Source organism: Telmatherina bonti (assembly GCF_933228915.1).
Source record: "Telmatherina bonti genome assembly, chromosome: 3".
NCBI classification, from domain to species: domain Eukaryota; kingdom Metazoa; phylum Chordata; class Actinopteri; order Atheriniformes; family Telmatherinidae; genus Telmatherina; species Telmatherina bonti.
The window spans coordinates 24,527,619-24,671,797 of record NC_136621.1 but is presented as its reverse complement, the minus strand read 5'-3'; the positions used below and the strand labels follow the sequence as shown (position 1 = coordinate 24,671,797).

Sequence of the window (144,179 nt, the reverse complement as noted above, 5' to 3'; positions counted from 1 at the left end):
AGTAATATAGAGACTTAAAAACAAATATAAAATATTAACACCACTGCCAGCATTATAAGAGATGATAATATTGAGTGAAACATTTAATAGTTGTTACAACTATTACAACTTCCTAAAGCAAAGAAGCAGTGGCATGCATGGGAGGCAATAAAAGAGGTGTTATGGTGAGGTAGAAATACTACTGGTGGTGATGTATTTGTCAAATTCTCTGAATGTCAGTGTTTCTTTGGTCAGCAACTTTGAGGGAAACTTAAGAATTATTCTCCAAATCAGTGTGTAGTTGCATCATGTGTTTTGTCAAAGCAGTTCTGATGAAATGTGTCTCATTGTTGCAGGAGGCTGGGAACCAGTCCCCGAGCTGCTGGAGGCTTTCCAGACGGAGTTTGCCCTGCGGTTGTTCTGGGGTCATCAGGGGGCGCTCGCTGACAGAAAGGAACGATACAAGAAGTTTGACAAGATTCTTTGTGTCCTCTCAGATAAACTGGAACCTGTGGAGCTCATTCCACCACAAGCAGATACTTTGACCTGAGCCTGTCGCAGTGGAGAAGAAAGACAAACATGGAGGAAAACGTGCCAGCTGAGCCTTGATGTGCTTCAGCTGTGAGATTAAACAGAGGAAAAGTACTTTTACTTCATTTGCTGTGATGTGAGACTGTTGAACTTGTAAAAATTATTTTAAATTAGAATAAATGTGATTATTGCTGTGAAAGGGATTTGGATTCATTTTCCTTCTGCAGAAAATCCACATTTATCCAAAAACTAGCATTTGTTTACAAAATCCAATTTTCTGAACATCAGAAGTTTTGCACATCAAACCATTTATTTTTATACTTGAAATTTTAAAAGAACCAACCCAGGCATCATACAGACTGGGCTTTTAGCCTACAGTAAAATCCCTAGACTACTGTTGCAAACAATTCACTAGAAGGGTTTTATTTCAGTGTTTGTAATGCAATAAAAACAGAAAGATGCTCTTTTTTGCAGGTGTTGCTTGTAAAATGACATAGTAAAGAAACAAGACATGAATCTTTTTTCTAAACATGTAAATATTTTTTTTTTTAAATAAAAAGGCGCATGTCAATGTAAAACACTTACTAATGCAAGTGGTAGCAAAAAAGACAAGGAAAACTTGACTGAAAAAGCTACAAGATTTTCAGATTCAGACTTAAAAATTCCAGTGGGAAGATGAATCTCAAATCCCTCCTTTCTGAATGTTTGACTATTAATGCTTCTGACCTTGGGCTGACAGGCCATCTGGATTTCAAGTTGGAACAAATGTATTTCTCCTTTTTTTTTTGTTAAGTATGAATGCAAAAATTTTGCACAGTGCTGTAAGAGAAATGGAGACGCTTCTAAAGTATAAAAACAAGAAGTCTACTTGTCTGATCCAGTTTTTATTTTTTATTTTTTACTATACATTAAATAATTTGAATAATGAATTTCTCTGAAAAGAATGTAAAGTTTTAAAATGTGAAATATAAAAATTGTTTTTTTAAATGGAGTTTCCCATCCCATTGACAACCAATAGCCTTATCGGCTCTAAAAAAAAAAATGTTTTTTTGCCAAATGAAAACTATTTTGATTATCACAAAAAAAAAAGTGTCTCAAACATGAGCGTATTTTGAGGAAAGGGGCTGACTGCTTGAGTGCAAGTTTTACTGTGAAGTGAGGTTTAATAAAGCCATGGTGTTATGATCACCCAAACTACACAAAGGCTCAAAAACAGGCAATTAGTCCCTAAATAAAAAAAGAAATGTAACATCTGGGATGATGACTATAATCTTTTTTTTTTTTCTTTTTAAAGCAAATTTCCTTTTAAACTTTTTGCATTAGAGAAAGAATATAAATTTGCAGGATATGTTCACATCGCTTCAATTCTGTCTTCACAGTACAAACATTACCAGAACCACACACAAAAACAGGTCTTCTGCAATATTTTTAACAAGAGTGTCCTTCTTAGAAGCGATAGAAGTGTGTTTAATATGTTCATAGAGTTTTAAATGTAAAGTACAGTTGATATAAGGCTTTAGCAGTCTGACCGACCCTCCGTACTGAAACTACTCTTTCTGAGAAACTATTTTTTCCAGTTCTACAAAGCAGAGAAACACCAACATTTTGTGTTTAGGTGTCATCATCCACAGAAGAAGTTTAAATAGCGTCTCCATCACTTTTTTTTTTTTAGCTTTTAATAGTCATGGTCATAAACGATAAGGAAAGCAGTGCATGTTCACTCACCTACATGGGCTGCACTGAGTTTAAGACTGACATTAAAAAAAAAAAAAAAAAAGAACCCAGCTTTTACCATCACCACTGACAGTGATATATTTTGTGCACTGTTTGCAGTGTAGTGGTTTTCATCCAGTTAAAACAGATAAAATCACATTCTTTTTAAAAAAAAAAGTGGTGCAAACAGAAAACATGGAGCAACAAAAAGAGGTTCAGCACGTTATTACAACTGCAGGAAAGTCAGGTGGATGGATATACTGTTCATAAGAACTGGCATAAACAAATATGGCTACTATGATGCTGACAGAGTTACAAGAGTTGTCACGTAAACAGCAACACAAAGTTCAGGTATACATTCAAAAATTGTCTTTGTTTTTCACTTTTTAAAAGAGTCAAAACTGATAAGGATCAGACCAGGCTGACGATTTGCATTTTTAGAACGTGTATGAAGCCACTGAGAGCAGAGATGGGGACTGTATGATACTGCAATTGATCTCAATCACACACACATTCGTTTCACTGCACCGGTCACCTGCTGAGATGTTGAAAAAGAAAGAAAAAAAAAAGCGAGCAGATCCAATCATTTTCACCGACAGAACGAGCTATGAGATGGAAGTTAAGGGGTGAATTGTACATAGGATGAAGGTATATAACCCTCCTCTCCACTGGCCCTGAGGACTCTTGTCCATCCGTCCCCTTTATCCTCTTCCATCACACTCAACAACTCTCCCTCCGTAATGGAAATGGTGCCCTCACTGTTGCCTGCACACAAATACACATAAAGAAAAGATGTGCAAAAGGCCAGCAGCAGTTTTACATTTGAAGAAATTCAGGATCATAAATGTACCTTCAAAAGTGTACAGAGCAGTGCACTGGCCAATAGGAGTTTCTACTGTGTCAAAATCATCATCAAACTCTGTGTAGAGGTTCAAACTCTCGTCAGCTGTTACCACACTGAAAAAACACCAAAATAAAGAGGGGAAAAAATCCACATACATCATTTCAATTTAGAATCAAGTGTTTAAAGAAACTAACTTCATAACAGAGTTATTGCTAATTACAACATTTCAGATGCAGCAGTAACTGGCTGTGTCCAAATATGGTCACATTTCCTTTGACTTACTAAGACCTGAGCTTTTGTTTGGCTTGCATTTTGGATTTCTTCCAGCTATATGAGGTTAAGAGAAACCAAATCAGTTTTTACTTCTTTCACCACCAGATGGCAGTGAAAGTATCCACATTTGTTAACATGCTCTCCTCACACAGAATTAAGAAAACCAAAATTGTAACATCCACATATTTGGATGCAGTTTTAGGAGATGAATGTGGTCAGCTCTGCTTGTGTTCTCTTCCTAAGTCCTTACAAATTTCCTGTCACATTTTCTTCCTTTTATGATGTTTTATTGGTGAAGTCAGAAAAGAGGAAAAGATTGATTTTTTTTTATTTTTTTTTTATTTTCTTTTTGCATTTTACAATATATCTTGAGTTTAGTTTTGACAAATTTAAGTGTTTAACTTATAATCCCACTTCCTTCACAGTTTTACATACAAGCCTTCAATTGCATCAAGTGACTCTCTCCAGGGGCTAAATTTAAAAAAAAAAAGAGAAATTACTGTACAGTTTTAGGATGCAAATAAAAAGAATTTACAGAAGTGTATCCAGCATATTTATAAGTCAATGCTCTTGACTTAATTTTTACTTTTGGATGAGAAACAATGTCTCCAAGAGCAAGAAGAAAAAATGCAGCTGCTTTCTCTATTGACTCTTAGGAAGGCTAACCTAAGCACCAGCTCATCTACATTTATTGGCCAACCAGGTCCCACAGGCCACAACGGCTCATCATGAGTACTCCTGCTTTTATCCTTTATGCTCAGCTAGGATAACAAGCTGCTGTCAGTTTTGTATTGACAGGCCAGATAAAGTGAAAACTATATAAACTTCTCCCCTAACTAATAATGACTGAAGCCTTTAAATACAGGCCTTACCTAGGATGAGTGTTATTGTTGATGGTGTTAGAAGATTCCTCTCCTCCTACGGCTTCTGACAGCCACGACTGTTAAGAAAAAGACATTTAAAACATCTTTACAATCTGCCTGATTAGCAGTATTGACAAGTACGCATACACAATAGGTGTGCAATGACCTCATATTTGGCAAGCTCCCCCCTCAGCCGCCCTATTTTCTGTGCTGTTTCTGAGATCTGGGGCTCCAGGCTGGACGGGTCTCCCAACTGTGAATTCTGCTCATAAACACCCTTCATCTTCTCCAGTGCGTCACTGAGGTCACATAGAGGGAGAAAAATATTTTTGTTTAGGAAACACGTGTGCTGATTAAGGAAGTTTCTTTCTTGTGTGCTGCGACTGATAAGCATAGGAAGGATAAGAAGTGTTTGGAGGTCGAGAGGACACGCTGAATAACTGTATGGCATTCATGGGGTCAGATACTGAGCAGAAAGAAGTGGCAGTCCATGTGTAAACGATGTATCTGACATCAAGCAAGGAATGTTTTTTAGATTCATTTTTTCTAAATTGAAAAACAGCCTTTCTGTAAAAAGCATGACATGCATTATCGTCTAGGATGTAAATACTGTCCATGCACATCTGTAGCCTCCATGCATAAAGTAATTCAGTTTGGCATGGGGATATATTGACAAATCTGTTTCAGTAGTTAGCTGTTTGTAACTATGAGTCATCCCAGCTCGGTTTTTCCAGAAATGGGAGTGATAGTGTTGTTTTCACCTCTGGTCTTGCTCCTTTTGCAGCTCTTTGACAATATCATCGATCTTTGCCTGCAGCCTCTTTTTCCTTTGCTCTGGAGGAAGGTGAGAAAAATCTTCTGCAGCAGGCGGCTACATTAACATGTATGATGCAAAAACAAAAACAGTAAGTGTCCAGCGCATCATGTATAAAACAGGCATCAATGTTCACCACCAGATACCACTCCTCCCCATTTCTCACTCTGCCATTCACATTGCTATCCAAATGTCTTCACACACAGACAGGATTGTGCTGCAAACACAGCTTATTAATCGAAAGATAATAAAAAGGACAGATTGAGAAACTGGTCAGAAATACAATACATCCCATAAAAGCCCTTGTTGAGGAAATACAGTTGATTTCCAGCTGTATGATGGTTTGGTGCTCACAGAACAGCTCAGTCAGAAACAAGATTTGTTCACCTGTGATGCCATACAAATATGTTTTTAACTAAATTTAAGTAAATTTATGTAATATTTTACATTTTAGAACAATGCTACAGAAGCCTTTTAAGAGAGAGAACAGAAGATATTTTCTTTTTTTTTTTTCTTTCTTTGATCTCTTTGTCCTTCAGACATTGCTGTCTGAATGTCATTTTCAGCTACATCCATTAGAATATGACTGAATATGATCTGTATCCAACATATTTATGAAATTTAAGTCTGGATATTTCACTGAACATTGCAGAAGTTCTGTTTTAAGCACACATTAAAAAAATGTCTGACTTTCCTGAAATCTTGCAGTTGAAGAGACGGAGCGTGAGCTTGCCTCCTCAACAAGCTCAGAGGAAAAGAACTGTGACATCAGAGAATCAATGATATGGAAACCATCCTACAGAGGAAAGCGATTCCAACATTTTGCTGACACAGCATATTCTGTGATTATTCAGAGATGAGGGGAGAGTTATTCCGTTTTCTGTAAAGAGACAGATTTCTAAAAAAAAAAAAAAAAAAAAAAAAAAAAAAAAAAAAAAAAAAGAAGTCTTTTGACCTTTAGGCGTTGTCATCAAAGATCAGTTTTTTTTTGTTTTTTTTCTATTTACCGTATATTTTTACAGCAAGATTCACATTAAATACAGCAGGACGTTGGACTCTTAGTACAAGTACATATGATTTTAGTCTAGACCTTCTAAATGTAACATAATTTTGTATATTTGTATGCCATCGCAGAATGAACACGTGAGCTTTTTTAAGTTGAGAAAGTAATCATTCATCCCCATAGGAAAAAAAAAACATCCTGTGCCATGGGAAATTTTTTATTCTTTTAGGTTAATCAGAAAGTAACTCCATAGTCAGCTCTGCTCTCAAAGCCAACCTGTGACTGACAGCTAACAGAACACAGTGAGAGCAGGTGAGTTGGGGTCATGTAAGTTTAGGAGTAATCACAACCACAACAGAAAGAAACAAAAAGCTGCAACCCTAAAAAAATCTTATTTTAAAGAACAAATACTATTTAAATGGATGAGTCACATAAAAATTATTCATAATGTGCAAAGACTTAAATTGGCTTATTTCTACTGCAAAGTTATGCATTTTAATTTTTTTTTTTTTTTTTTTTTTTTTTAAAAAGCCTCTAGTGGCCATTTCAAGAACATGTTTTTATGTTTTAGATGTACAAATAACAGCTTTGTGTCAATGCTTTTCAACCACAAAGATTCTTTTAAGAAACCAGCACCAGATTTTGTTATCCAAGCACCTTTTACTTTTTACTTTTCTATAAGTAAATGATATGTGTTACCATGTGTTTTTCAGGATGTGTTATCTAAACAGAGAGAAATGGAGATTAAGCATGAGACCAGTACACTACAAACACACGAAAACATTCATGCAACTACTATTATGACATGTACAAAAGAACAACTGCATGTATAAACAAATGCATGAATGGGACCAGTGGAATTTTACAAAACAAGAATGGTAAAACAACAGCAAGAGGAAAAGAAGCTGAGATCTGCAGCTGAGTTAGTCAACATGGTAGCGTCACTCACCAAGCACGCTTTGCGTATTAAAGTAGAAGTCCTGGGTAGGACAGTTAGATTAAACTCCCTCAGACAGTGGGGGGAGCACTGCAGTTTGAAAAAGGGGAGGGAATGGGAAAGGCTGCCAGGTGGGAAAGGGGATGGGGGAAAGAAAGATGGAGGGATAAGCTGAAGACAAGAAGAAAAAAAACCAAGAGGGAAGAACCCGGGGCAGAAGAAGAGGAGTAAAAGAAAAAAAGGTGGAGAAAATGACACTGGTGACAGGAGGGAAAAAATAAGAAGAGGCTTTTGTCATTATGTGGACAGAGTTGCAGAGAGCAAGAGGTGTTTTGGGGCAAGTCTGTGCAACAGACTGGAATTAGAGTTGGCCCCCGAGGGAAACAGAGTGGTGGGTAAGATATGAGAGGAATGTGTGTTGAGAATTGTGGGTGCATGTGTATTTGTTATGAAGCATTATTATGAGACAGTGTGACAGACATTTTGCACTTTGAAATAGGCCAACAGGAGAGAGATAAAAAGCAAGCTGGGCCCTGCTCTTCATGGTATCAGCTACTAACAATTTGACACAGGATCTTTTAAAGCTTTGTTGGGACTTGAATTTTTCAAAAGTGGCTGTCAGGACAATGGCATTCTCCAACCAGCAATAATACACCTTCTTCAACAGCTAGCAGTGGCAGTAATATAGTACTAATAATAATCCCTTTAAATGTGTACTGGGAATAGAAGTCTGGTTTTTGATTATGGAAATAAACTTTATGCAATTGTTCATTAAAGCTGAGGTAGGTAATGTTTGGGAGCTAGCAAGATCTGAAAGTGGCACCCTGTCTTGGCTCCTCCCCCTCTGGTTTTGCTCCTTATGTGATCCAAGTATTTTTTTCTCACTTCCACCAAGGTCGTTATGTTTGTAACAGCGTTTATCTGTTTTTGTTCAAGATAACTGAAAAAGTTATGGACGGATTTTAATTAAATTTTCAAGCATGGTTGATAATGTGAAAAGAAAGGACAGGTTTAATTTCAGTGGTGATCCGGGTCACCGTTTGGATCCAGGGATTTTTTAGATCCTGTTTCAGAGGTTTGTGCTTTCAGAGTGCTTTTCTAGTTTGCAGCTTTTTCTACCAACGATTTTCTCTTTCTCGACTGTTTAGCAGGAGGAGGAAAATAAATCCTTACTGCGTTTTCTCAGCCATGAAGCAGCTTATTACGAAATATAAGAAATGAACAACTTCAATTTGGCCCGAATGATTTGATTGGTCAGAGTTTTTACAGATTTACAGTAAACTGAGGGGTCCAACTACATTTCTTATTGTTCATGATTATAAAATGTACAGACTTAAAAAAAAAATGTCTCAAGATTACCTACCCCAGCTTGGATGTGTCTTATTCAATTTCTCATTTGGAAATATTTCTTTGAGTTTAAAAATACTCACAAGAAATGTCCCTATGCTAAAAGAAAGACAGAGAGAGAGAGAAAATGATAGACGGAGTGACAGAGAAAAAAAGAATCATTAACCCCATTTTTTTCCTTTAGTTAGTAAACTTTGGTGTAATGAATAAATGAAAATTTACTCAAATACTACCACAATATTGTAATTTTTGGTTTGGAGGTATTGAATACTAGCGAAAAAAAACGTGTTCAGTCCTTTGCCTCAAGAGTGGATTTTGCATAATCAAAGTGTGCATTGAATGACCTCTAATGCAAAATTTAGAAGTACCAGCGAACTGAGTACATACACACGTACATGTGCGTACGTGTGTGTGTGTGTGTGTGTATTAAAGGCTTATTGTTATTCTGGTTTTAAAATGATGTAAATGTAGCAAATCAAATTTCACATTATCAAACTAAATAACATGGTAATAACTACAGTGCATTTCAGCCAATAGACTTAACTTCAAACAATCAACCCCATGCAAATTTCCATGCAAATATAAAGGGAGGCAAATCGAGTGTGCTAAGCATGCGACCTCACCTTGTGTTTCTTGGTGAACAGCCAGAGCTTGCCGCGCACCTTCGGTGGATTCAGGCTGGTATCTGAGCTTGCTGGTTTGATTCCCTGGGTATAGTCTTCAAACTCCAAATCTCCAGGTCGTTCAAAGCCGGACTTGTGTTGCTCTATAAAAAGTATTGAATCCTGCAGGGAGACGCAAAATGGACACATTCTAGTCAAATCTACAATAATTTATCACAAAGGTGTCTCCGAATGTGGATTCACAGTTACCTACAGATGGACAACTGGGCATCACTGACACCGGGTATTTTGGAATCAGAAATGGATTGTCTGGTCATTTTTAGCAACATAATTACAAATTGTTTTGGCAATGCTCAAAGCAGTGGATTCTACATCTAATGAGGAGCAAACTGATCTGTCAAAGGGTGCAGGAGTTTACTGGGCAGGTTTACTGGAAGCAAACTGTGTTGTTGATTAACTTTCCAACAAGCAAAACAAGATAAACAACAGATGTCCATATATTTAACTGGATTAAAGACTCTACTACATTTACTCACATGTATGCAAATTGTACATTACACGATTCTACCGAGCAGATGTACACAGTAAAAGTTCATGAGTTACTGACGCCCTGAGGCTCAAACAGTTTCGTAATGTGTGGTGTGCAGTTACACTCAAAAGCCAGTGATTTTCTCAATTTGGATCCTAAACAAAATCTGCCAATAACAAGAAATCCTAGATTGGCAAAATGTCAGACACTTGCCTGTTTCTCATCGATTTTTGCCCCCACAGCAGAGATTCCCTCGAGACACTTGGTAATGATGGGTAACACCTTCTTCTCAATGTCTGAAAACGTGATGTAGCCCTCTGCCAGCTTCCGGATCCTCTGCTCATCCATGTCTTGCAGTTTCTGTTTAGCACACACAAACATCAGCCTCCATTAAATTCCATACTGTACGTTCACATTATAAAACACAGAGGGGGAGGTTATAAGAGGTTCTTTGTAGATGATGGTGGTGCAGTATGACAGTGTGTGTTTATGGTGGTCTTCGTCTTACATTGAAAATTTGTGGAATCTCAGAATAGTAGAAGTTGTTTTGTTCCTTGTTGTATTTCTGGAGAACTGCTGCATAGTCGCTCTTGCACTCCTCCGCTGTGTGCCCGCGGGTTTGGGCATGCTGCTTGGCCTTCAGAGCAAAATACAGAAGAAGTCACAAAAAAAAAAAAATAAAAAAATAAAAAAATAAAAAAATAAAAAAAGCAAGAGAGGAAGATAAAAAATTATCCAGAAGGAGGAAGAAGATGCAAACCCCAATAGTAGAGCGGATACAGGATTAAATGATCAGGTAGAAGACAGAATACAAGGAGGTGAGAGGAAGACAGGAAGTCAAAGGTCAAACGTTTTTTGGGTTTGCAAACATCTTAGAAACCAGAGAAAAATAAATAAATAAACAGAGCATCGGTTATTCATTCAAACATGAGTCAGTGTTTACTTTTTCGACATCTAGTTTGGTGGCATTAAGGTCATTTTCCGTTTTCTCTGCTTGCTGTGTGGCTTTTTCTGCCTCAGCCCACTCCTTGGCAAAGCGCTTTTTTGTCTGTAGGCATAAAAACATATTAACTCTTTTAGACTTCAGAACTAGTGACATAAATTAACAACATATCACAAAATTATTTTGCATTAAAAATAACGTAAAAGGAAGGGAACTTAAAGTCAAAATGAACCTTGCTTGTTACTGGATTGGGTTCTGTTACTACAAAACACACACACACACACACACACACACACACACACACACACACACACACACACACACACACACACACACACACACACACACACACACACACACACACACACACACACACACACACACACACACACTTTATATGGTATTCCTCACTTTGATATTTCTGTGTCAGATTGTGTTGACATAAATACAAATAGGTCTAGCTAAAAATAATTACAATATCACAGTTTCAGTTTTGAATATAACATGAACAATATCACCAATAATAAACAGTCTTATAATAGTTTTGTTTTAATTATTTGTTTTATTTGCTATTTATTCACTATTTGTATTATTGATTTAATTTATTTTTCCTTGTGTGATCAATTGTTTTATTGTGCTATTTATCTCTCTTTTAACTATTTTATTCTCTTGTTGCTTTGGCTGATTGTCTACAGCACTTTGTTCCAACTCTGGTTGTTTTCAAGGGCTTTATAAATAAAGCTGAGTTGAGTTATTAAAGGTTACGGCATGTGATCTTGAAAAATCCAGATTAATGACACACATTAACCACGTCCATAATAAAAGCCAACTGGTTGACTAAATTGTTTTCTTAAGAAGTGTCCAGAGAGATTTCTTCTTTCCTCTAATATCTATAATAATCGTTTAAAAGCTGTAGAACCTGTGAAATAACCTTTGACTGGAAAATGCACTGCTTGACGAGATGCCACAGAAGATAACTTGAATCTGACAAAGATTAGATTTCTGCAAACAGGTTACTCACGCTTTCTAGGTGTTTAGAGCTGCTCTCTAGATTCTGCTGGGCCTTCTTCACTTCAGACAGATGCTAGGGAGGGGAAAGGGTACAGCAAATGTGCCGCGGTTTCAGATGATGACACAGTGTACCAAATCAATCTAAAGGCACAATCTGTTCTACATGCCCATTCCTGCCTCCTTGTCTCACCGTTTTGCGTTCCTGTTTAATGTCCTGGAGGTATTTGGTGAGTTCCACACAGATGCTGGTCATCATGTTGTCTGCAATGATCTCCCGTTGCCCAGCATAGTCATTCAACTCGTTTAGGATCTCCTGGAATGATGCATGGTTGCTAAATCTGCAACAGGAACAAAGGGGGAAAAAGCTAATTGACAAAAATCCAGATTGATAAATTATTCGTCAAACCTTTCCCTTAACAGTAAATAACCCTTTTTCTGGTCCTGCTTTCACTGTTTTGTTGCTGCTTATCTTTTCTTTTTTTTTTTAAACCTAGCCTGAATCCAAAGACCTGAAAAATATTAAAATAAAATAAAATAAAATAGCAAAGTATATATTTGAGGAAAATTAATTGCATTTATGTGAGAAGGAAATCCTAGCTGAGGCGGATGTGAGTTCAGCGTAAAATTAAACTATTACAAGCATCAGGAAACTCATATCTTGATAAAGTTAGCATGCTTACCAGTTTACCAGAACACTTTAACTTCTTGCCTGGGAAACTATGGTGCTAATCGGTGTCACACTAGGTTACATCTGAGAAACATTCATTAAGGAGTGATTAACTGCGATGGCTTTTTTTTCTTTTCTCCTTGTGTTAGGGCAATTTTTTATTCTCCATAAAAACATTATCATCATAATTGTATGTCTAAACTCAGCACTTGTTTCTCATCATCAAATCTATTTGTCTTGAAGGCAACCATAGGCTCTGAAATAAAAAAAAAAGCATCAAACTGACTGTTTGATTTATTCATTTGATTTATCTCTCCATTTAAATTGCATTTTAATTGTGATGCAGCCCCACAGCAAGGCAATAAGTCTAGCATCCAATACGGAAAGAAACCAGCTGTCAAGAGTTTGGTGGTAGACACTTACTGTCTCTCACCATTTCGTCCTGCAAAAACAAATCTCACATCAATAAAAAGAAAGATTCCAAGCCACTGCAATAGTTAAATGGGAGCAAAAAGGGTCTTTTCTGTAGGATAAAGAATGAACACTTTCCTTCTTCCTTATAGCATTAGCAACGATACAATGTAAGCCAAAGAAATGTCGGTAAAATGTTAGATTAATGAAAACACAAACAGTTCATGTGATGTGGCTTTTGCGGGTTAAAATAAACATGTGTTGATGTTCTGTTTGTATCTCACAGCTGTTCTTACAGCTGATTAGGGTTACACAGAGCTTCATGAAGCAGCCAGGATAATCTCAGAATTTCCTGAAAATTAGGGCTAAATCACTCTTTACTTTTCATCAAAGTCAGGCAAGCTGTCGTACTAAATCACAGATAATGCATTAATTTCACAGCAGCCACACTCTGGCTTTAGAATTCATTTAAGCTGAAAATGATCTGATTTATTTATGGTAAATAAACAATTTTAAAAAAAAAGACTGACATTACCCATTTTCCTTCAACTGGTAGTTGAAAATTGGAAAACCTAAAATTCCTACGTTATGCTCATGCCTTCTATAGAAATCAAGACATGACTTTAACATCACTTCTTTTTTTTTTATCTTATGTGGACTTCAAGTAAGTTAAAAATCATTTACAGTAGAATCATACAAAGGAGAAAGTCGTGTTCTTTTTAGTGTTCATTTTAGGTTGCTATAGCAAATAGTTGATTGAGTCTGCAAGCGATGATTAGTTGATTATCGCAGGAAAAAAATCCACACTTGTCCCTGAGCTGTTTCAAATTCAGTGAATATATGATTTTAACTGGATTAGTGTGTCGTACAAGACAAAGCTGTTAGAACTGAACATTACAAACTATTCGATTTTAATGTGTTTCTCACTTGCAGTCCTGTTCCTCTTTGCTTCCTCGCTTGGCATATTTCTTCGTCAAATTCCTGGAATTCAATGTGAAAATTGTGTGAAAATCACAAGACCACAAAGCAATCAGCACATGGCAAAAGAAAACAGAGCACACCTGAGCTGCTTGGCGTAGCTCTGCTCGATTTCTGAGCGCTCCTTTACAAACTTTATGTAACGCTCCACCAGGTCAAGGCCAGACTGTGTGTGCTTGTCGATGACATCATACTGGTCCTGAGAGACAAACACCACAGAGCAACACTTAACACGCATCAGAGAAACACCTTGAGGCTGACTAGCATGTAGTATATAGATAGTTAATTGAAATCTGAGGCAGATTTCATTCTCACCCCCCTGTAAAAAAAAAAAAAAAAAAAAAAAAAGCTTTTGATCTTACTACTTCTGAAGTTACAAAAGCTACGAGTAACCGGGCTTGTATGTGTTTAACACTGTTTTATTGTGAATTTAACACATTATCTTGAGAAAATAAAGTTTGTTTTCATGAGATAACAGATCATTCAAACACAGAGTAATGAAGGGACTGGAGCTGTTCCTAGTCAATCACAGAACCAGCACAGAGAGAAAATGATTCAATTAGACTCACACTCACTCTAACCAAGAACAAGAGAGACAAATCAACCAAGTATGTATCTTTCTGGACTGTGGAAGGAAGCCGGAAGAGAACCAACGCATAGCCGGAGAACACACAGGTTCCCCTTCACACTTAAAGTAAAGTGTTGCAGAAGGAGCTGCAGGGCTGTCAGTGTTTGGGAGGAGTGCGGGGTGGCAGAGAGGGGGACTGTCCTTCAACAAAGATGAAAGCTTAGCCATCCTCCTCCTCCCTCCCAAAACCTCAGCTGGTTGGTCCAAGGGGCATTCCAATACAGAGCAGCTCTTTACTGGGAGGCCCCAGTAGAATCAAGCCAGATACGGATGAAAGCAGGGGTGAGCCTGAGGAAGATCCATCACTGACCAGTACAACCAAATTTTACTTTTATCAAGTTTGACAAAGGCTGAAATTGCAGCACGTCTGATAATTAAGCTTTACCATCAATCATGTGCCAAATAACACATATGCATTCTCCCCAGCTCTCATGTGGTCTATTAATTGATTAATAAAATCAGTTGTTACACAGTTAGCACTAACTTTTGAGCCTACCTTAATAATATTATGTCAGAAAAGAATATGAGATAAATGATCCAGTTTTCAGGAGAAAACTGTTCTTGTTATCGCAAGATAAGATAGTTACTGCGTTCTCAAGATACCGATTGAAAAAAAAAAAAAAAGACAAGCGCAGTTGCTCTCAGCTTCCGTGTGCAAAACTACAAGCACATGCACTGATAATCTTAATTTCAAACTGCACAGTGGAATAATGTTTGACCTAAACACTCAAACAGCTCTAGTGTTGTGACAACTAACTGCACTCATGTTCATTTTTCTCACTTAATAGCAATAACAGCGCTCATTCCTAGTGTAAAGATTTCCTGTATTTCTTTGTCATGTCTGAAAGTTAACTCAATTGTTTATTATTTTTGCTTTCCGTAAACAACAGAAAATAAGCCAACATTTTACCTACTTCTTCAATTTAATTTTTATTTTGGTCAAATAACCTTGAAATCTATGACCACATACACTGTTTCTAAGAAGCTTTTCTGAAAATGCTTTTCATTCCCACACCTTTTTCTATGGTTTAATCCCTGACTTTGTGAACACCACAGTAATTCAGCCTCTTCATCCTTAGATTCCAAGAAAAGCTGGAAACGGGAAGGTAAATGTCCACATCAGATATGCCAGACTTTACGCCACTAACTCACTAATGTCCCAAAAAATCTTTAAATGAGTGACGGCATTTTGTAATAATACAAGTGGAATTTGTCTGCATGCTGTTTACAGTCGCCGTTTTATGCTCATCAGGTGGCCTGTATTGCTTTCCACCCATTAGCAGAAAGTACTGCAGAAAGGCCATGAACAATTTAGATCTCAGCTTAAAAAGCTCAGGCAGCAGCCTTGTCAGGCATCCTTTATGTGTTATCTTTCTACACAGCATACTTTTTACATAATATCCTGCTTCCTGGATTCTCCTCCAATAAGATACTCCAGAGTACTTTCATGTGTGAGAACAAACCCTATTGGTATAGAATCAGTCTTCTGCCGCTAAGTATATCTATAACAGGTAACTCTGGTCAAACCTGGGCCTGAGCTCCTGGACTTGTTTTTGCACTGTTATTGTGTGAATGTCACAGTTATGACAACATTAGCAATAAGTTACAATAAAAACAGTAAACTGCTTTTTTTAAATGTCAGATAATGTGTCAATTCTTTAAAAAAAAAAAATGTACCTGTAACCATTTACTGTCTTGGTTTTCTTGTTTGAAATGTTGCATAAATAATTAATTTATCAGACACATTTTTATTAGTGGATACAAATTATATCTGTATCTCTTGGTTCAATCTTGTTCTAATTTTTTTTCCCCCATGGCTGCCACGATCAATATTATCATGTCTTGTGAATCCAATTGTTATTTCTTCTTTGATCAACTCTGATCTTGTTTTGAGAATGTAAGCAGATAAGACAGAAATGTCATGTTTTGCCTTATCAATGATCAAAAGAATTCGTCAATTGTCTTTAAGAAAAACAGAAAATAATGAAGTAATCACAGGTCTGGAAGTCAAATCAAAAACTGTTAACAGCCTGCTGGAAAGAAAAGAGAACCAGATAATAGAAAATGGTTCGTTATTATTCCACATAATTCATTTTCTGTTAAATAATTAATCATCAGACCGCCAATTTACAACACTAAGAAGAGATGTGGACATGTGGACAAACACATACACAAGTACAGAGGTGACATATGAAGCAAACAAAAAAAAAAAAAAAAAAAAAAATGTTTCCAGTACTCTTCATTTTACATTCCTCTCTCTCTCTTCTCACATCCAGAAACCTGTTGGACAGGTAACATTTGTTCTCTCTTTCCCCACAGGCTTTTGTCTACTGTATAATGGCCCAGACTAAAGAGCCCTCTGAAGACAAATGTGACCATAATACTACACAATCTGTACACTCAGAGACAACCTGCACACAGCCTCAGGGTGGTTTCCTTTTGTGCAACACAAAGATCTAAATTAGGTTGTTCATGTGTGTGTAATTAAGTGTGCATGTATGTGCTGAGGCTCCAAGGTGTTGTAGAGCTGAAAGCACAGAGTCCTCCTGAGTCCTCTAAGGAAAAAGAATCTAAAAAGAGATCATGCAGTAACACAGTTAGCAATGTCCTGGATATGGAAGAGACAGCAGGAGACAGCATGGGAGGAAGGCATGGATGAGAAAACACAAGAGGGCAATGGTGTGACATGGATCGTTTGTACCAGGAAGGAGAGCAGTCAGGGAAATGGGCCACCTGAAGAACAAACTGCAAGAGCTGCACTGAGAAATTTAATCTGCACGACACATGCACATCTCCAATCTGTGGCAGCATCCCATTACTGAAGTGTAAAACATGTTTGTGTGAGAGGAGGAATGCTTATTGTTGAACTGTAAGCATTAAGGAATGAGATCATTTTTAGTTGTGTACCTCCGCCCTGTGAGTGACTGTCCCAGGGGCCTCTCCAAACCCTGGAACCAGTCAGACTAGCCCCACCCCATGCTATGACGAAAACAAAAAGAAGGAGAAGCATTTTCTGATCTCAGCTGATGTGGGATCAGACTTCAGCTCATAAACAACAGGATTGATTGCCCCAGCTAGTTGTAAATCAGTTTTTGTTACAATTAGCTCTTATATAAGTATCAATTTACAAAAGTGGATGCAAGCAGTCTAGTTTAAAGAGATCCTGCAGAAAAAGTTTGAGAAATACAAAATAGTTCTCTTAATATATGCTGGATTAGTAGGTTTTTCTTTCACTGAAAAGAAAAAAAGGCAACAAACTTGTTTTTAAAAAGAGAAAATAAAATTAAAAATAAAAACTACTAGAAGCAGTGAGAAGTCTCCACTTCAAGTTTCAGTGTTTTACCTACAGAGCTTTTCTCTGGACCAAGAGAAGTAGGTTGAGGTCACAATCGTAACCTCTTAAGATGAAAAGCAGCGAGGCTTTCATCACCATTTAATGTATATTCAGCATTAATAATAATAAAATAGTTTCATGGCCCACTCTGATTATCAAAAATACATCATTACAGGCTATCAAACATATGCTAAGCTAAATGTCTTGTGCTAAATAGTATACATATGACAGTAACCACTGGTATGTGAGCTATACATTATTCATGGCTGTTGCTGTCTTAGGTTTTTTGAGGCTGAAAAGTGATGTGCAACAGATAGGTGTGACTGAGTTTTGTGGAAAAGCTCCCATTGCGTTCTGCAATAGAAGTCTAGATTAGTAGGCCATACTTAGCTGGGAAATTATCTTCATAATCTCTCAACCTAAAGTGAAACTTGCCATTTGTATAGCTGAACGTGTACTGCATGTGGTGTCTGAAATCAATTGGTGTATGAAAAGTTAGTTGACACTCTGGTGAGAGAGATACTGAAATTCGGAAGAAGAACTAACCATTCTGAGAAATACCTCTGAAAGAGATGGGAAGTGGCCTACCACCTGTAGGTCTTGTCATGTAATTTAATTGGGTTTCTTTAATGTGTTCTTGATTACAATTCTCCTTCTTTGAAATAGTCAGCATTATGAAATGTACCTTTTGCTTTGCTATGTAGCACGTGAAGCTGAACTCATGCCTCAATCAGTATAGACACCACATTGTATTTTCATTTGCTGTATGGCTGTTTTGTATGAACAGACCTTAAGACTTACCTTCAAGATAGTTTCTCTTAACTCAGACTGTAGGATCAGCCTTTAAAATCATTAATAAGGATTTATACTTCTAAACAAATGTGAAACATGCCGCATCGCTCACAAACTGAATCAAACTGGTTGTATGACATCATAAAAAAACGCAACCTAAAAAAGAAAATTATCTGGTTGGATTTGATGCAAAGTGTAATGTCTTTTTTATTTTGTTTTTTTATGTTTATTTTTAAATGTGTGCAGGGCATCACTTTCCATTTAATAAGGCTGATGGCTGCTTGGTGTCATTTCTTTACAAGAAACCGGTAAATACAAATGCACTGACTTTATGACTTCTCACCTTAATCGTGAATTCCTTGAAAAATACAAACAAATGCCTTTTCTATTCAAAAGCTTAGCATTTGATCCTCCATTATACACATGCATAAGAGAAGTATGCATAAATCAAGAGAAGGGTCTATACCGTATGTCTAGTACATGATGTTTCCTATAGAAATAAATTTGTCTTGTGCCCATAATGAAGGGTGATTCAGCATCCATCTTGAATCTTAAGTTTATTCATCTCATCTCTCATTCTGTCATGTTCTACTTCTTTTTCCTGGCTCCCTCCAATAATCGCCTCTTATGTTTCTATGCTGAATTAACCAAGACACCAGTCCAAGCAGCCTGTGTGTGCATATCCAATTGTTGATGTGTGACACAAAGCCATAAAGCAAAATCCCTCATATGATGTCATAAGCTAAAACACAAAGTTTTGAAGCATTGTTTCTCCACCCCGGAGTGATGCATGAAAACAATGTCCCCATGGATGTGCAAAATAAGTGTCATTGTTACATTCAAACAAGTCTGAAGGTAAAAAAATGTATGCAGTGTTGCTTTATACAACAGATCCTACATTTGGTAGAGCCATTCATTTTCTCTGGGTAAGGTCTAGTTTCATCTCTTCTCCACCACAGTTAAATGTTTTACAACAGGAATTAATTTAAAGAAGCTGGTTAATAAATAAACAAACAAATGCAAAACTACATGCTGACACTAAAATTATTTGATAGTTTCTATTGCACAATATCTGAAATGCAGATGTCTCAGTGTCTGATAGAAATTAAACCAAATAAAACAGATTTACAAGCACAAAAAGTCTTGCAGCTGAGATAAACATAATGTTTGCCAACCTAAACTGTAATGTTTGGAAGATTTTCCAGTTTCCAAATATTCGGTTACCTCCCACTTATGTAGTTCATTACTTTCAATATAACAGATGTTCCAAGGAAAGGATATGCAAACACACTTTTGACGTAGCAAACTGTTTCAGCAAACACTCTTTTAAACTGAGCTAATAAATTAGTAAAATCTTAAGGATTATAGAAAGGTAGAAACCGAATGCATATTGAACAGAAAAACTGCCAAATATAAGGATCAAAGTTATTTTTAACTATGAAAGCCAAGATAACATATGTTAACATATGCAGAAACTTTTTTTTTTTTTTGTCCAGTATCTGAAGATGTTCAGTTTGTTAATTAAAATGAACACAATACTGACCTGGAATCAGCTGATGCTGCGATAAAAAATACATTCCATAATGTTGTGGTAAAAGTGGACAAGATTGCATTTAAACTATTGTAAATTACACCGTCTTATTGTTTTGACTGTTTTGATGATGATGCCTTTCATTTTCGGCTAATGAGCCTGTTCCATCCTTATTTGATCTACTTCTGATTGAATTGTATTTTTGTTTTTTCCAACATACAAACTGTCAAAAAGCCTAAGTTTGTGATACCATCGAACACAACTCAATAGCCGCACCTAATCTGTGCTAAAGTGTTAAAAATTCATATCAGGATTTATGGACAATTTCTTCCTTTTTCTACTGTAATATCTGGTAGAAGAAACCATCTCAGTCAAGAAATTTTGTTTGCTGTGAAGTATACTGCACTGTGTGTAACAAAGCTTTTCCTGCGTGAAATCATCTTCTTAGACCTGACTGTGATGGGTGTAGAGCTGAAACAATTGTCTTCATGACTGGATGACTGACAGAATTGAGAAGAAACTTTGTTGGTATGTTTGCATTAATCTGATTGAAACTTCTCGAATAGGAGGACTTCCTGGTTTTCTGTAGGTTCGTCTGAGCACAGCCAATCAGGCAAAACCAGCAGCCAAATGTGAAGAAAGTCGTTTGAGACTGACATCAGTTTGAGGGTATTTTCTCAATAGTAAGAACTGAGAGTCTTTCTCCTCTGGTCGTGGTTTTACAGAGATGTAGGTGTCTGTGAGTAATGTTGAGCCTCTCGTGACTGAAACAGAGAATCACAACTGAAACAGCCACACAACACAAGGTACTTTGACCAGCTATTTAGGCTACTTGTCAAACCTTCATGTTGTCACTGCTCAAACTTTCACGCATGAAGGAGCAGGAATGACAAAGAAAAGTGGAGTGAAGTGAAGTCCACCTTTAGCTAAAAGCGTACAAATAAGAATGCACTTCCTTTCTGCGACTTTGAAAGTGCAATAAACCTCACTTCTTTTCTTCCCTTCTGTCTGTGAGGTATGCAGGAGTTGCGAAATCCTGCCTGCGGACCACAGAGGACTTCCAGCACACATAAGATAAACAACAGCACATAATGCGAGGAGAGAAACAGCCAGACTGCTAACATTTTCTGTTCCTGCGCTCATTTCTTGGCTAAACACTTCAATTCCTGAAGACTCTCCGAGTCAGCTGTCAACTTACCCAAAGATCTGTTCCCCAGTCCATGTCAGATGTCCAAAGTGGGAATAAAAGGACAAATCCTTTCTGGTTTTTACTGAATCAAAGCACGAACGTAAAAGGGGAGAAAATCGACAAAACTCCTGACGGAGAAAGGTTTCTTCTAAAGTTGGAGGCTTGAAAACGGAGATGGCGAAGGAAATGTTAGGAGGAAGTGCACGCCTTCTCCTTGGCACGGACACGGCTGTCCTGTTTCTTCCACCCAGCGAGGGAGAGAGAGAAAAAACGCTCAGGCGCTGTTTTCCTGAAACTACACCGTGTCCTATAAAGACAGAGGAAGGAGGGTGTCCATAAACCAGCCAGTTTGTGTTTGTTTTATCTTAAAGAAGCAGTCTGGGGTTATTTCCATCATAAATGCTCCTGAAAACCAGCATCAGACAGAACCTTTTGTATAAACGAAGAGTGTAGCAGTAAAACACAAATTGCACCAGTTATTACATCTCACCTGCGAGAAAAAACTGAAATAAATCATTAACTCGATTGCGCATAAAAGCGGGAATGAATTAGTCACTTTTTGTATCCACGCAGGAAACACCACACTAATACTGCACTTAATGCAAGGAAGCAAAAGAGGAAGATGCATTAAAATGAGATTATTAGAGTAAAAAAAAAAAAATAGATGTTTCTTGTGGCTTTATCAAAAAAAAAAAAAAAAAAAAGTTTAGTGTGGGGAAAAAAAACTAATTAAAATGAAAAAGTTGGAATAGCGAAACTTTTACAACGTTTTGCTGTGTTCCTTCTCCTAAAACTAAAAAGACATTCTTGTATTATAGATGCTGTGAGATGAAGTATTTCAAATGTTGTTTTGTCTCATTCTTCCTGCAAACATGCATTGGGGGAAAAAACTTTTTTCGTTCAGGACTGTTGACAGGTCAGGCCTGCATGGATCTCTCTTACAGCCATGCCTGTTTAATGTGTGAAAAATGGGGTTTTATATCATTTTACAAAATGTATCTGGCTTACCCAGTAAAACGTCGTTTTTAAGGACGTGCATTTTGCTTTTGAACTTCAGTAAATTTGGCTTTAATGGTACTATTACAGAAGTGTAGATGAACCCCTCCCATTGCAGAGATGGGCTCTTGGACTTGCTCATGCAGGATGGTTACTTTTGTCCAGATAGCATGTTCAATTCATGTGTATGAAACAGATTTTTTTAATGTGTAAAACTGAAGAATACTAATTTCTACTGTGTGATGGTCCATTTCACATGTGTCAAAATCCTTTTGAGGAAGGTTCGTATCAGGCTTCTTTAATGCAAAGTAAAATGTTACGTGATATATGTGAGCTTAAGGCTGTGTTGTTTTTGACCAAAGGTTTCCCAAGCTGTTCATTTCCCCATGTGGTTTGGATTGCTGTTGCTAAATGATGGTTCTTGGTGCAAATCTCTTTCAGTTTGACAAACACGTTTAAAACATTTCAGTGATTTTCTCGCATACTAAGCTATGCGCTGGGGGTCCTGTACTCACCTTTGCTGAGCCAAGACTAAACCTTGACAAACATTTCATATTCTTGTGCATGCAGTATAACAGTACTTAACCATGCTTACATGTGAGGTGTCCACCTCCCCGTTGTGACCACACCTTTCTGCAAATGAAAGATGACGCTTCCTTATTATTACATGAAAGGTGGGGGAGATGGGGTTTCCAAAGCTTTCCAGCCTTTAGAATTAAAGTTATGACAGGTCATAAATCCACCTTTGAACTTAATAAGGTTATTTAGCACAACAGTGACACCATGTGTCTGGTGAACTTACAACTTATTTGTTAAAAGCACACAACTAAGGAAAACCAGGGTTGATTGATGACTTGTAGTACGATTTATTTTTGCAATATTCACATTATCAGAGTTTTTAACCACTCTTATTGAATATCTTTCCACTTCACTGTCTCTAAGTGGTTCCCAGAACCAGTCTAATTCTTCTTATTGGTGGCCTTCTTACCTAAGCATACTGCTTAATTTTTCACTTCGTTCCTTTCTCCAAACACACTCCTACCAGCTGCATCTTTTCTGAGCTGCACGTGATTACTCACCAGAGATTGATTGCTTTCATACTGTATGTAAGCTCTACCCTCCTGTTGTTTAATGACAGATTTGTAATGATGCTTCTATTTCAGTCTAATTTAGCAAACAAGAGTGGGTTATTTGTTGGTAAGCAAATTTTTATTTAATAATTTCTAAAACCAAGTGCTTTTTTTTTTTTTTTTTTGCATTTTTCATTAAAAAATATAGTTATGTACAATATTTTAATTAAACCTTTATTCAAACAACTGAACACAGAACCTCTCCATGCAAATCAAATAGAGGACAAAGTTTGAACATTATGACCTTTCAAATCAGCCTATTTTTCTATTTTTTCCTGGCACACTTGCAATTAAATTGAGCTTCCCAGCTCTGTCTGTGTATCTGGTCTGTACTACAACACTCTCTGTCTTCTAAGAGGCTCTTTGTTCTTTACAGAGTGTTGTGGTCCTAGTCTTTCCTCACATGTAATTGACCGCACGATGTGCCTATCAAAATAAAGTCCCGCACTTTCTGAAGATTTGGCTGTCTTAGAAAGCAAGCAGTTTATTTATTCAGTGCAAATAATTGGCTCTAAGAGCAGACTCGTACACGAAATACACATCACAACCAGATAGTCTTTTCAGCAGTGCAAAGTTTCTAATCATTAAATTGACCTTTAAATTTTTCCAATTGTTTGGATCTGTGAACCAATCATACTCCAATAAAACATCAAACTTGGATCTTTCTCCATGCCTATTATCTTGCATTTGAATTCTTTGTACCTGGAAAGATCCCAGGTAAAAAGTACTGTGTGCAACACATATGAGTATATTTAACAGATAAAAAAGATAATTTAACTCCCGTTTTATTGATTTTTCTTCTATTTTAATCAGTGAGGTGTAATCAGGGAAATTGCTATTAGAATAATACATTAAAGCTGGTTATCTTGCTCAGAGACGTTCTTTTTACTCTGGGTGACGTGGTTTCTTGTCCTGATAGTAGTCTGTACATTTTGTAATCATGAACTATAAAAAATATAGTTAGACCCCTCAGTTTACTGTAAATCCATAAAAACTCTGACCAATCAAAATGCTCGGGCCGAATTGAAGTTATTCATTTCTTATATTTTGTAAGTGGCTGAGAAAAGGCAAGGTGGAATTCCCTGTTGTGACTCGGTTTATGTGCCTCCTCCCGATAAACAGCCGAGAAAGAGAAAATCGTTCGTGGAAAAAACTGCGAACTAGAAAAGTCGGAAAGCAAAAACCTCCACCACGCATTTTAAAAAGTTCCTGACGGTGATCCAGATCACGACCAAAATGAAACCTTTCTTCCTTTTCACATTTCCAACAACCCTGAAAAATTTAATTGAAATCCGTCCATAACTTTTTAAGTTATCTTGAACACAAACAGATAAACAAACATAACCTCCTTGGCGGATGTAAGAAAAAAGCCTTGGATCACGCAAGGAGCAAAACCAGAGGAGGCGCCACTTTCACATCTTGCTAGGTCCCCAACATTACCTACCACAGCTTTAACTGGAGGTAAGTTTTCCCAAATCAAAACTAATCTCTTGTGATGGAGGTTAATGTCTTAATGTTCTTCAGTAATAAGGAAAATGAGTTGTAAAATAATGCACTGAATTAAATGTAAAAGTAATTAATCCAATTAAGACATCAGCAATTGCATTGGATACTATATCAGTTTTTATCATATTCACAGAGATCATGATTACAGGCGTACTCTACAGTGCTAAGTTTTAGAGTTTGGTTGCCTCAGGAAGAAAGGATTTCATCCTGACACTATCATCAGATCATTCCTCAGCTTTAAACACAAAACACAACTGGCTTTATGGATTAATTTGTTGATTTTATTTGTGTTAGCCTTATACCAAATTGATCATTTCTTTATTTTATTCATTTATACATCTTGCAGTGAGAGAAGAAAGAGATGTCGGCTGAAAATCTCAGAGATGCTGAAAGTTACAGAAGATGCTGGGTCCTCAGAAGACAAAGACATCTGAGTAGACTGAAGTCATCTGGCAATCTGACGGAAGTGTGGGCAAAGTGTCCCTTATGCATGCTTTGTACCCACAAACCTGCACTACAGAGCTACCAACATTCATATATATGCAGAACAGTTTTCATTATTCTTGATTTTGTCTTTTATTGTAATGCACATAGTTTTGAAGCACATTCTACCAGGTGGCCATTGCTCTTGCCTGTTTTGTCTGACTGTTAAGATTCACCCGCTTACACACCAGTCCTAATAGTCGCGTAGGTTGTAACAAAGGACAGCTATTTATTTGAAATCTGTGATATTCTTGCAGGATTTTGACTTGGTGCCAATTTTAGTGAACAAATGTGGTTATTTTATTAAAAAGTTTGAGAACTGTAGCAGAACCAGTGATTTACAGGTGCTGAATCAATAAGTGTTACAACCATACCAGTTGCCACTTAAATGATGTGAAATAAGCGAGGGGTAAACATAGGAAAACCCAAAGAATGAAAGAAATATTTGAGTATTTGTTATGTTCCATATGAAAAAGGATGGATTAAAATCTAAAAATGATAACTGATGATGAGGGTAAACATGGCTCGTCACTTGAACTTGTGAAAATTTCACTGTGAAGGTTAAATTCTGGCAGTGTGACCATTAGTTGTTCTCGAAATAAGCAAAAAGGGTTTTTTTTTTATGATTCATGCATGACAAAGGTGCTGTTTGTCTACATAGAGATGAAAAATGTCCTTTTTGCAGCTTTGAATTTTTGGACAGTCCTTTACTGAATAAATGCACTTGTCTTTTATATACTGCATTCTGCACAAAAAGGTCTCCATCAGTAACTCAACTGTTTTTCAAGGAAAAAAATAACTAAACTAAATGTTTTCTCTTATTAAAGTTTTTTTTTTCTGCTAGTGTAAAATATAACATTTTTCTTTGAAACAATGTAACAAGACTTATTTGCAAAAAAAAAAAAATTGGAAATGTTCTGCCAAAGAGGCCAAACAGGTCATAAATAAGGCATTTAAAAAGAAGAGCCTGTGTTGGTTGGAGAAAGCTCTTTCTTTTGTGCTGATAATTCAGCTTCCTAAATTAAGACCCACACGATTACAATCACCTGCTGTTCCACTGGTGAAATTGGTCAGATGAAACCGATAACAAGCCCTCTCACAGTTAATTGAGAAAGAGAACTGAGCAAAGGCCTTTAGCCTCTCAGACCTCCACTTCAACATGAAGCTCTTTTTCATGTAACATGGAAGATGTGATCCAGGCTTCAACAAAACATAAATGTCTACTTTATTTGACATCCTTAACTGAGGTTCGCTGTCATTTTACATCTTTTACAGACCCACATCCACGGATTTGGTCACAGACAATATTTTATAAGCACAAACTATCAAATGAAAATCCATTTCAACTTGCTGTGTTTTTAATTCATGTACATTTTTCATTTTTATCTCACCTTGCCAGAATATCTCTTGATGAAACCCCAAAGTCAGCCTTATACAGCATCCAGAGTAGAAGTTATCAATCCCATTTATCGCCAGCAAAAACACCTGATGGAGGAGCCAGACGGCTAGCAGCAAGGCTCAAAGTTTACATGTAATACTAAGCATTCATCTTGAACTTCAGTTGCAAATGGCACCAAATTACTGGGCAGCTTACCATAATAATGATCATAGGGTTTCATGTAATTAAAAACATAATTCATTACAAAGTATATGAATATTACATCACAATCAATTACCTTCAGAGATACTGCAGCTAATGTGCTTTTAGTGCTGTGGCTTTTCACATGACTGTTCATGCTGCAAAATGGATGAATATGTTACACGCAGCACTGTCATAAACAAATAAATTGGTGGCCAGAACAGCAAAGACCCTCATAATGGTCAAACCCCAGAGCGCTGAAACAGATTTCACCCTCAAACAAACTTTTGTCATTTGTAATGCAAAAACACACCTGTTCAGATATGAATATGATTCTTCAATAATTAAGAATCCCTTAAATATGATAATGAATTTAAGACAATGTACTCACAGTCCATTTCCTTCTGACTGTGTCACATTAGACATACAGGAGAATTGTAGGTGGTAGATTTGTTGTATTGATTGGATATTTAGGTTAAGAGTTAGAGTTGACTGAAGCTGCAAAGATCAACTGAAAGTGACATTCATTCATTTTCCAAACCACTTAATCCAATTCAGGGTCACGGGGAGCTGGAGCCTATCCCAGCTGGCTTTGGATGAAAGGCAGGGTACACCCTGACCAGCTCACCAGTCCATAAACAGGGCCACAGAGACAAACAACCACTCATGCTCACACCAAGGGGCAATTTAGAGTACGGTGGGAGGAAGCCAGAGTACCTGTAGAGAACATGCAAACTCCCCACAGAAAGGTCACTGTCTGATTGAACCAGTGACGTTCTTGCTGTGAGGCCACAGTGCTAACCACTACGCCACCATGCAACCTGTGATGCTTGTACAGAAAGTGACGTTGTCCAAGTAAAAAGTTTTTTAAACTGAAATTAACACAAAAATGACTGAATGTGTTCAGAATTGAACTAAACATGAGATATACTGCATGCCCATTTGCAACTGAAGTTCTTTTTATTTGTGCTGATAACAGTCTTAGGATGAGTCTGCCCTCAACAAGTCTACACGCCTGCCAATAAACCTGAATTTTTCATTTTCGTGGCTCAAATGTCACATTCCTTCTTGACTATGTATATTTGCCCTGCTTTTATAGAAAACCGCCTATAAGTAGGTGTCGACTGTAGAGGACATTATGCATCAGAGGGTTAGTGAGTGTTAACTCTAAACCGTCTTTCTAAATGAAGATTTACTTTCACTTTTACTGTTTGGATTTACTGCTCTGAAATCTGAAAGTAAACATCGAATGCTCACTAAAACTAGCTGTAAATGAGTAACTAACAATAACTTATCACCATTGCTCAACAGCAGATAGATATAAATGAAATAGTTTAATCGTTAACGGGTGTGAACATTTCAGATATTTCATTAACTGACATTCATAAGACACTTTATTATAGGCACATCAATAGCATGTTAACACAAATAGCTAGTCAGCAGGTCACAAGACAGCAACTCAATGCCTGTAGATATCTAGACATCCATCTTCATCATTGGGGGGAACAGCACCACAGAGGACTGGCATAAAACATGACTTGTTGAACATGAAACGTTAAGCTGGATGGGAACATGGGTAATAATAATTCTGTGTCAGTTTGACATGGAGGCAAGGGTCTGTGATGTTGCATTCGCACTGCTGGTTGCATTTTTTTTCAATGTCTGCACAAAATGAATAATTTAGAAGATATTGTCATATGTAACATTATTTGCATTTATCACAGCAACATTGCAAACAGAAAATTCAATCAACAACAGAAATAGAACATGTACATTGTCTTGCACCCTTTGTCAAACATCTGACTAAAACAGAAAATTAAAAAGACTTTGCGAAAGTTTTAAAGCAATTTCTTTGCTAACTTTTGATCATTTATAATAATGAGATATGTTTTATATTTCAGTGTGGATTGTTAGATTAAAATCGGTTTCACTCTGATGATGGAAGGAGCAGTGACCTCATCCCCAATAAACCTGTTATCAGCCAAACCGTTTATGAAACAAAAGACTGAATTGTCCTGTACAGATAAAACACTCGACAAAATACAGACTGCAAATGCGGTCTTCAACCGTATGAAATGGACCACAACAACAGATGCTTTTTCAATTCTCTGACATTAATCTGTGAATAAACTCCAACATATGACTGCAGTGTGTAAACGCGCTGGGATTGGATTCTGGAGATAACACAGTACAAAGTTAAAAAGTTAAAAAGTTCAGCGTTTAGCACTGTTTGATGTATAGATAGATAGAATTTTATATTTGTGGTGTTGATCATGACAATAATAGGCTGCTGTTTCTTGCCTTCTTGGCATTACAATTTGCTTTTTCATTTTAAAAACTTGTTAGCTGCATTGTATAGTCAGAGAGTAACTATTAAACTACTGCAGAGAAAAAATCCATGGTGCCACTCTCAGCAGAAGGTCATGTCAAATTCTGTTCATTCTGTTCAGAAGTGGCTCTGGATTTATTAATACCATAAAAATTACAAAACTTCTGAATGATGGTGCTGTCAAAACAGCCATGATTGAATCAGCCAGCTTTGACCACAAAGAAGTGTTCTTTGGTAAGCATATCTGCCATGTAGATGGCTTTTAGTTTTAAGTGGGAACAATCTGTACGAACTGAGAAAAGAGATGTCATCACCAATAACAGTTCTCTCCCATAGCAGGTTCCTATAATGAAAAGTCTATAGCAAAGAGTTTATTTAGTTTAGAGATTATAAAGTGGCCCACGGGGGCTCAAATCTGTGGCTGTGCATTTTTAGTAACACTATATCAGGATAAAAATACCTTGGTGATGTCAGAGGTCTTAGAAAAATTAGCAGACTGGCTGGAGATGATAGAAAAGCAAGAGTAACTCAAATAATCCCTCATTACAACAAGGGACGAACTGGCCATCTGTCATATCCGGCATTTTCCCATCGACCTTTGTGTTAGCGTGAAACAGGAGCTTTGAATCATGACAACAGACAAATCTGCCGCAACTATTTGATGATAACATGTCAATATGGACTAAAATCCCTGAGGAATGTTTCCATCACCTCATTAAATCTACGCCACAAATCATTAAGGCAGATTTAAGAAGGAAGGCAAAATGAGATCCCTCAAGTGTAGTAACTAAGTTATGACGATATCCCAAAAGGGAGGTTTATTGAAGGAAAACAAGAATAAGAAACAAACAAAGAAAAGTGAAACCCAGCCTTCAAACCATAATTCAACATCTTTTTAGTTAAATAAACAAATTTAAATATATGGAGTTATATCAGCATCATTAAAATACAATTATTGTTAAAATGTTCTTAAGCATCAGTAACATATGACAATGTAAGATCTCAGATCACACTCTTGAATTTTTAAAAAATGTTTTGTACTCGAATAAAAAATGATAAATAACAAAAGCAATTGTATGTAAAATTGCAGTAAGTGTCAGTCACCTTTTTACTATAAAAACAAGCACATTGTCAAAAATGACATTACACAGTGTATATCAAATATTGTTGAGGGAAGATTCTCTGCTCATGTCAATCATCTGCAAAGCATCTTGTTGGGGAAATAGGACTGCTTAAAACAGTCCAAACAGGAAACATAGAAGGAAGAAAGCAATTTAGGCTTTTTTTCCAGCTGAAATTCAGCGTGTTATCATAATTTGACATGGAGTCGCCCATTAAGAGGTATTTTGTTCCTGGGAATAATGTGGTTTGTCTGAACTTATTGTATTAGATGGTACTATTCCAATATTTTAGACCACATTAAAATGTTTTTAGGGAGAAAAAAGATAAAAGAAAAAAGACTGAGAAAAAGAAATACATTAAGCATGTGGAAAAAGTGAAAAAATCTGAACACAATATTTCCACGCTTGAAGAAAACAGGAAATGAGTTAGGGTACTGTGCTGGCTGCTTTCCTCATGTAGTTACTCATAAAAGCATCTGACTCATTTTGAAGAGAGAAAAAAACAATGACAGCAACAACAGTTTGTATTTAACAAATGCAAAATGTAGATTCTTTGTAACTATGTTGCTCGTGAAAAATCTTTGATGTAACAATTTCAGAAGACAAGCAAAGGAAGGCAAAAAAAAAAAACATAAAGCAACTTGGAATTCTTATCACAAACCTGGCATGTTTTATTTGATTAATATCATAAGTTTCAAAGCACATAACTATCCTTAGGATGCATTCAGACTGCAAGCAAAAACATAAAAAAATCGGCAAAATCTGACACATTGTCTGACAAACAACTCAAAGACATTTATTACGAGTGAGACAGCATCAGTGATGCTCAGCCTCTACAGCAGGAGAGTAGATGCTCCATCTTTAGATCCTCAGAAATAATGATGGCTCTGGTTCTTCCACTTATTTCCTTTTTGTAAACTCCCAGTTCTGCACATTGATCATCACATTGTCCTACTGTGTCACTGTGCAAATACAAGCCAAAGGTTTTGCTGACTTTATGTAAATCCACAGCATAAGACCTGAAAGACAGAATGAAATATTGACTTAAAATCTGCTGTGATTCTGTTGATTATGCTGTATTTCTATAACAATAAGACTATTGTGATTACTCACTCTCTCTCATGTGTAGGAGTACAATTATCTCATGTGTTGTTTATGAGAGGAGACTTTTGCTACATCAGGAGTAAAATGAGTCAGACTGTCACAGTGATGAGATGATTGAGCACTTGCTTTGGTGGTTCATTGTTCATTTCAACCCTCATCATGTTTATGTAGCCACGGACAGAATGAGATCACAGACACAGCGTCTGATTTTAGTTTCCTTTGAAGACAAGCGCTCTGCTTTATCCCATATGAACAGCACCTGTAAGGTCAATAAATGTCAAGCATTTTTAAATTTCAGCGGACACTGAAGGCGTCAGTATCACAGACATCTGAATCAGTTCTTGAGACAATAAAGTTCCTGAAACATTTCAGTTGTTGATTAGTAAACAAACTGAAACCAGATTGCTGCAAAGATCGTTCAGTAGTTCTAGAAAAATTGATCACAACTAAACAGGAAGTTTAATAATACCTCAGCAGTTATGTGTGTGTGCTGCAATAACAGAAAGCTCTTCCATGGTGTTTGCATGTATATGCTGTGACTATTTTCTGTAGTGTTTTTAAAATGTCATCGTTTTGAGAAAGGGGAAAGACCTGAGTTGGTGTATGTTTGGTTTAAATCTGTTCAAGTAGGTCTCCCAAATAATTACTCTTTGAAAATAAGTAAAATGGGAAGTTTTTACAAAAAAATTCTGGAGACATTAAAAGAGGCATGTCAGTTAACTTGCTGATATTGTCTGATGCATGCAGTCTACTTTTATAGATAGTCTCAATAAGAACAATAAAGACTGCATAAATACGAACCATCTCCAGAAATAGAGCTGTGTTTATTTATTGTTGGTGAACATATAAGTTTGAACCATTAAATGATTGTGACCATGGAAAACATAACTATCCAAGTCTTTTTATTAAAGTGTACTTTATATGAATTTACGCCCCCTTTGTGTGTGTGTTTGTGAGTAACTGAATGTGTTACTAAATAAGAACTTGTCGCCTCACCTGCATAAAAGTTGTCACCCTCTTTCTTAGGTTTATAATTATTTGTATTTTTCTAATTTTATGTTTTTTGGGTTCATCATCTAATACAGATAAAAATATTCAGTTGTAATTTCTACTTTCTAGACACAGAAGGCTGTAGCAAGGCATATTAAGTTATTTGTGCATGTTTCATGCCATAAAACAACTGATGTTAAACCCTTTGCTCTTTGCTTACTGATTTGAGCTTTGGAAGTAGGTCAGCTGGACAATCCCTACTTTTTCAAACAAAGTGTGTTTACAAATAGTTTTTGACACCTGAAATGTGACCCTCTTACTGGAAAAGTTCTTGTTTTATGTACTGTAGCTTGAAAATAACTTGTTCAAACTATACTGCATTTGACATAATTTATGCTTTCAGATAAATAAAGTCTTGTTTAGTTTTATATTGATGAAGCCAAATCAGACAGAAATGTAATTTTACATATGATTCAGTATCACTTTCTGACTTCATTCCACAGAAGTATCTAGAAATCACTTGTTCAGCCTAGATTGTGACTAAAAAAGGCTGCAAATTTTTATGCCCATCTTTTTTCTGTTTTGGTATATTTCTTTCTTAACGGCTTCTTTGTAAAGTTTTTTTTCTACCAAGCTCAGAAACTGCCATCTTGGAGAATCACAAAGTGAAGAAGCTGTTTTACCACAAAAATATGCCAACACTTCTGTCATCCATCTACACTGCTGCAGCTTCGCTGCCTCTGCCGCTGGCTTCAAAACGAGCACCAATATTGTGTTTTTGGGTTACATTGTTCTAAGAAAATACCTTGGTTTTTCCTTTTCCATTGTAACTAGTTATAGAAATCGATTTTTGTAAGGATTTTTATGTAATGAATCTCTGCAGAAAGAAGAAACAAACGAACAAACTAAGGGGTATAAAGTGCACATGATTGCACTTGGAAGTGCAATCGTGTGATTTGATGAATGTGGTTAGTGTAGAAGAACTGTGAGTAGTCAAATAAGACTGGATGGATGGATGGATGGATGGATGGATAGATAGATAGATAGATAGATAGATAGATAGATAGATAGATAGATAGATAGATAGATAGATAGATAGATAGATAGATAGATAGATAGATAGATAGATAGATAGATAGATAGATAGATAGATAGATAGATAGATAGATAGATAGATAGATAGATAGATATTTGGGTGTCCATTGAGCACCTACATGTTTCTGCCAGTAAATAAATATCGGAGATATAGTGTTGCAGCATATATGCTTTGTTTTAGTATTTCTTCATTCACAGCTCAAGATAGTAAGAAGAAGGTGATTTGGTCTAATGAAACAGATTCTCATGCCTGAGTGCATACTTTGTCTTGCATCTAAGAGAGAGAGTGAGACCTGAGGCGGCGTGATTCTCTGAGCAGTAAATAGGATGTTATGTACAGTTAATACCTAGAGACTAAAAGTGCCAGAAGCCTTGTTGCTAGACAGTTGCTTGTCTTCTCTCTTTCCCTTCCGTTTCTGCTGTCTCTGCCAGCACAGCAAAGTCAGTGGTGGCTTGACATTACCAGCACAGGGGAAATCAAACACAGGGTCCTCAGAATCATAAACCAGAGAAAGGTCAATGAAAAACCTGATTCACTCTCCTTCCTTGTCATACATATCTCTTTCTCTGTCTTTTATTTGAAGTCTTTGGCAGGCTTTTGCTGTGCGTTGGATGATAGGGAGGAGGTGGGGTGGGGTCTGCTGGGGCTGTCTGCATGGACATTCGACCCTGTTAATAAATGCGTCTTCGGATCATCAATATGCAGCTGGAAGGAAAGAAGATGGAAATAGAGAGGCAGGCAGAAAATGAGTTTGTATGTAAGGGTGAGCATGAGAACGGGTCCTAAATAGACTTAATGCTGATCAGCTGCATCACTAAAGCTAGCCTGTGTAAATATATCCCTCTCTATTATACAGCTTCACACTTAGCCAAATGTGGGATCTGGTTTTATGAATGCCTCTGAATAACAATTTAAGATCATGGTGCCTGGTTCTTCTTTCAGTTTCCACTGTAGGTTAGAGATAAGGAAGTGATACTGATCTTTCAAGTCTTCATGCTGTTGACAAGTCAAGGACATTAGATCACCAAGACAACCAATAGTTAAATCACTTTTCAAAATGAGATTTTTATATTTTATTTACACAAAGAAAATAAAAGAACAACAGGTTAGTTTCAATCTTTGATCCAAGAGTTTGGGTTCATATCTGAATCTGAGTCTGATTAAAGATTTTTTTTATATTCACCAAGACTATCCTTTTCTTGAGCAATGATTGTCAAAATAAAGAAAGTATATATAACTTTAACTTTTGCAAACAAATCATGCTGAGTGCTAATCATCATTAGCATCTTCAAAGTAAATATGCATCAATTTAGGGCTGATTTTGTCACGGTAGTAGGATGGTGGTTACAGTTTGTTGAACAATAGTTGTTCCTGCTGTCGTTATTCATTCATTAATTTTCTGGACGGTTTAGTCCAGTTCAGTGTCACAGAGAAGCTGGAGCCTATCTTTTGCATGTTTTTTAATGAGCTTCTCGCAGTATTTACAAACCAGCAAACAGATGAGCACACAGTGGTAGCCTACGTGTCATCAGTCACAAGTCCAAAGGGAAACACAGCCTTGCAGCATTTATCTGCACCACTGGATGGCACTGATCCTCCTCATGCAGAAAAAACCCTCCTCATCTTTGCATTTCCTCCCTCCGTGCAGTCCTCTTTGCCTTTCTCTCACCCTTTGCTTGTGTCTCCTCATCTTGAGTAGGAGGGAGATTACAATCAGCAGTGAGCACAACGAGGATTACCAGATCAATATCAAGGACAATCTTTTTCCTCCCATCTCTTTTACATGGTATATTCCTCCACTTCCCCCTCTCCTCTTTAGCTGTCACTCAGTTGCTCTCTGTGGTTAATGTGTGTTTCCACCCTCTGCCCTTCAAGTCACTCATTGCCTCTGGGTGAGAGAAAAGAGGAGGGGATGAGGAGGAGTGAAGTGGGGTGCACCAATAAGGAAAGAAAAGAGACACATACAGCTGTAAGACAGAGATAGCAATGAGATTTACTTTCCTTTCACTTAACATATGCCATTGATTTGCTGTGACCTGCTAGCATGCACAGTTATAAAATGCAGCTCTGTTCATTTATTACAAACAGGCTAAGCTGAGCCTTGAGGAGACGGTATAACCCATTTCATCCACAACCACGGATTCATAGCTGAGTGGAGAGGATAAAAACACAAAGACTTAGGCCTGGAGAGGAGAGGAGAGGAGAGGAGAGGAGAGGAGAGGAGAGGAGAGGAGAGGAGAGGAGAGGAGAGGAGAGGAGAAGAGAAGAGAGAATAGAGGAGAGGAGAGGAGAGGAGAGGAGAGGAAGTAAAGACAGAAATAAATCCACAGGTCTACAGATCCATACAGTTTAAAATAACAAGTGGTTCAGAGGAACCTTGTTTGTCCAGTTGCTGGGTTCACAGAAAGCTGGTAAATGAAATCCTACAAAAAGACATTTGTCAATAAACTCAAGTAAACTCTGACAGATACAGTGCTGTGTGTGTGTGTGTGTGTGTGTGTGTGTGTGTGTGTGTGTGTGTGTGTGTGTGTGTGTGTGTGTGTGTGTGTGTGTGAGGAAGAGACGGGGGGAGTGAAACTCATCTTTTATGTATGAATGTTTGTTTAGCTGCACTTGCAGCTGTGCCTGGGTTACTTCCCACCTCAGTCACACACAACTTATTAATAAAACCTCTCAAAACATTTAGAAAATATGTGATCAACGTTTACCTCCTATTATCTCAAAACAAGACAATCAGAAACATGAATTAGACACTGAATTTATTTAAACTAAAAGTGCAGAAATCTGTAAAAACTAAATCATAAACATATTTTTGTCGCCACTGTTATTCAGATTTAATTCATTCGCTTGCTTTAGTGCACGAGTGCATGTGAACAATGTGTGGGTGTATAAGTGTGTATACTTGTGTGTTTGGGTGTTTGTGTGTGTGTGTGTGTCTGTGTGCATGCACTTGTGTGACCAGCTTGTATCTCAGTTGGACACAGGAAATGGTTGTTTGTTCAGGAACAGATGATTGCAAGGTACACTGTCTATTGCAGAACTGCAGGTGGGCAGCATACATACTCACACTCAAACACACACATCACACACACACATATCTCTTGCATAATAAACCAAAAGAAGTCTGCCAAACCCATGACTAATTCAGTAACTTCCAATAGCAACATGTCCAATCTAACTCACACAAAGCCTGTTATTTAAGTCTTTTTCTTTTTTTTTTCCTCCTCCATTTAAACTTTGTGGTTTTTTTTAGTGTTTCATAAAATAAGTGTCTTTTAGATTAGATCCTATATCCCAAAACTATAGCAGAACCTGGTTGAGATTTTAAAATGTCCTCTGTATCACTAAATATGTTCAGTGGTTTGAAAAGAAAGCATGCATTTTGTTGAGAGATTGTTCACCCTCTCCCACACCTGGGATGCTGTCCTACACAGGCTACAGTCGCCCCCTGCTGTCTGGCAAACCCAGATAAAACAGCTGGTTAAACAGCTGATAAGACATGTCACAGCTTTATCACATGAGCCTTTTGAAGAGGAATAGAGACATAGTTTAATAATGTCATGGTAACAGAAACTGACAAAAAAAAGAAAATAGACACTTGATAACTTGAGTACAGAGTACTTATTTAAACATGACACTGAGAAATAAATGTGAACAGCAGACGTGACTTACTGTGGGCCTCTAAGCAAAGCACTTGACCGTCAATCTGAAAATGCTGAAACACTGCAGCAAAATGCTTCTTGTGAATCTAGAAATGAGTCCAATTATTTATCTCTTTTCTTGGAGATGTTGCAGGTGGTGTTCTACTTCCTTACAGGTGTAGCAGCTGCTTGTCTGGTTTTCTCATTTAGACTGAACGTCTCATGCTGTTGATTTCTGTCTGTCTATCTGGTGTCCCCTTGTCCTTGGCCCCCTTTCTCTCTCTCTCTCTCTCTCTCCCCTTTTGTTCACTTTCTTTTTTTTTTCCTTTCCCATTTACTTTCTCCCCCCAACCCTCTTGTCAAGAATTAATATGTAAACTCAGCAATAGTGAAATTTAAAAATAAACAATAACACTTAAATTATCAAGAGGAGCCTTATATCATAAATCCAGAAGCTTCATATCCATGAAGATCATCTTGGCAAAGCAAATTTGTGCAGCACAACACAGCGGCCAGACCACCAATCATTGCTATGATGCTGGACTGGATAGGTGAAAAAAAAAAAAAAGGAGGAGACGGGATCAAATGCAGAGGCTACATCCAAATGGAAAATAATAATAAATATATAACAAACAGATTAATTGAAAATGTTGGATTTTTTATATATATATATATATATATATGTATATCATCTCGTCTTCATGCCGCTTATCAGGGGTCGGGTCGCGGGGGCAACAGCCTAAGCAGGGAAGCCCAGACTTCCCTCTCCCCAGCCACATTTGCCAGCTCTGCGGGGGGGATCCCGAGGTGTTCCCGGGCCAGCCGAGAGATATAATCCCTCCAGCGTGTCCTGGGTCTTCCCCGGGGTCTCCTCCCAGAGGGACGTGCCCGGAACACCTCACCAGGGAGGCGTCCAGGAGGCATCCTGACCAGATGCCCGAGCCACCTCAACTGGTTCCTCTCGATGCGGAGGAGCAGCGGCTCTACTCTGAGCCCCTCCTGGATGACTGAGCTCCTCAACCTATCTCTAATGGAGAGCCCAGCCACCCTGCGGAGGAAACTCATTTCAGCCACCTGTATACAAGATCTTGTTCTTTCGGTCACAACCCACAGCTCATGACCATAGGTGAGGGTAGGAATATAGATCGACTGGTAAATCGAGAGCTTCACCTTCTGGCTCAGCTCCTTCTTCACCACGACAGACTGGCGCAGAGTCTGCATTACTGCAGACGCCGCACCGATCCGTCTGTCGATCTCGCGCTCCATCCTTCCCTCACTCATGAACAAGACCCCGAGATATTTAAACTCCTCCACTTGAGGAAGGACCTCACTCCCGACCTGGAGGCCAACCCAATCCTGAGGCCACCGAGCCGGATCCCCTCAACACCTCGGCTGCGATTAGAAATTCTGTCCAGGTCTGTGGGAGTCTCCGGTAGTCCAGTTTTCGGTTTTGGTTCTTTGGTTTGGTTCTCTTTTTGTTTGGGGAGCAGCCGAGATCCTATTGCCCATTGTGTGGCTGGTTTGTGACTGCTCCCTTCTTTTGCCTCTTTTGGTTGCCCTTGCTTCTGTAATAAACTTTTGTTAAATGTTGATTGTTGGCGGGGGTCTCTCCTTTATGTCATGGTTCCTATTACTGAGCCGTATTATTGTTTTGTTTAGAGACCGTATTACATACACATATATACATATATATACATACTGTATATATGTGTGTATGTATATATATATATATATATATATATATATATATATATATATATATATATATATATATATATATATATATATATATATATATATATATATGTATTTATAATTTCCCCTTAAATCCAATGGGAATGTGTGCCCAAAAGAATTAAGCTTATGGTTATGGTTCCTATTAAATAAATAAGCTTAATTTTAAAAAGAAGGGTTTATTGTTATAAAATTATTGTTTTGTTTAGAGACCGTATTACATACACATATATACATATATATATATACATACTGTATATATGTGTGTATATATATATATATATATATATATATATATATATATATATATATATATATATATATATATATAAAATATATATATATATATGGTTCCCATTAAATAAATAAACTTTATTTTAAAAATAAGTGTAAGCAAGAAATTTCCTTGATTTTTAATTTTGGTTTCCTTATATAGGCTATTATGAATTGGTTTTGATTATGTTTTCATTATGCTTTTTTCTCTGTCTGTAAAGCGTCTTGAGATGGCATTGCCATGATTTGATGCTATAAAAATAAAGTTGAATTGAATTGAATTGAATTGAATTGAATTTTAGTGAAGCATCAGACTGTGAATACATTTAAAAAGCTACAAAATACACTGAGGGAAAGAAAGGCCATAATGTGATACTAAGTTCTGGACAAGAAGCTACTAGATGTGCTGCTTATTTATCACTTCAGGACGGCTATCAGGCTCAGAAGGACAGCAAGCATCACAGCACGACCTGAGAGCTACAAAATGAAACCGATCATCAAAAAGTGGTCCCATGACACAGCTGTACTTAAACCCCCTTATCCAGCACAAATTCCACCTCAGAGGCAAGCTTCAAATCTTCCTGACTCTGCAAATCTGCAAATTAATTTATTGTGTGAGCAATTAAAAAAGCAATGATTTCTTCTTTGACTGTAATTTATATCCATTCTGTTATACCTGAGACTACAGAGCTTTTGAACATATTTTAGGGCAACAGCTGAGTAATCTTATTAGTTTTCTCTCTACATTAATAATGACAAAATGGTGTATAACAGCACCACCATACCAATAAGCATGCACTCTTGGCACTCATTGGTGTGCATGATAATCAATAACTAAAGGGGTCCTTTCAGAAGGTCCAGTCACACACACACACAAACACACACACACACACACACACACACACACACACACACACACACACACACACACACACACACACACACACACACACACACAACAAATAAACAATAGAAAGAAAAAGTCAAAGAAAGAAATAATTTTCTTTATTTCAAGTTTTGCTAAAAGAAAAAAATAGTTCACTTTTATCCAGTTACATTTCTCTCAGCAAACTCAAATTATTGTACAGTGAATTGAGACACTCCTAAAACTTATCATTTGATATCCAAACAGAATAAACTAAATCTCTGAAACAGAGACAATGTCTTCTAATCAGTGAAACAAAGACCCCAAACTTTCAGAAGGGAAGAAAAGTCTGTAACTTTGGACTTCTACTTTGTCCTGCACCCTCAGCAGGTCTCAAAATGCATTTGTTTTTGATTCATATTTAGTGGTGGAAGCTGTTTGTCAACAGTACAATATTCTGATGTCCTGTTTACGAAACAGAGCATGAACGTCCAAAGCAGACATACTTCATAACTCATGGCAGAATCTGTATGCAACGTCCAAACCAGCCACTAGAAAATGGACTCACATCAGCAGATAACATTGTTAGACTGAACTGCACATCAGCTTTGCAACAAACGTCTTCAAGAAAAAGAACATAAAACAGGCACAAAGCTTTTGATAAACTGAGAAAATACTTTTGAAATGTCTGTCAGTAATGTTTACATTATTTAAATGAATGACTCTGCTCCGATCACACAGTGGTTAAATCTGTCATGTATTATGTACAACTGGAGTTTAGATGCTGGTTGTGCATTCAGGCACTTTCCTTCTCTTGTTCATTTCTACCAATTTACAGCAGCTGGTTTCATTTAACTTTTTAAAAAATTACTTGAATGAGACTTAAAGTTTTATTTGATTCATGACAAACATCAACACAAACAAATTGATGTATTTTCAACAGTTTGTCAGAGTTCTGTGTTGTTAAAGGCTTGCTTTGGGCTCCTGCATGCCATCTGACAAGCATTCACATTTAAACACACAAATCAAACATAGCTCTGCAGATGTGCAGAGGTGTATGAAACTCATTGATATGCATGGGTAAAGGCGTGTTATTGGTCCCTACAAGCTCATTTGAGTCTAATTAAGTAGAGTAATGAGATAAGAGAAGCAGGAGAGGGAGGAGGTGCTCTGATGAATGAGGGGTAGAGGGCAGCATCTCAATGAAGAGAATCTCATTGAGAGGGTGGGAGAGCGATTAAATTAGGGAATGAAAGGGGAATAAGAGAGAAGGTAGTGAGTATGGAGTAATGCAGAGAATCAATAATGCAAGCTCGAGGGGAACCTTGGTGTCCAGTTGTAAAAATCCATGACGAAACAAATCATCCAGACTGTAGATGAGTTTATGCTCACATAAACTTCAGCCGAGGGCGTAATCAGATCACATTTTTATCTGCATGTCTGTTCCCACTGAAGTCTTCTTACATGTGTCTGTAGTGTTTCCCTCCTAAAGATCAACAATGTTGTATGAGGAAAACACAACAGGACCTGTGACATTGTGTTGCATTAAAAAAGAAAGAAAGAAAAAGACATAGCAAGTATAAACATTAAATGTCACCGAAAAGCTGTTAGATGTTTAGCAATCAGTCATTTGTGGCCTGGCATGAAAAAGCCATGCTATCTAATATAGTTAATGCTTACAGAAAATCCCCAACAATAATAAAATAAACAGCAATCAAACAGTATGATATAACTATTAGTAATTTCAGCAATTCTTGGTATAAAAAAGAGAGGCTTGATGCTGAGTGCATAAAAATGTATTCAGTAAGGAGTAGTCAGACTGTGAGACCAGACACGAAAATATTTTCCTTAGCTTGAAACGTTATATTAATAACTTCTAATTTGACAGCTATGGGACTTTCCAGCTTTCTGATCCATAAAAATATGTTTAAATAACACTTTTAATGGGTTTAGAGTAGATTTGACTCATTTGAGAAATTGATTCTTTAATTTCTATTTGTGAGAAATGAAGCTTTAGCAAACAGCTGATTAGCTTAATGTAGCACAAAGACTGGAGGCAGCCAAGAAACAGTCTCACATATAATCTATTTGCTTCATAGACTAAAAGGGGGGGGGGGGGGGGGGGGGGGGGGGGGGGGGCAGTGTCTCAACAGTGTCTCTCCAGCTAGCAAACTTACAGGCGTTAACATCTGTACAAGGTGAATATATCACATAAATATCTGAAACAGTTAAACTAAAGAATGTGCATAATATATGGATGTGTGTCATCAACTCTTCTTAATATGCCAAAGCTGAAGCCAGAATATGTGACTGATTTGTATTAAAGAGGAATGGATATGAGATTAAAAAATGGTGCCTCATTCATGAGAGCAGCGGTGGCAAATTCTGGTCCTCGAGAGCCGCAGTCCTGCACATATTATTTCCTTGCTGCAACACACCTGACTAAGTTCGACAGGTAATTAGCAGGCTTGTTCAGAGTTTGACATCAAATTCTGCATAAGTCTGCTAATTAAGTCTGATTTGCATCAGGTGTGTTGTAGCAGGGAAACTCCCAAGAGGACTGCGGCTTTCGAGGACCGGAGTCAGCCACCCCTAAATGACCAATAGCCTTTACGGCCATGGACCATGTCTGGAATCTATTCAGGTTTTTCTTTTGTTTCTTCCCATAATGACTTAAAATATTTTATATAATTTATTCACCAACGTATTATGTTGAGTAGCTTAGCAAGACCCAACAGTCATTGGTAGTATTTTTCAGTTTTGACCAAACTTGTCTTTTTTAAGCAGCCTTGCATGGGAGGCTCTCACTGGCAAGAAACAATTTGACAGAGGAAAGCGATTTCAAGTCATTTGACAGATGAAACCTAATCTGACAAGTGGAGAATCAAAAGCAGTGAGGGAAGATGAGGCTGTAGTTGAACCACCAATAGCAACAATCGTAACTGGCTTAAACCTCAGCTGTTCACTTATGGCTTTCCATCAGGTGCCGCTGAGACAGCTTTATTCAGGTCAGTTGTCAATTGTGGCTATCAATTATTGAGGACAATCTGAGAACACAAGACTGTAGCACTCTGAAAATTTTAACTTAAAATTGGTGGGAGATGGATTTTCTTCTTTGTTCGATCAGGCAAGGACAGGCAGCTACAAAGATGAACTATGATGAACTCTACACTCCTACCTTTACAAGAAGTTTGATCTATAGCTTGGATCTGTTATATTAACATGAAGCATCTATCTACATTCAGGGGTATAAAATGAAAACTTCATCATCACTTACATGAAAAAAAAACGTAATTATCTGCATTTATTAATTGCACACACAGTAAAGGTTATTGGCTTATTCAGGGTCGGGTCGCAGGGGTAGCAGTCCAGGCGGGGAAGCCCAGGCTTCCCTCTCCCCAGCCACCATTGCTATATTATTAATAACTTTTTTCTCAGTACAAAAATAGAACTTGCAGAAGATTTGAGCAAGTTCTATCTTGTCTTTGGAAAATGAAACTTTCAACCAGATTACCTTTTAGAAGTTTCTCAACAATGGCAACACGTCACCTCAACATCTTAGCTTGCTTTTCAGGCTCTATCGGCAGTAGAAAATCCAATAATAAGGTATCAATTGGAACATCTGAAGGCACAGCACAAATATAATATTTTTTTCTACAAGAAAAGTCAGTTTTAGCAGCTGGGTAGATACCAGTATACCAGCTTTGTGCATCTTTTTGCCACCCATAAACATCACTGACGTCCCAGCCACATGATCTGTGACAAAAGCTGAGATTGGTCTGTAGCAGGGGTGAGCAAATCCAGTCCTCGAAGGCCACAGTCCTGCAAGCAATGGGTTTGAGTTTCACTGCTGCAACACTCCTGACACATCCATGGGTAATAATCAGACAAATGTTTGATGTCAAGATCTGTGCTAGTCTGCTAAATGAGTCTGACATAAGGCAGCATGGAAGTTCTGTAAATGTTGAGGGGACACTGGTGCTGCTGTCGCTGTTACTGCCTGAGCAAGTGATTGGGGAAAACAACCACTGATAGTCCTACTGCATAGTAGTATGTTTAGTTTGATTCTGCAGTTCTATGCATGGTTATTCTTCATGTAATATATATTTATTGTAACCATGAAAACTGAAAAATGGCACATCTAATTGTTTGGAGCATGCCCAAAAACATACTACAATATTACTTGCAGATTTATTGGCCTGACAGAGTCAAGGTGAAATTTTAAAAATGATGTTACCATTCTGATGCATCCATTTGTAGACCAAAACATCCACAAACTCCTCAATCTTCGTCTTATGAGCTGCATCTGGCTCAAAGCTGTATGTCTGGATAAATCCTATATTAACCGTCATTTTTGTTGCACCGGTAATGTGATTTGGACTAAAAACTTCATAATCACAATTTACACACCACTAAGTATATTTTAAAAAGAGAGAATTTAAGTGGGTCAAAAATAACTGAAATGTTTCTGTTTGACAAGAATAATCTCCATAAAATGGATTTTGCTGCTATAGTTTTAGGTTGCAATGACATACAGAACTTTGTGTTTAAACACTAAATTATTACACTAAATTTTTACATTTTTACAATAAAACTGTCATGTCATACTATGATATGGTACTATCTTTTTCATTTGTTTAAAAGCTCTTTGCTTCCATAGAAATGTGACAAATTAAATAGGACAATCAATTTGTGCTCCTGGGACGTTTTTCTAGTACCACAAAACAGGAGGTCTTTTTATTTTATCTAAATTGGAAATATTCTTTAAAGATACTAAAAAGGAACAGAAATTTTTCCTTCACACTAGTTAATGTTGTTCCTGAAAGAAACTTTGAGCTTGAAGTACTTTGTGAAGTCATACAGAAATATGGGGATTTGCTCTGCAACAGCTGTGACACAAAAAACATTTGAAGCAGCCATACATCTTTTGCAAGAATTTATTACTTAACAGCAGAAACATTTATTTAAACACTAATTGAGTCACAACCCCTTTGGTTGAGCCCATCCAGCCATGCTTCCTACTTTGACATGGCCAAACCTTGCAATGAGCTGCATTAGTGAATGAGAGACCTCATACAGAAGTCTTTGAAAAGATCATCAAGATGACAAGAAGTGATATGGGCAACTCATCTAACAGCTTTATGGGGATGTGTTTGTGTGTGTGAGTAAGGAGTTTCTCTGTTTATATAAGAGCTTGATTCTAATTGGCTGGTTCCCCTCCCCAGTGTGCTCCTACTTCTATTAATAGAACAGCAGATGAGCCCAAGTGGAACCTGATGCCTCTCTTCTCCCTCAGACCCCCAAATCCTTTGTTGTTCATTTGCACCATAGGGAAAGAAACTTTCTGACATCTCCTGACCTCTTCATTCTACAAACCCACATTTCCCTCCCAGTTTAGTCTTTCAATGTAGGCTGATCTCTCCTTTAATTAAACGTTATCACAGGTCATGTCTTTCATTGTTCTGCATCAACAAGCAACTACCTCTCACATCAGTGTTCTGTTTCTCACACAAAGTTCCCTCCTTTTTCTTTTGTTCTCTTTTTCCTCACTTTACCTCTGGCTCATTCTCCCTCACCCTCTCCCTCCTCCATCCCCCTTAGGTGGTCTCTTTTAACAGAACTAAATTATTCATCAGGAGAATTTCTGCGCAAGAGAAAAAATCCAGTGGATAGTTGGAAAGACAGAGATGAATAAATAAAAAGGTAAAAATGATATGCCCTTGTGTCTATTTCTCACAGAGTAGCGTTTTGCCCAAGACTGTCCGTGTGTGTGTGTGTGTGTGTGTGTGTGTGTGTGTGTGTGTGTGTGTGTGTGTGTGTGTGTGTTGTGTCTGTGCCAGCCTCTTCGTCCCTGTGTGGAATTCCAGCAGGTCTTCCGGAAAAACGCTTTTACCAAGCCAGGTATGGTGGAAGATGGAGGAAAGGGAACCTTAGAGAGGAAATGATGCCAAACATACTGGGACCCTGCCAGAGACAACACTGAGATAGACAAATAAAGAAGCAAAGCAGAGAAATAAAAGGTGGATAGGCACAGATGGATGGGGGTGGGGGGGTAAAATCAATTTTTCAGGAAGTCTATCTAGAGTCTAAAACTGCAATTTGAGTCGAGCAATATATTTTGTTGTGTCACAAAGCAGTGTGAAAATGTGTGCCAACTGGTTATGTGACATGCCCAAGGATGACATCACAACCTGCAAATTTGGGCAAGAAGTGTGGTTTAGTGTGTGCAATAGGCTACAACAAGACTGTATCGACTAAAAAGTCATCCTTACATATACAACATCTCTTAAAAGAGAAAGCTAATGAGAGCAGCAGTAGAGTAAAAATAATTGTGTTCTTGGATGTAAACTTTAATTTAAACAAAACAGCAAATAAGATTCAGGCTAATTTGAAGTAAACTGTGGGGAAAATTAAAATCATGTATAATGAGTACAATCAGTCTCTTGTGTTTATTTTCTAGGTGAAAGGTCTGTATTTTCCTTGTAAAAGAACCAAAAATGACTTCCTATGAGGAATCCAGCAAGAGCTCAGCAGTTTTTTTCTCCGGCTTTTTTTTATGACATTTAATTAATTGTTTTGATTTTTCTGCATACAAATTATTGCTATCTTTGTTTGCTGTCAGTGCTTTCCCTGTAAAGAGACATTCATAAAAGCAAAATGCAAAACTATCAGACTAAAAATCAGAGAAACAAGCAGTGAAGCAGTGTAAAAATGTGACAGTTGTAGAATATTTGGAGAAAATTAGATAAATTTCATAAATCTAGCAGTGAATATCTCAGATGTTACATTTCCATTAACATAATTAGCCTGCTTCACCAAGATGTGATGACAGTGTCGATGTTTGTAGCCTTTTCATTTAGAATTACTGAAATCATCTATGAAAATATGGAAACGCTTACACTTGTCTGCACTGGTTACTTTTAGTTATTAAAAGGTACTTTCACAAATCTAGAAAAAAAACCTTAATCTTTACATATAATAGCCAATATTTGAAAATAAAACTCAGTTTCCTTGGAGGATAGGTAAAGTACATCTATTTCTCGTAAATTGCCATGTAAAACCAGTGCATGAGAAGGCTATGCTAAGTTAACCCAGTCATATCTTTTAATTGATGAATCTTTTTTCTTAAAGTCTTGACTCACAAAAAAGATCTTGAGAGGATTTACAGAGTATGATTGTCATGATTATCAGATTAAGACTTGCTGTGTTCAAAATTACTTAATTATTGTCTCTGGTAATGCAAGACGCCGGTGCAGCAGGTTCACCTGTTCATGTCAGAGGCAGAAATCCCAGTAAAAACAGACAAAAGAAGAAGGAGACTCAAAAAAAAAGGTTATAACGTGAAATAAAGTGTTCTCCACACAAAAACAGCTATTCATTTCTCAGGGTTACATATTGTACAGCAGTGTCTGTCATGTTAAGCTTTGAGTTGTATTAATGTTGCAATTTTTGTGCCAAACTGAAGTCAAAATGTTGGTATTTCTCTCTTAAATATGAACAGAGCTTGTAGTGAATCAAAAGAGAATGTTGTTCAACCCATTTTACAAATACTGAGGTAGTTAGACACAAAATAATTACAGTCACCATAGCAACTAAATTGCCATTTGTGATGTTTCCACAATGGGATCCACATGCAACTGTGGTCCTTTATCATCCTCCATCTCTTCTTATTGATCCAGCACTTAGCTGTACTCCTCATCTGAAATAGTGTGCATGTTTAGGTAAGAGGCTGCGTTTGTAGCTACCACACAATCATGTATAAGGGATGTTAAATGCCCACTTTGAGTCTTTTGTCTTGGTAAAGATGACCCAAATACCGGATGAATTCCAGGGTTCACTTAGGGACAAAATACTTTTCATAAAATGAAGAACTGAACAAAAAACAAGCACTGCAATACAGGAATACAAAGAAAACAAAACAACTGAAAACAAAAATATAAACATAATAGAAAGAAAAAAAAGAAACTGGGCGAAACAGAATAACACATGGTGAAGAAACAGTTTAAAGTGGTCTGTCTGGCCTTGTAGGAAACCAGGAAGAAAAATCATTGAAGGAATCAACCATAACTAGTGTTTTAAAGCCATTCCTCTCACTCTTGCAAAATTTAGAAAAGACACTACCAAAAGGGATATTTGATCTGAAATTTCTCCCCCCTTTGGCAAGACGGAGGCTGTGTTTTTGGCAACACTGGGTTGTTTGTCTGTCTTTCTGTTAGCAACATAAATAAAAAATATATAGATAGATTTTAATGGAATCAGGAGCAAATGATTACATTTTGGAGGTGATCCAGATGACCATCTGCATCCAGGAGTTTAGGGATATGGGACTAATTTAGCCATTACAGCTTCTAAGTCAACAATTAAAACCCAGAATCACTGGCAAAAAAAACAAAACAAAAACAAACCTGACATCATAGTAGATGTTAAAAACACCAACAGCTAACCCAGATTGCCGCCAATTGAGAAAATGTGATTTTCTCTAATAACTCAGTTTATCACAACCATTTGCCCCCATCTTGATGTTTAAGAGTATGTTTCGTGGGTCAAGGATACTAAAGATGTCCTAATGATGGACAGAGATAGTGATATTTGCTTGAAGTATACATGTGTGTTGAAATGGGATGGCAACTTGGTCGGCTGTTGGGTCTTGTGGGTTTTTTCTCAGATGAGTGCTTATAAATGATAACGCATCAGTTCTCTGAACGTTTGAGGAGAAATTTCGTCAGACTGCTTCTGTTGACAGTGAAGAGGCACTGACCGACATGTAAAATGTAAGAGAACAAGACTTTACTATTTCTGGACCTCTACAGAAAACATGACAATGAGAAAGTAGCAATATTAACATTACAGGCAACAAATGACAGAAGAGGCATTGATCAGACATTTTAATCTGCATTTCAGGTCTAATATTTCATAACTTTGGAATCTTTTCACACATTTATATGTCATGTATTGATCTTTTGCTTTAAATGATAAAGATAAGCATCATTGTTAAATATAATTTTCTATTCTGACAAGCAGGAGCAGTATAAATACTATTCCAACTATGCCTGTTATTACTCTTGTTCATCAGCTTAAAAAGCACAGTATGAAAAAAATGAACATGAGGCTTTTGAGCCCACAGTGGGCGACAGTGACAATGCCATTTTTTTCTGAATATTCAAGCATCCTTATCGTCTTGCTCCTTCTCCTCTACATCTTACAGCCCATAACTCACCCAAACTGATTCATGTTGCGCATTTGAAGTAATGAGTAAGACATTGCTCTCAGCACTTAAATATTTTGCATGATTTCATGCTCACACATAAGATTTTCCAAAAAAGCAAACTTGTACCTGCCTGTTTCATGTTTTAGTAAAGAGAAGACAAAAGTCTCAGCAAAGTTTGACAATAAAGTTTATTGAATAAACAATCATGCTGACGGAACATGTCCACAATCACATCACAAACCCAAAATATCTTCTTCAGGCTGTCGTCACAGCACGACTTCTGAAGTCAGGTGAGACTTAGTTCACAAACTGTTTTTCTTGTTTTTGACTATTCCACTCCAGCTTCCAAAGTCACTCTTGACATATAATTGGAATAAAACAAAAAAAAAAAAAAATAAGGATGAGCTAAAAATATTTCAGTTCAAACTTTCTATTTGCATCTCTGCTGTGATAAATATTCTTTGAAGTCATTCAAATAGACACTAGTCATTTCCTTCTGACATGAATAGCCATTGTTTGTGTGTGTGATAGTGTGTGAATGTAACAAATGGCAGTATCCCTTAGAAATGTAAATCTTACCACTTTATTTGTGAAGTTCTAGCCGTCACTTCGTATGACATGAAACAGTGTGATGTTGTAGAGCACCTGGTGACCATTGTTCCAGGTATACAGTGCTCTCTCTCTGGGGTTATAGTCCATCATGCTGATGTGGGAGTACTGGTTATGGAAGGGAATGTCAGTGTACTCGTACGTGGAGGTGTTGGTGTTATAGGCAAAATGGACCTTGGCTCCAGCCAGGTGTGAGTTAGTGACATACAGGGTGCCACAGATCATGAATGCTTCCCCTGCACTGCGCTTAGGAAACCCTGTATCCCAGCTCTGGAGGACTTCCAGTGAACGAGGGTCCAAACGACTCACCTGGAGACAGATGGGCAGGAGGGGGGTGGGGGTTAGTTACTTCAGTTTACTCAATGTCAAATAAACCATTAAAAACCAGAGCAGTGCTGAGTTGCTATGGTGATATTTCTTGTTTGTCTCCCCATGTTTTTGTGGTTGAATTGAAAGAGAGCAAACCTCTGACCTTCACTAAAACTATTTGTTGCCTGTGGTGATGAACAGGAACTAGAAACATAATGACAAAAAATACTGCACTTTTTTCTCCAATTTCCCAAGATAATAGGTTAGGCAACTTTATATGCAGGTTCATCACTGTACCTCAGCAGCCATAATAGTAGCCCTGATAAATGCAGTGAATCGTTTTGATCAGCAGCATTGTCCTGTCGGAAAACCTTGAGTCTTGGCATTCTTATGGGTGTTACTTCATCGTGTACCATCCAAACGCAGACAAAGACCCCACAGAGAGACAGGGCATCACACCACTCCACAACAGGCTTTGAAATGGGTAAAAGATGGCCTCCTGGCTCTCTGGATTTCCATCCAATGAAGAAACCTGATCCAAAAAACCTTCCATCTCAGCTTCTCACACACAACACTCCCAAAGGGCAACGCATCTATACTGTGATAATTCAGAGTTCTTTGGCAACCTGAGGGGGATGTAGATTTGATTAGGCAGGTGATTGTAATACTGCAGCTGACTGGAGTATATATGTAGAGCGGAAAGTGGTTGGGAGCTTTATTGAGTGTATAGTAATAGAGGAGACTAGCTGGATGTTACATATTTAAACCAGAAAAATATTCAAATGAGAAAAAAATACAAGTATCCAAGTTGATAACAGATTTTTAAAGGAGAGTGGGTGAAAAAAGCTGCTTACACCAGAATATCCTGGGAAAGAGATTTTCATTTTTAAGTCAAATGTACAATGCTGAAGTAAAGTCAGAAATAATCCTGATATGGAGGAACACAAAGAAGCAGGTTTTACCATTATGTTGCCTGCGTTTGGGATGGAGGTGTAGACAGCCCAGAGTCCTGTCTCATCAGCCATGAGGTCGATGTCAGAGGACCCTCCCCAGCTGTAAGGAAAGGTGTTGTTGTATCCAGCTCCACTAAGGCTGCGCTGCAGCAGCACACTGCGAGAACGGAAGTGGTACTGAATCTAAAAGACACATATGTAAATGTGTATAATATCTGTCAGCACAATCATTAGAGCATCAAAAATTGAAGCCCCATCATGACATGAACTGTTTTCAGTGACTGACCATGTCAGTATCTTCCAAACAAGAACCCTGTCGCTTCCAGAAGTTGCATTAAAGGGCAGACACCAACAGTATCAGTAAGTTAATTTGGCATAGGATCGGCTTTCAGATTAATCTGACTCATTGTGTTATTGAATAAAAAAATTATCATCACTTTCCCCCTTTTTCCCCTTTCACCACAGTAGTCAATATACATTAAGATGAGGGTGGGTGTTCAGAGGGCTGCTCACTTCAGGATGTATGGTTGTGCTACAAATTATCATCTTGCTCAGAGTGGACAGAAATGATGGTCAGGATTATGCATATATGCACAGAAAAGTATAAGTAAAAATCCCATTGAGATAGCAACTTCTTAGATACTGCCATGTTAATTACCACAGTTTTATTTATTTCGTTTTTTTATTAGAAGTTTTAATGGCAAAATTATCCCCCTGTCCCCTTAATAAAAAAATTTCTTTAAAGTTCCTGGATCCAGGTGGTGATCTGGACCGTCCCCAGAATCTAATCATGTGTTCCTTATTTCATGCAGCCAAACACCCAACCTTTGTCTTGGCCTAAATATTCTGTTCTTAGTCACATAGACATGTATAGATCTCCCTATTAAACATCCCTAAACATCATTATCTAGATATAATCTTACAATTCTAGTTCAAAAGAACCAGGATGCTGTCTTAAATGGATACTGAGACAAAATGCAACAATTTGCAAGTTTTATAACCTAATATTTTATTCAAATAGAACATTGAGAAAGATCTCAAATGTCAAAAGTGTCATATTTTACTGTTTTAAGACAAAGGTTACTTTAATCTTGAGTTTGAAGTAGTTGCATGTTTTAAAAAAAGTTGGGGTGGAGTTTAAAGTCTATAAAAGAGAGTAGTACTTAAAAAAAACAAGTGAAAGAACATAGTGCAGATAATCGCCATCAAATAATATGACTGAGTACAAAAGCTCTGAATAAAAATTAATGCAAACACGTTTTGGTCAAAATGGACCATTTTATAAAATTGACAAAGCCATAAAAGAAGAATCCTTCGTGTCTGAAACAGCTTTCAGTTGTCTAATGTCAGCCTCCTACCAGGATGTTGCTCTGGTGCTTGTTGTAATAAAGTGACCCATTGTAGACCACATGGCCAGTTCCTGCCCATGGGTGGGGCAACAGGTGCTGCACGAAGTTCTGGCCCTTTGTGAAGTCCCCCATGGTCCTGTACTCCAACACACGCCTGCCCTTGTAGTAGCCGTCCATGGACCACACCTGATGTTGGGAGGACAGGAAATGAAACTGCTCATCTCTCATTTCACCTCTTCATCCAGTCTGTAAAATTAACTCCCAGCGAGCAACTAAATGAGTTTAATTTGCAGAGTGATCCATCATTGTCACCCCTGGCCCACTGGCAACTTGATTAGGTGATCACATGATGTACTCAGACGATCTCTGTTGGCCACCACAAACTAACAAGAAATACATCAAATCAAGGACAAACTGTAGCTGCATTACAACCATTACATCCCCTTTACCTGAACAAACCTTGACCAGCTTGCCAAGTATACACCGCTTCAAAACACTTTTTAAAGAACACTTTAAAAAAAACAACACAAAATTTTCTTGCTTTGTGGTTACACTCAAGTAAGCCTAAAATAATCCAAGACACATTGGTAAATTGTCATCATCAAAGAGTCTTCTCCCAAAATAGAAGGTTCATTAAAAGCCAGAGCAAATTCTAAAGACACAAATAACAAATGTCTTTAGACTGTTTTTGCTTATCTCTGTCTGGTGTTTAATTGCCGTAGATTTTTCCCCAATGTTCTGCATCAGTTAATGGGGATCCTATCATAATCCTTAGCTCCTGCTCCTATGCTGCTTAACGGTATCGGAGGATTAGACGAAATAAGAGCTTATCTCAACTTCAGAATAATTATTATCGCTTTCGTGATGATGATGCCAGTGATGGCAATTTATAGTACAGGAGTTTTGGCTCGGTAAATTTCTGCAATTTCCCAAGATTCATTGAGATAACAGGTAATGGAGAATTGATGTCCACCTTCTCTAACCTCCTCAATTAGGCTGACCCAAATTTATGAAACCGCCTGATGAAAAATAAAACCAGATAATCTGAAAGTAATGAGAGGAGTTGTAAATACATGACAGAAGAGGAAGGAGAGCGAAGGTGAGAAATCAGTAGAGAAACAAGCGAACAGAGAAGGAGAGAAGATGAGGATAAAGAAGAAACAAGATGGGAAGAAAATTGAGTGTCGACAGCGTGGAGGATTAATTACCCAGAGAGGGACGAGAGGTGAAATAGATAAAAGAAACGAGCAGAGAGCACTGGGAAAAGAAATCATTGTTTGTGCAGAAAGATGCTCGTTATTCCCCCATGCAAAGAGAGAAAAAGTACTGCAGGCAGAAAAGAGGAAGTAGATTAATTTCACAGGAAAATAATCTCCTCCAGACCCAGCACCATTTTTAAAAAATGAAGCTACTGTGAAAAAGCAATATTCAAAATTAAAGCTGAATTAGAGACCCTCAGACAAAGGTAGCTGATTGCAGTTATTTGAGGACCTTCAATAGCTCAGAGTTTAATTGAGACTCAGCTTGCTTTAGGAAGACAATGACTTGACTGATTGCTTTCTTTCCAGCATTCTACTTCTAGCTCTGTCTTCACTCCTTCTTCTCTTTCCTGACACAGATTGAGCTTTTTTCCATTTTAATCCCCTTCAAACAGTGTTTCTAAGAAAGAGGATTCTCTTTGTTTTCTGCTAGCTGTAATCTTCTCACATTTGAATGCATCATTTGCTTCATACGAACAGCCGTCAGATGCTGATAAATAGGTAACGTTACAGAAATGGCTGAATGTAAAGTTTATTGCCGTTTCATCAACTCGCAGGTAAGTTTTCACATTCTGCTTTTCCAAACTGACCTACTCCCATCCACATACAAGGGCCTCGTACATAGATGGATAAACTTAGCACAAAAAGTAAGAAAGATTAGTCACCTTAACAATTATGTATAACTCATGAGAATTGTACTTCTGTGAAATTAGCACAGTTAAACAAGAGGAATGTGCCCTACAAAAAATGTGCTAAAATCCCCTGCAGCATCCTCCTGTTAGTGTTTAATAGTGAGGATCAGTGGTTTAATGACATTAACTCAATGCACTGCACATGTAGGTTAACTAAAAATGAGCACAAGTCTTGAAAACCAGGCAGAGTAAAACAGCAAAGATGACACTGAGGAAACAAAGAAAGTCTGGCAGAGAACAGTAACTAAATAAAGGAAGGGTTAACTTTCCAAAAAAAAAAAAAAAAAAAAAAAACTGAAAACAAAATAAGGAAGAGTAGGAAGAGACAATCAAACATAAACTAAGTCATTAGTAACAGACTACAACAGGAATGAAAATCTGAAGCCAAATCTATAAACCATGACGGCTGACTGCTCACATATGAATTCTTTTCTATTCAAAATGTTTAATCCTGATTAATTACTAAGTGTCCTTCATTAATTAGCTATTTATTGCCTAGTAATTACAGTTTTTTTTTTAATCTGTTTCTATGTGTTGCATAACAGGGCATTTGTCATTTCTATATTTCCCTTTGAAGCAGTTTTGTACTTGCAGGTGAAGGATAAGGCACTTTGGTTACTTTCTACATGTACCTCCTTGGGTTTGATTCACTCTGATCATACACATACACACCTGCATACACACACACTCTCTATCATCCCACTTCTGACAGCCTCACCTGCATTTAGAAACAAACAGGATTAATCTGCATGCAGGGTTCCAACATAATTTCCAACTTCTTTAGTTTATCCAGATAAGCTACTGAAAGGTTTCTGTTTGTAGAATCATCAGAAACGCTCCACTGGAAGCTACCCAACACAGACTGTCTTTACAGAAGGAGGGGTTGGGGGGGGCTCTCTGAATCAGCTGTGTGCTGCTCAGCAGGTGGTATTTGAGACACAAAGTGCTACAGCAGTAACTTAGTTCGCATCGACAGTAGCTAAAAATGACCTTAGTGTTTTCTTAGAGAACTTATTAAAGAAGTCTTACAGAGCTTTAAAACCAAACCGCCTGTGTAAAAGATTCATTTTGTGTCTATATATGCTTCAGAAATTCAACGTAATATCTGCATAATTTCCTGAAACTATGCAGAGGGTGCAGGTGTTAATTATGTGTCAAAAATAGTGCTGTTCTTTTTTATTAACATCTGTTGTATTTGCATACAAACTGGAACAAGCAGGATATTTATTATTAAATTTCAGTCTTTCTTTGTTACGGGTTTTGTCAGGTATGCAGATAAATGCAAGTTTGCATAATGTAAAGCACATGTGTACTGTCATTGTACCACATCGGGCCTTTTTTTGTATAACTGTCTTGAGCGGGTGAGATGATTATTCCTTTTTGTCGCTGTTGGTCCCAAAAGAAGATACAGGGAAATTGCCTCTCCAGGGGAGCAGACTGGGTCATAGCAACATCATATCTATTCTAAATCTTTACAGAGCCCATACAATAGTCCATGCATGTTTTCCATGGTATTGCAGCCACTTCTTCCAGTGCAATGGTGTTTGTCTCTCTTGGAGGCTGAATATCTTCTCTAAGCTGAATTTCTTAGAGCGATGTGCATATGATCATTACCCACAGATGAACATGTAGAATAAACTGGACCCTTCAAACATCTGTTTATTACAGCAAGAGAGAAGGGGAGAGTCAATTGGGTTTGTAGTGTTTGCAACCATCTTTAAGTAGATCAAAAACTCAATTCAGATGCCAGGAGAGGATGTCACCATATAAAGCACAATATATACATTCTTTGTATCGGTATTTCAGTCTGCCTTATATGTATTCATTTTATGTGTTATGTCAACATTATTAAAGAACAAACAAGTGCATGTTTAGGGCTCAAGAGGTCCAATATTCATTTATTCACTTTTTAGCTTAGAAACTAGAGTTCCATACCTGCAGAGGACTATTGTCCCCTTTTTCTTGCTGATTTTTAAACTTTTATTTTGTCGCATATATCCAAGGTTACTCAAGTGGATTTAGAAATTGAATTATGTGTTTTTTGTTAGAGAAGAAAAACAAGATTTGGCATTAAGTACCTCGCTCATACTCCCTTACAAACCAGAGGAATCAGGCTTAAGACTATGATAAGACTGTTGTGGTTTCAAGAAATGCAACATGGCTTTTATATTTTCAGGAGACTGGACTCATAAAAGTACAACATATTGATCCGTTGTGCTTTTACAGCATTTAAAGTGGATCAATTACAGTTGCTGCTGTCGGTAGTTACACAAATTTATATTCATGGGCATGAAAATATGAGGCTAAAGTGTAGGTGCATGGTTACATGCAAAAGATACAACACAGATTTAATGCAAAAGCATAAATCAAGTTAAACACATAAAATAATGTCAGTATAAAGAACATGAAAAGGCTTTGTGACATCAAAATGGATCTGGTTAAACCTTTTCAGCATTTCAGTGTTATACTATCAAAGAAAAGAAGAATAAAAACAAACAGATATTCAGTGATGACATGTTTAAGTCTAGATGCAGATATACTGTATACATATTGTAGCACTTCATTTTTTATAATGAAGCTGTAACAGTTTGTGCTTGAGACAATCTTGTAATAAACATGGTTTATAGTTCTTTGTTGAGAACATTTATTAATGTGTGACAAAAGGCTGCAACATAGACTCTGCACCAATCTGATGTTGTGCATAAATGATCTTTACTGTAATTGAGTTGCAATAAGCATTAGCATAAGCAAGTCCCTCCGGTGTTTCTTCCTGTGAGTAATGCATGCAGCAATGCAACCTGGTCAAAACAGTACTTAGCATTTACCATGGTGTGGCTTTCGGGCCTAGCATTGGATGAGTGAGATAATTTTACTGGTACAACCATTCACAAATTAAATTAAGATGTCACTCTGACATCCGTGAGCAATGTTGCAGGAACACCAAAAGCTTTGGAAGAAGAGTGACTTTGAGACACGATGTCTTCATCGCGGACACACCCTTTTCTGTGAGTTTTATTTTATAATGCTGGAATTTTAAGAATAACTCTTCAATCTGTCCAACTTCTTCTCATGTCTTCTATGTAGTTTTAGCTTTTTCACCTTCATCTTTGATACTCATTTCATCCCATCCTACTTGTCTATCTCAAATGTTGTTCTTTTGAACAGTGCTCTTCCTCTTCACTTTCCTTTTTCATGCTTGACACGTCTTCACCAACAGTCCTCATTCTCTCCCTTTGGTTTGCTGTCTCTCCCTCATCCCCTGTGTCCTTCTAACACTATCAGCAGAGACATGTTGACAGATCAGGGGATATCTGCACCTCAACAGATGTTCTCCAGTGCAGTGACAGGTGTGTGCCTGTGTCTGTGTCTGTGCTTGTGTGTTAAGTATAATTTGTGCACATAGACTCGCACTCTAACAGCTAATGAAGAATTCATAAATGTCAAACTGGGACCCTGTGCAAACACTGTAGTCATGGATACCAAAGGAACTCTGAGAATTACTTTGCTCACTTTGACTTAGGCCGACAGTGTGATGGGTGAATGTGTGTGTGTCTGTCTGTGTATACATGCATGTGCTCGTGTGTTACATTAGCACCATTTATCTTTACCTGATGAGATGTAAGTGGCTGAGCCTGAAAACTCCTTGATGATTTACTGATGATTTATTTAATAAAAGAGTTTAATTCTGCTTTAAGATTTTGCTGGCCTCCAATTTTCTTTCATGAAGACATGTTTCCAATAAACTACATATGCTAACACAAAAAGCAAGTTCATAATGAATTATTTCAAAATGAATAACATCTAAGATTGCACATGATGACAAGACAAATTAAAGTGCTCCAGTTTAACACTAGGAGCTTCACACATACGCCTCATATATGCTAACAATGTGTTAGCCATTGTGTGATGTTATTGTTTGTGTCACTGCGATCATAACATGAACCACTGCACTGCTCATGTGTGTAAATTTTCCTGTCATGCCCAATTAGGATGACCAGTGAATGTCTAATTGTTTGCTTTACATTTTCATCTTAAAAAGATATATATAATTTATTTACATTAAGTATATATTCTTTTTTAACTGAAAGTGTTTCTGAGTGTGCACGACTGACATCACGTAGCTCTATGAATGCAGACAACAGTTTTCCTACTAGATGTGAGAACCCAGTCATAAATGTACAGAGAGGGACAAGAATCCACTGACAATATATGTAATTAATTGGGAGATTTTAAAATCAATATGAGAAGACAGATGCTATAAGAATGAGGTTAGATCAAAGTCCTAATTTTCACCTGGATATCTGGTGCCATTGAGGTTATAAATCAGTATGCCTCTCTTTGTTTGAGGCGTTTTAACTGTGTCTTCGCCCCTGGCATAAGAGCTAATCGCTTCAATGCCTATTACTCTTAGAGTAGGTTCAGTCACAAAGCCTTTCATGAGTTTCATAAATTGTAATACCACTCATGTTGTTTACAGACTGGAATGGACCTTGTGGTTGTTTCTATGTGGGCTTGACCAAAAATAATCTTTTCTTTTCTAGAAGTTTGAACTATCCTATAGCCAAACAGTATATGAAAGCTCAGTGTGCTAGTGATAAAACCTTGAGAGTAATAGGCACTGAAGCGATCAGGTTTGATGCCAGGGGTCTGTTTTCATTCTAATATATGCATGTCTATGTGCCCCTAGAGTCTAGGGAAATTGTTGCTTGTATAGGATTCTGATTGTTGTGATTCCTTCTTGTATTTATTGTATGGTGCCCCTGTAGGCCGAGAATATTGTGCTACATAGTGTCAATTGTGCACACTTGTGATAATTATAACTACTCTGGCTGTTTGTGTCACTATACACCCAGAAGGCATAAGCCGATATGCATCAAAGTATTTTTAATGATTCTTGTCCATTTTTATTAAAGGCCTTTCTATTCTGACCACTTTGAGTGCCTGAACCAGGATTTTGTGTCCAATTTAGATTTGAATCCTCTCTTCATCAAACTGTTTTTTGTTGTTTTTGTCTTTGTACATTTAAATCATTTTGCTTCTCATCCATTTGTGCCATACTTTCATTGGGTTTAATTTATTACCCTGCAGCTACGTTCAGCCATCACTCTCTGTGTATTTATATTCTCTATGTATTTTCTCTATGCTATCTAGTAATGACATTGTTTTTATACTGCACCACAAATGCTTCACGGTGGATTTGTGATGTTGATTCTATCTTTCCCATAGCTAATAACAAAAAGAAAAAAATAAAAAGAAATCTGAGCCTCAAAGGAAAAAGGACAACCCAAAGCAGTTCTTTTTATGCATGTCCCTCCCACCAAGTTTGAGCAACTAATGTGCACTGAACAAAACCTGATAATCACTTCTATTTTATCTCTTCTATAGATAAAAGTCCTATAATTGCATATTAGTGCTCTGCATGCTTCTATTTGATCTAAATCTAAACTTTCCCTGTCATATATTTGGCTTAACTTGGCCTACTTGGTTCAAACTAGTCTATCAGCAAAAATCCAAGATTCAATTTGAAAATGACAAGGCAATTAATCTTGTATAGAGAGCTTTTAGACATCAATATTGATAAAAAAAAAATAAAAAAAATTATCATGGGAAAAGCATGTGGATAAGATTACATCTAAAATGTAGGATGTGATTTCTGCCGTTAAAAACGCTACCAGCCTTCTGGCACTACAAGCAATGAGACATATAACCAGTCACTGATTTAGACAAACTTAGACTATTGTCAGTAATCTCTCGTGCCACAACAGAATTATTAAAGAAACTACAAAAGTTACTAAATTGAGCAGCATACAGGAGCACTAATTGTCATGGGTCTGAGGGCCCTGGTGTGTGTGTGTGTGTGTGTGTGTGTGTGTGTGTGTGTGTGTGTGTGTGTGTGTGTGTGTGTGTGTGTGTGTGTGTGTGTGTGTGTGTGGGTGTGTCTTGTTTTAGGTGGAGCCTTTGTTGGCAGTTCCTCGCAGCTGAAGGCAATCATCTCATTTCATGGCCACAGTATATCTACCCTGGTTTGAGCACTACTCTCCGCCGGATTGTTGCATACACTTCCTTGGTAATGTCTGGTCTCTGCGATCGTGTGTTTCTTTTGTCCTTGCTGTTAGACCTTTGCCTTGTTTCAGAAACCCTTCTGTTAACCAGCCATTCCAGGCCCTCAGCTGCCATTCCTGCCTGCTTGTCTGCCAACTTGCTCCACCGACTCATTTGCCACCTTTTTTGCAAATAAACTGTCTTTGTTACCGCAAGCTAACGCTTCTGTGATTGGGTCCCCCTTTTTCCCCCCTGACACTAATATGCAATTATAAGACTAATTCATAGACAAGGGGTACTTAATTCAGTTTTACGAGGGCCATAATCCAGCAGGTTTCATGTTTCCTTGCTCCAACGTAGCTGACTCAAATTTTTGAGTTTTTGTGCAAAACCTGATGGTTTTCCAGTGTGTTGAAGCACGAATACATGGAAACCTGCTGGACTGCGGCACCTGCAAGACCAAATTAAATACCATTGGTATAGACAAATTAACTGGTTACATGTTAAACGTCTGTAATTATATTTGTCAGAAATACCATTGTAACAAAAGACACCATTCATAAGAATTACTCTGCTAGACATGCTGCTGGCAACAATTTTACTTAACCAGTAGTAAAAAAATAAAGCCATCAAGTAAGCTGTTTTCTAAAGAGAAAAGTATCAATGGAACATTTTCCTAAAATATGTCTCAAACAAATAAAGTCAGACTTTTAAAGCAGTATCTTTTGCAACCAGCATAAAATGATTATATCAATGCTTTGTATGTATAGGAGAATATTAGCATTGTTAAAATGAGTAAAGGTTATCAATGAGTTAAAGATATCACACAATTTTTAAAAAAAAATAAAAATAAAAAAAAAAGTCTGTAGCACTTTATAGATGGACCTGTGTCCAACTGGACAGTCCACTAGCACCTTCCTACAACGTCCTCTACTGTTTGATTTCATACTTGTGGTGTTCTCACTCATATGTAAGTCGCTTTGGATAAAAGCGTCTGCTAAATGACTCTAGAATATTATAGTACATAATAGAAATAGTGATACTTTTAATGCTGTTTAATTGAGTGGTGATGAAATGTATTAAGTTTTGATAACATTGTTGGTTTTGGAGGAATAATGTAGACTAATGTAAATTATCGTAGTAACTTTTGTTTGTGTTTGTTTGCATTGATTTCTGTAAATATTTTCCATTTTTATTGTAGTTTTTATGAATGGATATTTTGTTCAACCCCAGGAAGAATAGCAGCGACTGTAGTTGACAAGTATCCACAATAATTTCACAGTGGCTGTGAAATGCTTAATGCAATTTTTAGTAGCAGCCTGGAAATGACCTTAGAAATAAGCTCTGCTCATGTTTACTGAAGAAGGAGATGTACCTATTTGGCCTCAAGGAAACACAGTAAAGCACTAAAGGAAAGCACAGCTATGTTTAGAGGAGAGCTCCAAGGAGTTCCTTCAAGCTAAGTGAGAACTGAGATAAAAGTGATTTCAGAAGTTTACAGTTTTTTGGGGGGTTTTTTTGTTTTTTGTTTTTTTTTTGTTTAAATGCATTATATAAGAAAGAGCATATGTTGCTTTTTTTTCAACTAAACATGCTTTACTTCCTGAGTGTCTAAGTCAGATTTGAGAACATCCAGAATACAGCGTTGGCAGAGAGTGAAATAAAGAAATTCACAGTTCTATCTACTTGTAAGGGCCTATCCGTAACCTACAACATGTGCAACAACAACTGGGAAAGAGCATCCAATAACTGGTATACCATTGCTGTACATAGCTCCTTCTCATAGCTGAGGAGAAGCTCTAATAGGAAACAGGCAAGGGTCACCATGGCGATATAAATCACATCTGGCAACTGGAAGATAGTCGCCTTGACAACTAGCCTAATGTGCACTCCCTGAATAGTGTTAGCTTGTGTCTGTGTGCTGGAAATGGGTGACACTTATACAGAGTAAAGACAGGTGCACACAGGAGTCATGTTAGAAATAAGACTGAATGAGACTAAACAGATAAATCAGGAAAAATATGATTGCACATGGCAACCTTGTCACCATGTACACTATACTTATCATGTGCATACAATCCCTTGCAAACCTGTTTCCATCTGTTCTGAGGTTGCTGGATAACACATTTATTTACTCCAAATTTAACATAAACCTGGGATAGTTATTTATCTACAAAGTAGTGTTTTAGAAATAGATATTTTCACAGTGAAATAAAATGTGCTAAGGCCAAGCTGAATTAATTGGACTAAATTAGATAGATGGGATCTAAGGTACCTTGAGATCATTGCTGTGGATTGATGCAGCATTAATAAAGTTACCAACTGGGCTCACAGTGGTAACAAAAGAGGGAGTCAAATACAGGATGAAGTATTCCCATTCTCTTTATTTACCGAACTTATTCAAAACAAACTCATAATGGGGTCTGAGTGTGTAAAATATCAGTAGTGAAATGCTGTGAATGGTTGTGTGAACATGTGTGCAATGCTGTTCAAAAATGCAACCCAAAGCTTAACAAATTATAATTACTGTGATGGTAAGAGAAAATGCTGCCCAGCCAGAGGAGAAAAACCCAGGGAGTGAGTCTGGCAAAAGCAGGCTTTATAAGTTAAGCCACTCCCACCTCTGCAGGTGCATTACATTCTCTCCTAATCACACCTAATACAAACAAACTGAGATGGCAGGCCATCACACCAATCAAATTTATTCAAATTTCTGACTTAATTCAAATTATTCCCTTCATGGGAACTGTCTCTTGAAATAAAATGTGATGTGACTTGTGTCTCACCAAGATAAGTAACACCAGAACAGTAGTAGTAGATAGGAATATATTTACACGTATTCTGTGAAGAAGCTCATCTAAAACCTCCAGCCTTTCTGTTCTCACTACAACACTAAACACAAATGTAAGATTGTAGACTTTAACTATCTTCACCCTAACTTTGAAGCTGCTTTTTTTCATTTTTTTTTTTACAAAGTAACTAAATAAAACACAATACACTGCAAAAACTGAAATGACAACCATCTCCCTTGAGAGAGAAGAAACAAGCAGCTACTCTATTAGTAAGAATGACCAGCAGAGGGATAGGCCCAAGATCAAGTATGAGTGGGTTCAAATTTCCTTGACAAGATCCAAACTAAAGTGATCCTTGTGAAAAACAAGTATACATTGTTCACTTACCCTGCTGTCTGAGCTGGGAATCATGGCATCGGTCATCCAAGATCCAAAACGAGACCCTGATGCTCTTACGGTGATCGGGTTGCTAACTGCAGTCAGACGGCCACAACCTAGAAACAGACCCCACAAAAGTGAAGTTTACATGTACAGTAAGAATAAGGACAAGATAACAAAAATGAAGCTCCAGTGTTGGAGAAAATAATGTTTGCTCTCAGGGACACTTGGCAACACTAATTTGGAAGTAGCCATCGCCTCCCACCAGATGTTACAAAAGAAAAGCATGAAAGTCTGAGGAAAGTTTGCAGAAAGAGCTCCAGTAAAATCTTCATTTTAAAGCTCTTTTAAATTCTTTGCAACCTTGGCAGAGTTTTTATAGCTTCATAATGTTAAAGCGCTGTTCAATCAACTTAACTGTGACCTTAAAGTAATACCAAACACCTCTCTGTAAAAAATACACACTGTTGGTTTGAAAAGAATTTGAAAAGGCTTTCCATCATCTTGGCTCCACAACAGTTACAATATATTAATTTAAAAGACTGATTTTCACTGCAGTAGCAAGGTTAAAATGTTTTTTTATGTTAAAATGTTAAAATGTTATTTAAAAGGTCTCCCGCAACATAATGCATGTTTTCTTTTCAAAGACTGAGTTTATTCTGACTTTTCACTTTTCTTGAAAAAGTGCTTAAATGACACTAAGTTAGTTTGTTGACCTTTTAGAGTTAGAGCACTGTCGTTTACAAAAAAGGAGTTGTTTGACATCTTGGTTTTTGCTATCTGTTGATGACTCAGATAAAAATAAGGAAGAAAATCCAATACCACTTTCATTCCAGTAAATATATACAGGAAATATAAAGCGACTGCCAGCAACCTTCCTTGGCAAAAGCAGGTTTTTTTAGAACGTTTTGACAGAGCTGTTTTTCAGGTTTGTGTATGTGTTGCGCAAGCATAAGGAAAAGAGCTTCTCCAAAGTTCAAACTATTCTTTTAATCCAGCATTTAGCCATATCATTAATTAAATCTCTACAAAATTACACGCCATTTTCATAATCCCTCTGCCATGTGATGAGATTAAAGTGCACTGTCGAAACCAACATCCATGGTGGTGACGTAAGAAATGTTGACGCTTTAGTTCCAAGGTTAAAGTGAAAATTTATTAGGTTGTTTATTGTTGTTGTTTTGTTTTGGGATTTTTTTAAGTGGGCTTCTATGCAGTATTTGTCAGTAGTCCATTTATCATCTGCAGTAGACAGTGGTCCGAGAGCCCCTTAATTTGTATTATCGAGAAGGAATATCGATGAAACACTTTTTAAAAGTCTGGCACTTTGACCATAAGCTAAAAATAACTAATTTTCTACTATAACACTTTTACATAAGACATTCCTTATTTCCTCAGCCTAAGGACCACCTTTGCCCGCACAGTGGAGGAACAATATCTCCTGTCGCTGACCAGCTGTATCGTAATATTCTGCCGTTCTTATCCCAACATACAAACTACCAGTAACCAGTAAGAAGAAAAAACTTGAAAAGTCCAAACTTGTACGTTATTTTAAACCGAAAAAAAACAATGCTCAGCAACATCTAATCCAAAAGGCCTGACACAAATCCTGATTCGTACATTGAACAAACACTATTCATGCAATAACACACATCAACAAAGATATTGTCCAGTTGACAACATAATGCCAAAGCAAATATAGCCAATGTAAAAGTGGTGCCATTGTTAGTAGCTCTAAACTAGCTCTCCTCCCATCAAAATTTATTCAAACTGAGAGCGCTCTGACTGCTGTCTGATGCAGATAACATACTGACTGCCCATAAGAAGTTAACACAACTGCACTTGGTTGAGCTTTTCTTTGTGCAATTTTAATGTTCTCAGTCCCGTCAAAAAAGAAGAAATAAGAACGAGCCACTTAAATTGTTACAGCCCAGACCTAGACATCCAAACTGTTTATGCCAAACATGTTTCCCTTGCACCTCCAAGGTCTGCTGTTCTAGCCTAGGTCTTTGTTTGCTCCACTCTTTTAAAAATATAGCTGTTAAAAATGCCCGGTTTTTTGGGGTTATTTTGGACTTATATGAACATTTTACAGAATACTTAATTAATTATCAAAACTGTAAATATTCAATGTTTAGTTATATATAATATTACTGTCCCTTTAACACATACCCAGTTTGTTCATGCAGCTGTGTAGCCTGGTCTCCAGCAGTAACACTCTCTGCTGAAGCTCCTCGTAGTCATATGCACCAATCTCCTCCTGAATGGCTGTCAGGATGATGGATAGGTTGAGCAGCTCCATTCTCAAGGTGGCCAGTGTCTGCAGGTCCAATCTGTACTGCTGCATCACTGACAAGAGTGGCCGTAGCTGAGACATCTGGCCCTTTAACTCCTGTGGGTGCATGAGAGATTGGAGGTAAGACAAGCTAGAGAAAAGGTCAGCAGCGGCGTCGTTAAATCTGAGAAACTGTCTGCAGTACCTTTCCTTTGCATTTCATTTGTAGCAATTTATGCTTCTAGCCAAGATGCCTTCTGAGAGTGACAATCATCCCAGCTTGTTTGACTGGGAGTAGAGCCCAGATTCAAAGCTTTTTCTCATGCAGCTAATTATGCTTCCTGCCACCCTTACTTTCCCATTCTGGACCCAGCAAACTCAAAATTAGTCAAGCAAGAATAGAAGAGGGTAGAGCTCTGGGATCACGCAGTTCAGTACAGAATTTTAGCTCTCTGGGCTGTAACATGGTTTCACTCTAAGGTTGTTTGGATGCATTGAAAATATATGTAGTGGTGGCCGGTAATGTGCAGTGTCCTGTTATATACCAGCTCCCAAGATTGTTTTTTTTTCCTATTAAAAGTTTTAGAATCCATAAAACAGAGAAATAATGGATGCATTTTGAAATATTAAAAAATTTCTTTTGATTTGAGGAGAAATCTATTTAATCCCCACATCTCACCTCAATTACAGAACATTAGATAAAGAAAATGTCACTTTAGCTATAACTACATTGCATTATCTGTCAATTTGATTCTATTTATGTGCTAATGTAGTGTCTGACACTTAGTGAAGAGAAATGTTAAACAAACCCAGATTCACACACTGAAAAATTCATAGCAAACACTATTTTGAAGCTAAAAATGGAAAGGCTCAATCTAACACAGTTTGGTTTGCAACATCTTTATTTTGCTCACATTGCCCAGTACTCTTTTCTTCTTTTTGGCTGAAGATGTATTTGTTTTCCACACATTTGGCAGCTGAGATGCTGTGAGTCACGATTAATTGCTGCCTCCATCCTCACACCTCTAAGCTTCTCCTTTGGGATGAGCAGAGACAAGAGGAGGAAATGCAAGCGACAGTGGAAGTAAAAAAAAGAAAAAATAACTTCATTTACCAAATGGAAAGCCCCCCCAAAACATGCTAGAGGGAGCATTCCATCTGGCCTGGGATCACTCCACAGTCCCCACAGGAGCTGATGGAAGATGCATTGTAGGAGAGTAAGTCTGAGCTGGTTTGCAGTTTGTTGGTGCTCTGACCCAGATAACAAATACAAAACATGAACGTATGATTTTTTTTTTTTAAAAATTGGTATAATTTACCCTTAATAATCCATGGAATGATTTTTTTTCTTCCAATCCGACCAATGAGGATAAATATGCACATAAAGATAAATAAGTAAAAGTATGTTGCAGTAAAATCTGTATCTGTCTGGACGATTTCCACCATCAAGTGTTTTCAAGACATTTAGTTTTGTAAAGGAAACACTTGGATTTAATTCAGAGGAAGAAAGGATTTCATAAGAATTGTCAAACCAAAGACAAAAAAGACATCATCTTCTCAGAACATCAAACATCCCTGCAGACACACACATACACAACATATCCAGGAAAGAGGCTTGGCAATCAGTCAGACACTTGAAGTGTTTAATTCCTATCCTGCTGTGATAAAATCAGGACTGAGTACTTGTCCAAATGGCATTACAACTTTTCAAAACCACTTCAGCATCAATTTTCTGTCTTAGCAGTCCAGAAAAAGAATTCCTGGTAATTATACATAAATTTAATCTGATTAACCTTTATTACATTATTCTCATTTCATTAATCACAGATTCATAAAATATTTGTTTGAACAAACCTAGACTAAAAAAAAAAGTGCTGCAAAGTTAGATGGTAAACAGATTGCTTGGTTAATCCCCCCTTCAGCGTTGTTTCCTCTGTCATTTTAATTCCTCTCATCTTTCTTTCCCATACCACTCTATCACTTCCCTCCTCTTTCTGTCTAACCTCAACCCTTGACTTGAGGCAACATCCATCCTTCCCACACGTCACTTTCACATACAATAAGCCACCTTTTACTTTCTATTTCTCCCTCTTTTCTCTCATATCCATTTATCTTTCTATTTAACCTCCAGCTCACCACCCCCCTCATTGCCTTCCACTGTGGGATATAAATGCTGTTTAGTTATTGATAAACTTACTGTAGTTGTACATAAATATTCAAGAGCTCTGCCTCTCAGTGCAAAAGCTTATGACTGTGAAACCCCCCAAGGAGCAACAAGCACATACACACAAACACACACAGTGCATAAAGTAACTATATAAAAACAGACCCCCAAGTTGTTAAGAAGATGCTTGGGAAGAGATGAAAGGCAGAATTGATTTATGGGAAGGCAGGAATATGCTCTATTTCGGGAAGTGAGGGTTACTCTTTTTTCTTTGTGTATTATTCTGTTCATGGGGACATTTTTATGGGGCTCGCATTATACATTTACAAAGTTTGGCTTTCTATGTGGTGGAAAGGCCCCCATTTACAGATAGGATGTAATGTATGTACTTAAAATGTGTGTAACATATCCACACAATGTATGTATGATACACACACACACACACACACACACATATATAAAGTCACTAGTTAGAGCATCAGCTGGGACTAAGTTCGTACAGTGGCCTTTCTGTGCAGAGTTTGCATGCATGGGAGACATAAGAGTAAATAAGAGCGTGAGCTGTTGTTTTTCACTCCGTGTTGGCCTTGTGATGGACTGGGACCTGTCCAGTGTGTACTCTGCTTCTTGCCTGCTAATTGCTAAGTTGTATAGAAAATGAATGAATGAATGAATGAATGAATGAATGAATGAATGAACGACATATGCACATATATTTATTGTAAACTACAAAGATTTGTTGTTTTTGCACTAAAATGATTGTAGCTAATGTAGTTTCCTTCTTTTTTCCTTGTAGTGTCACAAGGAGCGCTAAGCTGACAACTGCAGACATTAAAGCAGCAGTTTCACAGCAGTTTTAACCATTTAAATCATTTAACTTTGATTAGTCAGATCCAGGGCTTCTCATTCTCTTATGACATTGCAATTTTAAATCTTCAAGTACCATTTTCTTGTTGGCACAGATATGGCTGATGGCAGAAAGCATCATGACTGATGAGATTAGTACTCCTAATTTAAGAAGCAGTGTGCATTTAGATTTCTGCCATGAAAACGTAGTACTCATGCAGAGAAATAATTCAATTTCTGTTCATTGTCACTCCAACTTCCAAACATCAGCAAGGGAATTAACTGCATGGCATCAATGTTCTGTGCTTCTGTGTCAATTTCATTTAAATGTAAATATTAATATTAATGTTTTCTAATGTCTTGGGAGAGATTTTTTTTAAAGCAGCTTGAAGCAGTCTGCAGCAATGCAACAGTTTTGCAGTCACCCCCATTACAATGCTCTGTGACACCTTTACACAGTGGACATGAGGCGAGGGAAATTGACAGCTTCAAGACAAATTTTGTCTCCTTGATTAAAGATGCACGCATGTCTGACAGCAGGCAGGAAACTTCAACTTGGCATGCGTGAAATCAATGTTTTCACACCAAAGGTTACGTGTTCCCTGAAGCGACTGGATTTCTTTGTGAGCGCCAGAGTGCCTTACTCTGTGTGAGTGTGTGCTTAAATTGTGAGTGTGCGTTTGTACCTGGAGGCCTTTAGCTGTCAGAGTGCGGGGACTGGCCACATAAGTGTGTAAACGTCCATCCACCCCTCTCAGCAGTGGCTCAGAATCTCGAACGTACTGCAGGTCTCTGGATGTCCGCAGGTCTACCACCTCCATGGACTGACTCACATTCTGAACCTGACACACACATAACATACCACACACACACACACACACACACACACACACACACACACACACACACACACACACACACACACACACACACACACACACACCCTGATGGTTATTAGTAATTATTGCTGGTTTAGATGTTGCCAGAAATGTTTAGAACAGGTTTAAACTGTTTGGTTTGCACCTGTTGTTTCTTAACACTTCTTATTTCCTACACAAATCAAACATGGCTAATGAGGAACTGGTTCTTGATCATTTGTGGTGTTTGGTTTTTGAATCTCTGAATTCCTGTGACAAATCTTTTCACAACTGCAACTTAAAATATTCAACCACTGTTTAGCTACAGATTACCGTCTGGGTTTCAGTCTCTTACACCCTAGTCCAGTAAGAAATGAGAGATTTGTCAAAGTCTGAGTGAGAATGACAAAACAATGACACAATGTTTTAAGAGCCAAGCTTAAAAAGCAACAACTATAAGAGTACTGGTATTGGTATACTATAGTGCCTCATTCACTTAGCAGAAGTTTAAATATATGAACATTAGTTAGTGGATCTGGACTGAGTCATGGCCTCATGGTTATTCTTCAGTTCCTGGCTACCACAATTAATAACTTGATGGGGCAAAGATCTTTTTTAATCTTTTAATTCATTATTATAAGGGGAATATTTCAGCCAAGAAAAAAGGAAATATGTCTGTGAACATGGAAATTAAGCTTCATATTTCAAATCCTTAGTCCCCTGTGTTGGACACACTTATATTACATTGATTAGAACTTCACAACAGAGCACAGGTGTGTCATAAACTATGCTCTCTCATAGGTTGCATGCACTGGGTAAAGCACATGGAATAAATGTATAAATACAGAGCCTATCCAATCTTAAATGCTGTCATGTACCTGCAATAGTGACAGCTGCATGATGGCATAAAAGAACCAATAAAGGATGATGAAAATAAATTAATAAATACGTACAGCAAAAATATAATACAAAGCCATTTAGTTATATTCCAACTAAATAAACTTTTCAGGGTATGTGGCGGTTGTGAACCTAATTTTAAGCTCTAGAGGCAGCGAGAAGGCAGGAATACTGTTTAATAAGAAGTGCACACAAACTCAGAAAACATGACAAGACAAGACATGACGTGATTTAACAATTAGCAAAGAGGAACTGAAATGGGGAGACATAAATAAACTGAAGAACACTCACGAGAAACAGGTTTAGTGTAAAAATACATAAAAAATGAGGAAACCAGAACTAAACATGACACAAATACAAAACACAAAACCAACTATTATCACATTGATTGATCATAAATCTATAAAATCATGTCCATGTGCTTTGTTTTCAGTGATTAGCTCCCGTGCAAGCCTGTAACTATGATGTAGATAAGGATGGAATTACACTGTATCTTGAAAATAGTGCAGAACCAGGGTTTTTGATGAGCACGACTTTCAGAGATTGGTCATGCACTTTATTCATTTTGGCTGAACCATAAGTGTCAGTCCAACAAATCAGGATAGAGAGTATGGTGCTGCAGTCCGATAAACTTGGCTGACTGATTCTATTAAATGTCAAGTTATTGCTGTCAGTTTCAGTGCCTCAATGCAGAATACAGTGGTCAACACGTGATTTTGTAAAGAACAATAGAAATCTGCCTAACTTTGCAGAGTTTGCTCATGCAGATGGAAGTCAGAAGCGATAAATTTCTACAATCAATTTAGAGTCTATCGAGGACTGCGTGTGTTTGATTCCCATTGGAATCAAAAGCTAAATGTTACCAGCTGTCACCTAATCTGCTGATGAGTTTAAATGGTGCTATTGTGAGAATTTCATTAAAAAAAATACAGGAGGTTGAGATTTATTTAAGGCTGTGTCCTTATATGGAAAAAAACCACCAACTTTACATTTTCAAAGAAAAATTAAGCTGTATTCGACAAATCTTTCCCTTTCCAGCAGACTGATCCTTTTTCATTTATCATACCTACTGTTTCTATGGCATTATCATTTTTTATTTCTTGATGTCCTCAATCAAACAGTATGATGTGAGAACTGTAGATGATCCAAAATAAGTGAGACACTGATTCAAGCAAAGACACTGCTGCTGAATTTTTTAAATGGACTTTTTTTTTTTTTTAAAGCTATGAGCACCACCAACAAAATCCCTTTCTCCTTTTGGAAAAGAAGCAGCAGAGACACACACAACTGATTGCTGAAAATAAGGAGCTGAAAATATGTTTGTACATTAGAAACATTTTAACTTCCAGATTAAATATTCTTTGCACGTTTAAACAAAAAGATGCAAAGATGTCCTTATTATATTTTTCTTTGAAGCAGTGTCTTATCTGATCCAGTTAAACATGATACGTTGCTCTTAAAATAAACAAACACACCCACACTGCTAATCATTAACCATTCTGGGTTGCAAATGGGTAGCCTACATCAAATCTCTTTTGATACAAAAAGAAAAAGAAAAGTGTGAAAAACCAGCCATTATGAATAATGACCCAGATATCCAGGAGTGATACGAAAACAAACAAACAAATCCTCCCACTCATCTCATGGTGTACGTTATGCTGTGCAGGCCAGAGATGAGTAGAAAAATCATAACACAATACACATAAAAAAAATCCACAAACACATACAAACATGCAGACGTATGCATCCCTGCACGCCATAGGATCTCCGTGTCACTTCGAGGGAGACATGCTGAGCTAATTGAGATTCATGAATACAAACGCTTCCTGACAGCAACAGAGTGAGGAGAGAGAAAGTTATTTCTGATATGTTATCATCCTTCTTTAATTTCTCACTGCGAGAACAGAGAACAGGGTGTATCATAAGCAGGGAACAACTAAAAGAGTTACAACCATTGTGATGTTCCTCTTGGTGTGCCGTGGCTCACTCTTGCTTTGGGGGAAATACAGCATGCTTATATCCTGGTGTGTGATCCTCACAGCAGTGCTGCTTTGAGAAATGTTTGCTGGCCTGATGGTGTTCAATAATTCATCAGTCTCAGTCACAAATCATTTTTATTCCTCTCTTGGGTTATACATTGAGAGAAATGTGCTTATGCAGTCAGATTCATACCCTCCTATAAACACGTATGTGCACACACTTTCATATAGAAACAGGTACACATGATCCTTTACTGAGCTTCACCCTGCAGTATAAGACAAACTGTTTCTTTTCCATCCATCTGTCAGGGTTTGCTTTGAGTTTAAACTCCTCTGGCACGTTGAATGACTGGCAGTCTGTAGAGAATTCAGCCACTGATGTATCAGGGATACATCTGCCAGTGAAACTTGAACGTTTGTGTGTGTTTGTGTGTGTGTGTGTGTGTGTTTGTGTATGTGGGGGAGGAAGGTTCTGCAAGTGTCAAAGAAAAGAGACAGGCTGGAATATTTCATTCCAGTATGCTGCCTCTCCCCTGTGCTGAATTGCAATGCTGACCAATGAAACAAGCAGGGATGAAGTCAAGAAGCAGACTCCCACATAAAGCAGACACCCACCTGTTCAGTCAGCAGGCGAAGTTGTCGGTTCCGAGGGTCTCGTTTGCATAGGTTTTGGGCAGGAGCGACGACGGTGCACACACACCTGCCGTCGGGATCTGAGGCCATGCTGTACACCTGCCAGCCTTCCTCCGAGCCGGGGTACAAACCCTGCACACAAACAGGCACGGTGTTAATGAAGTCACTGCAGGTAGAACATGTCAGCTGCGTTTTCAACAGTACAGAGGATAAGCAAAAGCAAAGGAAGCCCAAAATAAAATCACATGTTGTGCTTCCCCCCCCCCCAACAGCTTATTCACCTACTTATTGTCACCCATTCAAGATATTTTAGATACATTTCAGCATTTTAGACTTTCCTTCCTTTAAGTTTCGGAGAAATAAAGATACATATATATAATTCATCTACTAGCTTTATCTGTCTGTATACTTATCTGCTGGACTATTTAACCAGGATATTGATGGTCATTGTTTATACTTTTTTTTCTAAATTTAGTTCACCTTAGTTCTAAAAAAAAATAAATAAATAAAAGAAAATCTATAGAATTTCTTTGCTGTCATTCATTATGGCCCAGATTTGAGAAATATTGCTCTCTGTGGCTGCACATTCATCGTATGTATCTCCATGATGCAGACAGCACAGGTTCCTTCAACACAGATGGGGGCATTATGAATTATTTTGCCCTGAATCACTTCCTTCAGAAGTTGCTTCCCCTCCAGCTACACAGAAATCTTGTCTCCTATATACTGCATGGCATGTGACCCTAAAAAAGAAGACATGCTGAACATTAGTAACCAGAAATAAACCCATGAAATTGTCATATTTGATATACTGGTAAGAATAAAGAAATATGGGCATTTAACATCACAGTTGCAGTAAAGGATGCTTTGAAGAATGCAGGCTCTGGTAAACCCCAGTTTTATGGTCTTTGAAGTTTCTGCAGTTTTATTTTTTTGTTTGTTTGTTTTTTTCTTCTCTTTTTTTTCATTTTTCCGAATCTCAGCATCAACAGTCGGCTCAGGCTGAAGTCTTTCCTGTGAACAAATATTTTCCTTTTAAAAGCTTTTTGTCTAATACCACCCAGCAGGAACTATAAACCACACAGAATGCAGATTTAAGTGTCCATTTATGTTTGTAGAAAGGAGAGAGCATGTTCTCTGCACTTTATTTTACTTGACTGCATCAGAGGCATCCCTGTCAGAACTGTACATGACTCACTTGCAGATAAAAGTTGTGGCATCTTCTACATGTCTGTGTCCAGGAAAGTGAGCAGAGCAACTGGAGAGCTTCCACTGCCTCCATAGATGCAGCTGCGATTCTCACTGGCAAAGAATCCTCTGTTTCTAATGAGCTACACAGTCCAAGCTAGCAGATAAATAAGACTCAGCACTGATTGTTAGCATTTCAATCATATTTCTTGTCCATGTTTCAACATGATATTAACTTCTTTGAACCATAACATTAGACATTTTTTTATTTCACTTTCTTTTTGCCCAATGAGCCAAATGATTACCTACATGACAATAAGCTCGCTCACAGCAAACCACAGAAAATAATTCCTCACAGGTTTACAACTTCTTGTTCTGATTTTCCCGTCCTATATTTATTGCACTCATAGTAAAAATGCTTTGCCGGAAACAAAATGTCAGACTGAAAGCTGCCAACAACCCAGATTTATCTATAAAATGTTCGAGAGACATTTTTGAAAGATTTTGCTGAGACATTATCCTGGCACAAGGAGACCAGAAACACAACTCCAGGTTAATGTAAATGTGATTGCATTTCTGCCAGATGTTGACTTATTCATTAATTTTTCATATAGAAATGTTTCATCGCCTTTGCTCAAAGAGGAACAGCAGTTGGTTAACAGTATTATCTTTGCTGCACTGATTAAGAAGGATCCATATATGAAAAAGGCTGCAGCATGATTGTCTGAGATATAAAATATAAAATAAAGAAATTTGTTTTTTTTTAAGTATAAAGTACACATGCAAAGGCCACTTTGCCTGCAGAGTACTAGCATTAGATAAAAAAAAAAATAATGGTGTGGTTGCTTTATTGGTAATTGTCTTGTTGCTGATTTTCTTTTTTCAGTTTAAGTGGCAGAATGAGCACTGCATGTGGTGTGGCGGTCATCATCATCAGCTCACAGGAAGACAGTTCATGGATCGAACTGTGGCACCCCCAATATGGTGTTTGTTTGTTCTCCGTGTGCATATGTGGGTTTCTTCTAGTACCCTGCCTTCTTCCCACAGCTCAAAAGTATGTCTGTATTAGGTTAATTCATTATTCTAAACTGACCTTAGGAGAGGGTGAGTGTCCTATTTGTCTCTGTATTGACTCTGTGATGGATTGGCAGCCTTTCTTGAGTGTACTCTACGTCTCACTTGATAGTGGAAGGAATAGGCTACAACTCCCTGCAAACTGGATTTGAATTATATATAGAAAATAGAAAGATGGCAAAACAGATGTAAAATAATATTTTCCCCTCTCAAAATAAAATTTAGCCATTATTTAATTTTGGTTCATGAGAAAGACTGGAAAAAAACACCATGTCTGTTGACACTCTGCTGCTTATGATGAGAAAGTTTTATTACCAACATAACTAAGTCCACCTTTAACTCCTAACACTAACCATTCACTGTTTAGAGTTCAGTAGAAAAAGGTAGGAAGTATGAAAAGGTAGGAAGTATGAGTGGAAGACAAGCAGCCACAGTTGTAAAAGTCGTACAGGACAAGTTGTGACCAAGTAAATGCTAGTGAGACATGTCAAGGTGTTGGAACAGATACAGATGTAGCACGTGAGTATGTTGACAAAAATGTATTGCAGTGGAATGCACTACGTGTTTTGTTTTGGGTTTTTTCACCACTTTGCTGTTGCAAGCACCATTTTCTTTGCTGTGGTGTGCTGGGGGCGTGGGCATCGAGCAAAGCATGGCTGGAGACTGAACAAACTCGTCAAAAAGGTCAAGTCTGTCATTGGCATGAAGCTCACCACAGAATGCTGGGTACAGAATGCTTGCAAAATTGCTGACAGTCATGGACAATAACTCCCACACCCTCCATGACACACTGGACAATCTGAATAGCAGCTTCAGCTACAGACTCCTCCAACCACTCTGTCTGATACAGAAGGCCAGTCCTACTGGCTGCTGTCAGGCTTACACCTCCTCCACCTTCCACTCTGGTCAGACTCAGACGCAGAACTGGGCTAAGCTGTATCTGTGTAGAAAACAGTATGCAGGAAATGTTGTAATTTTACCATTTTCTGCAGTGTTTTGTTCTATTATCTATATTCCCTTTCAATCAGGTTAAATGACTTTGTTTCATGAGCAGAAATGCATCACATTTCATGGTTTTTCTTTATAAAGCTCGATCTTAGGACAAAAAACAGGCTTTTATTAAAAGGCCATTCAGGCTGTCATACAAAATCCCACTTTTTCTGTTTTTAATTAATATTTTTGGAATTCAATATTTTTGGAAGATATTTAGGATCTCATCAGATAGTGCTAAGATGACAGCAATTGTTCCTTGCGGTCTTAATGTTGAATTCACGTCTCAGCACATCATATTAAAGAAGACATGAGACTATAAGCTCATTATGGTGAGGTTTCACTAGATCCTCACTCTGACCTATTTAAAGTTAACATTTTAGAACAATATAAGGAATCCTGAGCTCCAGCTGACACTCACAAGCCTGTCAGAGTACTGTGACCAAGAGGCTGCTTTACAAACCCTAAAAAGGAATAATGACAAAAGAGAAGGCTGGAAGGAAGGCAACCTTAGAAGTAACATGCAAAGTGGAGAGACTTGGAGGGTAAAATTGGATGTATTAATCAGCTAGGTCTCTGTATTAACCTTGAAGTTCCATCCATAGGGGAGGGAAAATTAAGAACTGAAAGATGTGGACAGGAGGAGAGTAAAAGCATGCCTTGTGCATACTGCTAGATGTAATTAAAAAGGGGAGGACATTAAGTACCTGAGGGTTAATTTCACACAAAAAAGACATGATAAAAATCTACACAGGCAGCTAATATGATTGTTATTAGTGCAAATAAGAGAATGAAAAACAGAACAAACAAGATATGTTCCTGCAGTGATCAAGCTGTTGGTAAGAAAAATCTTAAACATTTTACACAGAAATAATTTTGTCTAAATGGTGTTTGCCCGATGATTCTTAGCCTGTGATGCACATACAGCTGTCTTAAGGTAAGTTGAAGGACATGGCTAAATTAGATGGACCTAATACCAACAGATCAACAATAAAGCAAACAAACTACATGTGTTCAGTCATTTGTTCAACCATTGCAAGCAAAGGACACTCAAAGTAAGGACTGATATTTTAAAAGATCATTTTTAAAAAAGAAATGCACTTCATGCTGACAGAATGAATAAAAACAGACAAAAAAAAATTTATGGCTAGAATTAACAAATGCAATGTTAATATATGCTGCTGAAAGTAATGAAAAACTGACTCCTACTACTGCATTATGGAGCAGATCAATAGCCAGATCAAATAATTCAGCAGGACATTCCTTAAATGGGTGATACTGCTGCTGGAGTTACTCTCAGAAGGTTGTTTAGATGCAACAGACCAACAGCTCTGTGTTCTGGCTCACAGTTGAATCCACACAGCCATCGAGCTGGATTACACAAGGACAACAGCTTACAATTTCAAAGATCTTTCTCTCAATAAATATGAATAAACGTTGTTCTCAAGGAGCTTTCTAACATCTCCATCTGTCCTCATCCACTTTCTGTGTGTGTGTGTGTGTGTGTGTGTGTGTGTGTGTGTGTGTGTGTGTGTGTGTGTGTGTGTGTGTGTGTCCATTTGTGTGTAGGCGTCTACTTCCATGAGACTGCTTGTACTTTGCTGAACTTGCAAAGTGCCACTACATAGCCGTGTGAGGGGGCGCCTTTTGAGCCAGAAAGCTAAATCATGCAAAGCCCTATGCACATACACGCAGTCACGTATCCACTACTTCAGAAAACATCACATTGACCTAAATTAATTTTGTAGGGGCTATAACCATTACCCAAGACTGAAACTGTTCAATGAGCCGAGAATCAAATAACTTACAGAGCAGACTTGCTTTTTTTCCCTACAAGCGAAACATGTCCTCATAATGTGATCACGCATAGAGGTGAGTAAGACATTAAACACAAACATACTGTATATACAAAAAACAAAGATGACATATAGGGTTCAGACACGTTTGTGTAGTGGTCAATCTACATGTCTGGGGTTGCCAGGATGTTGCTAGGGCATCAAATCGCTGGCTGTCCCAGGGGTGAGTCAGTCCTCCTCAGGAGAAATATCACTCCAGTAAGTAAGAGATAGACCAATCCTATTATGGGTGTGTCTAACATTGTTGTGTTTTTTTTAACGAGTATTCTAGTTCATGCATAGAATGTATACATTGTCAATGCATAATTTTAACAGAAATGGTTGTGTATTCACTGACACTTATTTTTCTCATTTCCAACCTGCAGCATTCTTTCTCAGACTGTCTTCTAATTGAGTTCATCTGCATTTTATGTCTTTTTGCAACTTTGATGCATTTTCTGCACCACAGTGCAAATTATGATGTGTGCAATTCCTGGAATATCAATTTTGTGTAAATTTGACAAGTTTAGCTCTAAGTCTGTTGAAAAGGCAGACTTCCTGCTAAATACAAAAAAATGACTGGTGATGCATATGTAACCAAACATTTTATGAATATTTGTGTGCAGATGTTTTTGCTGCTTAGATAACACTCCCAAGGTGTGTTATCTATGCAAGAACAAAAATAAAATTTGTTAAAAAAGAAAAGGCAGACTTCATCATGAACAAAACATATCACATTTAGAGAGCCAATGTAACCAGTTGTTTTGAGTGGGTGTTTATGTAAACAAAACTGCAGAAAGAAGCATTTTATCCTTCATTAAAGAAAATAAAATAATCCCACGAGCAGGTTGACAGAAGGTACTCTGCATTTTAAATGACACATGCAAAACTGACTGAATATGGGGGATTAATTAATAGTATACCAAATATTCAATACAAGACTTTGCTTAAGAAACTATCTTCAAACACAGTGCTTGTATATTGTGTATGTGTACAGGATACATACACTGACAATCCGCTCATGTGTGCCTTCAGAGGAGATGACAGTTCCATTGAGTCCAACCAGTGATGGCAGAGTCTGGGACATCCAGTTAGTTACCATAGCCATGGTGCTGAGCACCGCACCAATCTTTAACATGGGAACACTCATCCTGACTCACACACATTCATACACCACATACACACAATCAGGAACTCAACTGCGCTCTCACACACAGACTAAAATGTTGGAAGAAGTCATGATGAAAAATAAAAACGGCAGGTACACAACACGATGCTACAGGTAGCACATTCCCCGCGAGAGAAACTGGATTTCTTCTTGAAAAAATAAACACTGCTGAAGTCTCTCCTCCGTCACAAGTTACAGAATAAATCTTGATACAAAATCTTCTCAAGATGCCTCCATGTGAGGATAAAAGTCCAAACATCCACCGCTCAGGCTCAGGCTGCAGGAGATGCTTCAATAAAAACAGCTGGTTTAAAATCAGTATGTGTGTATGTGTGTTTCCCGGACTCCTTCCTTCGTCTGGCAGTGAGGCGTTGTGACTGAGCCAGCGCAGCTCTCTCATTTATCCCCTAACTCTCTGCCTCTCCCTCTCTTCATCCTCTCTCAGACACACCCCTACATCTCGCCCTCAGACTCTCACTTATTCTCTATAGATGTCTTCATCCCAGCAGCAAAAACCAAAAACTCCTGTTGAGCTGGATTAGATTAAAATGTATTTGACAGAATGCATGCAGCAAGAACCAAACACACACACGCACACACACACACACATCTATTCAACATTCATCCTCTTCTCTTATCTTTGTGTTCATTTGCTTTCCTGACCAACAACTCACTCATCCCACTGTATTCAGCACAAGCTTTTCACCTCCTCTCCATCCGTTGCCCCTCTTGCTTTTCCTTCTATTGATTAAATGCCCATTGCTCTGGATTGATCTTTTATCTGTGTGCATGTGTGTGGTAAATTGGCATAATGACCACATGCTAATGCAACACTGCCACCATGTGGCCAGCAAGACCTGTAAACTATGCAGCTCAGCTGCGTGTAAGCAGGTCACATGAGATTTGACCAAACCTTCTGAAGACGTAAAGATGGACAGAGAAATCATCATTTAGTTTTGTGTCTTGATGATTTCTTTAGAGATAATGAATTGCTGAAATAAAAGCCTGGTGATGGCTCCTTTCTGTGTTTGGGTCTACTTGGGAGGCAAATGCAAATGAAATGGTTTGAAGTTTTAAATCATGTATAAACATGATTCACTTGAGAATGATACTCGCAACATGAAAAAACTGGTTGTTTTACAGGAATTTGTTTCTTCTTTTAGATCACAATGACATGATGTATGAACATTGAAAAACTCCACAGTTTTTAGATGTAGTTTCTCACTTTGCACAAAGATTAACTGCTGTGAGTTGTGTTGGTTGGCCCTTGCTCTCTGTAGGACATGGCAGACGCTATTCATTTATTTATAAAGCCCTTCTTTTTTTATTTTTTCTCTTTTTTTTTTTACTCACTTTCATTACGCAATTTCTTTAATGCAGGCCCTTAAAAGACACACTCAAATGACTGAACTGCAGCACCAGCTTTGTTGACTGAAATTGGTAAAAACCAGTTTTTATGGCTCGCTCGTCCATCACAGGGGAAAAAAATGTGTTTAAAATGTTAAATCAAATGAATTAGTTAACAAAAAACATGTCGTCCAAGTAAACAAAGTTGAATCGCTTCATTTCACTTATATTATTTCACTTCGTTATTTGATGACAATAACAACACACAACAATCATAACACACTTAAAGTGAAGCTAATTTAATTTAATCACCTGCACAGTGTCAGTGTACTTCTTATATATATACAGTTAGGACCCCAAACCATGTGACAGATGTGAGGTTGTTTGTTTATTCTTCCTTTTTGTTGGCAGATTGTTTTTTATCAGCTGATCAAATCTAGTAAATGTGATGTTTTCAGCTGTTTTGCAACAAGATGAAGATTTCTTTGTTTCTACAGCAGAACATGGCTGTTCCAGTTTTTGTGTTCCAGGTTTCAACATATAATTGTTGACAATTCAACAAATCAACATGAATATTTCATCATGCCTTTGTTCACTTCAGCAGAAACACGCTCAACCCCTCTGGTTCCTGCAAAGAGCCTGCAGGATACACATAGATTATACATAAATTTCCCCCTCGGCAAACATTCAGAATGAACATGAATATTTCAATCCGCAGCACTCAGGAGTAACACAGTCATCAGGAGGTGGAGTGGGGGTGCAACAGAGCCAACATGACAACCAAGCGGTAGCTATCTAACACTTCCAGGGTATTTATGGTCACTGACTCTGGCAGCTTTGTTTCTCACTTTTTTCTGGGTTTTTGTTTTTTTAGATGGGAAAATAGTGGTCACAAAATATGGTACATCCCAGAGCAATAGATAAGAAAATTTAAAACAAAAGAAAAGTCATGATAATCATCTTAAAGTATAAGCTATTTCACAAAAGTTAGGGATGTTCAACTTTTGAGTGAAATTAATAGAAAATGTAGAAATGTCATGCTATGCTGATATTATGCCACACATGTTGGACATTCAAAAAGCATGCAATGCGAATTCCTTCATCTCAATTACTAATTGAAATAACAACTAATAACTGAGGTGGATATACCACAACAGAAAAACATTACCTCAATAACTCATCATGTGTTCGGTGTCACCTTGATCTAATGATTTAAAAAGTGCAAACAGTGTGATGAAGAAAACTGTTTCAACACGAGCTGTCATTGAAGCAGAACGTTTAGTGGTGGATTCATAGTTCAGAAACATTTTATGCATCCCATTAGAGAAGAGAATAATGTGCAGTAAATACAACACGAAACAGTTTTATACATGCATACAAATGGTTAGAGATGGTCTAATTAGGTTCACATGTACATCATGCAAAAACATTTTTCTAAGTAATATAAAACTGATTTGTGTTGGACAAATAAAGATCCTGAAAATAAAAAGCTATTTGCCAACTGAGATCAACTGAGCCTGCAGATAAATTTTAATTTATGAGTAGTTGTCAAAAATGGATTTACCAGAGAATTTACAAGAGAATAAAAAAACTATTTTAGACTGTGAACCACTGGAGAAAATTTTTATCTTATTTCACATGCTTAACATGTAAGCAATGCCACTATTATATTTGAAAGCTTTTCTCTGGAATAGTTGGAAAAGGCTCCAGCTTCCGCACGACACTGGATTGGATTAAGCAGTATAGAAAATGCTTGAATGAATGAAGATTTACTCTGGGATGTTTTAAGGTGTTAAGGGTTTTGCTGTATAGACATAGGACAGAAAAAAAAGAAAGAATAAATAGAAGAATAAAAGCAAAAGAGTTCATACAGCTTCAGTGACTGGGCCACTAAAAAGAGGATAATTGTACCAAACTGACTATAACAAATCTATGTGGTTTGAAGATTACCTGAAAGAAAGACAGAGGTTTGAACTCCTCTGGCAGTGAATTTCATTAGACAGTACTTATGCTGCAGATTCCTGAAACAGTTAATCTCTTTGGACACATTTATTAGAGAAAATGCCAAGAGAGAATACGGGTTGACTGCCAATGAAATGTGTCCTGGTGAGATATGAAAATGGAAACAGATTAAGTTTATGATACTGAAAGAGTCTGCAACCGGGTTTTTGTGGTAAGTGGAAAACCTTTCTTAGTGTGTGTTTTGTTTTTAATTTGTTTAGTTTTTTTGTTTGTTTGTGTGCTTTAAAGTACAGAAATGAAAACAGATATGTTTATGTTTTGTGATGCAGTGACTTACCTTACATGAGATGATAGCAACCAGCAGCTGCAACAACCAAAGGGCTTCAGGTGGACCCATTAGTGTCCTGCTTTCTCCCTTGGGTCCGCCTGGTTCTGACTCTCAAATCAGACAAAAACATGAGGAAAGAAAGAAAACACTGAGGTTCCTCTGGTGCCAGCAATACCTCTCTTCATTACCCCAAAGGTTGTGAACTGTTGTGACTGTGAATCCACTCTAGCTATGGGAGACGAACAGAGCCCTGGTGTTGGCTGCAAGCTGTGGAAAGCCACTCAGGCATTAACTGGAGAACTGGCAAATGTCTTGGTGAGTATTTGATGAGAGGTGTAGAGAAGGAGGAGTTGGAGAATGATGATTGTTGTATGAGGGCCTCAAATATATGTCTTTGTTTTATGCTCTCGTCTGGGCAGATTATTCTCAATAATATGAATTTTCCATGACATAGTATTTATATAGCAAATATTTCATTATTTAATCTAGAATACATAACCGTATCACTACAGGATGTTCTTACATGAAAGCCCCAAAGATATTAATATGAAATCATGTGACCTGTGCACCTGACCTAAAAACTTTCAGCATTTCAGATATTAAGCTTTTAAATATACTATTAAGATACTATCAGATTAAAAGCCAAAATCCTATTTTCTCCTGTTCCTTGGTATTTCACACAACAAGATAGTGGCCATAAGATAGCCATTGTCAAATAATGTTGAAAAAAATGTATGTTTTTAATGTTAAGGTTGACATAAATTGATTCAGTTCTGAAAAAAGATGGATCACATTCACTCACCTCCAGGGTGTCTACTGCTTCGCCAGTAGCTGCTCCACCTGCTCTTTTTAAGCTGTAAATTATTAAGGAGGCAATCGTCTCAGATTAAATTCAGTGAGGAGATAAGTGGAATTTAGTGGAAAGAAATAGATGTTATATGATAACTGCAGGCATTGCTGAGGTCAGAGGACACCAATTCTTTCTTTCCTTCAGTGTACTGTCAGTCGTGATGAGCAATAGACTACACTGACAATGGCAAAGTACACTACTGCTTGAATACACTTCAGAGTCTGAGTGAAACTGATAATGAATATTAAATATATAAATGGATAAATTTCTTCAAATGTCAAAAAATTCAGCTGCAAACATTTAAGATCCTAACTTCTTTGAATCTTTCTGAAATTTCAGCTGTCTGCCTTCCACTAAGCAAGGCGAAGCACCTTTCATGTACCAGACAATTCAAAGGGCTTCACATAAAACATTAAAAGCATTACAGTTGGTGTAAAAAACATAAAAGACAACATCAAACAGTAAAAATCATAATAAAATCATAAACTGAATTACAGGTCAAAGTAACCATGCGATTTCATGCGTAGGCTCATGAGAAAAGAAATGTTTTTAACCTGAATTTAAAAGTGTCTACATTTGGTGAGAGTTGAATCTCCACGAGCAGTTTGTTCCACTTGCTTGCAGCATAAGAGCTAAATGATGTTTCTTCATGTTCAGTCTGGACTCTGGTCTGGACTAGCTGACCAAAATCTTTAGATCTATGAGCTGCTTGGTTTATATTCTCTCAGCATATCACAGATGTATTCTTGTCCTGAACCATTCTGGGGATTGTAAACAGTCAGCAGGGTTTTAAAATCTATCCTGTGATTGACTGGAAGTCAGTGTAAAGATTTTAAAACTAGTGAGATGTGTTCAGATCTTTTCATCTTAGTTAAAGCTCCAGCAGCAACATCTGGATAAGCTGCAGATGTTTAATGCTCTTTTTCGGAGGTCCTGTTAAAAGACCACAACAGTAATCCAGTCTACTGGAGATGACTGCATGGAAAAGTTTCTCCTGGTCTTTCTGTGAGAGAAAACTTTCTATCCTGTTGATGTTTCTGAGTTGTTAAAAAGCTCCCAATGGCAGTTTTGATATGGCTGCTGAAAGTCAGGGCTCGAGTCTCCAGGTGTTTACCAATGCTGATCCTCTTCTCTTTGCCACCAAACAGAATAATCTCAGTTTTGTGTTCATTTAATTGTAGCAAATTCTCTCTCATCCAGGTTTTTATTTGCTGCAAACACTGACACAATAAGTCTGTTGGACGACAGTATAAGACACATAAAGTTGTTTATCATCTTCATAACTGTGATAATTGATGTTAAAGTTTTGCAGACTTTGACCCAACGGGAGCAGATACAAGTTAAACAGAAGAGGAGTGGCCCCTGAAGGACTCCACAAGTCAGCTGCCAAATGCAACAAAATATCTCCGGCCTTCTAAATAGAACTTGAACCAATTAAGAACCACTCCAGAAAGTCCAACCCAATCTTCCAGTCTGTGCAACCGGTTTCTGTGATCTACAGTATCAAAAGCAGTGATAATATCCAGCAGAATCAGAACTGATATTTGACCAGAACTCATGTCATTTAAGACTTTAACCAGATCTGCTTCAGGGCTGTGATGATGTCGAAAGCCGTCCTGGAATTTATCAAGATTTACACTATCATTTAAAAAGTCATAAAGCTGATTGAATACAACTTTCTTGGATAGAAATGAGGTGAGAGACAGGTGTGTAGTTGTTTGTTATAGAGGCGTCTAGAGTCCTTTTCTTTAGGGCCTAATGGCAGCTATCTTTAGAGGCTTGGGGGAAAGGCCTGATGCTAGTGAGCTGTTTATCATAAGCAGAAGTTCGCTTTCTGCTGTAGTAAACAACAGCAAGACAGGATATGTACATTTCTTTCGTGATATTATCTCAAATCCTGTCAAATTTCTTTTGTTAGATTATGTATGTGCAAATTTATGGGCATCCAGACCATGGTATTCTTAAATTAAGAGTCTTGCTTTCATCTATCACGATCATTGCCTTCAAGTATTGATTTTCCATATCAATGCACCTGGGACCTGAACTGAGATTACCTTTCAATATAATATAATATAATATAATATAATATAATATAATATAATATAATATAATATAATATAATATAATATAATATAAAATTGATCCTAGATCTCCAGTTAATTTTCCTCTCAACCATTACAGCCACAGATCACCTGTTCTTTGTTGGCAATAACTCGTCTGCATCAGCTTGTGGAATCAGACTTTACAAAATATAAATCATGTATTTTTCTTCCGCTGTTGTCGAGTCATAGTTAGCTGCACGAGTTTCATGTTATATCTGTTAATGAATTTGCTGTTCATTAATATTGTTGAATGAACACAATTATTCTCTGATGTAAAACATCTTAGCAACCATTCTGCTCCCTGGGACAGTGAAAAAGTATAAACTCAAGAACAGCAGGAACAGTCTCAGTTAGATAACAGCCTTGTGTATTCTGTATCTGAAAATTGTGAGCGCTCTGACTGGTTGTTGTCTCATGACTATTAATGTTATGGTCTGTAGCATGCCAGCTGGCAAAAGAATAAAGTATTAAGCATCGCTCTTGCCTGTCCTCATTAGTCTAGCTACATTCTGCTACTCTGACTTTAACACTATATGATGACCTTCATGTCTCTCCATTCATAATTTATTGCTGAAAATTAGCAGCTAAACTCTACTGGATGAGTTAACTGTTCATTTGATCCTCTTTAAAGTTTCAGCATCTTTGGAAATGTTATTTGTGCAGCTGTCTGGTTAAATCCAAAAGCAGAGCAGGCAGCGAGAGGACAAAGAGAAGCAAGAATTTAAACTAAGCTGCAATAAAGTAAGACTCAAATACATAAAGACAAATATGAAAAGTGTATGTGCAACTGAATACAAAATATATTAATATGACATAATCTTAGAATAACATCACAATAGACAAAAGGAATCAATGGAAAAACTTATTTCATCATGACCCCCACTGAACAAAATAAGCTTTTTCTAAAGACTTTCATTCTATCTGTTTTTTAGGTTTCCGTTTAGTTTTCTCTGTATATTAGTTTGCTTTCAGATAGCTGTGCTTTTTTTGTTGGTGTCAAGTCATACATCTGTTTGCCTTTCATTAGTACTTTAATATTTACTGTAACTCTCTGTCAACATCTCTCTTTCTTCCCATGTTTGTCTGTTCTTTTCAACTTTTTTTTTTGTTTCAATTTTTTAACCTGAAAACATTTGTCAGAGTTTGGATTCTTTCTTGAATATACTTGAAGCATCCATCCATTTAAATTTTAATACACATTGTGATCCCACATAGGATTCCAGGAGGGGCTGGGGCCTGTCCCAGCCGCTGTCAGATAAAAGGGTTGGGCAAACTCTGGATGGGTCGCCCGTCCATCACAGGGTGAAACAATTGGGCTTGAATCAGATTACAACACAAACATTTTTGGGGTTTTTTTTATTTCTCAGGTTTCAATCCCTTCAATAAAATAATTAATGAATGTGAAATGACTTACCTATACTTTAATCATAGTGGGGTTTTCTTTCCTGCATCTCACTGGCTTTTAGCATACTCATGTTAAACTTGACACTGACAGCAGCATAACACCTACATCTTAATAGAAAACAGAAAATTGAATTTTTAAGGGTTTAAGGAAGGGGTCGGAAACTCCTCTCCTCAAGGACTAGTCTTGCAAGTGTTGGAAGTTTCCCTGCTGCAACAAATCTCAAATCAGTGGGTAATTTGGAAGACTTGTGCAGAGTTTCAAGTCTGCTATTAAAGTCTGAGTCAGTGGTGTGTTGCGCAGGTAAAATCCTAACACTTGCAGGACTGCTGCCCTTAAGAACTGCAGTTGACCACCCCTGGCTTAAGGATTTTTAGTTACGCCAGTCTCAGTTTCTGCTCTTGTCGTTTTGAGATCTGTCAAAGAGATGAGGTGGCAGGACTCAGTTGCACGACCGATAAATATCCGAGGCAGATTAAGGCAAAACAAAGGTTTTAATTATAACAAAAGACTCAACTGTAGACTACACAATTAACATAAACAAAGGTTTGAGAACAAACTAAGTGACAGAGAGACAACAAACTAACTAGCAAGCACACAGTGAACTGGCACAGGGCAAAGGAAAACAGTTGTAAACCAACTCCACCCTAAACCCCGACTGCAAGACTAAACATTCGTTTACACAGGTGTAACTTTGCGTGGGCAACTCCGGTCCTCAAGCGCTGCAGACCTGCAAGTGTTCAGTTTCTCTGCTGCAACACACCTGCCGCACATCAGACTTAATTGCCAGACTAGTGCTGACCTTGACGTCAGTCTCTGCCAGTTGATTTGATTTGGATGTGTTGCAACAGGGAAACTCTGAACACTTGCAGGACTTTTATATATAATGAAATGCAAAAAATATTTAGGTGAAGAGAAAATTATGAAAATTTACTCATGTTCAGTTTTCATTTACTCTAAAATAGTTGAATCTGTGGTGATGATTTCACTTCTGATGAAATCCCACAAGAATTAGCTTTAATTTCATACTAAGAGGGTTTCTATAGAATTTATAATCACAGAGAAATATGTAATTCTGTGTATTGTGTATGCAATTTTCAAGCCAAAACCATAAAAAGACCCTTGGGGTGCTATGGGTTAAAAAGTGAGGAAACTAATGAAAAACAAGAAGCAGGTGTGACAGACTGAGTGGGAATCCAGGGGAACAGGAAGTAAAGCAGACAGGATACAAGAGCGGAAAATCAATAAAATATAATAGAAAAGGCAGAAGTTAAAATGACAAGACAAGGACCAAAGACTACCAGAACTAAAAACCCTTAAACGTGACACAACACAGCTGAAGTAACATCATTCTACATCCACACAAATACAGCATGCAAGTGCACAAATGCAACATCATTCAAACTAGATCCTAAAAGACTGAAAAGAAGGCCATCTTCTCACCTGGCTGTCAGTAACTTGTTGAGATAAGCAAAGCATGCTCACATTTCTACCAAACGTTGCTGAATGGATTTTGTAGTATTGTACAGATTTGATGAAAAACACATCAGCAGGTTGGCAATGCGAGAGAGAAAATCTGATCTGAGAGCATGATTTCTGATTAAACTAGCTTAATCATTTAGGATTAAGGTTTGGGTTTCATGTTTAAAACTTAAGGTGTATTGACTTTATGAACTGTTGGGCTGCACAAACTTGACATGATGCAAAATGGTCTCGAAGCAATTCCTGTCAGTTTGAAATCTTGCCCAGCTCCACTGTAGCTGGCACTGTAGAGCTACAAGGAGTCTGCAGGGTTTGGCAGGTAATATCTTAATTCTTTGGATTTCTTTTGTTCTGCCATCCTGGCAGTGTGACGGTATCCTCAAAACAGAAATTAATACAAAAAGCTTTTCTCTGTGGGTGCCTCTTTGGCCTTGGATTTCATTTGTGTTAGTGAGTTATTTTCACCGAACTATAAATAAGCCACACACAGCTGGAAGCACACGCCAACGCATCTATTATCAGCGAGAACACAAACCTGCTGGTGACACTAGAAGATAAATCAGAAAATTGCAAACATCTTAGGATTTGGATTATGTGTGCCAAACTTAATGGCAACTAAACTACCACTTGTTGCCAAAAATAATAATAAAGAAATTGGAAATAGAAAGCATTATACCTCAAGAAAAGTTAGGATGGCCATGGATATCAGTGCATCATTTAGTTAATTCTGCTGTCAGTGGAACTTAAAATCATTTTTTATGGAACTGACTCTCTGACACTGCTATCCATGAAAATTGATCAAACTGGCACATCCTTTTCTGTGATGGGAAAGCACAAAAAACAGTTGCATTCAATCAAATAAACTATCATCTTAACTTAAATGTACATAATGTACTTTTATTAAAATGTGTTTATCACCTCCCAAACAAATATGCAAAGAAAGATCTCGAGGCAATCACGTACCACAGTTTGGTTTGTTATATTGTAAAAAATATAAAACATAGTTTCACAATAATATTCTGCCCCAAATCCCTTTTACAAAGAATTGTACTCACTAGGACCTACATAATAGCACCATGATGAAATACACTCCAATATACATCAATCAGCGCAAACATTAAAACCACTACACCACAGTGTTGTTTAAGTCCTCCTAATTCAGCAAAAAGAAACGGACACAGAACCTCTGGGGGTGTCCTGTGGCGTTCTGACACTGGGATGCTGGCAGGAGATCCTTCAGTTCCTCTGAGTTGCTGATTGTGGTCTCTGTGGATTGGACCGCATCGATTCTCCATCAAATTTTGATCTGGAGTTCTTGGCCTCATCTTTGTGCTCATTGAGTTATTCCTGAGCAGATTCTGAAGGATGGTGGGATACACCGTCATGATTGAGTCAGTTTTTATGGACAGGAGGTGCATCGTTAGGGACAAGGGGGCCTGTTATCCAACAGAAAACACTACTTTAAGACAAACTGGATGATCAATGCTAATTCCAGTTAATGGTTTTAATGTTGTGACTCATTGATGTAAACCACATAAAATAATTATAACCACAAAAATACAACATTAAACAAAACACGACAAATTGAGGTTTGACAACAAAGAACACAGTGGATGTGCAGCTGAAGAATAATGGTGCTGTTTTGTTTTCAGAAGGCAACTCATTGATCACAATATTTGGGTTGAATAGCATATAAAAGGAAACTGGGAGTATGAATCAATAATCACTTAAATTGACATAGTTTAAACTGTTCAAAGAGGAAAATGGAAAAACATGTAACTGAAAATAAGCCAACAATCAATACAGGTGCGGTTCTCGTGATAACACAGCATGAGTCCACTGTAAGAGTGTCTAAATTGAATGTGCCAACTATGGACGTAGAGTGCATGAATGTTTTAATGAGACAACACTGTTTTAGGTACATCAACTTATAAATATGTGGTCTTGAATGTAGTTTTCTCCCTGCATGTAAAAAGTGTCCATGGCTCTTTATTCTATTAAATTACTCCGGCTGTTCGATCCCCCAGCTTTGTTAACCGTTGTAGCAGACTGGGCCAACTTGTAAACCAAATTTCTGGTTCCCTTTTCCAAAATCAGACACAGCTACATCGATGATAGGGAGCATGTGGGACTGTGGAGCATCAAATTCCAACACTGTCCTCTCCTGCCCTGAGCGTGTCTGCACAGGAAAAAACAACAAAATAATTATAGAACACTGTGTGTGTCATCACTTGTATTGCAGGTCTGTGTTACTTACCTGGCAGCCGTCATACAGAGCACTTATATAATGTGTGTTTTCATATGTCAGTTCCTCCCCATTGCTGCCTCTGAAGCGCAGTGCATGTTCATGACTGTAGGTTGCGGTGTGCAGCCAGGCAGCAGAGTTGAGACAGTGGTAGGTGAAAGTCTGCTTGGCTGTGGCACTCAGCAGCTTCAGAAAGGTTAACTGCACAACGTCGACAGAAACGCCGTCCGACCCAGAGTAGGAAAACTGGGGAAGAGTGCCATAATCACACACATGAGCATGGACAAACAGCAAAAAGAAAACCACTTGTGATGACAAAGATATTAGCTGTCATGTCATGACCTGGTGCTAGCATACATCCCACATTAGAAGTAAACAGTGTCAAGTGCAGGTGTGAACATATTCATGATGTATTGGCATCTGCATTAGGAACCCATCACTCAGGTTATTAGAAGTTATCTATTACACTTCCATTCACATTCCTATAATAGTCTGAATCCATCCAGAGGACACATTCTGAGACCATCTACTGATCTGATGTGATTTTATGCAAGTATCTGAGCTACCACCAGGATGCTTGTGCATTCTTGCTGTTTCTGAAGAAATTCAATTATGCAATAAGCAGCTCCCAAACATAACTGAATTATTCACAAAAAAACTTATTTTAATCTACAATTATCATTTCTGGAAAGACAATAAGAAAAGCTGCGATGTGACAAACTCCAAAATTTTGGATTCTTTAAATCCTGAAAATTGGATTTTAGTAGTGGTTAATAAAAGCTTCGGTCTGTTTGTCTTTATCTCTGGAAAACAATAAAAGGAGAGCACACATTATAGGATTTTTTCTTTTGTTTTAAATAATAGGCTTAGTTTCACAACAACAGACCAATATCACCGCTTAGTGTGGATGTTTTCTCTTTGCAACATTAACTGCTTTTCTTAGTTCTCATTGCAAATCAACATTTTAGCCTAGCATCTTTCAAGAATGGACCAGTAGGTGTTTGCTTTAAGGCCTTTAGTCTATCCCAAAGGAAGATATTTTTAGTCTTCTTATTGCCTGGAGACACCCTCAAACAAAAATTCCTTGGAAAGAAAAGCCTAGGTTTTTTTTAACAATGCCAAACAACTATCTCGTTTCAAATTCAGACTTCTAACAGTGCCTGTCTGGTAACGCCAACCTTTTCACACAACTAATTTTCTCCAGGCCCCCACAATAAGTCAGCCCTGAACATTATCTCTGTTGTAACAGAGAGATGCATCCCATCACTGCAACCTTTGTTATGCATCGTTACAGCAAGCACTTCAAAACTATCTAAAGCTAACTAGAAAATCACAAATGTTAAGTCAGTGGAGCAGTTCTAAATATACATACCGTTAAATTTTCTATTCATTATAAAAAGCTGAGTAGTACTATTTTAAAATCCTGATACTTATTAATAATGTTTTTACATCATTTTTATCTAACGTGTCTCACATTTGCAAAAAAAAAAAAAAAGTTCACATTTTTATTCTTCCAGTGAATGTTGTGGATATATAATTATCACACTATACCTTTTTTCCTTTCCTGAATTCACTGTACCAGGTGCCAGGCTTTTCTCCTTTCCAGGCTGCTAATTTTACCTGATTAAAAACCAAAAAATACACTAAATGTAGATTATGAAATCACAGAAAAGACAATGCTTAACTCAACTTATGGTTATATCTGTATGAACTGACCGACTGGAACTTCTTATCAGGGTACAGACATGTTTCTCCCTGTGCAGTGAAGTTACAAAACACCTTAAAAGAGTCTCTATGACAGCCCTGGTTGGGGTCAATCCAGTATTCACCTGGACAAAGGAGAAAGGGAGATAAGCTCAGAGTAGGCTAAAAAAAAAAAAAACTGGAAAATTATCGCCTACAGATGTCAAATTAAATACTGTAGCAACAAAGAGACAAACATGAAATGGTCATTTAACCATGTAGACTGACAGCTTTGATCCACAGATAGCAAGGCACAATTTTATAAAGTACCATTGGGTAGTCCTGGGTGGAGGAGCCAGAGCTCTTTGCAGGTGCGGGCAGGACTGTGGTATGTTCCCAGTGGGTTACGCAGACCTTCTACCTCCACTTTCATAGAAGAAAGAGATGCAAACACTTCTTCCATGCCTTTGCCCTCTTTATTCTTCACCCAGTCTTCATTCTCTGCCTGGTCCCCTTGTATCCATCCTTCCTCTCCATCCATATCCTCCTCATCATTTTCAAGTGCAGCGCCATCCACCACATTGTGAGTTCTCCTTCTCCTGCCTCGCTCTGGCAGTGGTGCCATCCCAATTGCTGACCGTCCCTGGGGAGATAAGAAACAGGTAGATGGGAGGACAGTTTATTATGGTTAAATATGAGTCAATAAATTAAAATTATATAAATTTTTTAATCAGAACTCACTGGGGGTCCAGGAGGGCCTATAGGCCCAGTGTCTCCTCTGGGGCCAATTGGACCCTAAATAACAACAGCAAAACAATCAGATTTTGAAGTACAATTAGATGTTATAGTCTATTGCTGAATAGTTTACCATGTAAACCAATACAGAAAAAGATACCTGGTTTCCTTTAGAGCCTTTTAGACCAATAGCACCCTGTGAGAGAGGTGAGGGAATGACAGAGAGATGGATACATAGATTGAGTACATATTCTTTAAGTGATCCTCATGCTTTATATACTGTTTAGATTATCCTTTTTACTCACAGACAGACCCGTTGGGCCAGGGGGACCAGGAGGACCTGATGGGCCAGTTGGACCCTGATGTTACAAAAAGAAACAAAGTTGTCAAATTAATCAAACAGGCAAAACTAGAAGAGGTCAATATTGGGAGTTATTACTGGTGAACTGGTATCAGTGATAAGTCTTGTAAACACCAGAAACTAAAATTAATCTGCTTCTGGCACATTCATCGCATCAAATTATATGGGAGGTTGTTTGCTGAATACAAAACAAGGGAAAGTTTTGTATACAAACAAACAGATTTGATCTTTTCATGGTATGTGATGACTACCACATGTAGAATATCATGAATGAGGGAGCATAATTCCCACAACCAGAAAGAACCTATTTTGTTCACAACACTTTTTATGGCTCAGTTCAATATCCATTTACCTGAATTATAATGTCAAGAGGATAATGGCGGGTGTCACGTCAAAGACTTCTCCCAGACTCTCAATTGAACCTACCTATCAATTGAACAATAACTCCCTTTTCTAATTTTCAGCACAATTCAACATGATCACGCTGGCATTCATATATTGTGTGCAAAATGTTTAGCATGTAATAATAATAATAATAATAATAATAATAATAATAATAATAATAATAATAATAATAATAATAACTAGAAAAGCACTCAGAGATCAGAGACCTTTACCAAGCAGCTCATTTCCTAGAAAAACTGTGATTAGGGTTAGGGTCCACCAAATAGCTTTTGTGTAAAGTAGCTGACAGATAGGCAAAAACATAACCTCCTTCGGTAATAATAATAATAATAATAATAATAATAATAATAATAATAATAATAATAATAATAATAATAATATATTTTAAATACATTTTTTATTAAAAAAGGCTCAATTGTTGGTTTTATTCTGTGATCAGGATTAAAAGTCGATTTAAACCTGTTTTGTACACGCTTGACCAGTTAATGAGATAAACTGGTGAATAGTTTCCTTTGTTTGTTTGGAAGTTCCAGTCTGCACGTGTGTGTGCATGCATGAGTGGGTGTATGTTTTTCAAACCTCATCTCCTTTTGGACCTTGTAGTCCCTGGTTTCCCGGTAGTCCTCTGTCACCCTTCTCTCCAATATCTCCTGGTGGCCCGATCAGACCTATAAGACCACCATGACCCTGCCGAGATACGAGGAATGAGTTCAAATTCAAGTAAAGTCATAGGTTACGAATCAGTGTGATTCTTTTTGTGCACTTTGCACACACCTTGTCTCCCTTCTTGCCAGGGTCCCCCTTTAGTCCCGGTAAACCTGGAGGACCCTGAGGACAGTCAAACGCAAATGAAAGCAATATGAATGTAATCCATGACTGAAAGGAATTGTTCTGCCATGTTGTCTTATCTTTTCTCTGAGAGGAGTCGTTCAGTATTCAATTAAACAAGTTGCTTTTCTTTCCTGAGCAATCTTACCATGGGGCCTGGTGGTCCTGTCTGGCCAGGCGGTCCATTTAAACCCTGCTCACCCTGGTGAAGCACACAGTTATATTTGAGCTGGCATCTTTGTGTTTTTAAGTCATTTATTCTGTTTTGGTTTCTAAATAGACTTACTGCAGGGCCAGGGATTCCTCTTAGGCCCTGGGGGCCAGGCCTTCCAGGATGACCCTGAGCACCTATGGGCCCTGTCTTACCAATGGGTCCCTCCAATCCAAGAGCACCCTGGAGCACAGAGAGCAGAGACACCATCAGAAACTATAAATATTATATTGCTGTTAACAAGGGTGTTTTTACCTCTCACCTTTGTTCCTTTCAAGCCTGCTTTTCCTTCTTTTCCCAGTTTTCCCAAGTGGCCCTGAAGAACAAAATAATCTGAATTTGATTCCACGTAAATATATATAAAATGTTTACTATGAGAATGCATCATGCTAAATACTTTAATCCACCCTAATGAAAAAAGAAAGTGTCTTATTTAAGTAAACTGAAGAATTTTTAAAAAGGAAGTGAAAAAACATCTACTGATAATGGACCAAACTACGTTCTCTTTTTAATAAAGCTTTTGCATTTTTTGATCGTTTCAATAAGCTTATCAACATCTCAAATTTTTCTATCTGGAGTTGCTTTTTTCTTGTTGCTGTTGCCAAAAAGCTTTACTGGTGATGGTTCGCTGGTCACTGAGTAAAGTTTTCCATCTCTTAATGAGGTTAAGATCTGGACTCTTATGGGGGTCAGTCCAAGAGTAAAAACAGTCTCAGGGCACATAGCTTGATGGAAAAACCTGGTTATTTCTGGTCACTGAAAGCAAAACCCACAGCTGACCCCAACAGAAATATACAGCAGACATGACAGATGCATTGACCTCTCTTCTTATGCTGATTAACCCATCTCAGTGGAGCAGGGCGAATCTGGACACATCAGACCACATGGCTATTTTCTGCTGTTGTAGACATCAGCCTTTGTGCATCTTAGCTAAATTAGTATTTTTTTCATTAACCACAGAAAATGTGTTGTTGAAGCTTTACAGTTATCTTCAGATGGCCTATTTTGTTCATTTATTTATTCTTTTTTTTCCTTTCCTGTATGCAGATCAATAATAGGACCCTCCTGAGGCAGAATAACATTTCCCACAACAACACATGTCTTCTCACATGGCTGCTTAGTAGCTACTGAGAAGCCACTCACTTCCTTAGTTTGGGTTAAATAACTAGTTGGCAGATGAAACATAATCATTTCAGTTATTCTCCAAAGGAAGGCTGTGGCACATTATTAAAAAAAGACACAAACCCTTCGCCCTGGCGGGCCAGGTGGTCCAGGTTCCCCTGGTGCGCCTGGTGGTCCCTGAGAAATTGAAAGAATCAGATCTTGAGTTTCCACAAGCTGTCAATAACATCTTTCATGATATTTAATTAGAAGCTGTGATGTCTCATGTTGTAGAAAGCGAAGCTTACAGATTTCCCAGGTTCTCCTATGTCTCCTTTAGTTCCAGGTAGGCCATCTATACCCTGCAGAGAAAAGGAACATTGTGGGCAGAGGAAAATTTAGCAAGACAAGATGTGCATCTATCTGAGAAAAAAAGCAGAGGACTGATTGAGAAAACACCAATAACTGAGGTTTCCAGGCATGCCATGCTATGCCAGTACCAAATGATCACACAAGAGATTCTGTTTACCTCAAATTGATTATTTAGGTAGGATGTCCTTGTAAAGTTTGACTAATTCTTCATTTCCTTTCACAACTCTTCCAAACAAGCCACCTTAAAAATCCCTATATTAGCTCAAATCAAACATATGGATGTGCAAGACAATAACTTCACTCTGTTTTATGAAATCAGCAGAGGACTTTGTGTATAATGTTGCTGACAAGTAGATATAAAATGGATTAAAAAAGCAACTCTTAGCTGAAGAAAGAAGAAACTCACATTGGGTCCAGCCTCTCCCTGTTGTCCGAGGTCACCGGTCAGACCTATAGGACCCTGTGGACAGGGGAAGGTTGATGTAGTCAAGAATTATACAGCAAACTTTGTTATATGACATGCTGTAGGCTACTTAAAAGACCGAGAGTAGAAACTACAGAATCAGCAAAGCTATAAATAAATCTATATGAAATGGAAAGCAAATGTCCAAGTCAGGCAAGTCAACTTTATTTATTAAGCACTTAACAAAATCAGCTACTGAACAAAGTACTCAACATGAAATAACAAAAAAAAAAACATAAAAAACATCAAATTAGACAGAAACTAAATGGAATTAAAACTGAAATAAAAAGATAAATTTAAAAAAGAAAATACAATGAAAGAAATAACAGCAATTCTCACACTAGGTAAAACACCAATGAAAAGATGTGATTTTTGATAAGGTATTTAAAGAGGCCTGTCTAACCTGCAGTGGCAGCAAGTTTCACAGTTATGGTCAAACTACAGAAAAACTCCCACCAGGAGCAGCTGAGCAGAAGGACCGGGAGAGGGAGCAGATCAGCTCAGAGAGGCATGGTGGGGCCAGGTCTTTTAAAGACTTAAAAGCAAATAAAGGGATTTTAAAATGAACCCGAAAATAACAAACAGCCAGTGCAATGACGCTAAAACAGGAAAAATGTGCTTTCTTTTCCAGGTACCAGTCAACAGATGTGCCACAGCATTTTGCAGCAGCTGCAGATGGGACACAGATTTCTACGAGACACCAAAATACAATGCATGACAATGATCCAGCCATGCTGTAATAAAATTATGTGTCACTGTATCGGAGTCCTGTATTAATAAATATGTTTAACTTTTTGCTAGTTGTCTAAGCAAGAAAAAGTTAGCTAGCTTTGTTCATCTGATGTTCATTGCAACAATTATATTGATGTTTTAGTTAAAGAAACAGAAACTAAAAACCAGAGTTTATGCTTGTGTAAAGGGGAGGGGTTGTATATGTGTTCTGTATTGGTGTGAGTGTGATAATGGATGTGTAAAAAAGACACTATCATCAGGTGTGTGTTATTGATTTTGAATGAGTGCGTAAAGGTTTCATACTGATATACGTTTGGACACACTTTCCCGTTGGATTTATTGGAAAACTGTGTCCAAAAGTGACTGGTAGTGTATATATAATCAAAAATGTTTAATTATGTAAAGGACTTTGCACTCCTTTTGTATGAAAAGTGCTTTATGAATAAAGTTTGATTTGATTTGATTTGATTTGATTTGATCTGATTTGACCACTGCACTGATCTGCCTTTTTAAAGTTACCCAATTAGAAGGCGTCTGTAAATTTAAGACCGAACTGTCATCAGCACAGGAAAGCACATTAGAGCTTCTTAAGAACTGACTCCAGGGGGAAAATAGAACGATGAAAAGAGCAATGACCCAAGAATGTGGGGGACCCTACATGGCAGAGGAGCAGAAAAAGACTGGAAAGACTGGAGGTTTAACATAGAATCATCTCAGACAGGCAGGACCTGAACCATCCAAGGCAGTATCTTGAATGCCAACCCAAAGCTCCAGATGTTCATTAAAATGTTGTGATTCGCCTCGTCAAAAGCAGCTGTTAAACCTAATAAAACTAGGATCACATAAACTCCAGAATCTGAGGCTAAAAGATCAGTAAAATCCCACAGAGGAGTTTACTCAGCTATGAAAAGACCTACATGTAAAACCAAACTGAAAAAAATTAAAAATATTATTTGGATATTTACTTCCACAAACTATTTTTAGTATGTAGAAACAATTCTCTCTTAAATGTTTTAACTAAAAAGTTTGGAAATTGGTCCAAAATTAGACTGCATGTTTAAAACCAGGTCGAGCTTTTTGAACTACGGTTGAACTACTGTATGTTTACAGTCTTAGGAGCCACAGCTTATACACTGGCTGTTGTAAAAAACAACAAGAACAGATAGTCCTAAAGAGGAAATAAGCTCCTTAAAAATTACAGAGGAACAGTATCCTCAGTAACCTGAAGGTGTCAACCACATTCTCACACAAAAAAGATAAAGTCACAAGCTTAAACTGGTAAAGAGCCGGAGAACAGGGAACTGAAACAAATGGGTCAAAAGCAAAAGGCTGTATCTGAGCCCTAACAGTAGTCACCTCATCTACTAAGAAGTTAAAAAGCTTTCATGTGCCTCAGTTGAGGGTTTGTTGGTAATGGGCTGACAAACATTAAGAGCATGATTTATTGTTTTAAAAAAAAACTACGCTTTTGGCACTTTGGCAGTGATATTAGATAAATATCAGACACATATGTCGTTTTTCTGTCAAAAATGTCTTTTAGAAATGCTCCTTGAAGCAACGTACTGCATGTATTATGCTTAAAATAAGCAGAAAGTATTTAGCTTTGGATTATTTCCATGAAATGGAGAGAACAGAACTTGGGCTTTCATTGTTCTTGTCTGATTATTGCCTCTAGCTAAAAGGGATAAATCACATCTTGTTTTTGCTGAGTATTTATCCTTTCATTACTACTGGTATCTGTACCAAAATCCAGCGTAAACAACTTAATATACCTATGCTATGACTGCTTTGGTGCTATGGGCACTGCTTAATTAACTTATGCAAATTAGACTGTGCACTTGGCACATCATCCAGTTACTCGTCCAGGATTGGATCGCAGAAGCCAGCTCAACTATCAGGATCCAAGACAATACCAGAAGAGCCACTCATCTACAATACCTCCATTTCAAACCAACCATACAGCTTGTTATTACTGTATATGTTTTACATACGTGTGTTTTCTGATCTGGAGTTTTTCTCCTGTTTTGTTGAACAAGGACAGTAAGTACCTGTAGTTCCCTTTATTTTGTTTGCTACATCTTATTTTTTTACTTTTTATCTTTTTACTTATTTATAGTTTGATACCGCTATTTGTCCCTTTTCTGAAAAATTCCCCAAAAAAATCATTTGGGGTGAAAAAAATTAACCTCTTCTATTGGAATTTACCAGCAAAGTGAAATACTATAGTGGTATCAAATAGAGAGTTTAGTTTTGATTGCTATTATGGCTCTGGCCCATCCTGGAGCTCCACCTCCACTGGAACGTTGTAAACATTCATCCCTACATAATAAAATTTCCCAGTTTGAAATCTTAATGTCTCCGTAGCCCACTGAGATGGAGGAAGGTGGGTAATTTCATGTTTTCTGGGTGCAACAATCTACTTGTGTGGATTGTAATATAATGCATACTGTTTCATAAAGTTTTTGTGATATTATGACGTTATTATGATAATATGTGTCTCACAGCATTGCCCTTGGCTCCGTCTTCTCCTGGAGGACCCCTGGCTCCTGGAGGTCCAGCTGCTCCTGAAAGGCCAGTATCCCCTTTTTCTCCTTGATCTCCTTTTTCTCCCTAAATTATTGCACAAGCAAAGGTAGCAGTTTTGAGGGATGAGAATATGAGATATGAGTGAAAAAGGATTGAATATATCCCTCAAAAAAGGTAACAAACTCACTGGCCTTCCTGAAATACCAACTGGTCCAGGGTCACCTGCCTCACCATCCTCACCCTAACAGGAAAAAGAAGTGAACAACAGATGTTATAGAAGAATATCATTGATGTGTTATTTTGTAAAATGTCATTTAACATTTTTACCTTCTCCCCAACAACACCTGCTGTTCCTATCATCCCGGGTCTACCAGTCTGTCCCTGTAAACAGAGATCACGGATATTTAGTCTCATCTTGAAAAAATAATTCACTGTAAGAGAGATCCATGAATATTTTATATCTACAAACCTGTCCCCCAACAGGTCCTTGAGAACCAGTAGGGCCTTGCTGCCCAGGTGGACCCTAAGATCATATAAAGTTGGATTAGTTTTAAATGTAAAAACAAGGAAATAAAGAATTTAAAAAGATATTCAATGACAATGTGAGCTCACCATTAGACCCACATGTCCACTTTCACCCTTTTCACCTGGTAGGCCGGGCATTCCCTGGAAGAACACAAACAAGATCAGATCAATGTTCACTACAAATCCTCTAAAATGACATCTAAAAAGATTCACATGATGATGACAAATTGCACCTGTAATCCTCTAGGACCTCGAGAGCCCTTGAAGCCACGCAGTCCCTCATCACCTTTAGGACCGAACATTCCCTGCTGGCCCCGGGGACCTGGCAGCCCATCTCCACCCTGGTACACAGAGAGAGACACATTTATTTTTAAATTAACAAAGGTCTTACAAAACAATCGCTTTAACATTTAAGTAGTTTCACCAACAAGAAAACATTTATTCACTTTACATCTGTGATACAATAGAACTGCTGTGGCAACCATGTTGTGTAAAATCATTAATTATGCCTGATGAAAATATAATTATCTGCTCTGTTGCCAAGCATTAAATGACAAGATAAACCTACCGGTTCATGTAGAAATAAAGTAAAATTGTCCAAAGTTTCATAAAATTAACTGATCTGATTAATAATCTGCACTTTGCTTTCAAATGCTGCACAATGTACAGTTGCTTCATATTAAACAGAACTTAGGAAAAGAAGACTTACTGGAAGTCCTGACTGACCAATTGGCCCCTGAGTGCCAGTGGGGCCTGGGGGGCCCTGTAGAGGGACAGTGAAAGAGAAACAGGCACAAATTCAGAATGATCAGAGCTGCTTGTGTTATGGAACTGAGAACATGAAGATGCTTTTCTCCAACTCCAAACTCACTGCTTCCCCTTTGTCTCCTTTGCTTCCTTTTTGCCCTGGTCCCCCCTGCTCCCCCTGTGGATACACATACATAAAGTATTATTATAGAGCAAATGCACTCCAAGCCCTTCACACTAGCTTGCGGAGCACAGATAATTACCTTATCCCCGTCATCTCCTGGAGGTCCTGCAGGGCCTGTAGCTCCAGGCATCCCTACTGGTCCCTGATCCCCATCCTGGCCTGCTGGTCCAATGGGGCCTTTCTCTCCCTGAAACAAATAATGCCCATATGTAATAAGAATTATTAGCAAACACACACATATATAATGACTATTCTGGAAATGAAAAAAAAAATCTAATGAGGTTTCCTTCTGTATATTCTACTTGTCAATGTTTAATTATATACACAATAAATTAAGTGTTGATAACATACAATAAAAGTAAAAAATAAATCAAGAGGGAAGACAATATAAAAATAAAAGCAACAGGAACAGAGTTAGTGTGTTGGGTATAATTACAGGCTCCCCCTTTTCTCCCATTGGTCCAGGTCCTCCCACTGCTCCAGCCCGACCGGGCTGTCCAATGGCACCGGCAGTTCCCGGAGGACCCCTCTCACCTGTCGGCCCCTAAAAACAGCATGATTGTCCTTAAATACCTTGATAAAAATCTAAGCTAGTGAAGGCTACAAATTAATGTTTAAACTTATGCTATAATCCAAAACCACCATGAGACATAATACAATTTGTTTAGGAGGTATATTGTGTTTTTAAATAGCAGCAGAATTAAAGCTTACAATGGCTCCCGGGAGTCCACCAGGTCCTGATCCTCCTTTAAGACCAGGGGGTCCCTATAAGTATTAAACACAAGTTTTACGAAACAGCCTATTTTTTTTTATCATGGTTAAAAAAAAATCTCATCTTTGTATGTTACCATAAGTCCCGGAGCTCCTCTGCTCCCTCTGAACCCTTTCAGTCCTGGAGGACCACTCTTCCCTGATGTCCCAGGTAAACCAGGATCACCCTAAAAGGCAAACCAAGAACAAGAAAAAAAAACAATAAAGTAAAATAAAAATACAAAATCAATAGCAAAGAATAATGAAATGAGAAAGAATGACTATGAGATGAAGTTAATTGACATGTTTTGATTGTGGACGAACCTTTCCACCCTCCTTCCCAGCAGCTCCAGGTAGACCATGCTCTCCAGGTACTCCTGGTGCTCCTGGGTGACCTCGATCTCCTGTTGGGCCAGACTCTCCTGATTTGCCCTAAAACACACATTTAAAATCATTGAGTGACTTTTACCAAAAACACTTTAATCCAGGGAGGACCAATCCCCACATTACAACTAGACTCAAACAGTGAAGCGTACCTGCGGTCCTACAACACCGGAGGGTCCTGGAGGTCCCGTCTTTCCTTGGAAGCCCTGTTATTGGAGTAAAATAGTCTGATGTGAGTGTGTCCAATTTCAGTTTTCTCTTCAAGACATTTCCCAGTAAAGAAATAATAAGAACTAATAATTCCAGTGAAGACTGAAATCCAGTCGTAATGGGGTCAAAAATACTTTCAGATACTTTTTAAATATGTGTATGCGTGTGCATGTGTGTGTGTGTGTGTGTGTGTGTGTGTGTGTGTGTGTATGCATGTAGTAATAAGCATTTGTCAAAAAACAAAAAAGGCTCATTAACTGATAAGCTTTTATAATATCACTCACTGGCTCTCCTCTCTGACCTGGATGACCTGGAAGCCCGTCTTTCCCAGCTGGGCCCTACAAACACAAATACAGAGACAAATATAGCACTAATAAACTTAGCTGGCCTTGCAAAATCATGTCAACAGGGAAAACTGTGGGCAGACCAAAGTAAATGCTTGATGTAACGAGACATCTCCATTGCTGTGTGATTACACCATTTAGGAATATTGTACATAAAATTATTGGACATTTGCTGTCAGACATATTTGTTGAACAGAAAATGTTAAGAACATATAAGGAAGATAATAACATATAAACTGAAGATCTTTTCAAAGGTTTGCTTAAAAAAGGAACATTCAAGAATACCTTATAGCACAGTGCAAACTTAAAGGCAAAGGAGGCTCTGAGAACGATAACATGCAGATAATAAAGAAGCATGAGTCTGATAGAGCTATTACAAATGTGTGGCCGTACCACAAGCTTATAGCATTTTTCAACAAAGAGTCTAACATATTATTGAAACAGAAGCACCTGAGATACTCATTTAAAGATCAAATGTACAGTACCAGTCAAAAGTCCCACTGGATTTAATGGGAAAGTGTGTCCAAACTTTTGACTAGTAGTGTACATGTTTGCGTAAGTTTAATAGGAGTATAATGAACAGGTTTGGACACAAGGCAATATTAGCCTGTTTTGATTCAGAGGATAATGATGTGACATTTGTCATTATAAATTAAATTGAAGTTATTTCAATTTAATTTAGTTTAGGAACCAACAAACAATGGAAGATGATTTGATATGCAGACTTAACATATGTATGTCTTACAAATTATTACAGTATCAATATTTTATCAGTATTTTCAAGCTATATCAATGCCACTGGATCATTTATCATTGAATCAATGCATTCATTTATTATTGTATATTTTTGTATTTACTGTATTATTTATTTATTTTTTGCAGTCGCTGATTAAAAACAAGATTTGTTTTTCTTGTGCTCACACAATGAAAATGACAATGAAGAATCCTTGCATCCATGATATAATTAGGGCATATTTAGAAGCAAAAACTTTGCCATCACAAATACCGTGCAATTTATTTAAACACTAAATTAAGATATTTAAACTTATTTTCCTTTTTAAAGTTTTTTCCCAAATGGAGATGAGTAATCTGAGTTTTGGAGAAAATCTTTATCCTGCAATTTTTTCAAATAAAAATGGGTCAGTCAAATCCATTTAATGTTCATGAATCAGTCTTAAGTGTGTGCACGCACAGGACATGTAAATGTGAATGAACTTCTAGCTTTTTTCACTCACACTGGATCCTTTGGGTCCCGGCTCTCCGTTCCTTCCTTGCGGCCCTTGAGGTCCCTAAAAGCACAAGTCAATTAGGTGGTGATCACATGCAATGTACCAATCAATCTAGAATTGGTCTTACCCTCTCTCCAGGAGATCCTGGGGGGCCATCATGTCCTGACATGCCCTGTGAAGATGTGAGCAAGAAGAAGAACATGGGAGCAGTGATGGATAGCGACTGAACCACAGTAAATACCGACCGCATGCTGCTCTTGGCTGAAATGAAAGTCAGCTGACCTTTTCTCCTGATTTCCCAGTTGGCCCTTTTGCTCCCCTGGCACCTCGTGCGCCCTGTCAAGAAATAAGCATGCATGAGACGAAACTCCAGACATCGTCTTGAATTTGTGCTACTGTTAGTAAAGAAGATGCAGCTCAAGAAGTGCAGAGATGTTGTTCTTAGGATGCGCTGTTCTGTATTTTTGGCATTTTAAGTTCAAACAATTTTGGGAAAGCACTCACATTTAAACCCCTCTGGCCTGCACCTCCCGGTTGTCCTGCAGGACCCTGAGCATCGGCACAAAATCAGATTATACAGTTGTATATTTCCTGACATGTAATTAACTGCCACACTCGACTCACTTTCTTTCCTTTCTCTCCTGCCGTTCCTATCGCACCAGGGAATCCTTCAGAACCCTGGAGGGGAAAAAAAAGCACACATCTGCTTAAAAATTACATCTACTAGCTTGCAACCCTGCAATGTATTTTTATATTTAAAATGAATTAATAGCCTATTATCTCATTCAGTTAACCTTTGGCCCTTGTCGCCCTGGATACCCTGGCACTCCAGGAACTCCCAGTTTACCCTGAAAACACAGACCACACAAGTTTCACAAGCAACATAGCTCAATGTTTTGCTGATGTTTTGTCTGATAAGTTATTCACCTTCTCTCCAGGAATACCAGCAGATCCAGGCTCTCCCTGAGAACCCATTTGACCTTTTGGCCCTTCAGGTCCATCTTCACCTCGGCCCCCTGGAGCTCCATTATCCCCAAAATCACCCTTTGCCCCCATCTCCCCCTTGGCCCCAGGAAAACCATCTTCACCCTGTAGAGAGCAAATCAGGATGAAATAAAAAGATAGATAATCAAAAGAATTTAGCAGAAATTACAGTAAAACATACATGCATATTTCTAAACAGCAATTATCCTGAAAGTAGACAGACTGCGACACGTCTGTCTCTCTTACCTTCTCGCCTTTGCTCCCCTTTAATCCCCTGATTCCATCTGCACCCTTTCAAACATGAACATACAGAATTAAACTGGAAATCAACATAGTAAAACCTAAAGATGCATCTGTGTCTATTTCTCAATTTAGCAAATAGCAAAGCTTCTACTTTGTACCTTTACTCCTCGCTGTCCAGGGTATCCAACAGGCCCCTGCACTCCTGGAGGACCCTAATAGTGAAAACATGACAATGGAAAACTTTCTGTAAGTTTTTAAAATATCAGGAGCAGCTAAAATGTCCCATACACACTAGACTTACCGGCAGTCCTTTTTCACCTGGAGTGCCTTCTCTCCCGGGGTGACCCTGTTGATAGGAGAAAACGTAATGTCTACAGTTAGACATGTTGCTATAAGTGTGATATCTCAGGAATGCTTTATGTCAGTAAGAGTCTTTAGAAATGTGGAAGTACAGATAAAGTTTACTTACTGGGGGTCCGTCATTTCCAGGCAAACCCTGCATCCCTTTCTTTCCTTGAGGTCCCTGTAAGACAAAAACTCTGTCAATCAGTTGAGTCCTTTTCACCTGAAGGAGAAAACATCAACTAAAACTCACTTACTTTTTCTCCTGGTAGCCCCACTAATCCTTGAGGACCAGGAAACCCCTACAGAAGATGTGCTGAATTAATATTTAAGATCACCTATTTTTGTTAATCCTACATGAGATTCATGCTCATACCAAGATCCCCGGATTGCCTTGCTGTCCAGGTGCTCCAGTGTCTCCTGGTGGTCCCTGTAGCAGGAAAGAAATTCTGTCATGGGAACAGATCTGACATAGAAAGTAAGTGTGAAATATGTTTATTATACTCACTATGTTTCCTTTTGAGCCCTGAACCCCGTCAATTCCTCGAATACCCTGTGATTAAAAATACAATGACATTCAAAGAAAGGTATGCATTTTATCTTTATCCTTGAATGAACTGATGCGGCCTTAATTATAAAGTCTTAAATAAGGCACTGAGGTATTTTTTCTTTTAAAATTATAGAGACCCGGAGAGGGGTGGATGTTTCTCATGGGGGGGGGGGGGGGGGGGGGCATAAACTGCCAGCTCCATAATTAATATAAAAAAATTCACCCTTGCATGAGGTGGACTTGTGTGTCACATGAACCTTCAGCTGCTACGTTTTTCTCTCTATACACACAAGGGAATTACATTGCTGAGTGCCTTTCATAGAAATTCTCAAAACCCCTTGAAATGACAAATAAATGACACTCAAATGATCAGCAAACACAGGTTTAGAAATTCTGGTTCCTAGCTAGAGGGTTTTATTGCTTAATGAACCAAAACCAAACATAACATTTTATTTAAACAATGTAAACTGTGTTAACAAACACCGAAAACTGCTAATTTGTGTCCGTAGCAGAAAACTGAAAGAGGTTGCTTCAGGCTGTAAACAGTCTGATGAGATAAGAATTGCACAATGCCATGTTAACAAATGAAGCATCAAACCAAACATCATGATGAAGTATTATTATTTGAATTGTCTGAAAGTAGAGCACAGCAGAATTGAAATTGTTGGGCTGAAAAGTTTATTTTTACGTCATGTCTATGCTGCGATTGTGGAGTTGAGGATTAGAGTGAACAATCAAATAAGTTTCTGATGCAGAAGTGAGGGTGTAAAACACAAAATGATATGTCATTTTTTTAGGTTTGAGTTGTTACAGATGGAAAAACATATCTGATGGCCCCTTTCCAAAGAGCTTTTAGGTTTAGTTTGCCCATTAGGAAACTTTCTGATTCTCCAAACTGAGAGTGCTCTGACCACCGTCTACAACATGTGAGACAATAAATACTCATATTGTTTTTTTAAAGGCACATATAAACAAAATGTAGCAGAACTAGTTTAACATTTGAGTGTTTCGGTGTAAATAATGGTGGTACGCATAAGTTCACACTTACTGGCTGGCCTGGGGGACCAGGACGACCTCTGGGGCCATTTAGACCTCTCGGACCCTTTGAAGGCAGACGACAGTTGCAAAGAAATTAGATAGTATAACAAAAAACTGAGTTTATGGCCTTGCAAAAAAGGACATTTTTGGGAACCAAGACATCTTGGCAAGGCCTCACTTCTAGGGAGCCGTCTACAAATCCATAGTTGGCTTTAAAATTCAGGTTCTAAGAAACATTACAAGTTTGGAGTCTAATAACCCAATAAAGACAGACAGTGTAAGTATAACTTTATAATGTGGTGCCACAATATGTCTGTGCTATTGTACAAAAGCAGAGCTAAATGAAAATGTTGGTCTGTTTATCACCCAAGTCACGAATGCTCTATTTTCTCAGAGATTTAGTGAGAATGGAGAAAATCTGTGCGGTAGCAGCAGCAACATCCTTACTCTCAATGTCTAGTTTTGGTTGCACAAAATCTGGCATCAATACAAAAAAAGTCTTCTATTAGTTTCATGTTCTAAAAATGTATGTCTCTCAAACCATTCAGCTCTATAACAAGATTTCTATTACAGTAGAAGTGTGATGCTAAATTTTAGAACGAAAAGAACAACCAAATTCATAAGCTTGGTGGTACTAATCATGACAGGTCAAAAGCAGAGTGTTCTTTTGAACAAGTTTTTCAATTAAGAGTGTGCAAGTTAACACTCACAGCATCCCCAGGTTGTCCTCTTGGGCCAGGTGGCCCTTCAGAGCCCTGTTGGAAATAGAGAAGGAAAAGAAAGACAATCATAAACCCCAACATATAAAAAAAAAAAAATGTAATCACTTGCAACTGTCATGGCCTCTCACCTTTTCCCCCAGCTCTCCAGAAGGACCCACAGGACCTGGCTTTCCCCTGTATCCCTTAGAAATTACATACAAAGGTTGATTATCAAATTAGCAGCTAATCAATCACTCCACCACTGATTGCTTACCTTGTGTCCCTTGTTTCCAGGGAGACCAGGTAAGCCATCAAAGCCCCTATCACCCTGAGGGGAAATGCAAAGAACAGGAGTAAGGACATGTTGTATAAAGACAGAGCATTAGTGAATGAAATGTGGGATACTGGTTCACCTTTGCTCCAGTTTCCCCAATTGCACCACGGCCTCCATCTGCACCTGCTCGACCCTTATAAATACAAACACACACACACACACACACACACACACACACACACACATACACACACACATACACACACACATACACACACACACACACACACACACACACACACACACACACACACACGTTACAGGAGCAGATTCCAAACTGAAATACTGAAAATTTCTGATTTATCAGAGGCAATTTCCATAATCATTCCGGGGGAATCAGACAGCAACAACAAAATTATAACCCAGTTAACAATTTTACCCGTTTCCCAGGTCGTCCATTCTGACCCGGGATACCTGTCAATCCTGGAGGGCCCTGGGGAGGGAGAGGTGAGACTGGAATGTGAAACGATCCTGATGGTAGGCAAAAACGTTTACCTTGTTCTGTAATTAGTGTAAAAGGAGGAAGTAAAAGCAGCTATGGAAATAAACTAACTTACTGATGGTCCCATCTCACCATTGTTCCCCTTCAGCCCTGAGGGACCTGGGGCACCCTAGGAAAAATAATGGAAAGAAATTTCTTTGTTAAAGTCATGTTTTGTCACATTCAAGTTGTCCTACAACAGCCACAATTGCTTAAAGATGCCAACCAGACGAACATATTTAATGCATATTCATTTTAAAAGAAAACAATGAACATTTAAAGTAAACAAAAATGAAAAAGAAAAGGGTATGAAATATTTGTATTATTTACAGTAATGAAAACCTTTGTACTTCAGTTGTTATACAACCACAAGCCCTTTAAATATTTCACACATACATATATATGTCTATTCACAAAAATACATCAAATACGTCTACACATTTGAATTCATATATGCAATATCCTGCTGCAAAGATATCCAGAAGAAACTGAGCAACATTTAGCCATGCTATATGATTTGACACACCAAAAATTGTATACAACTAGGCCTGTCACAATAAGCAATAAGTCAATTAATTGCACAAGAAGAGAAAATGCTCGCTATAATTTTGATTTTTGTCTTCCTTTTCTTTCTCACTCACTCTCTCACCTAAAGTGAGAGATGGCATTTGTTTTAAAACAATATTAACTTAATGGAGCAATACAACAATCTTCCATCTGCACTTAAAACACAATCATCAACTGCAGTTTTCCCAGCTGGGGAAAAAAAACTTTAACAAACAGGCCAGCTCCATCTTCCCGACAGTCCACGATCACTGCAGTGTTTAACCAACAGATTGAATACAAACAGGATAGTGTAAAATGGTGTCCACTCAGACAGCGTGGTTGGTAAAGTGATGCTGGCCTTTACTATTGCTAAATAGGCAACATTTTGAAAAATGTTGCAAACCTTTCACAGCCAGTATGAACCGCCTGGATGAAAATATGTGTTAAAAACAGCATTTTCGCAACTTTACAATGACATGAAAGATTACATTTTACCATTCCACCTCTGTTCAAGTCCAAACATGTCCCCTTATATGAGCTTGACCATAGACTATGTAACTGTGTTACAAAGTGTTTAAAGACCATATGTTTCAGATAACCTAAACTTTTTTAGCAGTGGGGACTGGATGAGCATAAACTCGTATAAACATCAAGCTAAATGTTCTTTAGAGACTAAAGTATGTTGATCTTTGAAAGGGTGTACTTGCATTTTTATGACATTATTGTTATTTTAGTTGAAAATGGTCTCAAAATTACAACAATAATCACTTAGCACAATATTATCGTCTATCGCAATAATTTCTGAGACAAATAATCGCATGGCAAAATTTGTTACCGTGACAGGCCTATATACAACACTATACAAAAGCTCACCAGGGGCCCGGGTCTTCCTCTGAGGCCAAGAGGCCCTGGAGGTCCCTTCATTGCAAGCTAGAGAGAAAATGAAGGAGTGGGAAGGGAGAGTCAGCAAAGATTTATACTCATTAAAAAAAAAAAAAATCTTTAATTTAGTATTGAGCGTGTACTAAAGATGTGACTGAAGCTGTCATTTTTTCTACCTTGGTCTGCTGCAGGATGGCTTGAGCCTGAGCCTCCTGTGCAGAAACCACAGCTCCTGTCCTTGGATCACCACCTGACTGGAACTGCACTCAAAACAACATAGAGGCTCTCAATGCAAGCTCAACACTCCACCTAGTGGCCAGTTTATTGCACTGTCACTCAGGTCTTACACAAGAGATACACATGGGAACCAAAGTTACTGAAAAAAAAAAAACAATTATAAAAGAAATAAGAATTTTTTTATTGCTTCCACACAGGAGTCAGAGCATTAAAACAATGTGAATAGCATAGCATTTCCAGTCACCTGGTCTCAGCCCAATTAATTTAAATTTAAGGAGATCAGTAAAAGAAAGTACACATGCGTCCCATTAAAATGTTTAGCTTCATTCTGAAAAATGGGTCCTGGAAGGCCTCAAAAACAAACAGATGGTTTATTTGTGCTACAATTTCCAGCCAGCCCAGATTTCTAAGTAACAACATTCAGACATTCACACTTTCCCTGAGGCTTAGTTCACGTTAACAGGTCCAAATAACTACTACAGCAGTGTAACAGAGGCTTGTATGGCCTCGGGGAACACAGCAGTATCTTTCTGTTACCGGTATGAGCATGATGTTTCCAGGAGGACCTGGTATCCCATCAGCTCCGCTAAGCCCCGGTCGTCCTGGAGGACCCTGACAGGAAGGATATAAGGACAGTTTAGGAGAGATACAGGAGTACTCAACCAGTAACTCAGTGAACAGAGGGCAGTTCTCACCAGCTCTCCAGGGTCTCCTCGAGGTCCCACTGGCCCTGTGATTCCAGGGGTGCCTGGTTCTCCCTGCAAAAACATAAAAGCCAGCTGAGATTAATGGTTTTTGTTTTCAAGACTTTTCATCAACCATTTTAACTATTAATAAAGTTTTTAGTTTTCTGGCATTTCCACAAATATTTTTTCATTATTGTACTTTTAAACCTGACTGCTTAAAAAATGTGTTTTAAGTTACAAGAGTCATGCAGTAAACTTCACCAACCTCAGGTCCTGGAGGCCCATATGGTCCCGTAATTTGTGTTCCCTGTATAAAGAAATCTTTTTACATGTGGTTTTCCAGTGAAAATATGAACACCAATACCAGTCATATCCTTGCTTTATTGTAGAGAATGTGTTTTTGACAAGTTTTAAACAAACATTTTTTAGGACATTACAGTTTTTGGTGGCACCAGTCATTATTTAAACTTTGTGTTTTTTGTTCCATTTTTACCATTCCAAGGTAACCTGGCTCTCCTTTCTGTCCTTTTTCAGGTAGATCCTAATGAAATGGTAAAACAGAGAAATATCACAAAATAATACATACGTTAAACAAAGCTTCCATGGTAAATAAATTCTTGCTGTTTCACAATTGGACCGTACCTGAGTGTTAAGCCCGTACTCCCGTTCTCTCTGAGCAGGTCCGTAGCGCTCATTGTAGTCTTCCTCATATTCATACTCATTCACATGGTAGTCGTTGGTTGTGTTGTCATAGTCTTCATACTCTATGATCTGACACATGCACAAATACAAATGGTGACACAGAAAAATGGGTTAAGGACACCAAAGCTGACCTGTCGTTGTTCTTTCTGCCAAAATTTCACCTCATAGTCTGTCACATTAGGACCTGCAGTCACCGTGGAAACAGAGATGTCATCATCAAGGCTGCTGTAGTCAAACTCTTCAAACTCTTCCACCACATATTTCTTTGGAGTTTTTTCCACCTGATGAACATAAAAGATACAAAAATATCTTAATAAAAAGTAAAGAAAAAACTATTTTTTACACTGTTGAAATTGATTCATTTGATCAATAAAATAAACAGAAAATGTAAAACTTAAAACTTTTTTGACTGTGACAGTTTTCAAAGATGCTTCCTGCTCAAAAACATTTAATATATCGCAAAAGTAAGGCAATTTGTAGTCTGTACACGTGACTGAACTTTTCAGGATTCTCATTTTGGCTTTGATTTGTCCATTTTCAGAATGAATATGTAGCTGTCACCACAGTACATCATTCACACCAAGCTAAGTCACCATGCAAGAATTCTGTTTTTCCCACCTTGCCCGATGATTATGAGAGCTAATTACCTAAATGATGTCTCACTGTTTTATATTTAAAGCCTAAGCAGAAAACTGGCCATTTTCAGGCCAAGGACTATGTCTAACAAAGGAGTGATATGCTGCCGCAGACGATGAATTATGCTTATTGTCTTGAGGTTGAGTTTTGTAGCTTAGTTGCTACATCAGCTAGCCTTTTGGGCTAGCTAGTGTGCCTTAATTTCTTAAGTCTATCACATTTCATTGAGACAGTTTAATTAGAACCTCAGTTCCCTGTTTTCAATTAAGTTCACCTCTGCTGATGCAAGGGAGAAGAAAGGGCTCCAAAGCCTTTCCCAGGAGTGTGGAGCATTACTACACAGAACCTGGCAAAGCATACTGAACCACAAAGCTACATAATGTGTTCTGAAACAAAAGAAAGAAAGAGACACAGTCCAAATGTGGTAGATGAAAGAAGGGAAATGCGCAATGTGTGTTGCCCGAAAGACTTCATCTATTAACATTATGTGTACGCATGTTTTCCTGAGGATTAAATATTTACAGTGTAGTGGTAAATAAACTATGTTGAACACATTAACTTACTTTCAACACACTGGGTGTGTTTGTACAGCCCATTGTGAACATTTCAGTGATTGATACTTTAAGGTTTTCATAGTGTATATAAATGGCTATCACAACAGAAAAGTTTATCTATTTATCTTATCTGGTTATTGAGGTGATCTTAAATATGTGTATAAAGGTCCCGCTTGCTTAAAACATTGGTTGCACTTTCAGTTTGTAGCATTCAACTCATGAGATTCAGTGTATGATGTGAGCAGAGTAGGCCAGGAAGACTGAAAGACTATTTTAACTACATTACTCATCCAGTTAATCACTTTCTGTTGTGTTTTTTTTGTTGTTGTTGTTGTTTTTTTTTTTTTTAGAAAACGCCTTACCTCTTCAGTCTCTGTCAGTATGCTGTCATAAGGTAAAGGTGCACCACAGTCTGGGATGTAGTCCTCACAGTATGTCTCAGCTGCTCTGGGGTCATCGATGACCAGCAGCTGTTGGATTTCTCCCTATTCAAGAAAAAACACAAGAATCTCAGAGAGGAAGTGATGTATATATTTAATAGTTGTTAGGAATGCAGGGGAATAGTTCAATCACATCACAGACGTCATCATCAACAGCACTGTACAACATGGGATTCATTTAAAAAAGGACATGGCACATTCATGTCTCTTGTGTCTTTATCTTTAAATGTGTTCATTTAGTCAGATCAAAGTGATTCAACATGCTGGTTTTATCGTCGCTCTGCAGTTAATTGTCTCCAGAGCTTTAGTCTCTAGTGGCGCCAGCACATTACATCCACAGACAGACACCACTGCTTCTCTGTCTCTGTCTGTTTTACACATGCACATACATAGAAAGAAGTCCAAGCCAAATATGTGCAGGATCTCTGTAGCTAAACAGATGGCCCATCTGCCATAACATTGGTCACAGTCAGCACTCACTGCCTTTCAAAATGGTCTTCGAAACAAAACTCCTAAAAAAAAAAAAAAAAAAAAAAACTATTCTGACTTAGAACAGCAACAGATTTCGAGGGAGTTTTTAATTTCTTATTGTATCATTCCAGCAATAGTAGCTGGTGAGCTTAATGGATAAATATCCTAACAAACATATCACTGCACATCTCAGTCATGAATGGTTGAGGGGTATGCGTAGGAAACTGCACTTCATATTCACAACCACTGGAGGGTGGTGTGGCGAGATGGGCTTTAATTCATTTTTCATCATATGATTAATAAATCAAACAAGCAGCAACTACCAGAGATGTTAGACAGACTCCAGGAACTTAATGCAAAGTGTAAGTCATATGCTGCTGTATGTTTCCAATATTTTTGTTTTTTAATTTATCAGCTCATTTAATGTTTTTTTTCTATATTACAGCTACCAAGGGAAGGGAGGACGAATAGATAGCACTGGTCGAGCAGCAGGAATTACCTACATCTGGATATGGCGAAGACCAATGAAATGGTGATGAACTGAGGACCCTAGAGGAGCAGGTGGAGGTAATGAAAGTGACCATGAATGACAGATTGGAATAGAAACCAATAATGTCCAAAAAGAGGCTGGAGATCTTGTACTATCCTGTCATCTCTAGCATCCCTTTCTTAGCTGCTTGTGTTAATAGGGAAGCAGCATCAAAGACTCAATAAACTGGGAAAGAAGGTTGGTTCCATCATTACGGATAGTTTTAAAACTGTGGTGAAACTCAACAAATTGTTAGCCAATATGAATAACCCCAACCACTACTTCCACCACACACTGGTTAAACAGCTGTGTCATACAGACAGATATAGGAAACCTTTTCTGTCATATGGCATCACACTATTACATAATTCACTGCTGGAGGAGAGTCAACAGACTGGAAAGGCAAGGGGCTTTAACACCTACCTACCTACCTACCTACCTATGTATCTTACCCGGTTAGATGAACACCTTTTCTCTTTGCCAACCTGTGTTTGTAAATGAAGCAGCGCCACTCTGTTACAGCAGTAACAATAATAACTCCTTTTTCTCCAGCCTCAACTACTTCTCCTCACCTCAGAGAAAAAGTATCCAAATTTTCAACACATAACTGAGTGATCAGTCACTTCAAACAACTAACCTTTAAGCATTACTGTATTGTGTAGTTTCCTACTTTGTATTTTTGTATAAAATGTGTGATTTTGTCAAAGCCAAATCAGCTTCCTCATTACTGATTTCACCAAACATGCAACAATTTCACATTAACAGGCAGAAAATCCTGCGACTCAGAAACAGACCTACCTCAAAAACATCCTCATCCAGCAGGCGTGTTCCAAACACACAAACGCCCTCAGTGCTGACATGGGGATCATGAGCTCTGGGCAGGTCCAGTGTGTCCACCTTCTCACAGTCCAGGTAGAGAGTCACTGACTGGCCCTCCACGCTGTACGCTACTCTGTGCCACCTGAAAACAAGCAAGAAGAAAATCTCTTTCACATTTCATCTGGCATGTTTGTGCTGCATTTCTTTATGCATCTGACTAAGTATATTTTTCTTCCACAAGGAATTGCCTCTCATTTATTTAATTTTTGTTCTCTTTTGTTACAAATGATGTCAGTAACTTTCCTCTGGTCAGGACTGCAGATGAAAAACACCCTTTACAGGCATTTTTAAGGCAATTTTGTTCAGTTCTATTAGTTTGCTTTGTCCCTGTTAAATGTATACAACATGAAAAAAATATGTTGTAGGTCCAGATGTTTGTGCAGTTACTTACTTGCCATCAGCCAGGTTGATCTTTCTAAAAGTGGGATAAAGTTCTGGGCTTGGATTACCCTCGTGGTCCTCGTATAGAAATACAGGGGAGCGGGCAATCTCCAAACCCAACTGCTGTGTGCCCTGAAAGAAGCAAAAACACAAAGGCCAGGGGGAAGCAGCTAATGTTATGAAAATAAATAAAAAATCTGACAAAAAAATCAAAAAACATTTTTTTGGCCAGTGTGTACAGACAATATATTTTAGCCAATGCCCAACAGTGTGTTTTCAACACCTTGAAGCAGCAGAATTAATGCATACCTGCGTGTCATACAGTGAGAGGAGGAAGACCTGCGATCCTTTTACAGCCTTAACTGTTGTCATTAGTGAAAAATTAACAGGAAATGGTTGATCTGGAGGAAATACAAATGCAGATTAAGACAAATGTAGTCAATAAAGTACTAATGTTCAATATTTGCTCTTCTGAACAAACCCCAGTGAGTTCTATGAAAACATACCAGGGAAAAGTTGCTTTGTGGGAATGCTCAGTTGAATCTTTTTGTTGATTTTAAATGAGAGATCTGTCTCCTCTCGTCCTTTTCTGCTGGTACATAGGCCTGCCTCCAGAGACACACCCTCCATGTCCTCTGATAGCTCAAGGACCTTCAGGACATCAATAGGATTAGCTGCAAAAGACAAAAGAACACCGTGGATGGGCATGCTTCTTAATTGCGTGATTTTAATCTAGTTATGTTTTTGGTAAATTTCTACAACAGTTAAAACATCAATACAGCTTTCACTACATTGTATATTCCCACTCATGATACCTAAACATCTCTAATTTATTGAAGCTTTTGTAGGTTTCCTGTAGTTTCTGGACATTTGTGGACCACTTTGGTCCTTTGGTTCCAGGATGGATCTTCAGTAAAATAAGCTTGTTCCGGTGCATACCACAGATGCTTGTTCAGATAGGGATCAGGGTGCTTGGTGGCTGGGTCACGCTTCCTGTGCATGTTTTTTTCCAGTATTAGGGATTGTTCAAGTGGGAGAGGCTGCTGCAGGGAGTGTCATTTCCATGGAGGTTAACTATATTGTTTAAGAAGAGTAGCTCCTGTCACAATGGCATCCACAAAAAGGTCAAGACCCAAAGCTTGTCCGAACATTTATATTGATTTATAAGATGATCAATGTTCAATGTTCAATCACTTCAAATGACAGCAGTTTGATAGTGACGGCTTCCCAGCGCAAGGTTAGTGTTTTGTTTTTACAATAAGGGCAATTTTGTAACTGTCAAACTTTAGCTGCAGCAGCAAAAAATAGTATTATCTGACAGATTGAGCTAAAATAATCCAGTTCCTAAATGTGGAAAATAATATCAAGTTGATTAACTGGTTGATTTGACAACTAAATTAGCTGCTTTGGTGGCCATGGACACTTCCTCAAAGCTAATATACATTTCTCCCCCCCCCCCCCCCCCCCCCCCCCCCAACATCTCATCAATATCTCGTCTGCCATTTTTAACAAGCAAGTTAAGATTTTCTTTCACAATAATACAAATATGCTGCACAACCTGACAAATATTTGTAAATGTTTTTGCTTTTTACCTCCACCAAAAGGGTACATTTTTGCCAGCGTTTATCTGTCTGTTATTCAGCAACTTCACACAAAAACTACTGGGCAGATTTTTTTCTGAGAATGGCTCCTGGTCTGACTTAGATTCCTTTCAACGTCAGTAATAATCTGAAAGGAATTGTGGACACAGGTTTGTTTCTCCCAGTGCTTTTTTTTTTCTGCAAAGTCAAAGACTTTTGGAGCAAAGGTTTGGTTTGACGTTGGGACATTTTACACATGCATAAATCTGCATCACACAGTTACATACACTAAAGAAAGCTCTAAAAGTAAGAATCATGTAGACATCCAAAGATTTTAGGGTTGCAGTTTAAGCATAAATATATACATTTCCACATAGTTCTCTTCAATGGCACTGGACACAAAGGTGTCAAAAGATGGATCAAGCAGAAACAATGTGAAAAGGGAGTCTGGGGGTAGAAACTGAAAAAATGAGCAACATCTTGAAAGTGGGGAGATAAAGGGATGAAGAGGGAAGTAGAAAGAATAATGGATGGCAGGGTAGAAGAGGGCATGCCTCTACTGGTGTGGCTCCTTTTACCACGTTTTTCTGAGGCTTACGTAAACCCTCCATCTGCCTTACACCTTTGCACACACACTCACACACACACACACACACACACACACACACACACACACACACACACACACACACACACACATCTACAGGAACACCCACTCAAGGCTGGCAAAATATTGGTGTCTGAACGCCAGATGTATTTGTTGCACTTCATTTTTAGTCTATCCATCTGTTTGTTCATCTGTCTGTGAGTCTGTCTACCAGATGGCATTCTGTCAGCTTGTAATTCTGTCTGTCATGTGTTTGGCATCATTTTATGTACCGACACAACACAACTAATGCTTTTAAAACTTGCTGGTGACTTGTGCTCCTTTACGGGCTGACAAATGTCTGTAAAAAACTGACATTTTGATTATTTTCTCTGTGTTTTGTGTTCTGATTGCTGACTGTAGCTCCACACTTGGTGTAACAAAAAATTAAACAAGGAAAAAGTTACCCCAGAGAGCAAGACAAATTATCTTTTTTTGTTTATTTGTTTTTTTTTTTTATTTGCCAAGTCAGGCTAGCTGTCCCCCTGCTTTCAGCTAAGTTACTTAGCTCCAATAGTACAGATATGAGCGCGGTCTCAATGTTGTTTTTACAATTTTTACTATCAACTATAAATTACAGGTTAGAGTTTGGTTTAAGCATATACCAGATTGACTGCTGCTTTAACGCACAAGATTAAGTAAAGAAAAAGGATTTTGATCATCCCAAAAAATGAGCAGCCCTACGAACTGAATGAACAAGACAAGAAAAGACATGGAAACTGTTCTTTTATAAATGTACATCAGAAACTGTTTCCTATGTGATGTGTGAGTAGTAAAAGGTTTTTAACAACATTCACATAACATAGACACACATACACTACACCGTACATATACACAGGGGGTGTTCTGGTCTTTGACACTTGTTGCAGATATCCTGAGGCTCAGAGCTGCAGTGTGAGGGGCACCCAGATCAACATGCACACACATGCAGGGTATGTTGTGAGCCTCAAGACAAAGTAGAACAACTGTCTTTTGAACAGAAAAGACCTAAACTGGGGAATTATCCTGACTGTCCAACTCACTCACATGACCCAAACCCAAATAATAATGTGTCTCACCTGCAGTGGCACCTCTGTCCTGGGGCCAAAATTGTTTATTATGTACATTAATGACACATGCACAGTTCTCAGGAACATACAGTGCATTTTGTTTGCTGATGACACTAGCCTCTATTGTTCTGGACAAAATATGGAACAATTATTAAACGTAATTGGAAAAAGAACTAGAAATACTTTTTTTAAAAATGGTTTGACCATAAATTATTAATGAATGTGAATAAAACAAAATATATTATATTTGGTAATTGGAAAATTGATAATCCAACAAAATTAAAGATAAACCAAATGGAAACTGAGAAGGTGTGCCGTATTAAATTCTTGGGAGTGCACATTGACAAAAGGCTAAATTGGAGAATTCATATAAAACATGTGAAAACTAAAGTATCAAAAATAATTCGTATACTGTGTAAAATTAAGGTAAATGTCAATTAAAAAAATCACTCCAATACAATACCATTATTCTTCCACACTTAAATTAATGTGTGGAACTATGGGGGGATAATTATAAAACAGTTAACCAACCCATTTTTATTTTACAAAAAAAAGCAGTTAGAATAATAAATTATGCAGATTATTATGCTCCTACCAACTTCATTGACCTAAAAATATTAAAATTTTGTGATTTAGTCAATCTCAGCACAGCTGTAGTTATGTACAAGGTTCAAAACAACAAGCTCCCGGACTGTATTCAACAAAGGTTTAAATCCAGAGAGACCTGCTATAATTGAAGAGGAATTCATGTTTATCAAAAATGTACAGTTAGAACAGACACTAAAGGCAGATCTATCTCAGTCGGAGGTGTAGATGTATGGAATACCCTGGACGATACATTGAAAAGCTCTACATTAGTTAAAGCATTTCAAATAATGTTTAAATATTAAACATCTATAAGCTACAGTCTTAGAACATAGCAATATATATATATACATTATATATATATATATATATATATATATATATATATATATATATATATATATATATATATATATATATATATATATATATATATAAAACTTTTTTATTTGTTTTGTCTTATTTCTTAAAATTAGAATTAAGTCAATTGGGTAAAAAATAACAGACGTTCTGTGTGTATGACTACCGAGAATTTACTTTTTAAAGAAGTACTAAGATACTATTTTTGTTCTTCTCGAAATGGCTGTAAATTTGCTTCTTTAGGTTTGACCTAAAATGTAATAAGGTTTTGGTTTTAATAAGTGTTTCACTTCAGCCAAAACCTCTTTCAGTCATTGTTTTATGTTTGTATTTATGTCTGAGTTATGATATTGCATGATTGACTGAATAAAACTCAACTCAACTCAAATATGTACAGTCACTAAAGATATTGATTGACTTCAGTTATTGATAAATTATTCATTTATCCTGCAGATGAATGATCTGCACATTATCAGTACATTAAAAGTCACAATGCAAACACAAAAACAAGAAGCATAAAGACAAAATCAAAGGAAATGACACGAGTGTTTTAACTGTAAAATAGACAGGTTTTGACCAATCTAACTTGTCTTCTAAATCTGATCCCAAAAGACTTTTATAACACATTGTGTGAACTTTATTGGGCCAATGAAATGAAAGGAAAGCAACACATAGTCTAAACAAAATATTCTTCACACATTGATATAGAAACTATGAAAACTGGCTTAAAGGATGAATGGATGGATGGATGGTTTTGTCATAAATTGACTGTTAACAAAACAGTGAGTGGTTAATCAATGTTCCACGTTTATAACAACAGTATACCCACAATGATTAAGTGCAGTGAGTTCAGGTCCTACTGAAGTCAATACTTTAGTCCATAACTTGAACAAAAAGGATCCTGATCAACAACAAAATATTATTTCCTTTTCTCATTCTCCAACTTTGAGTAAACTTCTAAGCTCACAAACACAGAAACAGCAACAATCACGTACCTCCACCTCTGCTCCAAGTGAGGAGGAGCATGTGGAGCAGGTATGTAGAAGCACATGCAGACAACTTAAATTGTAACAAGTTGAAAAAAACAGCATTTTTTGGAAACCAGATGAATGTCTTTGTTTGTTTGTGTGTGTGTATGACTAAGGAGTGGGGTGGTACTTTAATCGTGAAAGTGTGTGGCTGTAATGTGTGTTTGTGATTAGTCTATCATTATCTCAGTAATGGCAGAGAATGCAGTAACATACTTTTGCAGAAACAAGAGTTCGGCTTGGTAAAGAGGCCCACAGATTGCAGCAAAACACAAAAATACACAAAACAAAAACCTCACCGGAGCTCAAATCCCCCACTGAGAATTTGCTTCAGGAGCTTTTCCCTACAGCCCGTTAACACTTATAGTCTTTCTAATGCTCTCTCTTCCTGCTGCTTGTTTAAAGCATCCCTCTGAAGAACCTGACATGATTCTCCTTAAAGACAAAACCACATAAATAATAAAAAGGAGGAAGATGAAATCCAGACAGAACAAAGGATGAGAAGGAAAGAAATGAGGAAAAACTGAAGAATATATTAAAGGGACCAGATGCTTCCTTTTCTCTCAGTTCAGCTGGTTTTGATCAAAGATACACACTGGATAGTTTCTCCTGCTGTGGGACACACACACATATGGATTTACCTAAATGAATCCTTAATTTCAGTTTCAGGGTGAAGAAAGCCTGCAGACAGGCAGACAGACATGTGCTCCTCATCTCGTTCTAGGAATGTGTTGAAATCACAGCTCACCTCTAGTCCAAACACCTCAGTTACAATTTTCCGTCCTTTTCTATGCAAATGAACAAGAGGTTTTCTTCCACATGCTGCACTCCTTCCAGCTAAACTTTTCTCAAAGACTACATCAATATTTGTCCTTCACGGGGTTCAAAGTCTTCGCAAACAGCCCCATGTCACTTTAGGTGGCTCTGCACTGTGTTATCATTGGATGCTGCATCACATGATGGCTTTGATTTTGGAGAATAAAGAAACTTATTGCCAGACATTAAAAATTTGTTGTTATGACATGTTATAAACAATAGCTGCATCAAGGATTTTCCAAAGCAACAGCAAAGACAAAGACCTAGAAGTTCTGGATCTAGACTAGATTAGAAAAACTAATAAAGAAAAGCTAATATGGTGTGTTCAATAAAATGTGTCAAATGCAGTATGGATCTGTCTGAGCAAAATACAAACTACAGTCTATAAGACTGAAAAAAAATTTTTAAATCCCTTCTTACATTACAGCTGACTGAACAGTCGATCTTTTCCTTATGCTGTTCTTTAACTGCTTGGTCAAATTTATTGAAAATGAATCCTTTTAAATTGGTCACCTTGGAAATGATCATAGACTCCCTTCTCACATTATCAAATAGTCCAAGTAGTTTTTCATTTTACCACTTCTATTCAGTCTTTAAGCTGCTGTTAGCTGGTCAGTAGCTCTCACTGCTTTACAAGTCTAGAACACACAGAGGACCATTTAATAAAAACAACTTCATAATCATCATGCTTACCGCAACCCTTAGTCAGATGAAGCAGTGTGGATAGTGAATGAATGAATGAATGAATCTATGATTATACACATGCAATTTTTGGTCAACTAAAACATATTTTTTGTTGGGAAAACTCAGAAGATAAAGATGTTAAAGAACTCCATAAACATTTTTGCTTTGTGGACAGTGCAAGTTGTTTGCTTTTTTTTTTCTTTTTTTTTAAAACTGATTTCATATCAAAATATCCACTTTTCACATTCAGAATGGGTTACATTCATATTTAGAAAAGAAGCTGCTAGAGAGCATTACGGATGTGACTGCAGTGTAATCCAAAGAACCAGCCACTAACATGGCACATTGTCAATAAGACTTTGAGCTGATCAAATATCAAGTTTTGTTGTATTTTGCTCTTAATTTTGTTTCCATAAATAAATTGATTTAAAAAATCAATAAAGAATAACTAGTGATGTGCATCAGATCAAAGGGGCCATAAATTCACATTCGTCTTTGTTTTAAATTAGTTTCTTCAACAGACAGTAAATGTTAGTAAAGATTTATATATTCTTTTACATAAAAATTTGACTTAATAATACACTAGCATTTCCAAATCAGCCAAGTCATAAAACACATTTTAAATATATAAGTTCAATTATGTGTTTTTAGCAAAGCTTGTTTATTCACTTACGTTGTGAAATGGTGCCATAGATTGAGGTAAAGGAAAAGATACAGCCTCTGTGTATTAAAGCAAAGTCAGAGCAGAAATACCTTTAACGTGATATTAAATGGCAAAAACAGAGGAAGTTCAAGGGTTAAAAAACCTGAAGGTATTTTTTAACCAAGGGCACCTAGCACAACCAGTCTTTTTTCAGGGTAAAATATATTCCAAACCACGCTATTTAAGATTTTCTCAAAAGTCTAAGATACACAGTAGCAGACAAATTAGGTCAAACAATGTCTCTTTGCTCCCCAAAGCGCCACCACATTAGTTGCACAGTGAAGTTAAGTCAGGTATACGTATTTTGGACTTAAAACCCAAGTGCTGGAACGGTGAATTCAATGACAATTCCTCATATCATTCATTATCTCAAGCTGCTGCATGACAGTAACTAGCAGTCCATGCTGCTGATTATAGGCTATGAATATGATACTAAGACTAAATAACGTAAAACTGTCGTTGCCCTGCAGTGTCCGAAGACTGAGAAACTGCACTGCACTCCTCCTTCCACAGCATCACATGACAACTGCATTTTGCATTTTGCATCTTGCGCTGCATGACATGCTATTAACTGGATCAACACACTGGCTGTTTTGGACAAGCCCCATGGCTGATTCACCAAAGAAATACAAGAACACTATCGAAGGAAGCAAGGAAAGTTGAAGAGGGAAGTGACAGAGGAAGAGATGACATCAGAGTCAACATTGAACTAAAGAGAGCTCAGCAAAGAGGCAGGATGCAAGACGGGAGGAACCACAATATAAAATATATATCATAGGGAAATAGCAGGATCTTAAACCCGGATTAACTGCAACAGAAGTTTGGAAATAAATTCCCAGGAGCACTTTAACCAGTCTGAAATGTTCAGACTTGCAAGCCCAAGGGTTCTGGATCATCACAAATGTACAACCTCCACACGAAGGCTGAAATTTCACCCCAGAGCTCTGTCTTGCCTCTGGTGTGATAGTCTAAAGGAAATTACCACCAGAAAGACCTGGGTACCTGGAAAAGAAATCCTGTTGTCAAACAGGAGCTATTGTCATGCATAGAAATCTAGTAAAGAATTACCCTATTTCTCTCTCCATGTCATGCCTCTGTAAATGTTTTCCTAATGAGTCTACTGTCTTGGTTATTTCAATTCTTCTCCAATTCAACATGAGTCTGGTTTTGTTGATTATTGTCCCATTTAAAGTAAAAATAGACTCCATAAATAATCAAATCAATAAAACAAATACGTTAGGGTTGAAGGTGGAGGGTAAAAAACAAGTACCACCAGACGGTTAAATCATGGTATATGTTTGGGTTTTATAAGGTTTAGAATTATAACTTGATTCCATAAGAAGTAGCAAAGTTTTTACAGTTCTCATTCAGATCTATTGGTCACCTGCTTGCAAAAAAGCAAGAAGGTGAGTGCTAAAATGCAAAACATGACACTTTAAAATGGGAGTGTTCAAACTATTAGGTTACTAAGAAGTGTACAGCTTTTACACTAATATAAAAGAATTGGGACCTTATCACATTATAACATATGTTTTGTGTTGAAAACTTGGAATATAAACCGTATTTGTGATTGAATGAGAAAACTGTGCATTCAGCAGATCAGAGAAATGTCTAATTTACCAGGTGGGATTAAGTTGTACTTCATAGTCAAGCTGTATTTTTCTGTATTGCATTTCTCATATAAAAGACAATTCAAAGTGATTAACACAAAGCATTTAAACCATTACAGTTGGTGTAAAGAGGCATAAAACACAACAACCGACAGCAAAATTTTCAATAAAATCCTAAATTAAATTCAAATAATTAAAAGCAAGATCAGTTCAAAGTTACCATACAGATTTCCACTTGTTTGCAGCATAACAGCAAAATGCTGCTTCTCCATGTTTAGTCTGGACTTTGGTCTGGACTAACCGACCCGAGTCTTTGGATCTAAGAGCTCTGCTTGGTTTATATTCTCTCAGCATATCACAGATGTATTCTTGTCTTCCTAAACCATTTTGGGGTTTGTACACAGTCAGTAGTGTTTTAAAATCTATCCTGTGACTGACTGGAAGTCAGTGTAAAGGTTTCAGAACGGGTGTGACGTATTCAGATCTCTTCATCCTAGTTAAAGCGCCAGCAGCAGCATCTGGATGAGCCACAGATGTTTAATACTTTTTTAGGAAGTCCTGTTAAAGGACCATTCTAGTAATCCAGTGTACTGGAGATGACTGTATGGATGAGCTTTTCCTGGTCTTTCTGTGAGAGAAAACTTATCCTGTTGATGTTTCTGAGTTGGTAAAAAGCTCTTAGTAGCAGCTTTGATGAGGCTGCTGAAAGTCAGATCGGTCAGAGCTTACAAACTTCGTTGGTAGTTTTAAGCGCTCAAGTCTCCAGGTGTTTACCAATGCTGACCGTCTTCTCTTTGCCACCAAACCGAATAATCTCAGTTTTGTGTTCATTTAATTGTCGAAAATTCTCTCTCATCCAGGTGTTTATTTGCTGCAAACACTGGCACAGTAAATCTGTTAGATGACAGTCATAAGACACATACGGTTGTTTATCATCTTCATAACTGTGATAATTGATGTTAAAGGTCTGTAGAATTTGACCCAACAGGAGCAGATACAAGTTAAACAGAAGAGGTCCAAAGACTGGCCCCTGAACTGGTCCACAAATCCTGACCACTGGCTCAGATTCATAGTTGCCAATTGTAACAAAATATCTCCTGACTTTTAAATTGAACCAATTAAGAACCACTCCAGAAAGTCCAACCCAATCTTCCAGTCTGTGATCTACAGTATCAAAAGCAGCAATAATATCCAGCAGAACCATGAAGTGATACTCGACCAGAATCGGTATTCAAACTAATGTCATTTAAGACTCTGACCAGAGTCAGTGCTGTGTTAATGTCGAAAGCCGGACTGAAATTTATCAAAGTTTTCACTTTCATTTGAAAATTAAGGAGAGACTGTGGTGGTGAAGCTTGGAGGACAAATAAACCAGACAGACGACAGCTTTGTCTCGGCAACTTTTAGCTTTCTGCTTAACTTTGAAGCTGCGTTTCTGTCATTTAATTATAATGAAAAATAATCTCTTTTGAACATTAATTGTTATTGAATCGGCACGTTACATAAAGACGAATCGATTAAATAGCGAATCACCCCAACCCTGACACATGTGCACACCGTATGCAGGCAGGTCACATACCTTGTTGCTCATAAATGTCCCACATTTGTGAATGTGCAACAATAAATCAGAGTAAAACAATTAATCTATGACAAAAAGAAGTTAAAGTGGAACTATTACGTGCATTTCAGGCTAATTTATTTTTATTTCTGAGACCAGAAGGGCTGGGATTGATCCAGTTATTGTCACAAATGGCTTTATTTACTTCAGACCGACCCTCTCCATAGGCTGTCAGATCAGCCTGCGGGCAAAACGAGTGGATTGAGACTCTTCTGCATTAAGCCCCGCCTCCCGCCACTGCACTACATCGGGAGCGTGCACCGCAACTGCTTTCGCCGTCATTGTAACATCTCATAAACAGACGGATTAGGCTCATATGAACTCATTAAAAAAAAAAAACACAATACAATGTCAACACATAGCATACAGCCCTACATGTTGGAACCTGAATCAGATCCTGAAAACAAAGTGGAAAACAGCAACCCACAGCAACGAATGCAGCAGGATGTCTCTCTTTGGTAAACTCACCAGCCATCGTTGGAAATAACGTTATCCAACGTTTTCCACCCACCTGATGTATTTGTACATGCCCTTGTTAACCAGTAGAAGGTAACCAATCACCGAACCTTATCCCCCGGGACGTCACAGGGATTTTGAAGTAGAAAAAACTCTCTAAAACGACGCGTTTTTTGTCGCCATGGTAACCGAACGGACAGCGTGCTGGAACTCAAACTCAAACTCAAACATGCGTTTAGGTGATAAAAAAATGTGTCGTTCACATGTCTGATGAGGATTCAACACTGTAACACTGCAGAAAGCTCAGAAAACTCCAAATAACATTATAGCACCCCTTTAAATGTTTCTGCTTGAAGTGGATAATTTCCATAAAATGCATTTTACTCCAATATTTCTAAGTTGCAACATCTTCAGTACGACAGTACTTCCTTCATCTTCTTACAGTAAAAACATACTATGTAAAAAAAAAAAAAAACAATCATGTTATCACATAATAAGGTCATTTTCTTTTTAACTCTACGCTTCGGTAATTAACATCATCGTAACTGGATCATTTTTTTTGTACAGTCTAAGAGTAGGAAAAAAAAAAACAAATCACATATCAGGTCAGTGTAAATGTCATTAGATCAGCAGGATATAAGCCAAAGTATTGGACAGATAAAAAGATTTACATGCTTGAATGGCAATATAGTTTGCTTTAAAAGATCACTTGTATTTGATGTAAATGTTCCCAGCAGAAGAAAGAAGTTATTACCTGATTAAAGCGGTTCTTTAAAGCATTAAAGATGTACTCTACATGAGTCAATAGCCATGTGAAAATGCCAGAGCATTGTTAAAAAAAGGAGCTTAATCTGTTAAGCCCAAGGCTGTCTAAAAACCTCCACTTGGAAAGGATCTTTAAATTCACTCAGAAACAGCTCCATAACTAATAACCATCTTGGAATGTACCAAATCACTTATAACAAATTGATGCACAACAAATGTTACATCAGTTTTAGTCCCATTAGCACAAATAGACTTTCTCAACCTGTATTGAGAAACCTGAACTGTGTAACGTCAATAAAAATGAATAACACAGGCTGCAGCCAGACCCAAGGAAAGATGCTCCAGAGAGGAAGAGGTTAATCAGCAACTTGGTTGTCGCTTCTGTGGTGAATGTCAGCTGCGAGGAACGCCTCCAGACATTACATTCTGTGCTACCTGACCTAAAAACCTCACTTCAACAACTCTGCTCACACTGTCAGTTAAACGACCACTCTCATCAATCACTGCACTTTTTGTTCCTCCAGTAGGCAGGTGAACACCTAGCCCAGCAGCTCAGGACCGTCGGCCTGTGCGCACCTTGTTCATCAAAGACAAAATCAAAGTCCATTTAAGACTTAGTTTACTGCTTACATGCATGCTGAAACGGGCTACTAATCAGCAAAGTACAGTTCATGCAGGTAAGGTAAAAATCTACCACACATACTGACACTGCCAGCCATATTCTGCTTTCTGCACATTCTAAAGGATTTCTAAAGCAGTGTACCAACATGCATCATAAAGTGTATTCTGTGTAGTTGTCTATGCAAACAGCTTGTCAATGGAGAGCTCATGGTTTCATATTCCTGCTGTTGCCTCACTTTGGAAGCAAAAGAGAATGGAGCGATGTTAACCCCTTAATGCCTGGAAATTTGCATCAAACCACTTCTGGCGTTTGTTTATTTCTTTACATTTAGCTTTTCTGTTATGTTCAGTTATTTCCTTTTATTCACTCTTTTTTATCTACTTATCTTTTTTCATATGATAGACTTTGACCTTGCATAAATTTGTTTTATTTTTTAAATTGTAAATAAATTCAGGTGTTAAGGGGTTAAACTAAATTTGAATTTGCTGTCATACATCAGGAGTAATAATCCACAGGGGTCGGGTTAATAGCTACATGTTGTACACAGTGAGGGAAGAAGGTGCCTGAAACACTTCAGGCCAAATATTGACATCCTTGACCGTAACCTGACCACATAACTCTGAGGTCCATAATCATAATTTAGATCCCAACAATCTTGCTGACAGCCAGGTGTGTAGCAGCATTTGAAAGTAAGTGGAATATCAAAGCTGACTTGAAGACAGTTGAAATACAAGTGTTATGCTTAACTTTGCTCAGGGACTGACAATGAACAAGGAAAACAACAGAACAACTACTTCTGTGTGCTAATATCTTAACATGAAAGCTTTTTCTTCAATAAATTATAATTCGTAAGGACATCTTGAGACACATTGGATTCACACCCAGACTTTCACCAAACAACCTCTGAAGGTCCAAAGGTCACATTTAGTCACGTCAGTAATGACCTCCACAGACAGAGTGGAGTTGGAGCATGTGCTTGTTGCTGCTTCAGATACGTAAAAATAACACTATTAACCTTTCATTCATCTTGCAATACTTTTTAAAACAACATGTTTAAGGCATTATCATCCTCAGTACACAAGCAGTTGATTATGTCATTGGGACAAAGCCTAAATACTTTTTAGCTTTCTCAACATGTTCTCAGACAGAGCAGGTGGAAACAGCGTGGTGATGTGTTTGCCAAGTCACCTGCTCACGGAATTGCTGATGCAGTGATAAATAAAGCAGGTGGATCTTGATGTGCACATTAACTAGCCTTTAGATGAAGAAAGCAGATGTAAAAAAGTTGTAATGAGGGGTGCATTGTTCAGTCTGATTTTCAAACATTGAGCTCATTTTTACCTTAATTTTTCAAACCACATAGAAGAAGAACTGTGTTTTGGGAGAGAAATCATTTTCACCAGTAAAAAGTTCACATTTTTGTAGAATACAACTCAGGCCACTTTGAATCTTTATGCTTGATCGTGTACAGTTTTGTGTATTCCAAGTCATTTAATGTTGTATGTATATGACACAGAGGACAGTTCTCATTATGTCCCTTTCCCTTGAAGCTAACACAGATAATAAGGCCATCACAAAGAGAAATCAGACATTTTAAATGTATATAGCTCCTATGACAACTTATTTATATGAGAGGATCTGCAGTAAAAATTAACTCCAAAAACAGCTTCTATATACCGTGAAGTGAGACTGTTGCCTCTCAAATTTTCCATGCTTTCCATCAGAGCCATGGATACCTCAGTGAGAAGAAGGGAGGAAGAAGTACACTTACATGCTGCAGACACTGAATTCCAGGTCTACAGTGGTGACATCACAACCCAACAGAAGTCCTGTTGGCTGGTGCTAATTCCCAGTTTCTGAACAGATACAAATTACTCTTTAGATTCAGCACTATCATATTTTGCTGGATTTATATGAGACTCCAAAAGCTACTTTGTGCATCATCATGGTCAGGCACATTAAAACAAGTGATTCAGCTTCAGTTTTAATTATGATAAAGATGTAACAATCTCCTTTGAAGACAGCCTTGGAAGACTGAAGTCCTCATCTTCTGCTTCCAGTGCAGCTCCAGTAGCTGCTGTATTACCATGCATCCCCTGCACAGTCCAGCACAGCTCACTTTAATTTGCCCGAGTCTGTTCCACATTACCCAGCTATGGAGGTTAAATATCCTGCAAGCTGCAGTATGAGAAAATACAGTGATGCGGCAGGTATGGCAGAACAAGTCTCGACAAATAAAGGCCTATGCCTTGAGACTGTCTAGCAAATGTGCAGCGGGCTCCAGAAGCTCAGCAAAAGGCTTGCTCAGTTCAGTCAGCCTTCTGGTGCCTGACCTGGTGCAGGACTAAATTATCCCGACTATGGATGCGTCTGTTTTTGTTTTACTTTTGTACAATGTAGACAAGTTTTTATGGGGTGAAGAGTTCGGTTTTTCTGATCTAAACTTCATCTGACATATTAACAAACTTAAATTTATCCTCATGTAAAAGCAACATTTATATTTATTAGGTTTGGAACAGTAGGAAGAGCGAAAGATGATAATCTAATAGCTCATGCGAGCAGGTGTGACAAGTTGGCTGAGACGAGAAGCAGAAATTCAAGGAACCAATTAACCAGTTAAACTTTTTAAAGATTGCACTCATGAAAACAGTCGTGATATCTGAGCCTACCTGCCACTGAGCTGTGGAAGAATGTGACAAACAGAAGGAACGGCAGCCATTTCTCACGTATTACACTCCATCGATCCATCATTATTGTATTTGAAGCCAAAGATGCGACCTTCTTGCCTCTGCCGCGCTCCGGACACGTGCAGGCAGAGGAATTTCAGCTCTGCACGAGCTTCAACAGTTAAAAGATGGGGGGGGAAATGAGCGTCTGAACGCGCACTCAGCTGGTAATTAAGAGTGCGCGTGCATACAGGTTCGTTCAAATTGTGTTTTTTCCATTTACTCCTCTTCTTAATGCTGACTTCTGAGCAGACGGATGGAGATGGAAGGCCAGCGGAGGAAAACAAAACAAAAGAAAGAATTAACTTGTCTGTAAGGTGTTTTCTCCTTCAGCTGCAGAGAATTTCCCTCACTTTTCCCTACCTCCCTGCCATCTCCTCCTCTCAGGAGCAACCCCTCCCTTCCACGAGACTCCTTACTCGTGGGGCTGGCTGAACCATAATTACCGCGCGTGTCATTATTAGCATAATTATTGGATGAGTGATTTAAAGGACTACATAATGTCTCCATCTGTCTTTGTCTCGCGCTCCCCCATAATAATAAGACGGGCGCGCGACAACGAGCACATGTGAAATATGAGCAAAAGTCACGCAGTTGAGATGGAATAGGATATTTTCTTTCAATACTGATGAAACTACCAAAAGTTTCCCTTTCTGTTGGTCTTCAAACAAAACACCCAACGTGAACGGTATGTGCACTCTGTAAAGTAATGCCTTAAACCTCACTCTGAAGAAGCGCGCGCGCGCACACGCGTGACAGCGCGCAGCATGCTTGGACAGGACAACGTTGCTGCCCAACTAATAAAAATATGCTGTTGCAGATTCCAAATTCCACTGCCTGTCTGTCTTTGCCCACCCAACTCTGCAGACACACAACATATATGCTGCGTATAGGTTTGCTTTTTATAACAGGTTTATACTTTAAAAAGCCGACTGGGAAATTTGGTTCTGCGTTTCAGTCTGGAGATAAGTGGGCTGTCATGTTCGGGCGTGTGTGTGCTAAGGGCCTACAGTGGTTCAGTTGGCACACCGAGGACTCGAACCTGGATTTTCCAGAACACAAGTCCACCTCTGTAATCACTAGTTCACTACTCTCACTTCATCTCGAAGGTGGAAAGGTCAAAAGTGACCAGGAGCTCACTGGGGGTTAAGAAACTCTTTATGAGCTCATATATGGTTTATGGAAGAAAGAGGCTGACACAGTATATGCGCCTATATGCATAGATGTGTCTTAAATTAGCTTGTTACATGTGATCCATAATTTACATAAACAATAGATTAGATTAAATACAGTTTTTGTTCATTTAACAGTCTAATCCCATGTGAGTTAAAATGGGATGGCTACACGAAGAGATTGAGAATTTTTTTAGTTTTTGGCCTTCTGGAGACTAAAAGATAAATTTTCATCGGATCTATCGCGAGTTAAAATGTAGCCTATGTTGGGGGGTGAAACATAAACATTTAATTTGTTTTCTTTTTATCTACTCTGCAACATGACTGCAGTTCCGTCTGAATTTAAAAAAAATACCATTGTGTTCTTCACATTTATGTTTGATAGGATTCCAAAACATAACATGACATCCCTTTAGGGGTCGGCCACTTAAGGCCTGCAATAACAACCTGGACCGCTTGATGTCGCCAAATCACCGCAAACGTTCTCCGGCGACTCGATCCAGTTTTATATTTTTATATTTTTTTTTATATTTATTTATTTTATATTTTTTGTTTTATACTTTCTTTTTCATATCTTTTTTTTTTTTTCAATTTTAACCAACTAATGGTTGCTGCATTTATTTTATTTTCCGTTACGTAAATTCTCGGTAAAACAAAACAAACAAACAAAAAAAAAGAATAAAGAAAAAAATGAATACAAAAAAAAGAAAGAAAATTTGAACAGTAGTTTTCATATAAGTAACTGTTGCAGTCCACTTCAACAGTCCGTGTATTTTTTTCCTTTCATTTGATATAGGGCCTACTAACCTACCTCATAACAGCCTGACCCGTTGGATAATCCGGGTCTTGTTGCATTGGGGTTGTGCTCGCTGTCCATGTGACTCGTTCTATTTTATCCTCTTAACAGTGGCTCTCAGTTCACATCCACCTGCGTGGTTGCTTGTCTCTTAGACTCTCAGATTACCAACAAAGCGGAGAATAGCAGAAACATGGTGAGTCCTGAGCAGAAAGTAGTGCTCATCACCGGCTGTTCCTCTGGTATCGGCCTGAGGATGGCCGTGATGCTGGCCAAGGATGAACAGAAGCGCTATCACGGTAAGTGTGGTGGATGTTTGCAGAAGATACATAAATATGCATATATATGTGCTTGTTGTTTGATTTTAAACTAATATTTATTTATGTAAGGAAAACGGCAACCGGTCAGACTGTTGAAGTTAGACAATCTAATCAAATACAAAATCAGATGACAGTGTGTGTGTGTGTGTGTGTGTGTGTGTTGGGGGGGGGGGGGGGGGGGGGATTAGTTAATACACATGATTATGTACAGCAACTGTTCATGTCTCCTGGACATTTAAACAATAAGCAATGAGATCACGGGTTAGAATTGATTTTCAGATTAAACATTTAGTTAAGAGCAACTTCTTATTGAAATGTGTAAACAGAAAGAGAGAGAGAGAATGGTTTAGTTTTATCTTTACATTTAAAAGAGAAAAACAGACTTCTTTGTACAGATATATTGAGACTTAGACTTCCAGGCACATCAGTGAGTAACATCATCCCTAAAAAGCATGTGTCTAACTTGTAGCCTGTTAGGATTGATTCTGTTGCAATTGCAGTCGCACAAATTTCATAAGTAGTATGTAGCTCTGCAAAAATCCTAGTCAGTTACTTCACGACAGAAATTTCACATCACAGCTGACTATTTGCTTTTGCACAAATAGCATACCGATGTTTTTTGGTCAGTTGTGTGGCTCTATTAATAATCATCAGTCAACATTTTCTAGCTATATTTTAAGTGCTTTTCAATGTAATCATATATAAAATGATCAAGGAAACTCAAGAAGTTTCATGATTACTGATTGATGTTTGCCACATATTTATCTTAATGGCAGATTAAGCAATGCATTGATAATTCATATATTTTTTTAAAGTTTTTATTAATACCTGTCCCAGGTAAAGGAATTGTCAATGAAGCCCAGTGCTTTGGTTTCTTGTGCCCACTGAGGTTGGAGTTAAAGATGCCAAGAGTAAGGAAAGCCCCCAGCTCACTACACTTCCCTGTAGCCTTTTACACTTTATCCCCTTATCCCAACATAGCCTTTCGACACTTAAGAGACGAGACAATAGCCACAGCGTTACCACGCTTAGGCTAATTTTTACATGGCTTGTAGCTCAATTGTGGATCACAGGCTGGACAGGGTTATTCTTAGAGCATGGGGAAGATGTGCGAACCATGTGAGTGTAATGACTTGGACTAATACTAGTATGTAAAGTGGTTGCTGTAACAGGGCTGCTTATGACCACAGAGAGCTTCTTAAGGTTTATCTTTACCATGCTTTCTATCTTTAGCACTAATTTTTTTCGCTCTGTTGTTTGAAACAGTTATTCAGAAAGTGCCTTAAAACTTTGAAACATTTTTGGAGACACCTTCATCACTGTATGGTAAAAACCTTGCCTAAAATCCTGCTGGATACAATCTGAAACTTGTCTTCTGTTCTCTAATAGATAGCAGGAAGCTGAAGACTATACTATAATATGTTTTACTCATGTCATGGTAATAAATGGTAAACATCCTGCCAAAAATGATCATTTTGTCACATTTTGTTACAGGGCCAAATACAAGGCCCATATATTTGGACCTTTCTTACCATTTTTTTCATGTGTCGGGCTTTAAAGAGTTAAGAAATTCTTCATAAAGTTTGCTTCAAACATGTAAGCCTTACCCACTGTACGTCTTGAGTTTGAAATGGACTAAATGTAAATGCACACTAATCATCTGAACAACACAACACAACAATTTTTTTGCATTTTTATGGTGTCTGCCTAAATGGAATGAGTGAACTTAGCTTGAACCTGCATGTCTAACCTCATTTACCTGGGCAGGTCGCCTGATCATCTATTTACAGCAGCACCCAGGGCGGGTAGTTTTCCAGTTGAATCTATTCAGAAACTACAAAATATTTAACTGTTATTTCAGCACTTAAATAAATTTGCATTGTTAAATCAGAAAGGAACACCCCCGCTTTTCATGAAAACTTCCCAGGGAAAACTAGAAAATGATCAATTGTTGGCTAAGTCCTATGCTCATGTGCATTTGCTAACAGTTTGTGTGCAAGAATTTTCTTCTTCACTGCATGTGAATGTTTTCCAGCAGAACAGGGATTTGGTACCAGATTACTTCCATGGATTAAGGCTTTATTTCTAGGGGAGAATAAAAAAAACCAGCTTCTTGTGTCTTTTTCTTAATCATTGTCGCGAAAAACATCAGTGTGTTTTTGCATATCTGATTGAGATGTTCTTCTGCCATTATTGCCAAATCCATCACTGTCAAAGTCCTCAGATGTTTCTTTCCTTTTGTCATCCAACTGATCACAGTTATAGCAACAATGCGTGATTTGAAACGCAAAGATAAGCTGGTGGAAGCTGCTGGGGACGCATATGGGAAGACTCTTTCTCTGGCTGTCCTAGATGTCTGCAGTGATGAGTCTGTCAAACAATGTATAAATGGCATCAAAGATCGACACATTGACGTGCTTAGTAAGTCAGAAGAAAAATATTTTTTGTATTGTATTTGTATTTGTATTGTATTGTTGATCACACATTTTTCTTCTTTGTTTCCCTCTTCCCATCCTAGTCAACAATGCAGGTATCGGCCTGGTGGGTCCACTGGAGAGCATCCCCATTGAAGAGATGAAAAAGGTTTTTGAGACCAATTTCTTTGGGGTGATTCGCATGATCAAGGAGGTGATGCCTGATATGAAGAAAAGGAGAGGAGGTCACATCATTGTGGTCAGCAGTGTGATGGGATTGCAAGGTGAGCATGGAGAGTGGAATGAACAGATGGGTGAGGAGAAAGAAGGCAGTGTGAGAATTAAATGCTAAAGAGAGAAACAGATTTGTCAGCTTTAGTTTGATAGATGGTGGATAGGTGATGGGCAAATGGAGACATGGATAGATGAAGAAGTCAAGTAGCTCCTAGTGTCTCCACAAACATGATCTGCTTTTCTGTTTTTCTTTCAAGGGGTGGTGTTTAATGACGTCTATGCAGCTTCCAAGTTTGCCATGGAGGGTTTTTGTGAGAGTTTGGCAGTGCAACTTTTGAAGTTTAATGTCACGTAAGTACTTCTTGGAAAGTTTCTCAGGAAAATGAAAGTCAGTCATCCGAAAGCTATCCCCTCATTTGAAGTTATGATGGGCATAAGACTTAATAACGCAACTGTTCAAAGTTATATACCAGTTACTTGTCATGCTTTTAAAGTATCTAGATTCACTCAAGGCTATTAGCCTTCCTGCTTTACAGTCCACTTTTTATTTATCCTCAAAGATATATGTTATTGCAAAGATCTTTCAAGTTGTTACTTACAACACTGCAGAAAGCCCCTCCTTTAAATGTTCTGCATAAACAATAAAATGGGAATTAGGAATTCTTCACAACCACATAAAATCAAAACAACTATAATAACAATAAGAAAAATGGATTAGATTCATGTAGCATTCTTCTTTTTTTATAAACCTGCACCATCCGGTTAGATATATTGTAAAGACATTTAAGTTGCAGATATGGTTAAGCAAAAATCTAAAAATGTTGACCAAATAGCAGAGTTAAAATAAAAATAAATAAGGTACCCACCAAATAATCAGATTCCAACAATAAATAAAAATGAAATCCTGAAAATGCATTTATGGAATGGCTTCAATCTGGATCAATGATGACAAATGAAAAACAACAAGATCAGCAGGTCAAAATATAATGACAAACCATTTCTACTTGAAGAGTCTTTAAAACACTCAAACTGTCTCATAAATCCTTAAATATAAATATAAATAATTGCCATATCTTTTAATTCTGTAAAGCCATGAGAGCTTCAGCAACAACACAACAATATTATACACAGGTTTTCAGCTAAACTTTTTTTTACTTTTCTTACTATTTTATCTGACTCACACATTCAAACACAAAAACTCAAGGGATGAACCAGGGTTGTGTAACATCGCACATCACTAGACAGAATAATCTTCTTGGCAGTATAGAAATCAGGTGACGCTCAAGACTTCTGCACAGAACTGAAAGTCACTTACTTAAATTGATATTGTTATAACCATTGTGCCATTTAACTGCTAACTATTTTTACCCGTTTGGTATATGTCACTCTTCACAGACTATCGCTGATCGAGCCCGGTCCAGTTCACACAGAATTTGAAGCAAAGATGATTCAGGATGTGAAACAGAAAGAGTATCCTGGAACTGATCATGAAACAGTGCATTACTTCAAGAATGTCTATCTTCCCTCTTCTGTGGACATCTTTGAGGCACTGGGACAGACACCTGACGATATTGCCAGAGTAAGATCACATGCACATTAACTCTATGTCACTGTGCATGGGCTGTATGTGAACAGTCATTTAGGTCTGCCTCTAAAACCTTTATTTTCTATGTTCTTCCTTTCTTTGCAGTGCACCAAGAAAGTAATTGAAGCAAGCAGCCCACGTTTCCGTAATCTCACCAACCCACTGTACACACCAATCGTTGCACTGAAATACGCCGATGAAACTGGAGGCCTGTCCGTCCATGCCTTCTACCACATGCTTTTTAACTTGGGTCCCCTAATGCACATCAGCATGACTGCCATGAAGTATCTCACCTGCGGTTGTCTGAGAAGAAGGACAATTTCACCTAATTAAAAGCTGAAATGTGTTGTTCAGCCACAATAATATTAAAATAAAAGTGGGTAGATGACTCACTATCTCGACTTTGCTCTCAGAAAAAAAAAAAAAAAACATGTACTGCCTTGCTTGCTGGAAAAGCAACCCAGTTACCAATGATGAAAAAGTAAAAACAAAACAATCGTCAACAGTTTTGAAAAAAATATTGTAATGACTCTTTGCCGCATTTAGTTTTGTATTGCATTGTAATTACATTTGACAATACAGCATAGAAGCTTGGTTAGAGGATATGTACGTTAAAGAAAAGATATAGTTTAATATTTTGTTACGCTCCCCAGAGTGCCAAATGAGTAAGGTTTGCACTTAAAAGACAAAATATCACATCCTCATTTAACGCTTTCATCCTCATCAGTCCCAGAAAACCCATTTAAGCATGTTAGACTAGAACTGATTCAGAAATGTAAGCTTATATATGTGTTTATTCATAGCATCTATGCCGCAACTGGGACATCAAAACTTTTTATATATACCTTCTGAAACTGTTTTAGTGCTTCAAATAGCTTTAGTTACTGTTTCTGTGTACGGTAGTCTTGATCACAAAAAATACATCATAATAATAAAAGAACGGGTTTTATCTGAGAATTAAGATGTTGCAGTTTTTATCTATGTTATAAAGTAGTTACATAGGTCACAGTTGTTGAATTTCTAGAAACTTTGTTTCTAACTATGTCAGTATAGCAGTTTATATTTTATTAAATGTATTTAATTCACTAAAATGTGTTCAAAACAGCAAATATAATTGTGTCATTTGGAAAATTCTTGCAAATGATATTACTTAAATGAGTTAGCATAATTTTGTAACTTAAACAACCACTGACACCATTTGTACGTTAAAAAAAAATTTAAACATTTAAAAGGTTTTTAGGTTTGACAACCCAGTAGGACTGTATTAGAATCTTACGTGTTGGTGAAAGTTTTAAAATGTTAATTATCTGTGATGTAAAATGCTGTAGGACATGTTAGATACAATTTTATGGCAGGCTTTTTTGTCCATATCAGAGTGAAGAAAATAAACTTAGCATAAAAAGTGGAGGAATTTGTCCATGCCTTCTACCACATGCTTTTTAACTTGGGTCCCCTAATATATTATTAGGAATATGTAAAACTTGTGCTTCTGTGAAATAAGCAACACAAATAAATATGTGTAATTCTGCCCAAAAATGTGCCATGATGTCCTCCTATATTCTCATGTTGGTTTTTATTTGTTTTAAAAGTAGTTTTCCAGCTCCAACACACCTGACTCAAATTAATGAGTTATTGTTCAAAACTTTTTATGTTGTTGGAGCCATTTCATTTGACTCAGGTGTGTTGGAGGTGGCAAACATTGAAAACTTGAGCACTGCACCCCTTGTAGAACTAATTGAATTGAACCGCCTTTTGCTGTAGAAACTAATACAATCACACAATTTGAACTTTAACAACTTTAAAAACTTCCAGGAGTGACATGGAAGTATTTGAACAGGTTGCAGTCTTGAGGTGGATTCCTAACTGTAGTTAGGAATGTGGGTCACTGGGGTCCATGACAGAAAAATTATTATTCTAATGACCACCATGTGTTGTTTTTCATTATTACTATTTAACTATCCAATCCACCTGGCAACTCAAAACAAGCGTAAGTACCAACAGGATAAAACTGCTGGGGATTTTTGCACATTTTGGTGGTCATTACCCACACATTTAGCTAAGTTACTACTCATCACCTAAATTTGATCACTGCAAGTCACACTTCACTGTGAAGTTAAGTAATTGAGCTTTCCAACTATGTATAATACAAGGCAAGTTTACTTTATTAAAGTGCATACAAAATAATCCATTTACAAATGCCCTTGCTGTTTCTGCGGTTTACTTTTCCCGATCGACTCATCGTAGCTCCACTGCTCATGTCTGTTTGAGTCGCGGGAAAGTGGACCATAATCGATCCTCGACAGATCGAACATTATACTAACAAGCAGCTGGATCCACTGTCTTCTGTAACCTTTAATAATCATTGAATAAAAGGCAAGTTGGACATTCATTAAGTTAATGCCTTTATCTGTAGACATATTTAACTGTTATTATTCGGATGTCGTGTTTTATATCCTTTCTGAACTTACAAACCCATAACGCGCTGAATTTGACACGCTAATGTTGATAAGAAACAAGTTGGTAAATTAAACTACAGATACATTGAATGGGCGGTGATTACATTTAACTTGTGTATGAGAGGTTGGTTCAGACTGAAAAGGATGAACACAGATCTGGACGATATTCTGCACTGTGAGGAGCAGCTGAGAAATGCACTACACTGTGACGACAAGGATAAGGTGATTTACATTTTTTACACTGTACACATTCACTCTCAATGTCTCTTCTGACACATTTTGTCTCCCCTCAGCTTCGTAGGAAATTGGCACAGTTAAAAAGGGAGCATCTGAAGACAACCCAAAGACTTCAGGTGGGATGTGTCCCCTTTTGATTTTAAATTCAAGCTTTATTAAGGACACATAATTCAGGTCCATAGAAATAGAAAAAATAAACTATAATCAAATGGAAAAAACTAAAATAGTAAATACAATAAGAGAAGAAGTGCAATGCAAGAAGAATTACAAATATAGGCAGTTTTTCCAGATATTAGATGTGAACCTGACAGAGCTTATCCTAGGACAGACCGGAGCTTGTACAATATCATTCTTTCGCTGCGTCCTTAGGAAGAAGTGGGAAAGTTTTGTTTTCATGTTTTTATGTCTTATGAAAACAGCGTGCTGAGCGTTTGGAAGCAGTGCAAAAGCATGTGAGAAGTAGGATCACCCAGCAGAACCAACAGGACCAGAGGGACCCAGAGGTTACATCTAACCCTTGTCTCAACTCCCCAGCACAAAAGCCTAGCAATGCTACAGACAAAGACATGCCTCCATGTCAGGGGAACACTGAAGGTAATTGTTTCTTCATTTAATTAAAAACCCAGTAATAACACCAAAACCTACAAGCAACAAACTTAATACTTGGTTAAAAGTTCAGTAATTTATAATTTATAATGTGCTAATAATTTATCTTTAAATAGGTGCAGCGCGTTTCAATACATCCAGGAGGAGTCAGGTGATCAGGTTCATGCTCCCATCCAATCACGCTTGCCCACCAACCCCAGATCCCAGCCATGACAGAGATCACAAATCCAGCACTGCCCTGCGACTCCGGTCCAGACGCAGCCGCCTTCGTTGGCAAAGGAGGAGCGCTGAGACTGTCAGGAACATGGACAACATTGAACAGAGTGAATGCCTGGAAAGTGCTACAATACTAGAAGATGGGCCAGACAAGTCAAAGGAAACAGATGCTTTGGATGAAAGTGAAGAACTTTTTTCTAGTACTGATTCTAACTCTCCCTCTCTGCTGCTTACACACTGGAACGCACAAGGAAACACTGAAGAAGGAGATATAATGGGAAGGGAGCTGCAAAGACAGCAGAAGCAAAGGGAAACAGAGACTGGTCTAGAAGTTAAAGGGAAATGTTGCAATTCTGCTTTAACCACAGAAGAAAAGGGACTGAATGTGACAGAAAGTGGAAAAAAGAAGATGGAAAGAAGTAAGGTTGGTATCAGTTGTAGAGAACAGCAGGAAATGGGAGAATGTAAAGAAAACAACAATGAAAGAACTGAACAAAATGTAGCTGAGACAATAGAAAGTGAAAGAAGTCATCACGAGGTTGTGGAGGGAAATGAAGGAAAGAATGGCAACACTGAAGATGGGAAAGCTGTGGGGTTCTTAGACTCTTGTACTTTAGTGGAGGGATTACTTTTCCCAGCGGAGTACTACGTTCGAACCACAAGACGTATGACGTTTTCAAATAGTCAGCCTGATATGCAGGCTGTCATACTCTCCCAGCTGAGCATGGGGCGGCATCGCAGGAGTCGGGCTCGTGGCAGAGGAGTGAACAGGGAAACGAACACTCCAGCAAAACTCTCTTCTTGCACAAAAACATCTCCAGATCTTCTTAATTCATCCTACGTTGCGGCTACTAACGCATCTGCTGAGTGTAGTCCGCGTTCCAGTGAGATCTCAAATCCTACCACAGCTTGTCAAATAGACTCAGATGCTGGTTTTTCACCGATGGTCTCCACTACCCGTCCCCCACGAGGAAGGAAGAAGAAAAGAGGCAGGGGCAGAGGCAGACCTCAGACTTCACGAACCTCTCTTAATCAAAGCAACCATCAACTAAGTCACGGACAAAGTTTAGGGACTCCCCTCCACTCCAGCATATCAGTGTCTTCCTCCCAGTCTGTCCATAAAGGTGGAGGAATAAATCTCAGTCCGCATGAAGTTGTTCCAGAGCCAGATGGAACCCAACCCACATCCATCCGCCTTACTGCCGCATCCCAGTCTTCATCTGTAAGTCTGTGCAGCTCTGTCTCTGAACATCTCGAGAAGATCTATCCTATCTTTTTGAAGAGGAGCATTGAGACGATCAGCCCCCCTCAGATGAACAGAGGTACAACTTGTGTGTAGTATTTGTCAAAGATAAATTAGTAACATGTTTGGATTTTGTAGAGTGGTGTTTATAATGTTCATTTAAGCTTTCCTATAACAGCTACATGCTGTGCCGTCCTGGGTTGCACAAACTCAGATACTGTATCAGTAAAGGAGCCATATTGTAGTTTTTATGTTATGTTCATTCATTGAGATAAAAGTACAACCCTAACATAATCACCAGTGGTCTGAAAACAATATGATCGCTTATTGACCTGACCTCAGTGGTGGTTTTAAAATCCAGTCAGCAGGATACAATTTAATCCCTAATTCTTAGCATCTTTAAGGGAGGATTATTTTCTGCACAAACCATACTAACTTCCATTGTCATTCACAGTCTAGTCACGTCTCGCTTAGACCACTGCAACTCATTTTTACTTGACCCCCCTTTAGAAAACCTTTTATAAGCTGCATCAGTTTCAGAATTCATCTGCTTGTGTCATAACTAGGACTTCATTTTCCGTTCACATCACACCTGGCTTACAGCCTCTTTGATTTGCTTCCTGTTTCATTTTGCATCCAATTCAAATCTTATTTCTCACAAGACCACCCATAATCTCCCCCATCCATACATGTCTGATCTCATCTATATTACTACACCAGTTCACACACTTAAATCCTCTTCCTTCACCTGTCCCTCTGTACCCCATTCACGCCTCACCACCATGGGGGTCATAGCTCTCAGTTGCTCTGCTCCTTAAATATGGAACTCACTTCCCCCTGATGTCTGCGATACTGACTCACTTCCTCCCTTCCGATCTAAACTTGAAACTCATCTTTTCAAACTCTGCTACTCCTTAGGATCCTTCCACTCAATTATTCTCTTTTGTCCTGTTTTTATATTTATATATTTACCTATGTTTTGTTGTTTAATTGCATTTCACTAAATGATAATGTATTTCTGCTGTTAGGTGAGTGTCGTGAAATGCACATGGAAATAAAATATGATTGATTATTTTAAATATGAAGGCACGGTTTTTCCAGCCCTTTCTCACATTAAGATTCAGAAGAATTTTATATTTTTTCTAATAATTTTACATTTAGAAAAGGAAAAATCGAAAAAATATTGACCGCGTTGGGCTGCATGGGAAGGTTAGCACGCTTGTCTCATATCAAGAAGGTTCTTG

At 37.8% G+C, this 144,179-nt stretch overlaps 6 protein-coding genes across 6 annotated transcripts in view; 3 read left to right on the top strand and 3 right to left on the bottom strand.

Moving 5' to 3' along the window:
- The window catches only part of sh2d3a (SH2 domain containing 3A), a gene marked incomplete at its 5' end in the record, with an annotated part of 25,727 nt that extends 25,181 nt beyond the window's left edge, over window positions 1–546 (top strand). Inside the window, one exon of the mRNA XM_079238135.1 lies at window positions 336–546. Within this exon, the coding sequence (XP_079094261.1) occupies window positions 336–529 (194 nt within the window). The 3' untranslated portion in view covers window positions 530–546. The remainder of the gene's footprint in view (window positions 1–335) is intronic.
- A 2,294-nt stretch (window positions 547–2,840) lies between these two features.
- On the bottom strand, window positions 2,841–21,082 carry trip10b (thyroid hormone receptor interactor 10b). Its single transcript, XM_079238136.1, has 14 exons — window positions 20,950–21,082; window positions 13,550–13,665; window positions 13,416–13,469; window positions 11,601–11,748; window positions 11,421–11,483; window positions 10,400–10,504; window positions 9,965–10,093; window positions 9,670–9,816; window positions 8,928–9,089; window positions 4,965–5,074; window positions 4,370–4,502; window positions 4,213–4,280; window positions 3,074–3,180; window positions 2,841–2,988 (listed from the first exon to the last, which is right to left on the bottom strand). Exons 1-14 carry the CDS (start codon window positions 20,971–20,973, stop codon window positions 2,843–2,845), a joined length of 1,512 nt encoding a protein of 503 aa, XP_079094262.1. The 5' UTR covers window positions 20,974–21,082; the 3' UTR covers window positions 2,841–2,842.
- A 28,510-nt stretch (window positions 21,083–49,592) lies between these two features.
- On the bottom strand, window positions 49,593–79,266 carry LOC306772376 (noelin-2-like; the record flags this gene model as incomplete). The annotated part of the gene is made up of 8 exons (XM_079261823.1): window positions 49,593–49,913; window positions 50,876–51,049; window positions 52,225–52,401; window positions 63,388–63,494; window positions 65,551–65,770; window positions 69,350–69,505; window positions 73,012–73,161; window positions 79,123–79,266. The coding sequence occupies 8 exons, from the start codon at window positions 79,264–79,266 to the stop codon at window positions 49,593–49,595; spliced, it is 1,449 nt and encodes a 482-aa protein (XP_079117949.1).
- Window positions 79,267–90,789: 11,523 nt separating this feature from the next.
- LOC306773526 (uncharacterized protein) lies at window positions 90,790–118,019 on the bottom strand (the record flags this gene model as incomplete). Its single annotated transcript, XM_079263369.1, has 65 exons — window positions 90,790–90,936; window positions 91,015–91,248; window positions 92,554–92,622; window positions 92,719–92,831; window positions 93,016–93,328; window positions 93,427–93,480; window positions 93,581–93,616; window positions 93,726–93,779; window positions 94,766–94,873; window positions 94,961–95,014; window positions 95,163–95,216; window positions 95,301–95,408; window positions 95,488–95,541; window positions 96,471–96,524; window positions 96,635–96,688; window positions 97,105–97,158; window positions 100,396–100,503; window positions 100,607–100,660; window positions 100,747–100,800; window positions 100,889–100,942; window positions 101,032–101,085; window positions 101,178–101,285; window positions 101,654–101,707; window positions 101,816–101,869; window positions 101,955–102,062; window positions 102,312–102,419; window positions 102,587–102,640; window positions 102,724–102,813; window positions 102,950–103,057; window positions 103,162–103,215; window positions 103,504–103,557; window positions 104,799–104,852; window positions 104,920–104,964; window positions 105,075–105,128; window positions 105,297–105,341; window positions 105,417–105,470; window positions 105,587–105,640; window positions 105,720–105,881; window positions 106,023–106,067; window positions 106,178–106,231; window positions 106,321–106,365; window positions 106,489–106,542; window positions 106,619–106,663; window positions 106,738–106,791; window positions 106,870–106,914; window positions 107,960–108,013; window positions 108,660–108,704; window positions 108,800–108,853; window positions 108,925–108,978; window positions 109,064–109,117; window positions 109,364–109,417; window positions 109,542–109,595; window positions 110,885–110,941; window positions 111,070–111,153; window positions 111,668–111,742; window positions 111,826–111,888; window positions 112,310–112,357; window positions 112,459–112,587; window positions 112,680–112,799; window positions 114,071–114,193; window positions 115,947–116,109; window positions 116,419–116,540; window positions 116,718–116,809; window positions 116,915–117,082; window positions 118,001–118,019. 65 exons carry the CDS (start codon window positions 118,017–118,019, stop codon window positions 90,790–90,792), a joined length of 5,118 nt encoding a protein of 1,705 aa, XP_079119495.1.
- A 15,798-nt stretch (window positions 118,020–133,817) lies between these two features.
- On the top strand, window positions 133,818–138,510 carry LOC306774390 (retinol dehydrogenase 8-like; the record flags this gene model as incomplete). The annotated part of the gene is made up of 6 exons (XM_079264415.1): window positions 133,818–133,923; window positions 136,204–136,365; window positions 136,463–136,642; window positions 136,850–136,943; window positions 137,988–138,171; window positions 138,283–138,510. 6 exons carry the CDS (start codon window positions 133,818–133,820, stop codon window positions 138,508–138,510), a joined length of 954 nt encoding a protein of 317 aa, XP_079120541.1.
- A 2,222-nt stretch (window positions 138,511–140,732) lies between these two features.
- palb2 (partner and localizer of BRCA2) overlaps window positions 140,733–144,179 on the top strand; it is a gene marked incomplete at its 3' end in the record, with an annotated part of 10,489 nt that continues 7,042 nt past the window's right edge. Inside the window, exons 1-4 of the mRNA XM_079263358.1 lie at window positions 140,733–140,855; window positions 140,927–140,986; window positions 141,290–141,464; window positions 141,593–143,014. Coding sequence (XP_079119484.1) covers window positions 140,751–140,855; window positions 140,927–140,986; window positions 141,290–141,464; window positions 141,593–143,014 — 1,762 coding nt within the window. The 5' untranslated portion in view covers window positions 140,733–140,750. The remainder of the gene's footprint in view (window positions 140,856–140,926; window positions 140,987–141,289; window positions 141,465–141,592; window positions 143,015–144,179) is intronic.

Coding starts and splice junctions, on each gene's coding strand:
- trip10b (XM_079238136.1), bottom strand. CDS start 20,973: ATGGACTGGGGAACAGATCTTTGG. Junction 11,484..11,600: donor TTAAACAGGAACGCAAAACG/GTGAGACAAGGA, acceptor TCCCCTCCCTAG/CATCTGTCTGAAGTGAAGAA. Junction 5,075..8,927: donor TGTTCACCAAGAAACACAAG/GTGAGGTCGCAT, acceptor ATGTTAATGTAG/CCGCCTGCTGCAGAAGATTT.